The following is a 144,179-nucleotide window of genomic DNA, read 5'->3' on the forward strand; positions in this document are numbered from 1 at the left end:
TCGCTTTAGCTAGTACCAATGAATATACTATTATATTCAGTTTTTAATCTATGAAGACAGTTTTCGCACTTTTGACAAGTCCAGTGACATTGCAGCATGAACCTCGCCTTTCTTCTATTCCCCCTTCTAAAGCAGCCCATGGAGGTATATGGGTCTTTTGCTCAACTGCTTTCTTTTGAAAATCCTGCCTTCTTTCTTCTACTAAATTTAAAAATATTTGTCTTCATCAAGCAAAAGGCATGTTAGATTATTTCTATGTGCATATGTCATGTCTATAGGGTTTGTTGTTAAAAAGAATTCTCCCATGAACTCTGCATGTCTAGCATTAAATACTGGATTCATATTTCTTCTAATAGGATTTTCTGAAAAGACTAAATCCAAGTTGCTATAGTGATATTGCTACTTACCAGTAACATAAAACAACTTGTTACAACACTACAAGACACACCATAAGTTAATGGAAGGTGGTGACAGGTTACACCTTCCGAGACAGAAGTAGGTAGTTCCATGCAAACATAACAGTCACTCGCATCCATTGTGTCTACGTAGTGATTAAGGAGTTTAGTGAATACATTTAATGACGAATCTCTTTTTGATTTATCATGATAATACATGCTTTATCCATGTGTGTTAATTCTGTAGTAGTAGTTCTCCCAGTAACCCCACTTACTCTCTAACTTACATTTGTGTTATTCTGATTATTAGTTATCATTAGGACAGGTGTCACGAGTGTGAACAACAATCACATCAATATTAATATTGTAATACTACGTAGACAACATTTAACACATGGTCACCTTAAGTTACATTTTGGAGGTTCAGTCACTTTAACTTCAGCCATTTTTAGTTTCCAAAGTTAATCCTATATTTAAGGTGTTTCTAAAAATAAAATATGTTAAATCTTTGTGTGATCCCACACTTCAAAAGCTTTTCTGCTTTTTTTAGGGTTCTTGTTTCAATGTCTTCTCAATAGAATCCACCTTTTATACAAAACTTAAAATGAAAAGTCTTTCATTTAAGGTAGTCTCACTTCCCTCTCATCAGTCGTGTCAATTTTTGATTCTTCATTTAGATCAAGATTGTTTTCAAAATCTTCAAGGATGATGTATGTTCACTCTGGAGCCTTGTACTTTCTACTTCGAACATTCACTCTTTTTGATGACCTTAATGATCTTCTCCTTGTTTGTTCTTGTTCAGCCTGACTTGATACCTCATCTACTTGTTCTAGTGCTTTCTCTGGTTTTCTTCTTAGAATGTATCTTAGTCTTTTCACTCCACTTGGCCAACGATCTTTATTTCTAACTCTCTTTGTCTGTACTACCCTTTCACCTTGCTCACCTATTTCAAGTGTTCTTTTATTTTCTCTTTCCTTTAGTTGGTTTTGTTCTGAATTCCCTCTCTTTCTTCGTCTGTTGTTTGTTCTTGTTCCTGACTTCCTACTCTTCACTTTTCTTCTTCTGACTGCCTCTGATCTAAAATTTCTTCAGATGATTCTTTTTCCTTTCCTAACTGACTTGGATTTGAACTTTTGTCAATGGACTTCCCTTCCATTTCTACTTGTGACTGAATTTGATCTGAGTTTTCTGCAATGAATTCTTCTTCTGACTGGGCTGAATCTGGGTCTTCTGCAATGGATTCTTCTGGATTTTGCTCACTTCATTCTGGCCTTTCAAGTTCAAATTCTCTTCTGGGCTTTACAGCAGTCTCTTCCTTCCCAGTAACTGGTGCCCACTCTAGTCGGTTGTTCATCAATAGGTTCTTCAGAGTCTGTTTCTCTGATTTCTTTGACTTCACAACTCTCAGCTTCTGGTTCTTTTCTGTGTTCTACCAATTGCTGTTCTGGTCGATCAGGTGGACTTGGGACTCTTTGAGTAAGTCTGGCGTGGATCCAATTCAGAATCTCAGCACACTTTAAAGCCGTTGTCGTGACCAATATGACTTGATGAGCTCCTTTTCCCCTGGGTTCCAAGCACAACTTCCTCGCATGCTTCTTAATCACAACCCAGTCTGCAGGACACAAATCATGAGCTAGATTTGGCAGTGCTTCGTTTGGATCTTCCCCAACCTGGTGAGACACTGAACGTACCAGATCGGCCAACCCTTTGCAATAGTCCAATATTGAATCATCAGTTATATTCATCAATTTGTTTCTATGTATAGATGCTTGTCTCATTGCTCTTCCCATAAGGATTTCATGAGGACTTAATCCTGGTCTTCGATCAGCAATGCTTTCAAGGCTCATCAATACAATGTGCATGTAATGCCTTTTGCTGTAGGATGTAACACTGTGCTAATCTTGTCTTTCAGTTGCATATCTGTGGCTATAAGAGAGTGGATATATGCATACTAGATCAATATTAATCTGTGCACCCACTGACCCCCCTTTTTTGAATACCCTAGGATTGTAGACATCGTGAGCTGTAAGATGTGTGGTTTGATGTCATCGAGGGTGCCCAGTAGCAAAGACATAATGAATAAGACCTTCTCTTTTTTTTATTTCTACAATTCTTTTGAATGTATTGACTAATATCTGGTGATACAAAATGAAATGTCTGTCTATGCTTGATTCTGATGTAATGATTACATATCGTTTAAACCCAATAAATAAAGTTTTAAAATATAAATAAATTTTAAAAAGAAAAGTCTAGTTGCAATCTTGTGAATGGTCCCTCTGCTCTTCGAATTTTTCCTCAACTAACCACTGTTTTCCTTCCCGTGTTTTGCAGTTGGCACGTCAAACATCTCTGGAAGAGGCTCTCTGCAACCATCCTGAATTTGGGATTAAACCAAATCTGCCTAAAGAATCTAAACATTGCATCCCTCCAGACATGTGAAATTCCATGATATACCATCTGGACATACCCACACTTCATAATCAGCCCTTCTTGTGCAACTTGTTTTAATCCAGCATTCCTTTTCTTTCATGTCTGCCCCATCCTGTAATTGCCTAACTTCATCCCATGTTTCAAAAGCAGAGAAAAACATGTGTCTGCAATTGGTAACTTATTTTTCCATCCCTCTGTTCAAATACATTGTACTGATTACCTAATGTCACATAATGATATCCTGACTTATATGCGGCACATTTTGCTACTGCAATTTCTTTTGGCAATTGTAATGCTTCCAATAGTTCTTTAACATCTTTGCCATTTCTTATGGGAAATCCTAAAGAAGTCAGAAATCCCCTCTGTAGCCACAATTGGACAAAATTATGTACAACCCCAAAACAATATTGACTGTCCGTAAATATGGTTACTCTCAATTGTTTCCCAAATTTGCACGCCTCATCAATGCAAACTATTGAGCTATCTGGGCAGACTTGACTCCTCTTAGACAGGAAGCTTCTATGATGCCTGACACAGTACATACAGCATAGCCAGACATCAGCTCTCCATTATCCCTTCTTAAACATGACCCATCAACAAATAGTACAAAATCTGACTCTTCCAGTGGAACATTAAAGAGATCGAGCCTAGGCTTTGTACACATTTCTGTCACATCCAAACAATCATGATCAAATTCCTCTTTCACTTCCTCACACTAGAAATTGGACAACAAGGTTGCTGGATTCACCATGGTACATCTTGTCACACTTACATTTTCAGCACCCAAGATCACTCTTTAATACTCAGTCAGCCAACTAGGGGTCAAATGTTGAGTGCGAGTCCTTGTTAAAAGGATCTCAAATGAATGTGGCACATACACTTTGACGGGATGTCCCATCACAATTGATTCACTCTGCTCCAGACTCACACAAGTAGCAGCTGCTGCTTTCCGACAACCAGGCAATGCTGCATCCACTGGATCAAGAGAAGCTGAAAAGTATGCTACTGGACGTCATTATAATCCATGTCTCTGAATTAGCACTGAGAATGCACACCCTTCTCTTTCACAACAGAACAATGCAAATTATTTTGTATAGGTTGGCATTCCTAAAGCTTGGGCCTTACACAAATAAAATGTCAGTTTTATAAATGACTCCTCACCTTCATCATCCCATTCAACAGGATCTGTCATCTCTCTTCATGTTAACCTTATTAAACTATTGTGTGAGTGACACAAGCTTCTTTTGTCTTTGATGCCACCAATAGCTCATCAATGTACTGAAGCAAGACTGAGTTTCCCGGCATTACCAATGTCTCTAGGCATTTTTCAAAATCTGATTGAATATCACCAAGACTGTTCCCGACGTCCTGGCAGCAGTACCTGAGAATTCCTATATTCATCAGGCTAACAAACCACCGGGAAAAGCCGGGTTGGGGTGACGGCCATTATCCACCAGAATCTCCAGATCACGTTAGAGATCACAGGTATCCCCTCTGTGGAGAGCCTCATACTCAAATTTGAATCTCTACAATTCCCCTTTATGTGTGCCTTATTTTATAGATCCCCCAGCAAGTGCCTACATTTCCTCAACTACTAGGCAAAATGATTTCCCACCTAGCTATAAATCATGCCAGAATCCTGGTAATCAGAGATTTCAATTCTTGGCCTAACGATGCACGAGAGAGTGTGGACTCCATAGAAGTCACCAATTTCCTCCCTGGAATGAATTGTTCTCAGCATGTGAAGGCAGCTTCCCACATAAAGGGGCATTTCTTAGACAAAGAATGGACTTCTAAATTGGAAATCTCTGAGTGCGCTATCTCACCATGCACTTGGTCGGATCACCATCTTATCACATTTGTAATATCCAACATCCCTCCTACTAAAAAATTTCAGATATAAAACAACCTGGCTAGAAACTGGAACTGTGCTAACATGGGCGACTTTTGCTCAGTATTGATGGTCACAGCTCCTACTACGAAAGAAACTTTTCATACCCAGGCAAAAAGTATTACAGCTTGGCTTGAATCCGCTTGCGATCGCATTGCCCCTTTTAAGAAAATTAAGACTATGCGACCCCACAATGCCCAACGATGGTTCTCCAATGATTTAAAATTTTAAAAACTTACATTGCGGCAAGCCGAACGTAGGTGGAGACTCGACTACTCCTTGGATAAAAGAACCTTCTATGTAACTCTGCTCAAAGATGATAAAAATGCAATCCTTAAGACTAAGGCTGATTATTTCTCTGTGAAAATTGTAAATTCAGCTAATAAGTCCAAAGAAATTTTCTCCATAGTCAATGAACTCACTAACACAGACAGGGTCATAGCGAAACCTGTTCCCACGCAATCCTTATGCGACTCGCTCAATTCTTATTTCATCAACAAAGTTACTACGATCAAGGCTAGTATTCCTCCAGCCACCTCCTCCATACCCCCCCCCCCCCCCAGCTCCTGGCAAAAATTCACTTGTACTTAATCAAATTCCCCCAATCTCAAAGGAAACCTTCTTCGGTCTACTAAAAAAAGTTAGTTCTGGTTCCCCCACTGACTATTGCCCACCTCATATTCTACGCTAGGCATTCCTCACATGCCCTGACACCCCCACTTTCATTTCTCAATAATTCCCTCAAACTTGGTATTGTCCCTGGCACCTTCAAAAGTGCTGAGCTCATCCAGATTCTGAAAAAAACCAACTTGGATCCCGTGGTGCTCAGCAATTATTGGCCCATCTTCCTGCTTCCTACCTGGGGAAAATCCTAGAAGCTCATGTGGCAAACTGCCTAAGTTTCTTCATCGAACAGTGTCACTTCCTGGACTCTCACAGGCGGGTTTTCGGGAAGCACACTCAACAGAGTATGTCATCCTTGCAGTTATGGACAAACTCAGAGAGGGGATGGACAGAGGCCTCAACCAGGCCCTGATACTCCTGGATCTGTCAGCTGCTTTTGACAGGGTCAATCACAACATTATGATCGACCTTGTCAGCAATGCCGGTATACAAGTCCTGGCGTTAAGGTGGCTTTCCTCCTGTCTCAGCAATCGTTTCCAAGCAGTTCACCTTGCTAATTACGCCTTCTCCCAGAAAATTAAACTAACGTGTGGGGTCCCTCAGGGGTCTTCTCTCGTGCCCCTTTTTTTTAACTTATACCTACTTCCTCTGATCTGGTCTCTGCGCGAGCGCAAGGTTGTTACTTTTAACTATGCTGACGACCTTCAGCTGGTGTTTGACATCAATCCGTTCACCTCCTCAGCACTCACTTTCTAGTCTACGTTGATTAGTGTCTGGATGAATGACAACCAACTGAAATTAAACCCTGATAAAACTGAGCTCATTCTCACAGGGGGACCAGCAAATCCATGGAACGCTAATTTCTGGCCTCCTATGCTGGGTAGTCCCCCACTACCAGCAACATCTGTCAAGAGTCTAGGGATAGTGATCAGTTATGATCTGTCCATGAAGGCCCAGATAGGCTCAGTGGTCTCTGTGTGCTTTTCCTATCTTCGCAGAATCCGGAAGATCAGCATATTTGTAACCACTGAGGCCTTAACTTTGGTTATCCTTGCCTGGGTAATGTCGTGTATTGATTACGCCAACTCACTTTATGCCGGCATCCCAGCATATCAATTACAACGTTTGCAGCTGGTGCAAAACCATGCGGCTAGACTAATCACACACCAGCCCAGACGACACCATATTAAACCCCTGATGACGAGCCTTCATTGGCTTCCAGTGGCTAAACACTATGCCTCTGAGTTGGGTTGTACCACCTTCAAAGCCCTAAAGGAGAATGGCCCTACCTTTATCTCCTCCAAGATTCAGAGCTATAATCCCTCTGGAGAACTGCGCTCCTCCAACTTAAATTTGCTGACCACTCCCTTATTTAAATGTAAAAAACACAGGGCTCAGGTTTGCGGTCTTGGCTCTGCAGATTGTGAACTGTGGAAGTGAGGCTGACAGCCCCTTATGCACAGTTCAGGAAAATGCTTAAAACCTTTCTTTTTCCCCAGGGGTATCAGTAAGCCAACTGCACCACTGTTGCAGCTCCTTCCTTGCTCTTAGCGCCCTGAAACTGTTTGGTGGACGTGAGCTGTATAAATAATTTTAACTTAACATAACATATCGACATACTGTCTGTGTACCCTTGAGGAACTCTGCATCATGCCAAAACATGGTCTCCAAACTGGAAAGCAAAAAGATATTGGCTATCGGATGTAGTGGAATTGAAAAGAACGCTTGGCACAAATCACTCACAGTATACCTACAAGCATCCCATGGTATCGAATAAAGAATCACTGCAGGGTTTGGTACTGCAGGACAACAGGGTACTACTATTTTATTGATTTTCCTCAAATGTTGTACTATTCTATATTTTCCACTAGACTTCTTAAGTTCCATGATTGGCAAATTACAAGGACTGCCCAATATTTCCTTTAAAATTCCCTGTTCAATCACTTGGTAAATTACTAGGGCTACTCCTGCTTTTACTTCAGAGCTCATTTTGTATTGTGGGGTATTCGGGTATATGGCGCCTTCCTTTACCATAACTTTGATGGGGTCTACTTTTGTCATCAGGCCAACTTCTTTTCCCGTAAAATCCCACACATCTGACCTCACTGTAGCTCTTAATTCATCAGGCAAATCACTTTCCGTAGGGAGTGAAAACATCTCATCCACTTCAGTTCCCTACTTAGCTAGCATCATCTTTAAAGCTACATCTTCATCTGGTGTTTGGAAATCTACACCATCAGGTATACAAAAGATAGTGCAATTCATCTTGCACAACACGTCCCTTCCTAATAGGTTTACTGGACTCAAATCACATACCACAAATCGATGCATATCTCTGAAATTTCCAATATTCACTTCTATTGGTTTTGTGTGATTAGGGTCCTAATCTTATTATTTGAGACTCCTACAACTTAGATAGTTTCTCCCGAGAGGGGTAGGTTTGGGATTTCTGCTATTCTTACTGTAGAAAGGGTAGCACCAGTATCCATAAGGAAAGTGATATCATTGCCCTCAACCTTCCCATCAATAAATGGACCTGACTGATCTACCGCCAAGTGTGCACCAAGTACGCACTTCTCCTCCCCCCTCACGCACCGTCATTGCAACATTCCCGACTCAACTGCATCCAAAATTGCTGAATGGTCTGTTTATTCTTACCACTTTCTCCTCTGAATCTGGTGTTCACACTGTATGTCTGCACCTCAGCATTCACATTGTTGGGAAAAAGGGCTTGGGGCACCTGCAACTGAGGAGTAACTATATGCTGCTGCTGTTCTTGATTCACAACTACCCCATTCTGCATCTGTGGATTTAAAATGTGATTTTCCCCATTGTTCTGTTGAATGTTTCTACACTCATTCTTCCAATGTCCAAACTTTCCACACCCATGACAAGGATATTTCTTTCTCGCTTCTTCTCTACTCATTCTTCCTTTTCCTTTGCTTTCATTCAAAACTTGACCACTTTGATTCTGTCCATTCATCTGATTATCAATTTGGGAACTTGTTATGTTATGTTAAATTGCTTTTGTAAGGCGCGCAGCTACCAAACAAGGGTTTCCCGGTGCCAGCCAGGCAATGGGGTAAGCGTTATAATTATTGGTTAAATAGCCATGTTCTTAGGTTCTTGCGAAAACTTGCAAAATTTGTTTCAAGCCGAAGAGATGCAGGTAAAGTGTTCCACATAGTAGGACCGAGAAAGGAAAAAGAACGACCTCCCATCCGTAAGAGTCTAATCCGGGCACCACAAACTTTCCCTGAGTAGTGGACCGCAGTTGTCGTGAAGGATAGTATGGTTGTGCCAAGGACTGCAGATACTGGGGAGCAGTGCCAGACTTGATCTTGAATAAAAAACTCAGTGCGTTAAACTAAATACGACTTTCCACCTTCAGCCAGTGGAGGTCGTGTAAGTGGCAAGTGATTGAAGTGAATTTGGGAAGCCGGCATAATAGTCTTGCTGCGGCTTTTTGTACTACTTGTAGCTTCCGCACTATGGAGGTCATTATGATGGCGGACGGACCTGCGTCCATACGCCATCCCAGAGGTGGAGGGACTGTCCGCAGGGGCAGTGGCGGTCCCACCGTGCAAATTAGGATGTGACCGCCTTTAGGCAGCACCCGCCGCAATGTTAAAACTGCATGCAGTGCATTTGCATGCCCAAAGCGGCAGGCACCGCGCGGTGCCTGGCGCTATGTGCAATCAAATGCAGGGGGATACCATAGGTACCCCCCATGTGCACCCCCACCCCCGTTCATCCTGGGGGCCCGCAACAGGCCCCCAAAGAAAAGACCGTATGCATTTTCGTGGCGCCATTGCCGCCGCGGAAAGGCATGTCCGAAGGCAAATCCTAATATGGCTGGCGGTGTCTGACAGACACCGCCACCATATTAGAGCTTTTCCGCCGTGGGACTGCGGCGGAAAAGCTGCAGACGGTTCTCCCGACCCCCCTGCCATCCTAATCTGACGGGGGCGTCTTTTCTGACACCGCAGTGGTGAATCCGCATCCTCCGGGCCGGCGGTGGCTTCCGCCGGCCCGGAGGATGCGGATTCCCTGCAATCCTAATGGACCCCTTTGTCTTTATTGGCCCCTAGATAGAGGACATTTCCTTAGTCCATTCTTGAGGTCACAAACTTGGACCACCGTTTTTTGGGTGGAACAAGGAAGCATCCAAACCACTTTTTTTAACCACTTTAATATAGTGAAGCAGGTGGCTGCCACTTTTACAGCTTGCTGTCTCATGGACAGCTGATCATCAACAATAAAACATTGTTGAGTGGGCTGGGGGGCATTACCCAATTCAATGGGCCAGTGACGGGGTCCCCAGAGTTCTTTGTTACTCCCAAAAACAAGAACTTTGGTCTTGTCACCAAGCATGTTTGTTTGCATCCATGCAGCAACTTTCCTTAAGCCATCTTGTAAAGCGGATGGACGCAGTACCATCACAACGCAACCATTACAACGCAGGTGTCATTACAACGCATACCATTACAACGCAGGTGCTATTACAACGCATACCATTACAACCTAAGTATAGGTAAGTATTTAATTTTATTAATATTAATTTAATTTTAATTTCTTTTAATTTTATAAAATAAATTACATTTTTAAAAATATTTTTAATTTTAATGTAAATTGTTTTGCTTCATAAATTAATTTATTTAAAATAATTGTAACATTTTAAATACATGTAATATTTTTTTAATTATAATTTCATTTATTTATTTATTTTTTAATTTTTTTATTACATTTATTTTAGAATAGTAATTTTTACCCCTACACTATCCAACATTTATCCTACTATTACACCCCACTGGAGTTAGAATAGTAATGTTTACCCCTACTCTATCCAACACTTACCCTACTATTACATCTCCTTGGAGTTAGAATATTAATTTTAACCCCTACACTATCCAACACTTACCCTACTATTACACCCCCCTGGAGTTAGAATAGTAAATTTAACCCCTACACTATCCAACACTTAACCTACTATTACACCCCACTGAAGTTAGAATAGTAATTTTAACCCCTACACTATCGAACACTTACCCTACTATTGCACCCCCCTGGAGAAAGAATAGTAATTTTAACCCCTACACTATCCAACATTTACCCTACTATTACACACCCAAGGAGTAAGAATTGTAAATGTAAATTTATTTTAAAAAATTAAAAATTAATTAAAAAAATGTAATTAACAATTTTTGTAATTTAATTAAAATTAAATTAATATTAATAAAATTAAATACTTACCTATACTTATGTTGTAATGGCATGCGTTGTAATAGCACCCGCATTGTAATGGCATGCGTTGTAATGGCACCTGCGTTGTAATGGTTGCGTTGTGATGGCATGTGTTGTGAATGTATGCGTTGTAACGTCATACATCCATCTGGGTATCATATGCATAATAGAATAGAGATAACCCAGCTTTTTATACAATGGTTGCCAATGGTTTGAGATAAACATTGAAAAATAGTGGCTAAGAATGGAGCCCTGTGGGATTCCACACTCGGAAGAGTACAGTTTTGAAGTGGCGGCATCAGAAAATATTTGAAACGTGCGATTGGTTAAGAAAGAAACCAAATACCAAACAACATGAAAAGGGGAGTCCCCAATTATAAAAAGGACAGGAAAGTTCCAAATAAAAATCATACCGCCCACAGAACAGCTGAATATTTTTCAAATTTGTATTTTATTTTTATGCCCGCTGCGCATTCTGTGCTGCATCCGGTTTTATCGCGGGAGGTAAGGGCCGCTAAAACGCCAACGTCCTCGCGACCGGAAGTGGTGCAAATCAAGCAAAGTCCCTGCACAACAATCGGGATATACCCGCGGGGGACCGAGGACCGGGAAACCAGCCTTAGGTGAGTGCAAATGGTGCTAATTACTTTTTTTTAAATGATAATGAGGAAACAGTCTTTAAAACATTAAACAATTCAGGCAAGAATTATCGCTAGTCAATTTAAAATATAGCTTTGACCCACTCTGACAACGAGCAGCGAGCACTTGAATTTGCTTCTTGGCGTTCTGCTATCTTCAATTGTGCCCACATCATTTTCTCCTTTAACTTTTTATGCTTTGCATCAATGTTATCACTGCAGTATTTAGCATACTTCAGAATGTCATTGATCGGCTTGCTTCCCCAACAAAGCATATGCTGCTGAATGATCTGGCTAATCTTTAATCTTAGTCCATAGACAAATCTATATACCAAATGTCCCATAACCTTATCACCAATGTTCTCAAATCTACTATACTGTTTAAACACCTGTAGTAACCTTTCGTAATATGCATTCACTGACTCCCTAGGTTCTTGAGTTGTTCTGTCTATTTTAACCCGATCTATTTCTTTAGGGGGAATTTTCATTACGTCCTCTGAGGGTGCAGCTGTTTTCGCATCTCTAGGATATTATTTGGTGGGCCAATCAACTGTAATCTTAGATTCCGTCCATAAATCCGTTGATACCACTATATCAAACAGACCATCCAAATCTTTCAACTAAACCTTTGAGACCTTGACAAATCTCTCCACCTGCTTAAATCATTCAGCTGGTTTTTCTCTCAACCTAGGGAAATCATTTGTATAAGATAAAATATCTGTCTACTCCACGAAACATGAAAGTATCCACCCCCTGGAACTTCTCTCCTCGGACACATCTTTTCAACCTGTTCCACTGCTCTCAACAAGGAATGTACCGTGTACGACAAGTAGGCTGGGCCCGGATCAAAAAATTGGCCGCCGAGTAGGCCCGCTTGGCCGCGGCATCCACACGCTTGTCAACCGGGTCCGATGGAGAGGCGTTCTCAGATATAATGGAACCCTGCGAGGCCAGCCCCGCCATAAGAGAATCCACCTTCACTGATGGAGGGAAATCCTTGGCAAAGTCCTTTATGGTGTACCACTTGACAAAAACAAACAGGGAGTGTAGGGTCAAAGGGAAAAAAGGTTTAAAGACCTACTACTGGTTCACTTCCCCAGCAACATCACATGAATAACAAGCAAGAACCTAGGAGGTCTATCGGCCAAGCAAATTGCTGGCAACACTGGCAAGTCTATCTCTACGTCAGTGGGTGCTACAGTCACCATACAACAATGTCTAAAAAATTAAGAGAGAGCAAGAGACACATATGTGAGAAAAGAGAGTGGTGATATATCTAAATAAGAAAACTGGTCAAACCAGATCCAGTACACAATAATTGTGGATAACCATCAAACAAACCAAGTGATCGGTCATATCATTTGGCCGTCCACACTGTGACCTGGCGGGTCCTTCGATCATTTAGACCTCATGCCACACAGTAAGTAATCTGTACTGGATTAGGTCCACAGTGAAATTGGAACCACAGATTGTGGGTCAATAAATGCTGGTTAGTGAAAAGTGGTGGCTGACACCTGCGCGGGGGGCTCGCAGAGACTACCGTAGCCCCTGCGCACCCCCGACTTCACCGGAGGGCTTAAAAGGAGCCCGGGAGCCTACAACACCACCGGAGGGCGCGGTAGGAAGAGCGCGCCTCCGGGCATCATCTTACCTTGTGCTGACCCTTCGCAAGGGCCTGAACAGGGGCCGAAGAAGTGAGGTAAACCCCCGGGGAGGCTCCAAGTCCACCCTCCCCGCGGGAGACTATAGTTGGGCCCCGTTGGCCCCAAGAGATACTGAGGACTGGGCAGGAGCCCTAAGAAAAGTTAACCCCTTAGCAGGGGAAAGGTTGTTCTACTGTGGTGCCCTGATAGTTAAGGGAATTGTCATACTTCCTGAGAGTCATGTTCTGCCTATTATGACCAAGAGAAATGCTCATATCTAAGTGTTTAATTGCTTTATTCCAGCCTGATGAAATGCACTGTATTTGCTGATAAATGGCTCATTTTTGCAGCTAGGAAATGTTTACCCTCCATTAGTGACTGCTGCTGAGCAATGAGATGTTATTTAAAAGTCTGAGAAGGAAATTCTTTGCAGGTGCTAACTAGGAGTAAGGCTGTTACCAGGCCTACCGTTATTTAATATTTAATATTTATTTATTTACATATTTATTGCTGAGCAATGCAAAAGCTGTGTTTTAAAGGAACGGCAATGAGTTAATACCGCTGTGATTTTTGACTGCTCTGATTCTAATTCAAGATAATTCAAGATAAAACGTATTTATTTGAATCAAGCATTCTGGTGTGGACTCAGTCCTTCCGTGCACTTATTGTCTCAGTGGATGAGTGTGTTGTATAGTCACTTTACACCTAAGCTTTCGGGTGCCTGCCGGCTTGGTCCAAGCTACCCCCCGGGGACCTGGTGAACCCAGTTCCTACAAGGTGCAACTGGTGATGAGAGTGGTCCATTTGACATGTACGTTTAACCTCTCCTGAGGAGATGATGAGTATAGTACATTGTGTACATGTCATGTATGTGAGACGTGTTGTGTACATAATGATGAAGAGTAGGCATGGGCGAATTTTGTGAATTCTCAATTCGCGAATTTTGCGAATTTGCGAATTCACGTTCCGCAAAATCAGCGAATTTGCGGATTCACGGATTTTGCGGATTGTGTGGGGAATGGCCGGGCGGGAAAAAGGTGCACATCGCTAGTGTGAGGGGCAGGGCCAAACGGGCGAGGCTTTAATGCGAGTTCACATGCCTCTTGTGTGCATAAACGGACCGGCACGGATCAGAGAAGCTCGTGGTCACAGAAACTGCACAGGGATTGAGCTCGTGAAAGTCAATAATGCAAAGGCTTCCATCAAGCATCATAGCTATTTTTCGACGATAGATATGGGGAGAACGCACACCTGCCCAGCCTCGACAAAACTCACATTTTTGGGCGGGCTGATTAACTTTGCCATCACACCAAAGAGCGCCGGGGTCCCTCGAGTGAGCTGTCCATCAAGTGGGTAAAGGGCGCGAAGACGGTGCACACACCATTAGTGTGTGGGGAGGGGCCAAACGGACGGGGCTTATATGCGAGTTCACATGCCTCTTGTGTGTATAAAAGGACAGGCATGGATCAGAGAAGCTCGTGGTCACAGGAACTGCACAGGGATGGAGCTCGTGGAAGTCAATTATGCAAAGGCCTCCATCAAGCATCATAGCCAATTTTCGACGATAGATATGGGGAGAACCCACACCTACCCAGCCTCGACAAAACACACATCATCCTAACTAACTATTTTAGGATGGCGCCGGCAAGCTGCCAGCGCCATCCTAAAATAGTTACTAAATTAGCTTCATCAGGAAGCACTAATAGATAAAATAAAGCAGGTGCTCGAGCACCTGCTTTATTTTATCTATTAGTGCTTCCTGTTGAAGCTAACTTAGTAACTATTTTAGGATGCCGCTGGCAGCTTGCCGGCGCCATCCTAAAATAGTTAAAAGTTCAACAGGCTTGAACTTTTTCCCCCGAAATCCGCCACTCGCGGATCTCGCGGATTTTCAGTAAATTTGCGGGAGTTCGCGGATCGCTGATTTACCGAAAATCCGCGAAATCTGCGAGCGGAACGGATTTTCCGCTCATGCCTAATGAAGAGTGGTTCTGTGAATGTAGGTGTGGATGTAAGAAGGGAAACGCAGGTGTGAAATTGTAAGGATCAGTTTAGAAGAGTTTGAGTACAATGCTTGAACTTGTGGGGCAGACATGCTTTTCCATCTAGATGCACCAGATAGTGCATTTGACAGGCTTGTGTATGATAGTTTTGAGAGATGAACATGCAGTTTGGGGTGGATGTGAGAGGGGTCATACCCACACAAGTAGAGTTCATGCAGGCCATGATGTAATATTGAAATGTACTTAAGTGTAGATTATGTGGATGCAAGTAGGCAAAAAGATTTACCAGATGAAATATGAGGATGTTGTATGTGATTGTTGCAGCTTGCTGTATTCCACTGAATGTTCATGACTGATTGTTGGAATGTCCGCTTTGAGTGCAGTGGCATATGCAAAACCTACTATCCTCAAAGGACAATTTGCCTCCACCTAGCCTTGCCTTGGCTGACTTTTGCCTGGGCAGATGTGGGGAGTGACCCTTTGTAGGTATGTGTAGTCACTGATTGTTCATTCTTGCCCTTGCTTACTGCTCTTGTTTGGAGGTGGTGATTGCTTATATCGTTATATCAGGATTCCAGAATATTGGATAAAAGTCCATTGCTTAGAGGGGTATAGCCCCCTAAAGTGAGAAGTCAATGATGTGTGTTGTTGTGCCACCTGGTGTTGGACTACTCCAGATACGCACCCCCACACTTCCCAGTACACTATTCACACCTGGACTGTATGCAAACACACATGTGACACTGGAACATTACACCCAGTTCCAATGAGTGTTTGCATTGACAATATTTTGCAAACTCTAATCTGGTTTGGCAAGGGTAGCCCTTGTGTGTGTCCATGGTGGCTTCCATTTTGCTCATTAAACACTGCCCTTGAGCATGAGGGCAATATGTCTTTGTGGAAGGTCCCCTTGACATTTTCATAGATTTTGAGACAGTGATTCAGTGCCAAATGTGTACAAAGCAGACTTCATTCTGCACATATCCTTCATCCTCACAAGATGAACCAATATCCCCTGGCTTGAGGATGGCTTTGTCGATTGATATTAGGGGACACAGATTGAGCTACCCCGCTCGCATCCTCACCAGTGCTGGCAGCTTATCTTACACAATAGGCTTTGCACCAGACCCTCCAACACTGTTGGTGGATCCTACATCCTGAGACTCATGCATACTCCTACTACTCTGCAGCACACAATCTGCACATTCCAAATGTTTTTTTTTTATTTAGCACACACTACAACCTGAGGAGCTAGATGCAGAATTGGTGGGAATGACATTCTCAGAAGATGCCTGTGCACACCTACAGATTGGGAGTTGTGTGAAGCACACCCAGTCCACACCTGGTAACAGTATCCTACCTTGTTGTGGTGGCCCATGCTTCTTTCAAAACCAAGATGTATTTTGTCTGCAAATAATTCAGTGGCAAATGTGATACAACCACTTCTAGGTTGTTGTATTGGGGGGGCACTGAAATCAGTACAGATTGGCTGGGACTGTGGGGTAGTGTATTGTCTGGGCCAATATCCTCTGAGCTTTATTGTACACAGTACTCACAATGTCATACTTTTGTGAGTACATTGAAGTTTGGTTGCCCTGCGATGTTTCAGTGTGTGTTGTGGTGGACTCCTGCATTAGTTTTATGCCAATTCCTGTTCTACTGTTAAAAGTATATTTCTCCTAGTATTTGGTGGGCTAAGTGTACGTACCTGATGATGACATACCCTCATTGGACATGCACAACATGCCATGGCCGGATTGGGATCCGAGTGATGCTCGGACACTCTGTAAGAAAAAGGCAAATATTCTGTGATCATCTTGTTCATTTTAGCCTCTGTGCTTTTATCTGTCAAGGGAGGTTTCAAAAAGGCACGCTGCTTCTGATCAAGGGGATGGTGTGTAGGTTTGACTGTTCAAATGAGACTTTCCTCCCTTCAAGGCCCCCTACATACAACGCAACCTCCTTGCACCTGCCATGACCTGAAAGTGATGGGTATATGGGGGAGATGACACTGCTTCTGTCAAGGCATGCAAGGCATTGCACCATGGTGAGAATGCTCCAAAGGATGTCCCCCAGCCTCAATTTACAGCACAGCTGGTGAGCGGACAACATACTGGTGCCACTGCAGTGGCCTGTGAAAGTGAGTCAGTCTCTTGGTGTGGTTTACAAAGGCCACAAAACCGTGGCCCACTGGGTGACCCTTGTGCACCGGCCCATCGGTGACCCTGGTGCACAGGCCCATCGACCAATGTTCAATTTTCTGCATAGCCAATCCAAGCCTATCCAGAACACTTTCTGATCAAAGTCAACACCCATAAGGCCCTATGGGTTTCAGCCCTCCCGTTGTGTGTGTCAGCTAGGCTGAGGCAGCTTCCACATGCACACATACAGTCCTTGAGCTGCTGTGAGTGGCTGGTCTGTAATGTTTGTGCATCGGCACCTCAGTATTTCATAGGTTTTAAGGGACCATTTACTAGATGATGAGAATTTTTTTGGTTTTCAACGGTCCCTAGAGCACCAGCCTCTCCACTCTACCCATTTGTCAAACTTGCCAGTTACTCCTGCTGCCACTGTGTGGGAATGCATTTCCTGCAAAATAACCTTTGGGTTTGTTTTAAAAAAGAAATCCTGCAGCATGTACTCTAACTGTAGGTATTGAGAGACTCTGCATGAGAACCAGTAACATTGTTCAAGTACACATTGATGTGGGTATTATCCACCAACCCTAGACTTGCCTCTTTAATGGCTGGGGGTATTAGACCCCCAACCCAAGATTTGCCTCTACATTGCTGGGGGTATTACTCCCTCCAACCCCAGATATTGTCCTTGAAGATCCCTTTCACGGACGCCTTTTGTCCGTAAGTTTGGGCCTTGCAGGGAGCAGAGCTGTTGCCCTGCGAGAGGACTCAGCTCCCTGATGGGGCCGCCTCGCACTCATCCTTGGAGCACAAGAGCAGCCTCACCCCACCCATTGTAATTCTGTTTGCTGTCTGATTGTCACATACAGAATGACAATGGACCAGTTTGAGCTGTTACAGCATGTGGTGGCCTCCTCCTGCTGCGGTCTTGGGCAGGGCATTCTGTTAGGATTAGATGAAGAAATATACAAAACAAATGTACAAAAACTCCCATGCTGCTATGTGCCAGTTCATGAAAAGAAGCTGGCAAAAGAAGTTGAAAAGAAGAGGCTATAACTCTTACACAGTCTCATCATTTCAGAGCTGAAGCATTTTTAATAATATATACAACGAAGCCATAGTTGTTGCTATTTTATTTATTTTATGCAACTAACATCCATTGACAAAGCCAATAGTCATGGCTTGTTGGTCTAATGTTTCTGGATGCAATGATAAAAACAGTAAAATACCAGTCGGGCCGCACATTATGCTCAGCACATATTTTAAGCTTAGGTGTTTTAAGCCACACCCTTAATTACATCAGACACCCCCCTTGGAGAGACCCGCAGTTTTTTTATCCCACTTAAAGCCTTGGAAACAACACCATGTCACAGTCACCTCACGTCCTGGCACTGTGCATCATGCATGACTCATGACTGCAAAGGTTTTCAGATTGCCTGTGTGCAGGGGCATAGTGAACCCACACCCCACCCCTTGCTTAAGGAACTACAGCGAGGGTGAAGTTCTTTATGGACCTCTTCTGTCTGCAACTCAGTAGACAAAGGTTTCAGCTCATAATTAATGTGAAAAGGTGAGTGAGTGAATAAGTGAAGGAATGGATAAATGGCTGGATGGTTTAGTGAAAGGATGAATGGATGAGTGAAAGGGTGAAGGGGTGGCTAATGAGAGAAATGATAGATGGATGCGTGAGTGGAAGGATGGATGAGGGTAAAGGGATGGATGTATGGATGGAAGGGTAGATGGAAGGGTTAAACGGTGGATGGAACAGTAAAAGGATGGATGGATGAGAGAAAGGGTGGGTGATGGGCGTGTGAATGGGTGGACTGATGGATTGATTATTTGATAAGTGAAAGGGTGAATGAATGGATGGATAGATGATTGAAAGGGTGGGTGTAAGGATGGACAAGTGAGAGAAAGGGAGGGTAGATGGACAAAAGGATGGATAGATGAGTGAAAGGGTGGATGGGTGAGAGAAAGGATGGATGGATGAGTGATAGGGTCAATGTATGGATTCATGAGTGGATGAGTGGGAGGATTGGGGAAGGGTAGATAGAAGGATGGGTGGCTAAGGGGAATGGAGAGAGAAAGGGAGGATGGATGGATGGATGAGTTAAAGCATGGATGAATGATTGGCAGAATGGATGAGCAAATGGGTGCCTGAGTGAAAAGAAGAATGTAAAGATGGATGAGTGAAAGAATGCATACATGAGTGAAAGGGAAGGTGGGGAGCTGGAAGAGAGAATGGATGGTGGGTGAGTGAAAAGTTGAATGGGTGGACTGATGAGTGACTGAGTGGATGGATAAGTAAGTGAAAGGATGGCTGGATGGGTGAAAGGGTAAATGGTTGGATGGATGAGTGAATGGATGGATCGGTGGAGGGATAGATGAGTTAAATGATGGATGGGAGGATAGATGATGGATAAGTTTGCAAATGGTTGAAAAGGTTTGGATATGGATGGGCACACAGATGGAAAGATAAAATGAATGGTGAAAGACTGAATGATGGATGAAAGAATTAATAAATGACAATATGTAGATTTGAAATGGTGGATATCAGGGGTTAGATGGAGGGATGAAAGGCTAGATCCTTGGACAAGAGAGCTCTTCTGCAGAGGGTTTTGATGATTGACTTTGCTTTCTTTGTGATATAAAAGCTTTTGTTCAAAGTGGGAGGTATTTAAATTTTCTGGCTACTCCCTTGCCTATGTGTCATTATTTTCTATTTCCTGTGTGCTTATGTGTGGGATCTATTCATCATGCATATGACACTTTGAATGACACCCAACTAACTGCTACTTGAATGATACACTAGTAATTATAAATGTTTGCATGCTTTGTTTTAGGCGTAAGGTTTTAGTGAGAGCCGCCTGTGCTTGAGATGTAAATTGTGTTTGTAGCAATAGGCAAGGTTTCAAAATAAACTATTTAATAGTGTATAGACAGTGACTTATTGAAGAAAGATGCAGGGGAAAAGCGCCTTTGTGACCTCCGTCAGCTTGTGTAACTCTCTGCAAATCCCCCATAAGCATAGTCAGATTCCATATTTTAAGTTCCACTTGCTGAAACACCCATAATGCATTCCCTATAGTGGGTTATCCCAGCAATCCTCTCTTTAGTTCACCTATGTTTGCCGATTTACATCTCACAATGGCACTCAGATAGGAGATGCTAGTAACAAAGTCTATCCGAGCAGATCTTCCTGACCACTTCTCTCACCAAACTTTCCTGCTCAGGACCATGAGTTGTAAACAAAATATCAGACTGGACAACCCAATGCAATAACCATATAAATAGAGTATTATCATATGAAATACCACAAAAAGATCTGCAGAGCTGTTCAAAACTGCATGCATACCAAAAAAATGTGAAGGACCCGATTGTCTCATCCTAATATGACCTTATTTTGACTTGTACTTAAGTGGCTGTGTATTTACTTACTTTTATACTATCGCACAACTTCCTCTGATGTGTCTGTAAAACCTACCTTTTGTCCCAAAGTTTTGTCCTGAATTTTGCCCTTCTGTCTTGAAGTTTTGTCCTGAATTTTGACCTTCTGTCCTGAATTTTGGTCCTGAATTTTGACCCTTTGTCATGAATTTTTACACTCACCATCCTGAATGTGCACCCAGGCCAGTTGGTCACCCTATGCTGCCTGCCATCTTGTGGTGGGAGGAGGATTGGCAGTTTTCCAGTTACGTTATATTTGGTCTTGCCAGTGATGTTGCCAGTGTTTACTTTCTTCGAAGCGTTGTCCTGTGTGATTATTATTATCATTATTAGGAGCTTATAAAGCGCACTTCTACCCAAGGGTGTCCTGGCGCTACATGTGATGTGTGTCGGTGGTGCCGCGAGGCCAAGTACAAACTCCTTCAAGGTTATGAACTTCATAACCAGTCATGGCAACGAGCGAAGTTTTGATCCCTGCCCAGTACAGCAACAGAGAGCCTCGGACCAGCATATGAGGGGGACCTCAGCTTCAAGTGAAGAACTACATCAAGGCACTGATGGGGGCTCTGGGGTAAATCCTGCTAATTCTCTCAGGCGTAAAATACGCTCTATTTCAGATATTAAACTGAATAAGTTTACGTGTGCAATGGTTTCTGCGGGTAAATAAGAATGTTTTCCTTTCTAAATCATGCAAGGGCCTGGATACATACATCTGCTTCCCATAGTGGGCAGAATTTACTGCACAGTACTTCCATGTGCTGCTTGAAAGCGCTCTAAAGGCCCTTGGTTAGACGCCTGCTGTCGCCCATAATATGAAGTTTGGAGAACTGCATGTGCAGGTTGGCCAGTTGGTTGAAAATGCCATTATTCGTGCAGTGAGCTTTATTTGTGTTGACATTTTTTATTGCTGTTTATAATAAAATACATGGTAAAAACAAAATTGATACTAGCAATGTATTGTTAATAAATGCTTACGAAATATTATAAGAATAAAGGTAACAATGAATATGTAATATTTGCGATAAATATGGAAGTTTATATATGGAATATATAAGTAAGCATACTGTATATAAATAATCAAATAAATAAATAGATAAATAGTGAAAATGACATAAGTAAGAAATTGATATAGCATATATTATTAATCGGCAAAATATACATGAATCAAATATAAATATGAGACAATAACTTTACATAAAAGCATCATAATAATAATAATAGAGAAAAGTGCTATCAAAGAAAATACTCATCTTGCAAAAGTTTAGAGCACAATAGTTTGGAAAAGGATAGTGGAATAATATAAGGAAAGAAAAGGACAAGATGAAGACAAGAAGAAAATAGTAAACTTGAAGTATAATGTGGAGAAGTGGAGCCAGAGTAAGGAGAGGGAGGGAAGAGAAATAGAAGGGAAGGGAAAGAAATGGCAATGGAATATGGGAAAATGGAGGAAATAAGGCAAGTAGAGATGGGAAAAACTTAATGTACAAAGATGTAAAACTGTGAATTAGTTTGCTTGACTGTGTGTATTAGGAGAAACAGAGAAGGGAGCAGTATCATCAACTTTAGCTTTTAGGAAAGGAGACCAGGTCTGGAGAAACATATCAACTTGGTCCTGAAGGTTATAAATTGAACGTTCATGTACAGCCGTCTGTATCATTGCCACTAACCATTCTTCCTATGACGGTGGTGACGATGACGTACAATGTCGTAAAACAACTTTTAGCTGTAGCCAACGCAGTATGGAAGAGACGGATTTGTCGTTTAGAGAGCTTTGGAGAATAACTTAAATCATGTAAAAGAATGTTGGCAGGTGTGAAAGGTAGATGTAAGGGCATTGTGGAATGTAAGGTTTTGTCAACATAGGTCCAAAAAGCTTGTATTCTTGGGTATTCACAGATAATATGAGTTATGTTGCAGCCAGAAGTAGAATACCTCCAGCAATCGGTGTGTGAAAGTAAACCAGCTTTATACAGTTTTACCGGTGACCAGTGCCAGTCATGGAGAGTTTTAAATAGACAACATGTAAGCCTTGCTTCACTGACTCCTTTATGTAAACCCTCCAATATTGCCAATTAAATTAAAGATTATTAGAGGGGGTTAGTGAAAAGAGGTGAAGTGTAAAGGTTTTAGAAAGGCCAGAAGTCATTCCTTTATGTTTCCCCCATATATTTAAGTAGGATAATATCGGAGATACTTGAAGAAACCAAGGGGGAGACCCCAAATGTTTTTTCAAACATTGTTGGAGTTGAAGGTATTTAGAAGAATGTTGTATAGGAAGATTAAATTCCTCCCTTAAGTGTGAGAAAGATTTGAAGTCGCCATTATGTAGAAGTTATTCTGGGGAGTGGATGCCAGCTGTTTGCCACAAAGGCCAAGATAAAGTAAGACCATTAAAACGTATACCTGAATTATTCCACAAGGGAGCCTTGACATAGGTTCGTGAGTTTTAATCTAATAAACAATGTCGTCTTTACCAGGATTTATGCATAACTGATAAAATTGGGTTTTGGGGATCAGAACGACTAGTGCCGCTGCCATACAAAAGAGAAAGACATGAGTCCAAGGATAAAAGATGACGCTCAAGGAAAACCCATTGCAGGATATCTTTGATTCCTGGCAAAAAGTAAGAGTATTGAGAGATGTGCAATACGAGCGAATAGTGTTCATTAGATGGGAGACCCATTCCTCCATATAATTGGTGGACTTTAAATTTTGCCTTTACAAGTCGAGGCCTAGCTGAACCCCATATAAAGGACTTAATCTTGGAATATATTGATTGAAGCGTAGTTAAAGGAATCTGCCTAAAATATCAATGAAACGCGAAAGAGTGACCATTTTGATAGCTTGAACTCTGCCCCAAAGAGATAACCCTACAGATTTCCATTTGTCACAATCACGCTACATTTGAGTAAAAAGAAGAGCTAAATTATCTGTAACCATTTTTTTCAAACCCTTATTAACTAAAATTCCTAGGTATTTAAGGCATGAAGACTGCCAATGAAAAGGAAAGCAATATACAGCTGTCTTTGTAGTTCCATCAGAAATGGTGGTTCCATTTTCTAAAAGAGCAAGCATTTACAATGCAATACGTCTTGCCTTCGAAAAAAGTTAGAGCTATTGGCATTATAAATTACAAACTTTTTATTTATGGGTTGGTTTTAAAAACAGGTAAATAAATGGCATTGTCATTTACAATGCCAATAGCTTAATCTCTTGCAAATGCGAGACCTATTGTATTTCCGCACACACACAGAGCCACACACACATAGAGCCACACACACACATGGAGCCACACACACAAACACAGAGCCACACACACACACAGAGCCACACACACAAACACAGAGCCATACACACACACAGAGCCACACACACACAGTCTGATTATTTCAATGGGAGCAAAGCGTGACTACAACACCCAGAATGCTTTAGTGACATAGAATACAAATCTGTAGGTTACACAATTGGCTTTGTGGAAGGCACGTTAACCGTTTATGCTACTGTAGGAGTCAAGACTGTGAGTAGACAAAACCCTAGATCTCTCCAAAGAGAGCATTAACCACAAGAGTTCTCTTTGCGTTATATGTGCTTATTAAAATTGCTGTGGACACAAAATCTGCAGATGTCTGGGTAAGAATCTGTTGGGAAGGAGTGAGGGGGGTGGGAGGGGAATTGAGGGCCTGCAGGGCTTCTGGGTAATGGAAAAGGAAGTCAACTCTTAGGCCTCTGTGCCTAAACAGGGCTGACCTGTCACCTTGCAGCAGCCTTAGCAAATGTATGTAAATGTAAATGTATAGGCATTTATATAGCGCACTACTTACCCGTAGGGTCCCAAGGCGCTTCGACCGCTGCGAAACCCTTCCTGGCTTCCCTGAGAGATGGTCCCTTAATGGGTATCTCCAGGGTGAGACCAGGCATCCCCAGCGGTCTGGTGGGGCCGTTAGTGAAGATGAGGCAAGCTAATGCCCAGAGTTGCCGAGTGTGATCGCTGATCAGAGTGGGCACCGAGGCGAGAGAATTATCGAGTCCGCTGACCCTGGTCCAGAAACCTGCCGCGCCGGGAATCGAACCCTGGTCCCGGGCCGTCCTCTGCTCTCGGGTCTGCCGCCTCTAACCAGTGAGCCACACTACACCTACACCCCTCTTAACCCTAGCAGCCCCTCAACCAACCAGGACCGGAGCCTAATTTCGCAGACTATTAAGGTTCCCCGAGCTCCTGCCACATTTCAAAAAATTCAATCGTAATTGCCATTATCCATCCCCACCACCCCCGCTGGTCCAGCTCCTATCCGTCTGTTTCAGTAGAACATTTGTCCTAATTAACAAGTTCTTTAAATTAAATTAAAATAATAATCATAATCAAAGTATAAGTTGATTGTCAGACGCTGCTTTTCTAGATTCCACCCCTGTGAACTCTGTCCCCCTCGTCGCTGCCACACCTTTACCACCAATTTATGGGTTTCAGGAGTAAATAATTTACATTTCTAGCACGACTAATGACTCACCCAGACGGAGAGGCCGGCACAAAGGCTGTTTCCCCTTACCACTTGTGCACCTGTGCCATCATCACATTGTTAGCATCTTCAACACCTATCCTATTGGTGTACCCCCACTCATCAGGGTGTACATGGCGGGTATAATTAATGTAGACCTGTCAAATAGTGAAGATATTACACTATGTGAGAAGTGCCTGAGGCACTTTAACTTATGTCTCCCCTCCTCCCACTCTTCTCAGAGAAGACCTTGCTTTTGAGGCTGCCACCGATGCTCTGGGGAGGTTGTTGACGCTATACTTGACATCGGCTGTGCAGACCCTCGAAACAATTAGCTGGAAACCTGCTTGTCTGTATGTGTTTGAAGCTTGGTGCATGCCGTGTGATGTATACAACCTGTGTAAAGGGAGCCCCACGCTGTGACAAGCAGTAGTACCCTGTGAGACGGAAGCTCTATTGCTATCAGCAGTGTCCTATCGATCCGCGCCGTCACTGTCCATTTTACACCATAGGAATCTTTATGCTTATGACATCAGTCCTCCACCCCTGAAGACGTTCTCCGCCGGTCTAACCCAGCATCAATCTAGGCTTTTCAACAGGCCCCTCCATGTGACCGCCAAACACTGGAGCTCCGGAACATTTTAAATCACTTACAGAAACATGAGGCTCAGCGACACAGTGCGTACGAAGTGATGATCTCTTCAAAGACCCCTGGGACAGATTCATTTTTCCGCAGGCGGAGCTCCTAACACGGGATTTACCTATGTGAGAGGGGTCGCTCTGTGGTCTGAACAGACACCCCGGTGACAGAGGCCAAGCCGGGAGAGGCGAGCACAGCTCTGGGTGGAAGTATGCAACGTGGACCGACATTGCGTGAGAACAAACACAACCCTTGCTCTGACATTCACTGCTCTGAATTTGTTTCCCTTACACATCTCCCGAACCGGAGAACATCTTGTTCACAGTACAAGCAAATAATTAAAGCCTAATCCCCGAAAAATCTGCCATTAACAGTCGTTTAAGTGCTTTAGGCAGCGCTTGGCGCCGTTCAAGCCTGAGCACGCTTTCCTCGAGCGGCGACTCCGATCTCTTCAGAGCACTTTATCACTAGTGTCAGCCACTACCCACTGTTTATAGCCTCCATCATTCCCAATCTTCATTTTCCTTAAGAAAACAAGGACTCTGCATGTTCCGACCAGTGCCAATCGCATCTGCAGGCCCGCACAGACCGACACTGTTAGACGCGCTGTAATGGCAGCCCTGCTCGCTGCCACGAAAAAAAGATTTGGCAGGCCCAATTCCCCCAAGGTAAAATATTTGGGGGGGAGGGGTCTGGGAGACAAATCAAAAAAATAAGCATTTCCCATTTTACCTGCTTTCTGCTTCAGTAATAACCCCTGAACGGAATTATACAAACAAGAACTAGCGCTCGTCATGACGTCGTCATTTTCTCTTTGTAGTCCGTCCCACTTGGACGGACTAGGCCTGACTTCCTGCTGACGTAAAAGATTTATTATCTTCTTTATGGGGCCATCTGTTTGGACCCATAAAGAAGATAATAAAACCTTTTACGCCAGCAGTAAGTCGGGGAAGTCCGTCCGAATGGGACGGACTACAAAGAGACAAGAGTACGTCACCGTGACCTCTTTTCCAATGGTTGGCCACTGTTTAGCATGAACGGTGACGCCAGCCAATGGAAAAGAGAGGCAGGGCTTAACCCTCGCTAGTAAGAAAATCCTAAAAACATAAGATCTCGCAAGCGGACTGCGCATGAGCAGCCTACGTTAGCCGAGACCTACAAAGGAGGGGAGATAGAGGGCAACCCTGATGCGATGAATCAGAAATGCATCAGATAGAAAACCGCTGCAATTCACTTGAGCAGAAGGATTGTCATATAGTAAGCGTGCTTTATTTATAAATTGGTCACCTAACCCAATTCATTGCATTATTGTAAAAAGGTATTCCCACTCAATGCGATCAAACACTTTTTCTGCATCAAGTGAAAGGGCCAATGCATCCTGTGAAAGGTGTTTAGCAGACCAAAATATATGGGCTAATGTACGGAGATCATTCCAGGAGGAACGCCCCGGGACAAAGCCCACTTTAGTGTGATGCATTAAAGAAGATAAGACTTTGCGGAGGTGAGACACTAGGATGCTGGCTAATATTTTGATATTACAATTTGGAAGATGGAATGATAACTATTGCACAGCAAGGGATCTTTACCAGGTTTCAGTAGCACAGCGATAATTGCCTTCTTAGAAAGGGGTCCCAATGAAGATTCATTATCTGCCTCCTGAAATGCAGAATGCAGTGAATCAATAATATTGTGTCCTGCCCATCTATAGAATTTATTTATTTATTTATTTATTCAAAGTTTTATATAGCACGAACAAGATCTTTGCAGATATCAGAGCGCTTTACAGAAACAGGTGTAGGGGCAACAGGAGGGTAATTAAATACACTATTGGGTACAATATGGTAGCATAGTAGAATAGGATAGCAGCAAGTACATATATAAGACCAGTAAACGACCAGGTAAATAATAGTACAGAAACAGTGCAGAGTCTTAGATCCCGCAACAATAGAGAACAGGTGAACTGAGGCCCAACGGATGGCATTTACCTCTTTCTTAAAGCTTGCAGGAACAAGGGGTGGGGGCAGCAAGAGGGTAATTGGAACCAACTATTAGGAGCAATATAGTAGTCGGTAGTGAGTGAAATAGCATAATAGGATATCAGTCATGTACAAATATAATACCAATAGACAATCAGGTAACCAGTACTGCAGCAACGGTGCAGAAGTCTCTGTTCCAGCAGCAGAAGAGTTCAGGTGAACTTGGCCATAAGGATGGCTTTTGCCTCTTTCTTAAAAAGTGCCGTGGAGGAGATACGCCTAGTTTCAGGAGGGAGTGCATTCCAGATCCTGGGTGCCATTCCTGAGAAGGAGCGTTTGCATGTTTTTTCCTTCCGGAATCTACGAGGTTTCAGGAGTACACTTTTTGTGCTTCTATTGGATCTCGAGCCTCCAGATATAGTCAGCTTTTGGGTGAGGTAGCTGTGTGACTTGTGGTGAACGGCCGAGTGTGTCATAAAGGCTATTATCAGCTGTATTCTGGCCTCAAAGGGCAGCCAGTTCAGGGATTTTAAATCCGGGGATATATGCAAATGTTTCCTTAAACCAGTGATGAGTCTCGCAGCAGCGTTCAAGGAGGCTCTTAGGGGTGCGGTTGTTGTAATGGGGAGTCCGCTAAGGGCCACAATTCCGTAGTCTATGCGAGGGATAACTAGGGCCTGTACAGCAGTTTGGAAGTCCTTAGCTGGGAGGAAGGGTTTAAGTTTCCTCAAAGTGTTGATTTGGAAGTTAGCTCCTTTAGTAGCTTTGCTAACGTGCTGCTGCATATTGAGCTTGGCGTCAAGTGTAATGCCTAAGGATTTCGCAGATTCCACAATGGTGGGTTGGACATTGAGCGCCCTTAGGTGCTTGAGCCAGGTCTGGGTGATGGCAATCTTCGTGGGAGGTGAGATCAGAAAGAACTCAGTTTTCACAGCATTTAGTTTGAGGTGATTATCGGCCAACCATGATTGGGTGTTTCTGAGTGTGGAGTTCAGAAGCTTGATGTCTTCTGGGGATTGTAGCTTGAGGTAAAGTTGAGTGTCATCGGCGTACATATGGAAGTGTACATTAGATGCTTGAAGCAAGGTGGTGAGTGGTTCCATGACGAGGTTGAACAGTGTGGGGGATAGGGAGGAGCCTTGTGGGACGCCTAAGGTTACAGGCACCGATGAAGACAGCACGTTGTTGATCTTGAACTTCTGAGACCGGTTATGTAGGAAGGAAGTGAACCATTTGAGAACAGTCCCGGATAAACCCATTCTGGTATTTAGCAGCTCCAGTAGGTTCTCATTTTTGACCGTATCAAAAGCTGAGGAGAGGTCAAGAAGGATGAGGAGGCAGGAATTGTTGCGATCAAGGATTTGGAGGGCGTCATCAATTATGTGCGTCATAGCCGTTTCCGTGCTGTGTTTCGCTCGGAAGCCTGATTCATGAGGGTTGAGGAGGTCAAACTGATCAATGTGTTTTGTCAGTTGGAGTTGTACACATTTTTCCAGTAGCTTGGCCAAGGTGGGGATATTGGTGATAGGGCGATAGTTGTTCAGGTCAGCCGGGTCAGCTGTAGGTTTCTTGAGTATAGGTGTGACTTGCCCCACCTTGAGGGAGTCTGGGATGAGACCTTGTTGAAGGGAGCTGTTAATGATTTTGGTCCAGAGTGGGAGGAGCAGGGGGGTGAAGTCTTTCACATCATTAGCAGGTAGGGGGTCTGTGAAGTGATTAGAGGGCTTCAAGGTGTCGAGCCGTTTGTGAATTGATTCTTCAGTGTAGGTGTCGAATGACGTCCATGAAGCGTTGTTTTTAGGGTGAGTGGTAGTCATGCTGATGGGGCTGGAGTATCGGCTTACATCATTGAGGAGATCACTTCTTATGTTGTCTGTCTTTAGCTTAAAGAATGCAGAAAAGTCTTCACAGTGTGGAATATCGCTTGTTGCGCTGTTTGATTGTAACGGTTGCATCTTGGTTTGAGTTTTGACTAGTTCGAACAGTTTTCTTGGTCGGTTCTTTGCTTGGTCCAGCTGGAGGCTGAAGAAGTCAGATTTCGAACGCTTGATTTTCCTAAAATAGGCATTTCTCTTGTTCTTCAGCGTTTTTAGGTGCAGTGCTGAGGGATCAGATCTCCAGGTGCGCTCTGCCATTCGCATAGCCCGTCTGTCTTCATTGAGTCTGCCATCGTACCAAGGGTTCGAATTCTTGGTGGAGACTCTCTTCAGTTGCAGGGGGGCAGCTTCATGGATTATTGAGTTTATAGAGTCGAGGTAGTGGTCAGTCAATGCTTGGACATCGGGGGCGCCCGTAGGGGGAAGGAGGAGACTACAAGTGTGAGAAGGAAGGGAGTTAGGGTTGAGATTCTTCATGTCCCTTTTCCAGATCTTGGATTTGGTAGGTTGAGCCGTGTTAAGTTTAACTTTTTCGTTGATGAAGAAAGTGATAATGTGATGGTCTGACCAGTCACTGGGTTGGATCGACCCCAGTTGGGTAGAGCCTTCTTTGGTGATGATAAGGTCAAGGATCGAGCCTTTGTCGTGTGTCGGGCTGTTGCAGATTTGGGTGAGGTCGAGCGCATTGAGGAAAGTTTTGAGACCATTCAACACTGTGTCTTTCTGATCGTTCCAATGGAGATTGAAGTCTCCCAGGTAAATTTGAGTGATCAGCCGACCGGCATTGGATGAGATCGTGTCCATGAGTTGTTGGGTGAAGGTGAGGTTGTCCCCGGGCGGGTGGTAGAAGACATGTAAAGAGCAGACAGGTTTGCCCTTGCTGGAAATATCGAGGCAGAAGAGTTCACAGGAAGTGAGGGAGGGGGAGGTGACTTTGGTAACAGAGAGGTTGCTCCTAAAAATGCATGCGATTCCATCGTCCAACTTGCCGGTCCTATCGAGCCTAATGATGTGGTAGTTGGGGGGGACTAGTATGTCCATTATAGGTGTAGAAGTTTCAGTTAGCCTGGCCTAGAGAGTCCTAGATCTAAAGACAGAAGGACAGGAGAGTGATCAGTCAAAGCTGCTTCTAAGATGCGAGACTCCGTGACCAATTGAACCACTTTATGTGATGTCAAAAAGTAATCTAAGCGAGAAAATGTGCCATGAGTGGGAGAGTGAAGAAAACAAGAAACCTTCTCAGGGGTCCCACTGATACTTGGTCCTTTTAAACCAATAAAGAAGAAATTGGCACAGAAATTGATATATATAATACATATTTGTTAAACCTCAGATGAGGGAGATTACGTCACACAGAAGCCTTAGCAAATGAAACAGGGGCCTTATATATGCTTAGGGTTACATAGTCAGCATAAGACCAAGGAGCAGTCCTGGCTCATGTAAGCATGCAAAATTACTAATATGGACATACAAGATCTGCTTGCTCAACAAAGTGGGAGGAGCTAACAGTGGCTGTTTTTGGCAAACACATCCTGACATTTACATACTAGGAACAGTTACAAGGACAGCTACAAGCTCAACTAAGCATGTGCGAAGGTGGAGGATGCTGAATATAGTTTGTTTCTAGGCAGATTACAAGAGCAGTCAACACCGAGGGAGGACAGAGCCCATGGCGAGCATGTGGTAGCACATGGCTAACTAAAATGGCTGCCAGAAATACAAAATGGCTTTCAGCTCATGCTAACAAATCCGTCCAATATTTAACAAGAGAAGAATGTGTATTCTGTGTTTGAGTTTGAGTTTAAAATATTTGTTAGGCGCGCGTACACCGAGCGGTTTCATGGCGCTGATTGAACTGAGCCCCTGAATCTTCAGGACCGGGAGGAAAGAAAAGGGGGGAGATTTAGGAGGGAAAAGCCTGAGTGAAGAGAAAAGACTTTAAAGCTTTACGAAAAGGTGCGTATTGAGGACAGGATCTCAGGTGATCCTGGAGGAAGTTCCCGAAAGTGTGTCTGTTGGATGACGAAGACACCAATGATCAACTAATCTGTTATCTGAGAGTATATCATTTAATATAGCTCTATCCATCGCATTTCCTTTGTCTAACGGACCTGTTTTGTCTAGAATAGGATCTCATACCAGATTCCAATCCCCACCAATGAGATATTGTGATGCAGTAATTTTTGTTAGTAGACGGTTCAACTGGAGGAAGAATGATTTTTTAGTTCCTGTCGTAGCATAAACTGATCCTAAGCAGATGTAAGAATTCCCAATACGCAATTTAGCAAACAGATAACGGACATCAGGATCTGACCATGTTTTGGAAAACCTGACTGGAAGTGAGTTGCGAATAAGGATTGCAACTCCACACTTGCGGATAGGGCTAGTATCTGTGGGTTCACTTTTGCGGATACTGCTGTGAATAGCCTTCCCCAGCCAATCCGTGCAGAGTTTATCAGATTCTAGCACATCTAGGTGTGTTTCTTGTAATAAAGCCACATTTACATGCTTGGATTGGAGATAAGAAAGTTCGTTTTTTCCTTTTAATGTAGTGGGTGAGGCCATGAACATTCCATGTAATGGTTGATAGAGGGTGAGTGCTCGTCATACTGAAGTACTGTCAAAATGAATTAATAGTTCAGGAATCAATATACTTGTCAAAGTAAAAAAAATAAAATTAGTGAGAAGACAATGGGAGGATAAAGGGCAGTATGAAAAAAAGGGGTACTCTGGCTTACCACAAAGACAGCAGTAAATTGATATTAGAGGACAGTCAAGAAAAGAGAAAGAATAGTCTAGATAAATAGTAAAGTGGAAACGATGCAGTAAGTTATGTGGGAGTATAGAATGAGGCTGAAATAATAAGGAGAGTAGAAATGAGGCAGAACTGGGGACCCTAAACTGTAAATCCCGGGTCTGGGCTCACTGGAGCAACACCGCAGGGATGAGCCTCATCAGAAAGTGAGATAAATGGTAGGGTTAACAGTAATTTCAAGACAAAAGCTTATGATAGCATGCTAATCCAACTGAGGAACACAAAATAGGAGAAAAAATATGAAGTTCATCACAATAAATGAAGAGAGATAATAATGCCATGAGTTGTTTTGGGGAGGATATATAGTCAATCTAATAAATATTAAATAGAATAATATAAATTGAAATAATACATTGCAGCTTAGAATAATAGAATGCAACATAATAACTGAAAAAGCGAATGAAAAACATGGGAAAGAAAAGCATTTTAAGTGTAGCCTAAAGTAATATAATATAATATACAATATTAAGAGCAATAGATGAAAGACTAGCTAAGACAGAATACTAGTGGTGTAAAATATAGCAATGCAATGTGTTATGAGATATTAATAAAGATTTGAAGAACGGTAACCTATTGTAAAATTTAAGTTGTGTATAATGTTCATGCTGGTGGAGAAAAGGTCCTAAAAAGTCATCTGAGACTTACTCTAAGTTAACATTGTAAATATTAGATATAATTAATTTAAAATCGAGGTAAAAACTACAGCTTAAAATTAAATGATATTGAAAAAAGCAAATATCAATTTCTTGCAAAACTAAGTGATTTGTTCATAATACTTATGTAAGGGAGAGAGATTCAAGGCTTACCAAAGACCTTCCTCTAACTAAAATTATAAATATGAAATAGAATAATGTAGATTTAGGATAACATACTGCAACTTAAAATAAATATAAAATGGTATTATACATGGAAATGGCAGGCGAAGATCATGAAAGTATTATAAGTACATGTTTATATAAGTATAGAATAGCATCATATAAAGCATTACTACATACTAAACGGAACTTGAACAACATTCCCTGTAAAAGTATATGAGGTGATGATATCACTTATAGTAATGAAAAAGGATCTTAAATTAATGGGAGACTCTCATTGAATTGCAGTTGAAAGTAACAACAGTAGACTATTCAGCAAATGGTCAGTCCACATGCGAAGTGGATTTAAGAGGGCACCTGGATTTGTCTCTATGTGATTCCTGTGTAAAAGTAGAAAAGGATTGCAGAGCTGAATTCTTGTCATCTTGGGAGCGGTTGGATCTTTCCAAATCCATGCCACGATGTCTGGAGCTTCTGGTGTTTCGTCTCATGTTATCCAGTAATTGTGAAGAGAGGTGAGGGGTAGTTTGAGATTGACCTTGGTGCGAATGTTGAATTTCCATATCTTGTATTTTCATACAGTCAAGGAACTTTTGCAGATCTTCTTTCGTCGTAAAAGTCTTTAGATTCTCAATTTCTGGTGACACTGAAACGTGCAGATTCGAATAATCCATACTTGACTTCTAATTGTCGAAGTTGAGTTTGCATGGAAAGAAATGTCTTCCGTCTGTTGTTTGTTTCCTTAGAAAAATCAGCAGCCCTGGAGATGACGTGGCCATGATAGGAAAAGGAATTTTGTGAGCGAGCTGCGGCCAGTAACTGTCTTGTTTGTTCGTGTCTAAGAAAGCATGCAATAAGCAGTCTTAGGCGAGCTGCAGGATCTTTGCGTGGTGGGCCTGTACGATGAGCTCTCTGGATTTCTGAAAGTGGTATAACATTTTGGGAGAACGTCACAAGGAAATTACCTGTTTTTTTGGCCTTCAACATTTTCTGGAAATCCAAAAAAGCAAATGTTGTCTCTTCTGCTACGATCCTCTAAGTCAAATAGTTTACTGCGAAGTGATAGAAGTTCTTGGTCTCTAGTTTGCAATGAATCAAGACTATTCTCCACCGTCAGTATTCGTGAGTGAAGTACTTCAACCTTAGTATGAAAACCTGTGATGTCTGCTCTGATTCTTTTGGTTCTGCGGCCATAGTGGCATCCATGCCTTTCCAGTCGATGGCTGATCCTTGAAACTTTGTGCAGAATAGGCTCCATAGTCTCCATTGATATAGAGGCAGTAGAAGGAGGTGCAGTTTGGGATGACGTAGTTACAGAGGAGGACTCTCCCTTCGTAGGCATGGTGTTAGATTGTTTGATAACTTCTGTAAAACAAAGTGGTTTAGAAGGTTTGTTGCCGCTTTTATTACCAGACATTTGACCTCTTTTTTTTGTAAGTTTTGACCAGAATGTTGAGGTAACGTAAGGGTGATATTTTGCGCCTCAATGTGACTGTGAACAACCTATTTTATGCCCTTTTGATGTTGGTTGTTGATGTCTTGATCTTAATACATCCTCTTCCTGCAGCCTCCAGCATTGCATTGGTTTATGGGTATTAATTTTAGGAAAAACTTGTTTTTTTCCTAGGCACATTAAAAAAGAAAGAGCTAAATGAGCTGACAAGGATATTTTTATCATGTATCCGATTGTGTTAAGTTTATTCCGCCTTCTTTAGCCAGAAGCACTATATGAAATCTTCCGTATTAAATAAAAAAGAGCGCTCTACAGCCAAAAGCGCAATATGAAATCATGCGCATCAATTAAATACAAGCACAAAGTCTTTGGAAGAAGAGTGACGTAAGTTTGACATGAAGAGGCTGTGTAACGTGTGAGGTGTTCCTGTGAGGCTTTCACATGTTTAATAGTAGAATACAATTTCCAATGATAATACTGAAGCTGGCAAATAAATTATGAAATATACTATTGCGCGCCTCCTTTTCAGTGCAAAGCGCTATATGGGGACATGTTCACCAGTTAGTTATAAGCGCGTGACCTTCAGAAAAGGAGTGAGGCAAGTTTAATGTGGCTGACAGTTCTGAAGTATTCCTGTGAGAAATTCACATAACTGAATTTTAAGTATTGTGCTGCTGAGAAAACCCCACAAATATAGCTAAAATGTGAGTTTGTTTTGTCAAAGAGGCTGTTTTCACTGACAAGAGGCGTATCTTCAAGAGAGGCAGGAGGAGTGGCTTCGGCGGGAGCAGGAAGGCACGGTCTTAGCAGAGAAAAAGAAACGCTGCCTCGGCATACGTGGTACGCGAGGCGCGCGAGGGGAAAACAAGGCCTCAGGAACTCGTGGCCGCCATCTAATCCCGGCATAAACGTCACCTGTTTTCGCCGGAAAGTCGCCAAAACTGTTCTCGGGGCTTCAAAGTGCCGTAAGTCATAAAAAGGAAATGCTGCAAATGCTGGAGATAGCATCTCTCTCGTCAGGGACCCATCCTGCAGCGGAGCTCTCCTATCAGGTGGCCATATTCCTTGGTGGCCAGACCACGCCCCGTAAGGGAGGAATTGTCTGCATGGAACATTCGAATCTTGCACCAGTGTCGCAGATTCCAGAAGGCGCTAGTTCCCGAATCAATGCCCTAATTGGGTCCATTCCCTGTGGTGCCCAAGTATGTCTGGAAGTTATAATCTTTATTTATGTTAACTAATTGTATTTAATCACTGCTCATCATACAGCGTGTATGGGAATTGAACGCAGATTGTCATGGTTCATACATATCAACGAAGATCTACAGTGTCGGAGGCAGAACCTGCATACACACCAGTGATGGTGCTTCTACGTCCTGTTGCATTTCATGTGATTTTCACCAAAGGCAGATGAAATCTTTAAAGCATTTCTGGTGCTCCCGTCGGTGCATGCCATTTTTAGGTCTCGCCTGTCAATGCGCATGCGCATCGAGCTTGCGAGACTATGGGGGCTTATCCACTCTTGAACCAACTTGCAAGGAATCGTGGCGATTCCTTGCAGTGCACGAGAAATTTAAGCTCAATGCGCATGCGCATTGAGCTTAAAAGCGCGTGCACATGCCCCCAGCCGCCTGCCTTGCCTACTCTCTCTCACTGCCTCCCCCAGCTCCGCCCCCTCACTTCTTGATTGCACGGCCGCTAGGCCGTGCCTCCCCTACTCTCCTCCCCCCTCCTCCTCCTACTCTCCTCCCCTGCCTGCCATGTCGCACCTCTCCCCTCTCCCCGCTCCGCCCCCTCCCCTGCCCGCCCACCAAGGGACGTGATGCATCTTTACGGCCAGGTTGCGGTTATTTGCATGCAGGGCCCGATTATATTTTTCCACACAGTCGTTTTGGAGTGAGTTAATTTTCGTCTTTGTCCACGTTAGCATAAAGATGACAGAACAGCAATAACTAATGGTATAATAAAAAACGGGAGAAACTAAACGCTAGACGGCAGAACAAAAAGCAGGCGCAGTTTACAGGAAATCAAAGACGGCGGAAAAGAAAAGAAACGCTTCTGTCCTAGAGCTCGAAGCGAAAACCCCTGAACCCAGAACCAGGTTTTCTCATTAACTTTAGTCTGGCACGCAGCCTCAGTTTGCAGAGTCAGAGATGCAAACCATGTATTATATTATTGCGCTCTCCATAGCTACACAGTCCTGGACGGCTGCATTGCCCATTGTTGGTCCACCGGGGCAAGAGCTGTGCCACCCTTTGAGGATCCCCGCTGGCTTTGTAAATAAGCCCCGTCTGGGTTATATATATGCCATTTGGCTATCATTAACATCGAGCAGAAGACCTTTCTGTGCCTCCCCTACTCTCCTCCCCCTCCTCCTCCTACTCTCCTCCCCTGCCTGCCGTGTCGCACCTCTCCCCTCTCCCCGGTCCGCCCCCTCCCCTGCCCGCCCACCAAGGGACGTGATGCATCTTTATGGCCGGGTTGCGGTTATTTGCATGCAGGGCCCGATTATATTTTTCCACACAGTCGTTTTGGAGTGAGTTAATTTTCGTCTTTGTCCACGTTAGCATAAAGATGACAGAACAGCAATAACTAATGGTATAATAAAAAACGGGAGAAACTAAACGCTAGACGGCAGAACAAAAAGCAGGCGCAGTTTACAGGAAATCAAAGACGGCGGAAAAGAAAAGAAGCGCTTCTGTCCTAGAGCTCGAAGCGAAAACCCCTGAACCCAGAACCAGGTTTTCTCATTAACTTTAGTCTGGCACGCAGCCTCAGTTTGCAGAGTCATAGATGCAAACCATGTATTATATTATTGCGCTCTCCATAGCTACACAGTCCTGGACGGCTGCATTGCCCATTGTTGCTCCACCGGGGCAGGAGCTGTGCCACCCTTTGAGGATCCCCGCTGGCTTTGTAAATAAGCCCCGTCTGGGTTATATATATGCCATTTGGCTATCATTAACATCGAGCAGAAGACCTTTCTGTGCCTCCCCTACTCTCCTCCCCCCTCCTCCTCCTACTCTCCTCCCCTGCCTGCCGTGTCGCACCTCTCCCCTCTCCCCGCTCCGCCCCCTCCCCTGCCCGCCCACCAAGGGACGTGATGCATCTTTACGGCCGGGTTGCGGTTATTTGCATGCAGGGCCCGATTATATTTTTCCACACAGTCGTTTTGGAGTGAGTTAATTTTCGTCTTTGTCCACGTTAGCATAAAGATGACAGAACAGCAATAACTAATGGTATAATAAAAAACGGGAGAAACTAAACGCTAGACGGCAGAACAAAAAGCAGGCGCAGTTTACAGGAAATCAAAGACGGCGGAAAAGAAAAGAAGCGCTTCTGTCCTAGAGCTTGAAGCGAAAACCCCTGAACCCAGAACATAATCTTCACAAAATTATTTTACAAACGTTTAAGCTATTGCCATTATAAATTACAATAAATTTTATTTAAGTATTAATTATTTACAAAATTAAAAGCCATTGTTATTTGCAATATCAATACATCTAAGTCACGTAAAGACAACACACATTGCATTACAAATGCTATAGGTGGCACATTTGCGAAAGTTAAAACTATTGACATTGTAACTGACAAAGATATTACTTTTGCTATTTTCAAAACCAACACATAAATAAAAAAAGTGTCCTTTACAATACCAATTGCTCAAACTTTCCTAATGCGAGACCTATTGCATTTCCAATGCTTGTTTTGTTTTAATTCACGGGGTCAAGTCTGTAACCGGATGTGCATGTTCTGTAAATGCATGCTACACGCCACAGCCATATTGGGACTGTTTCCAGGCAGTACGGGCCAGTGGTGCTGGAAAATTTTTCAGAGTGGGGGTGCTGCCATTAATGTTATGTCACTGAAGTCATAAGAATTGTGAAAGATCCAACCGTCATACAAAGAAAAAACAAGTGTAGCAAATGTGCTATAACTATTCAGCCGGAGAATGATAATGGTGTGGTATGAGGGGGGGGGTGCATTTCTGTTGGAGAATTAGTGAGGTAGTGCACTGTCATTTACAAACAGCGAATTTTCCATTGAAATGGGCAATACATTTGCATAAACATGCAGTTTTACTGGTAAAAATATATAGCACAAAACAAATGTGTGGAAAGCTGGTTTTACTTCATATTTATCCAGTGCTTAATTTGAGCCTGTGGTTTCCAGTGCTCAGCACCAGCACATAGTTCACAGGACTGGGGCTACGGACTGCTGATCCCGCAGCTGGTTGTCTCGATATACATAGTTCAACTTCAAAATGAAATGAACAAGATACTTTGCTGAGTGGCTGTCTTCAATGTGTTCACAGGTGGGCCTACTCCTGCCCAGGCAGGCATGATTGTGTGTCATCACGTTAGTGCTAATGTCATCATGTAGCCCCATCTCTTTGAAACCACCTCCGTCTCTCCACCAACTACACATCCTTCAGAGGGCAGAAGTTAAAAACAGCACTGTTCTGATCACCTGATAATGGTGTCTAAGGCTGTCATAGCGCGGTGATACCCTGGTTGGGGTGATTCATGCGCTCTATAAATTACATAAATAAATAAATAAATCACGTCTGCCACAATTCCAAGAAGTTGTCTTCAATCAATGATATTCATTCCTGTTCCCTTAGTCTGCGGTACCCTACCCCTGCCTGAGCCCAGCCTCCCATTGGATAATTGTATCTGGGGGCTGGCTAGAGTCCAAGTTGGGGCAAGGCAGGCTGGGAGAGGACAGGTCGAACTTGGCTGTGATGAGCAATAAATGATGTGCGGACGTGGACTCGTTGACTAGCCAGCCCAGCAAAGCCTGAGTTGCTACATACAATGCACAACATGATCAAGGCGACCACAGCCAACTTTAACTTTTGTGCATTGTGCAGTGTCTCCTTTGGAAAAGTGTGTACTATAAGGCAGCGCTCCATTTGGACACTGCCCCTGGGATCCCGCCATGCCCTCGTGGCTCTTGGCTGAGGGATTGGTTGCTGCGAATGGCGAGAAGTACTTCCGGGGCGACACCGACATCACTTTCTTCCGGGCCGGTAACGGGGGGGAGAAAGCAGGGGGCATATTCAGGGCACATTGCCAGCCCCCATCCCCTCTTCCTCACAGCGTCGGCCCCGTGTGCTGTGGACTGCGTGAATCTGGACTTCTTGAACCTCAACGCCGGCGCCGCAGCGGAGGTGTCACACGAGAGGTCGGAAGCAGTCGGGAAGATGACGGCAGGAGTCCAGAAGAGGATGGAAGGGAATCCTGATTGGCAGCAGAGTTTCTCCTTCTCTTTCTCGTTTTTTCTCGTTATTGATATTACCTTGCAGGGCACTGAGCATTGGAACGCACCTCAATGGGAATCCGTTGGGAGGCGCCGCCCCGCCCGAGGACTGTGGGCCGCATGGGCTTGAGTATTACTCACCCAGCTAGAATGAAGTGCCAGGCGGAGGCTCCATGCGGGGGCGGGTTTGCGCGGTTTGTTAAGGTTAATCGGTGAGTGTGATGGTTCGGGCCACTTGCAGCGTACCATAGCATGGGTCACGTTTAGCCTAATAGGCGTGGGGGACCATATTGCATTGGGAACTGGTGAGCCCCCCCCCTCCTTTGTTGTTGTAAGGCAAGGAGATTGAGAGATTGCGTTGGGGTGTTGGTTGGGGGCATTTCCGCACTGGAACCAGCACATGCTGGGGCCCGATTGCTTGATGAGTAGGTGCTGGCCCTAGTTGGCGGTACAAAAGGGGGTGGTGAGGGACGGAGCATCCGAATCAATCAAACACTCACACCCAGTCAAAAGATCTGGGTTTAATCCATCACTGTTCTTTAGCCCACTCTGCCACCCCAACTCAGACATGGCTATATACAAATCAGTCTGACCCTGTGCCTCATGGGAACAGTTCAGCCCGAACTGCCACGCCATGTCTTCCCTGGACCGGAAACAAGCTTCCGAGGACCGGTTTCTGGCATTCCAGCCGTCTTCAGCCCGGCTTGCTTGAATCCAGTGGCGAAGTGAGCAAGGGACTCACGTCTGAGCATACCCTGCCACACTTATGGCGGCCAAAAGCGGTACCAAAGGGGGTGGTGATGGACGGAGCATCTGAATCAATCAAACACTCACACCCAGTCAAAAGATCTGGGTTTAATCCATCACCGTTCTTTAGCCCACTCTGCCACCCCAGTTCAGACATGGCTATATGGAAATCAGTCTGACACTGTGCCTCATGGGAACAGTCCAGCCCGAACTGCCACGCCATGTCTTCCCTGGACCGGAAACAAGCTTCCGAGGACCGGTTTCTGGCATTCCAGCCGTCTTCAGCCCGGAATCGAAGTAACGTCCTATGCAGACAATACTCAAATAATCGTATCTCTCGACAATGACAACACAGAGGCGGAACTGAACTTTGAATGCTGCCTATCAAAAGTTATCCAGTGGATGAGGGATAACCATCTTAAAGGTAATACCGATAAACGGAAATCCTTCCCATTGGGAAAAATGTAACTTTCCATTCGGGCATGTGGTGGCCAGAGGAAACTACTCCCCCACCAGATACGGTCAAGGTACCAAAAAATCTAGGGGTACAGTTTGACATTGCGCTTTCCTTTCTCCTGCACGCGTCAGCCACAGCAGGGACCTGCTTTAGCCTAAGAAAATCATTAAAGAAATTCTTTGATCTAATGCCACTTCCGGCCAAGAAATCCGTAGCAATGGCCCTGATTCTCTCACGCTTGGACTACTGCAACAGCCTCCTTGCAGGAGCCAATATAACCACGATAAAAAAAACTGCAAGTGGTCCAAAACGCTGCGGCGCGCCTGGTCCTGAGGCTCCCACGCAGAGCGTCAGCGGCACTTAAAGCTCTGCATTGGCTCCCGATTCATAAAAGAATCCTTTTTAAAATCTTTCTAATCACTTATAGAGCCATGCTCAAATTAGGACATAAGTATCTCTCAGCAAGTTTCTCCCCCTATACCACTACCAGGACTCTTAGGTCCTGAAACCTCCCATCTTCAGACGGATAACAAAAGGAGGAAAAACTGTAGCCGTTCTTAAGTATTACTTGGGAAACTCTATCTTACGATTGTGAATGAATGGGGAGGGAACCCTGACGTAGCGTAAATATTGAAAGGCAGAGAACGATGTTTATGCAAATTGGTGGTAACGACGGCTGGCATCAAGAACTAGGCAGTTTGAGATGGGTGTAGAGTGTAGACAGAGGGAGTTGTTTGTAAAGGTTCGAAGGGCAGACAATGTGGCCTTAGGCTAGATCGGTCGTCAGCAAAGCTGATGAGCCGGATTCGAATTTCGGCTGGAACGCTCAACATTGTGCGATTCTGTGCAAATCACTTAATTCCCCAATTTTGGTGTGTTCTTCTGTAACGCACTGGAGCTCGTGCGAGGTGCTCTGATACCCACATGATTGGTGGTAGTATTGTGACGGTGTGGCTAGTGAAGAAATCTGATTTGTCACATTGTTGAGATTGTAGAGGACCCCGGGTTGGGTTTCAAGTTTCAGCAGGGTCGCGCAACATCTTGCGATTCTGGGCAACTCACTTACCCCTAGATGCATCATTGTAACATTTTGCGATTTCTTAATTGCGAAAATTAAGGAATCGCAATTAAGAAATCGCAAAATGCTGTGCATCAAAAAATCGCAAATTATTTTGTGATTCGGTAATTTTCCTTAATTGCGATTCACAATTTGCGAATCGCAATTAAGGAAAACCCTTCACATTGATTCCTATGGGCCAAAAGGCCCATAGGAATCAATTGGAAGGCATTCACATTTTGCGAATTTCAATTTGCGATTCGCAAAATGTGAATGCAATTTCAAGGGTGCAGGGGGGGTTCAAAGAACCCCTCCCTGCACCCCTGAAATTGAACTGTAAGTGCAATTTACACACACACATGACACAAGGACATGTGTGTGTGTAAATTAAAACTTTCAAATGTTCAACTAGTGCATGTTTGAAAGTTTTCTGTAAATTAGCATGAAGTTCAACTTCATGCTAATTTACCCCTTCAAAATTGCGAATTCGCAATCCAAAATTAATCATGCATTGCATTTAAGAAATCGCAATAAAATTGCGATTTCTTAAATTGCGAAAAAAGCAAAATGCTTCATGCATCCCAAAAACGGGATTTGCATTCGCAAACGGCCGAATTTTGCGATTCGCACCGTTTGCGAATGCAAAATCCCTTGATGCATCTAGGCACCTATTGCTGCATTGTGTGTGTTCTTCAGTAACGCAATGGGTGCTCATGTAGAGTGCCCTGATTCCCCCATTTTTAATCGGGTTGGGTTGCCAGATTTCGTTGACGTTGCTAGTGAGGACATCGCAATTGGCGCACCAATGAAATGGGGGAGAACCCCGTTTTGGGGTCGAGTACGGCAGGGACGCTCAGCATGTTGGGACTGGGGCAAAGCATTTGAGGTGGCATCACCAGCATCGGGATGGCATCTATAAAACGAGGGGGAGGAAAGGTCAGTAGGGGCACATATGTTTGCAGCAGGAGATGAGTACGCCTAAGTAGTAAGGGCTTCAGGAACTTCATGTGGGGGAGAACAGAGGAGACAGTGAACACAGCCCAGGCAGTGTTGAATGGGGGATAATATCCTAGATGTACACTTCAGGGGGCTTACAATAAACTGCCCATGTTCCTCCCTGGGTCCCCTGCCCCTCTGCTGCATTACTCCCTCCAGTGGAGAGTGTTCATGGGCTAGGGGTGGTACTGCTTACTTTACACAGGCATGCTTGCTGGCATGGAACATTCTCTGTCCCTTTCTTTCAGAAGTCAGAGGCGCCCTTATCACAGGGTCCACCATGCATTCCAGTGTTGGCAGCGTACAGACAGGTAACATCATTGCATTAAAATGGTGCTTACTAGGCAGCATGTTCAGGTTACAGGATTTCTTTAATGTCACCTTCAGAATGCCAGTCGGTCGTGTACCTTTAATTGGATAGTTGGGTGAGGTAGAGTGTCCTGCGATGCCACTCATCTAGTCATCAGTTAATTCTGTTGTGATTAGCCACACCTCTTCTTTGTTCATTATTTTCAGGGCTTAACCCAGTTTACTAAAGGATCAGGCCTGTTAGGGATTTATGGCTTGATGTAGTTTCCCATGGCTGGGCCAGAAATCCTCCCTTTAGTGTAAAAGTGCACGCAATGCACTCTTACGTAGCCCGTCATTTGTTTGGTTTGAGTCTCTTGTTCAGCCAATAAGATAGATTAGCTGCTGCTAGCCAGGTCTAGGGCACAAATAGGGCGCACCCGGGTAGATGGCGCCTTCCCATTCTTTGCGTAGGGTGGATGCGCTCCACCCGGCCAAGAGGGTGGGAGGCACAGGAATAGGCTGAACGTTCTTGTCCGGGTATAGGTGTTGGGCACTGGGACACTTTCAGCTGCACTATCAGTTTTGCTGTTCTTCTGAGTAGCAATGTCGGCCGGGGAAGAGGCTTAGCCGATTCCAGATGCGCGCATAACATAAGCGGGAATTAAGGGGCCATCAGGCCTCCATTCAAGCAGCGGCTCAGATGGCTAGGTTGTCAAGATCTCTTCGGTGGATGGGAGTCCGGCCCTATCCCAGTTGGTAGGGGCCTTGCGCTGTGAGCGCACTCAGAAGTCATGACCGAAAGTGCTTAGGCCTTCCAGGGCCATTAAAAGTGTCAGTGGGGGAGGAAAGCCCCCCTTGTCCCACTGGAGGCCCACTTGGGGCAGCATGCAATTATGGGGATCATAAAGGGGTCTTGTATCTTACGTGAGAGCCCAACAGAGAGTGGTCACTTCCTTCGCCAAGCTAGGGGAGGTTCTAAGCTGAGCCTACTAGGAAGGGGACAGTAGTGGAGCGCGACTCGGCATGAAAGGGGATGAAGTAGGCTGGTTGACGCTCATGGGGGCATACATGCCCATCCGTCATCAGGTGCAGACTTGTGCATAGTTTGTACATAGCACATTTTGGTGTACCTACCGCAGCGGGGATCGAGGTAGTTGGTCACTCTAATCAGAATTGAGGCTGCGACATGCGCAGTAAGCCGGATATTTCACCGGGCGAGATTGAGGTATTATGTCTGCCAAAGCAGTGTAGGTGCTGGGTCACTTGCCCAAGCGTTGGGCCTGTATCGCTCGTTGGCTGCAGCGGCGTGAGTTCAAGCTGGGGGCTGTGAGAATGTCTCCCTCGGATGAGTGACATTGGTGATCTTCAGATCCCACACATTAGCAGCTGGTGGAAGACGTCATGTGCCATGGGGGACTGCAGTTCCCTGACTTGGTTTATCCTACATTTAAGAGGTAATGATATGTTTGGACTGGGTCACCGTGCCGCGAGGGAAGCTCTGTCTGGGTTTGCCCAAATTGGGATAGGAAGTTTCCAAGACAGTGTGGTCTCATAGTGCCAGGGTGAAATTGGGGGCCAGGACTAATGTCAAATGCCCCTTTAATGTTTCGGCCAAGTGCCTGGAAGGCCCGAATGACCTAGCGGTGCCCGGGGCAGGGGCCTGCTTGGTAATGCGCCCACAAATCGGGAATGGGAATCGTATGGTTCAATGCAATGGTGGGCACATGTCGACCTGGGACCCAGACTGATGGATCCGGGCATTTGAATTTGACATGGCCCTGAGCCTGTGGATTGTTGGAATTTGTTTGTTCAGGAGTGGTCTGGTGGTGGGGCGGTCGAAGGGTGGTGGGCCCTGGTCACCCCTGTGGTGGTAATGAGAACACATAAGTTGCCTTGCATTGTTAAGAGGAGTCCTCCTGCACACTCCCTAGGCCAGCACTGAGGGGAGAGACGGTAAGTTTATCCCAGAGAGAATGGAGACACCAGCTGGGGGCAAGGGCACCAGTTACAATCTAGGGCACGGGGCATCAGCCCCTGGTTATTTCCTACGAGCCCCGATGGGCAGCCTAGTGGTGGAGGGGTGGGCCCCTCAGGTGGCGGACAAGGACCAGATGGCAGGGGCTCACCTCTCAAGGATTCAGGTGGGTTGCGCCTTGCGTGGTTCTCAGTTGGGGGGCGCGAGCCAGAAGGCCCCATAGTGCTGGAGCGAATGAGAACATTCTTTGTCGATAAACTAAGTTCTGTCATTTCTACTGATAAATTATGAAGTTATGATCAACATAAATGAAAATATCGTTTAGTGATCAAAGTTGATAAATCTATGTTGTATGAAATTTGAAGTTTATTGGTGATATATTGCCATGCTTATATGTGATGGTTTATAATAAACATGGCCTATTTTTACCCACAGCTCTGGTCGTCAAGTCTTGATTTGTGGGTTATTATGGGGGCGGGCCCAAAACAACCTGGGGGGTCCGGGTCCTAGTACCCTGGGCTGCCTCCCTGCACGCCAATTGCTGAGCATGCATGAGTCCATTAGGATGCACCAGCCAGACACACTTGCATTGGCAGCATTGGGGCTGGGGACAATGCTTGTGCTGTAGCGGGCGGGCAGAACACGCTGAGCAGTGGATTCCGATGGCATGCCCTCCTGCCTAGACTGATTGAATAACAGGCAGCACCAGCTTATGGTGGCATGAGCTGCTGAGATAAGTGTAGCTCTGGAGCAGACTCCTGTTGCCCAAATAAACGAATCGGTCCACACCTATATGTTCCTTCAGCCCCATGTGTGCTCTTGGCTTCTTCCCCAAGCCATGTGACATCTGAAACTAGCAGGCAGTTTCTTTCATCCTGGCTTACCCTGGTGAGTGGAGGAGCCTTCACCACACGTTGGCACTTTGTTAACTTTTCTTTTTTAAATAATCAGTGCAGAGAGTTTATGATCTGAAAAGGCTAATTGTGAGCTTCCCCACGTAGATCAGTGCAGGGACTGCCTGCCTTTCAAATATTGGTGGTCTGCTCAGCACACTTTGAAATCCTGGCCAGGCTGCCTCAGAATTACGTCCATCAGAAAGTTGGCAAAAGGTGACATATTGGGTAATGTCCATTTTGTGTGGGCACATTTTATGCACTTAGAAAAGTTTGCAAAGATTTGTATGCTTCCCTGTATATTTTGCAAAACCTGCCAAAAGTAACTTTTGTTTGTGTATGTGCTGAATTGGGAGTTTCTGCACATCCAGTGCCTGCGCCGTGTGCTAGATGGCACACTATTAGTGTTACTGCTGTGGTGTTTACAGGTCCCTGAGAAAGGCAAATTACGTGCCTTGATATTTTTGTGCAGTTTTTCACGGTAACATAAGCTCTGAACTGTAATTACAAACTATTTGATGCAGTCAATCTGTGTGTGTGGGTGTGTGCGTTTCAGAAGCCCCTTAAAAGTGCTTGTGCAAAACCCAGTGGTGCAGCCAGTGCGTCATGGTCTCGAAGTGCAAGGAAGGAAATAGACCTCTTGGACGCTGTTTGAGCTGTGAAAAACAGCAAGAATCAGGGTAGAGTGTGCCCCACGTGCCTCTCAGCCCTGGTGCCTCTGCACCTGCTGCACCAATGGAAGCTCCGCCCCTCCCCACTGGACGATATTTCAAACACATGAAACTGCTCTTCTTGTCCAAGGAAACTTTAGGGCCTCTCTTTCTGCTGGCAATATCAGCAAAACAGGGATTTCTGTCTTTATGAAACTGTCAGTCCTGAAGAGGTCTGGGGTTGGTAAAGTGCCAGCAGCAGCTTCCAGGAGCGCAGTCAGCACAAAGGAATATTGTGGGGCTGGGTCAAGAACTTTCTAGGTGTGTTATTTGGACACAGGCGTCTCTTTTAGGCTACAGATGACATTAAGTTCAAATAGCATTTGCATTGACCGACCAGTGCTAAAACATTGCACTGATCAATATGTGGCAGACGCTTTTGTTGTCTGTTCACAGGACTGTCGATAACGATAAACAAGCATTGGAAATGCAATAGGCCTCGCATTTGTTTGATTTTGAGCTTTTGGCATTGTAAATGGCAATGTTTTGCACCCATATGTAATGGAGTGTGTGTATGTGGTGTGTAGTGGAATATTTTGAGTTGGATTATAATTGCTATTTGTGGAGCACCCAGAAGCATCAGGAAGGAGATTGTGGAGGTGAAGAGCAGCACGAGGCACAAGGAGGGAGAGTGAGGAGAAGAGAAGCGTGAAGCACAAGGAACGAGAGTGAGGAGGAGAGCAGCATGAGGCACAAGGATGGAGAGTGAGGAGAAGAGAAGCGTGAAGCACAAGGAAAGAGAGTGAGGAGAGTGAGGAGGAGAGCAGCATGAGCCACAGGAATGAGAAGAGCAGCGTGAGACACAAGGACGGAGAGTGAGAAGAGCAGCATGAGGCAAAAAAAAGGAGAGTGAGGAGAAGAGAAGCGTGAGGTACAAGGACGGAGAGGAAGGAGGAGAGCAGCGTGAGGCACAAGGAGGGAGAGGAAGGAGGAGAATAGCGTGAGGCACCAAAATGGGGGGGAAGGAGGAGAATAGCGTGAGAAGAAGGATGGAGACTGAGAAGAGCAGCATGAGGCACAAGGACGGAGAGTGAGAGCAGCGTGAGGCATAAGGACATAGTGAGGAGAAAAGGAGTGAGGCACAAGGATGGAGAGTAAGGAGGAGAATAGCGTGAGGCACAAGGATGGAGAGTTCGAAGAGCAGCATGAGGCTCTAGGACAGAGAGTGAGAAGAGCAGCGTGAGGCACTAGGACAGAGAGTGAGGAGGAGATCAGTGATAGGCATAAGGACATAGTGACTAGAAGAGCAGCACGAGGCACAAGGACGGAGAGTGAGGAGGAGAGCAGAGTGAGGTACAAGGATGGAGAGGAAGGAGGAGAATAGCGTGAGGCACAAGGATAGACAGTAAGGAGGAGAATAGCATGAGGCACAAGGATGGAGAGTGAGAAGAGCAGCAGGAGGCACAAGGACAAAGAGTTAGGAGGAGAGCAGCTTTAGGCAGAAGGAAGGAGAGTGAGGAGAAGAGCAGCATGAGGCACAAGGATGGAGAGTGAGGAGAGTGAGGAGGAGAGCAGCGTGAGGCACAAGGACGGAGAGTGAGGAGGAGAGCAGCATGAGGCACAAGGACGGAGAGTGAGGAGAGTGAGGAGGAGAGCAGCGTGAGGCACAAGGACGGAGAGTGAGGAGGAGAGCAGCATGAGGCACAAGGACGGAGAGTGAGGAGAAGAGCAGCGTAAGGCACAAGGACGGAGAGTGAGGAGAGTGAGGAGGAGAGCAGCATGAGGCACAAGGACGGAGAGTGAGGAGGAGAGCAGCATGAGGCACAAGGACGGAGAGTGAGGAGGAGAGCAGTGTGAGGCACAAGGACGGAGAGTGAGGAGAGTGAGGAGGAGAGCAGCATGAGGCACAAGGACGGAGAGTGAGGAGGAGAGCAGCATGAGGCACAAGGACGGAGAGTGAGGAGGAGAGCAGTGTGAGGCACAAGGACGGAGAGTGAGGAGGAGAGCAGCGTGAGGCACAAGGACGGAGAGTGAGGAGGAGAGCAGCGTGAGGCACAAGGATGGAGAGTGAGAAGAGCAGCATGAGACACAAGGACGGAGAGTGAGGAGGAGAGCAGCGTGAGGAACAAGGATGGAGAAGAAGGAGGAGAATAGTGTGAGGCACCAGGATGGAGAGGAAGGAGGAGAATAGCGTGAGGCAGAAGGATGGAGACTGAGAAGAGCAGCATGAGGCACTAGGACAGAGAGTGAGAGCAGCGTAAGGCATAAGGACATAGTGAGGAGAAGAGCAGTGTGAGGCACAAGGATGGCGAGTAAGGAGGAGAATAGCGTGAGGCACAAGGATGGCGAGTAAGGAGGAGAATAGCATGAGGTAGAAGGATGAAGACTGAGAAGAGCAGCATGAGGCACTAGGACAGAGAGTGAGAGCAGCGTAAGGCATAAGGACATAGTGAGGAGAAGAGCAGTGTGAGGCACAAGGATGGCGAGTAAGGAGGAGAATAGCGTGAGGCCCAAGGATGGAGAGTAAGGAGGAGAATAGCGTGAGGCACAAGGATGGAGAGTGAGAAGAGAAGCATGAGGCTCTAGGACAGAGAGTGAGGAGAACAGTGTGAGGCATAAGGACATAGTGAGGAGAAGAGCAGCGCAAAGTAGAAGGACAGAGAGTGAGGATGATCGCAGCATGAAGCACAAGGAAGGCGAGTGAAGACAAGAGCAGTGTGAGTTACAAAGACGAAGAGTAAGAAAAGCAGCATGAGGCAAAAGGAAAGGAGCGAGAAGAGCAGCATTAGGCATAAGGAAGGAGAGTGAGAAGAGCAGCATGAGGCATAAGGAAGGAGAGTGAGAAGAGCAGCATGAGGCATAAGGAAGGAGAGTGAGAAGAGCAGCATGAGGCATAAGGAAGGAGAGTGAGAAGAGCAGCATGAGGCATAAGGAAGGAGAGTGAGAAGAGCAGCGTGAGGCATAAGGAAGGAGAGTGAGAAGAGCAGCGTGAGGCACTAGGACTGAGAGTGAGGAGGAGAGCAGTGGTAGGCATAAGTGTGGAAAAGCAGTTTTTTACTAGATATTCTCAAGCACTGCTCGGCGTTAGTCGCCTCTGAACCACTCAATAATTTTCAAGTAAAGAGGCGGGCGCTGGAAACTGTAAAGCAGGAGGCAGGTTTTTAATTTCTCCGGAGCAAAGCACGTCAGATCGGACAAGCAGGGTATCGTCTCGAGGTGCTCTAACTGCATCTCTTTGGCCTGGCCTTTTATACAGTGGTTTATTACTTTATTACAAGATAGCACATTCCAGACATTACTTTGAAGCGCAGTAAGACATTTCTGGAATCCCCGCTTCAGGCTCGTTCCCACACGTATTCACAGTAGAGGTCCCCCACCCCAATCTCAGCAGGTGATGACTATCGCGCAGCTGGACATTCCGTCAGTGTCAGAACTGAAGAAACTTCGATTATCTCTAGCAGCACAGGAACAGAGATGCTCAGTCCCGAATCCACCCAGAACAACAACCCAGAGCTCAATAGCAACGAGTCTCCAAATTATTGTTTTTGGGGGGAAGGGGGATATTGGATAAAATAACAAACAGAGAGAGAAGAGAAGAGGCAGTCTTGGTTGGTTCTTTTCTTCTAGTCTGTCCTGCAGACCTTCTTAACGGGAACCCTGAAAAAAATAAGCACATTCATCTGAGACCTCCTACTCTGTTCCTCCTTAACTCTCTCTTTCTCGTCTATATGTTTTTATTTAATTCTCTAGTAATCCACCTATTACTACCACAGACTTGCTTCTCTTCTACTGTCGCATTAGAATCTGTTCTAACCACTCGTAACCCGCTGTAGTATGTTCTCAGTGGAGATATTGTGTGGCCATCGTCGTTCTCTAATGGCTCTCTCTTCCTTCTAGTCGGATAACTCTGCACATGCAAGTAACATTATTTTACACCCCTTCAATACCCCTTTTGACAATTTAACTATTTTCTTATAATTGTTTTACTCACTATTTTGTTTTATCTGACTGGATGTTAACTTCTTCTTCTTTCTTGTTTTTATTTCCTGATGTATTATCCTATTGCTATTTTATCGCTATCAGTGCTTGTCTTTTACAGTGGATTTATCACTTCTTTTCTAGGATATCTTCACCAACGAAATTGCATCGACTTCTATCATGCGCTACTTACAAGTTCATTTCCTAATACAAGGTACGTTTTTAAATGTATTTCTTCTGTAAAGGAATATTCTCTGGCAAGTATTTAATTCGCAGATTATGACTTAGCTCATGTCCTTTGTCTTTATCTCTTCACAGATACATGAACCGGCTACTTGCTGAATGACGTCTGCTGACGAGAAACGAACTCTGTGGACTAATTCTGCACACTGATATCAGCTACTCAACTAACGTTATTAATACTGTCACTTTCTCTGTAAATGGTCTCTTGACTAAACTATGACTGAATTTACTCCGAACTCCAACGACGCTTCTTCTCAGATCAGGATCCTCTGTGAAGTGCACAGCTTCAATCTAGCGCGTGCCTCACCTGGATTCCGACGATGACCTCACTTCATGACTAGACTGCTGACCCGAGCGTGAACCCGGTGGCCATCTTAGAATGCCGAATTCGCATTAGCTCAGACCATGAGCGCCTTGCCGATCTTTCACTTGATCTACCGTGGGTGACAGACGCCACTTGCGCTCTGTGAGTTCTAGGGGTCAGGAACCGAAATGTGTGCAATCGGTTAGATCTCATGGGGTGGTGACACTGATTAATCCCGGCTCCTTTGATGAGAGGCGAGTTCCTAAAGTATGGGGGCAATAAACTGTATCCGCAGGGTTGGGTGATGGCCTGGGATCGGGTTGAACAATCAGGTGCAGGGGAAGGGGTTGTCAAAGGGGCTGCTCGTGTGAAAGAGATGAAGGGGTATGTGGGTCCGGCACGGGAAGTGGCTTCGGGGCATGGTTGCGCCGTGGATGCGTTTATTGTTCAGGCATGTGTGCATGGAGGCTGCCAGTGCACAGGGGATGTTAGCGAGGTCAGGGAGCCGTGCAGGCGATCGAAAAAGTACGAAGTGGCCATGGTGTTTAAAATGGCTGCCGCTTATGCGCTCGTACGGGCCTAGGTTGGGACAAGATGGCGCCGGTAATGTTCACATCGAAATCTAATTTTCCACATAAGGACATAGTGACTGGAAGAGCAGCATGAGGCACAAGGACGGAGAGTGAGGAGGAGAGCAGCGTGAGGCAGAAGGAAGGAGAGTGAGGAGGAGAAGAGTAGTGTGAGGCAGAAGGAAGGAGAGTGAGGAGAAGAGCAGAGTGAGGTATAAGGATGGAGAGTGAGGTGAAGAGCAGCGTGAGGCAAAAGGAAAGGAGTGAGAAGAGCAGCGTGAGGCACCAGGATGGTTCGTGAGGAGAAGAACAGCGTGATGCACCAGGATGGTTAGTGAGGAGAAGAGCAGTGTGAGTCACAAGGACGGAGAGTGAGGAGAACAGTAGTACAGGGCCCGACTAGCCATAGCGGGCACCGGGCATTTCCCCGGTGAGCCGCTAGGGTGTGGGCCGATTTGGGCCCCTGGGGGCCAGTTTTGTTACAGGATCGATCGGCCCTGTAACAAAAACGGGCAAAACGGGCCCTGGCAAACAGCTTGGCCGCTCCCAGGGGTCCGGCTGAGCTCTTTGCCAGGGGCAGTTTTGGTTCCCAGTCCGGCCCTGCTGTAGTGTGGGACGAAAGGACGTAGAATGAGGAGAACAACAGCGTGAGGCACAAGGACGAAGAGTGAGGAAAGAGCAGCGTGAGGCACAAGGACGGAAAGTGAGGAAAGAGCAGCGTGAGGCACGAGGATGGAGAGTGAGGAAAGAGCAGCGTGAGGCACAAGGACGGAGAGTGAGATGAAGAGCAGAGTGAGTCACAAGGACGGAGAGTGAGGACAGAGCAGAGTGAGTCACAAGGATGGAGAGTGAGATGAAGAGCAGAGTGAGTCACAAGGACGGAGAGTGAGGAAAGGGCAGCGTGAGGCACAAGGACGGAGAGTGAGATGAAGAGCAGAGTGAGTCACAAGGACAGAGAGTGAGGAAAGAGCAGAGTGAGTCACAAGGACGGAGAGTGAGGAGAGGAGCAGCTCTGCATGTATAAAACCAGGTGCTGGGCTCTACGCTGAGCCAGCAAAGCCCGTCATGATGTGGGAAATTAGATAACGATATGAACACTACCGGCGCCATCTTGTCCAAACCTAGACCCGTACCAGCGCGTAAACGGCAGCCATTTTAGGCACCATGGCCACTCCATACATTGTCGATCGCCTGCACATCTCCCTGACCTCGCTAACATCCCCCGCGCGCTGACAGCCCCCATGTACACATGCCTGAACCATAAACACACCTACAGCGCGACCCTGCCCCGGAGCCAGTTTCCATGACGGACCCACATACTCTTTCATCCCTTTCACACGAACAGTCCCTTTGATTACCCCTTCCCCTGTACCGGATTGTTCGATCCGATCCCAAGCCATCACCAAGCCCTGCGGATGCAGTTTATTGCCCCCATACTGTAGAATCTCACCTTTCATCAAAGGAGCCGGGATTAATCAATGTCACACCACCCCATGAGATCCAACGGAATGTCCAGCTGTGTGTTAGTCATCACTTGCTGAGATTGGGGTGGGGGCCTCTACTGTGAATAAGTGTGGCAACGGGCCTGAAGCGGGGATTCCGGGGATTTCTTACTGTACTTCAAAGTAATGTTAAGAATGTGTCTTCATGCAATAAAGCAATAAACCACAGTATAAGCAGCCAGGCCACAGAGATGCAGTTAGAGCACCTCAAGACGATACCCTGTTTGTCCGATCTGACGTGCTTTGCTCTGGAGAAATAAAAACCAGTTTCCTGCTTTCCAGTTTCCAGCGCCTGCCTCTTTATTTTGATAATCATCGAGTGGTTTAGTGGTGACTAACGCCAAGCAGTGCTTTAAGGTTGTCTGGAGAAAACTGCTTTTCCACAATTGGCGTCCCAAACGTGGGGCCCATAAGCGACACGTGGATCCAGCGAGAGAGGTCCTGACGACAGAGTGAACGACTGCAACGATCGGGAAGAGCTCCTGCCCGATAGACCCTCGTCTGGCGGCCGATCATCCGACCTTTGCCGGTTCTAAACGGACCTCTCTCAAGTGATCTACGGTCCTGACTGGGAGCCCTCAGGAGTGCTGCGGCAATAACGGAGAACAGAGGACGATCGGGTGCTGGAAGTGGAAGACGAGAAACTGCCCATACGGTCCGGGTAAGGTCGTGCAGCACGACACTTTTTGTTTGATTGATTGATTGAACGATAATACTAGTATTACTTATTGATTGATTTGTTTAGCCTTCGTTGCTACTCGATATATTTATTGGTTCTTTTGAGATATTCTCTGTTTGCAAATAACGTAGAATAGAAATATTCTGTCTAGTCTTTGCAAGTAGTGAAGGATAGGTAGTGCGGACCTTTGTCCACCTTTATTTGAGATCTTCACTTGTCCGATTTACGTCATGCCTATCTTCTCCCCACTGATTGGTAGTTGGTTTAGCCCGGGCCGTTTATTAGAGGTAGATCATCCAGCTCCAATGGAAGGCACCCCTAATGAGGACATGTTTATGAAGTATGGACTAGTCGCTGTAGCTTATAGTAAGTTATGTCATAAAAACACAAAAAAAAATCGAGAAAGTCAGTGGCCACTGATAGGATCTTTTGAACTCGATAAAAATAGAAGCGCTAGAGATAGACCTTCATAAAAATAAAACCACGCCAACCATGCTTGATAGTCTCGGCATGTGGCGCAAAGAAGCAACGCAACGCAGAAAGAGAGACGAAGCAAGGTTCGATAAAGAGCTACGAAAAGCAGCTCATCTAGCAGGTAAACAGCTAGAAGGGGAAATCAAAGAAAGAGAATGAGTAAAAAGAGAACAAGAATCAGAAACCTCGGGCCAATGCCCTGTTAGAACACCCTCAGTGCTTTACCCTGAGCTCCCATCAAAACAAAGAACAGATGATGATTTACTTTTAGGTCCCCCAATCATCTATATGCCCCCTCCTTATCCCCCCACCCATCCTTTAGTACAGCACCTACAACCCCAGAGCATAAATGAAGGTAGTGCCAGGGCCTCGGTATCCACGGCCTCCGCACTGACCGAGCCTCTCGTACTAAATATTGTATCAAAAGATGCCTCAGAAAAATCTGAAACGAAAGAAAAAGAACCAGAAAGAATCCCCCGCTTGAAAAAAGTGAACGAGCGGGCAGCGTTAAGATAGTTAAAACGCTAGTGGACCGAAAAGAAACGGAAGAGTATATATCGGACATATGTAACTCATATGCGACAACCATAAACAACACTTTATTGTACGCTTTTGCTACCATACCCTCACAGCATACGAAGAAAGGTATAGAGATAAGGGACCCGAACGCCTTGCAACTCTGTACAGGAAAATAGATATCGGGATGAGAGTGAGTGTGATGTGACGGAACTTTTCTCGCATACGCTAGAGGTCTTCCGCCACCTCACAGAACAAAAATCAATAACCAAAGGTGCAACCCCTGTAACGATCGAACCCCCGGTAGAAAAGTTAGACACTATGATGCCCATAAAAGAAGCCGCTCCCTACCGGGTCCCCCCACGAGGTCAGGGAACTCATGATGATATCAATCACCAGGGCGCTAAAGGTAGGGTAGTGTACAATTGGGTATACCAACCCTGGGATCGGCAAGAAATCCTGACCTTCCATAAATCCTTGCCGGACTTGCGAAAGAACCCCACTGCCTTTTACACAGAATTAGGTACCGCCTTAGGATCAAAAATCATGACCCTAACTGACATAGACTTGTTCTTTGGGCTATGTCTGACAGCTGACGTGTGGAAGCAAATCCGGAAAGTCGACCACCTTGAGCTGTTCGGACATACCTGGGGACAACTCGATGTCATAGACAAATGACGAGATCCTGGACAGAAACCCCTGAAAGCTATATTGGAACTCCCAGATAAAATCGTGCAGAAAATAAAGACTCTAATCCCCGAGAAAAAGGTAGACTGGTCAATAGTAACAGCTTGCCGCCAGAAACCCCAAGAAGATGTCTCCGAATATTTCTCTCGGTTCGAAGCGGTGTTCTCCGATTACAGCGGTCAGGACATGACTACTGCAACCGGACATCACTTATTCGTGCAGAATTACGTTAAGGGTCTGTTGCAGGAAGGTTCGCAGAAACTGCAGACTAGCAAGAGTAGTTGGGCGGTCACAAAGCCCGCGGCCATCCTTCAGATGGCCCAGTACTATGAACACCAGAAGAATGAAAATGCTAGAGCCTCAGAGAAGAAAAATAAAGACTTAAAGGAGCGAGTCATGATAGCTCAGTTGCAAGGAGTACATTTTGGGAAGGAACCCTACAAAGGAAACTACAAGCAAAATGTCCCTAGAAATCCACCTCCTAGAAATAATGCATCCGCACCCTACACTGGACGTAGAGATTTAAGCGAGAACCAATGTGCATTCTACAAAGAGCACTGACATTGGAAGTAGCAATGCCCGGTCCTGCTAGAAATAAACAGAAACAAAGAGACTAGAGACTTAACGAACGGACCAGTCAGTCAGTCAAACAAGCTTTATTGGACATAGTCATAAAAGCAATACATATGTAAATTTGTTATATAAAAATAGAGTTAAAATTTATACAAAAGTTTAAAACAAGGAATTCATTATAGTAATATTTAAAAATAATCAGGTTAAGATACATCAAGTATTCAGGTATAAAGTGCATTTTCAAAGACCTACCCCTTTACATTTTTGTTTCCAATAATCCAGGCCCATCCTAAATATTTCGCCACAGCTATAGATATTACAGGGCTTGGGTTTGTACAGATGATTCTAGTAGCCACAATTCCACTCCGAGTGCCTAATAACTTAGCCATGGGTCGCAGCCAGACTCTGCGCGGGGCAGAGTATGCCGGACACACAAAGAGTAAGTGGCTAACTGTTTCTTTGGAATCTAGGCAAGATGGATATGAGCTACTTCCACCATTAGACCATCTGGATGTGAAAGATCTGACAGGTATACTACCAATTCTCAATTGAAAGTAAAGTTTTCTATCCAGTGGCTTCGTTATGTCGTCCCAGAATGTCTCGAAATGAGTTTCATCCTTAAACTCCATAAACACGCCTGTTAGTGAGAGTGGGGGAATGGTCCTAAAGAATTTCGAAGATATCATCTCCCAGTACAAGCCCTTGATGACCTTTTATGAGGGAAACACAGCATTGGTTGGGTCTTCCCATGTCTCCGCCAGACCCAGCTCTCTGAGAACCGCTCTAATTCCAGAGAGCCATTTTATCCAGTGAAAGACATCACTTTTAATAATGTCCAGGAGTCCCATGGCGAATATTTTCAACTCCGGCGTTACCCATATTCATCTCCAGTACAATACAGGACGGAGATTTGCAATAATCTCAATCGGTTTCATGCCTAGGTCCTTTAAGACCGGGCCCATGGGGGTACTGTGTGGGAGCATAACATGGTTTCGTAGGAACCTGTTTTCAGAGGCCGTTAGCTTACTTAGGTTCCCGTGTCCCCACATCTCAACCCCATAAAGTGCTGCACTCACGGCCTTTGCATTATAGACCATAACTGCAGGTGCCATCGGTTTTTTCAGTGATGGCGCATGTTCGCGGGTCAGTGCCCCTGCGATTTGCCTATGCTTAAGAGTGGCCAGGTCAACCTGTTCGTTCCATCGTAGGTCGTGCTGGATGGTAACGCCTAGATATGAAAACGATTTTACTTGCCCCAGGGGTAAGTTATTCATCAGCACTTTTCCTCTGAATAACTTGTGTTGGTTAAAAGACATAAATTTGGATTTTGAGACGTTAATTTCCAGGCCATGGTCAGTGCAGTATGTTTCGAAGATCCCAATTACTTTTTGCAGACCACTTTGGGGTCTTAGAAATAATAAGACAGTCGTCGGCAAACATTAAGATTAGTATTTTGGCGCCTGCTAAAATTGGAGCATCAACATTTGCCTCTATCAGGGTCTTTGCGACGTTGTTAATGTAGAGGGAGAAGAGGGTAGGCGCTAACACGCAGCCTTGGCGCACTCCTCTCTCTACCGGGAACTGATTAGTAACATGCCCTGGGGAGCCCCATCTTATCTGTGCGTAATTATGCTCATGTAATTTAATGATCAAGGAAAGAAGAGTGGGGGGCATGCCCATGTCATTCAAGACAAACCAGAGGTTGGACCGTGGTACAAGATCGAAGGCTGCCCTCAGGTCAATGAAGGCAGCATACAAGCTACCTCCCCCAAGTTGAACGACCTTCCAATAGAGCATTGCGAAATGTAAGACTTGATCGACTGTACTTATGCAGGCTCTAAATCCTGCTTGGAGGTGGGACAGGATATTCATCTCCCGCTCCCATTCTTGGACCTTGTTTAATACCAGTCTACCATAGATCTTCTGGATGGTATCAATTAGACTGATCGGGCGATAATTGCCTGGGAGCGATTTATCGCCCTTTTTGAAGACGGGGATTATTTCTGCCCCATTCCTAGATTCGGGTATTGGGGAACCGCTGGCTAACATATTTGCCAGTAGTAGTATGTACTTCCCCCAGAGTTCTCTATTATTTAGGAAGATGTCAGCTAGGACACCATCTATACCTGGCGCCCTTCCGGGTGTGATAGAATCTAATGCGTGTTGGATGTACATGATAGTAAACGCATCTTCCGTACAGGGGGTACATACAATCCCTTCTCTCTGTTCTACGGGTAGTTCCGGCCCTTTAGCGTATTGGGGCCTAAAATGAGTTACCCAATCATCCTGGGCTACCCAATTTGGGGGTTTTTCGGGGCGTCCTTCACAGCCCCATTTCAATAGGTCCCAGAATTGCTTACAATATTTGCAAGAACTTGCCTCCTTAAGCTCCTCCCATCTTTTTACATCCCAGGCGCGCTTAGATTTTTGGATGATAGTTTTGTACGCGCTCCTGGCAGTGCGAACACTAGCACTGGGTCCATTTTTAATGGCTTGACCTAATTCCAGTCGTGCCTTTTTGCATTCTTTTTTATACCATCTCGGAGATTTATCGGTCATGTTTTTGTTCGGGTTATTTGGTTTAACAAATAAACCTTTTATTTGCAAAAAAAAGGGTTTCATGGACCTTGCTTGCGCTTTCTCTCTCTGGGGTAAAAGGTTCGGCATTGGACAGGCGCTCAGTTCCATAGTGGCTTTCTGTAGATTCTTTAAAATAAAGTCAATGTTTGACTGGTTTTGGGCAACTTTGGCCCACTTCAGGTGGCGCATGTCATTAGCCAATACAACGGGTTGAGAACTTCCGTTACTTGGGTCCTCTGTTGTCACTGGGGCTTCCCAGTAGGAAAAGATCATGCATAGGGGGTTGTGGGCACTCTCAAGGCGGTCAACAACCATCATATCCACCAAGTGGTGCCATACCTCAAGGTGGACTAGTATATAGTCGATTCTACTTTCTCGGTTGCCGCTCTTGAATGTGACAGCACCCATCTGGTCTTTCGGGGTCCTACCATTGGCTGCCCTTAGTCCTTGGTTCAGACACATTGAGTTAATTTGGATCACCAGGTCGGTCCATCTTTTCACTAGGTCCAGTTCTAATTTAGGGACCCCCCACTGGCTATCTTGATCGTCTACAAAATAAGAATCGCCACCAGATAATGGTTCAAAGTTTACATTAAAATCTCCAGCAATAATCAGCCGTTAGTGTTGAGAAAATTTTTCAATGAGGCCTTCGAGGGCAGCAAGGGTATCAAACTTTCGCCCCCCTGTGATCCTGGCATACACATTATAAATGTATAAAGGTTTGGCTCGGTTAAGTACAAGGTAGAGAATCTGTATATCCTTATGATTAGAGGTGAGCTCCTTTACGATGATCTCAGAATCTTGTTGGACCCAAATAGTTAGTCCCCCCGAGGGTCGACCCTTGTCGCCTTTTACAGCGGCAACACTAAAATTTAAAAACCCTGGGAGATACTGTGGGTCAAAGAGCCACGTTTCTTGGAATATACAGATAGTGAACTGACTGACAAACAAAGCCCATTCTGGACTTTGCACCTTAGTACTCAGCGCTGCGATATTCCAAGACATAATCGAGCCAAATGTATAAAAATCTGTCAATAAGCTTGCATCAGGGTTCAGGTTATACACCCCTGTGTCTGATAAAACGCGAGATTTTCTCGTGTGGGTGTCCTGGAGTACAGATACATCAGGGTTCCGGTTTGATGGGCTATCCTCCCCAATATGCACTCCTTTTTCTAGTAAAGCACAAGGTGTTCCTGTATGGGTTCCCTGTGGTGCAGTTAGGATGGATAATGATGCATCATCACAGTATTTGTCGTTAATATCATCTGGGGTTAGTCAATCGTTTGATTCCAGGGATGACCCACCCACTCCTACCCCCTGTGATTGAGTTCCCATTTCTTTTAGCCACTGTTGGGGGGGTGAAGATCTAATTTGAATGGTTGAATGATCGGGGGAGCAGGACCTGAACTCCAGCATTATTTGATTTTGTGAAATGTTTACATTTTTAAATGTGAGTTCTATGCAGTCAGCACCGTGTCCTGGGTGCGAAAGCCTAGAGGCCCTAAGGATGTCTTCCCTTATCACTGATCGGCATCCCCTGGTATGCCTAATCCAATGGATAGCCTTGTTTGTCAGTGAATCTTTAGTTTCCAGGTTTTTACCTACGCTTTTTTTTGGGACGTTCACCATATATACTTTGGATAAATCAGGAGGTATAGGTCGAGGCAGGGAAGGACATCTGCCGTGGTAAATTTTGGGGTGTACCTAGTGGTATTGGGGGTATTGATAGGCCTATCAATGAGCTTTGCATGCCCATTATTTTTAGCTCTGTCAGGATATTTAGATTTAGATATTGTCACAGGCAGGGGCTTTGCTAACACCTCTGTAACTTTACCTTGTTTGCTGAGCAAGATGTGTGCTTTGGTCTGGGTACTACCCCTAGGTTGCTTCAATACTGGACACTGAGCTAATGCCTTTTGCTTCTCCACAGTACCAGTGCTCAACTGCTTTATAACAGGATTACAAGTGGGGCAAGTGTTCGCATTAGTGATTACCTTGTGGACTTTAGAAGTTAAAATGTCAACTTTGTCTTGCATGCAATGTATAAAGCTACATAGACGGTTCACTAGGCTACTTTTTTCTAGCTAATGTGTGTGGCTGATTCAAGAACCACAACTCGTTTTAATCATTTGTACAATTTGTGCTTTTAAAAAACAAGATCGATTTCTAAATTACTGTGTGGGTGATTTGCTGACATTAAATTGTTTATTGCACCTTGCACTTTGCCTAATTTGCACTTCCCTGGTCTGTCCCCGTTCCGTCACGGCTATCTGTGCCGCTTGAAAGGAGGGACGCGACTCCTCCCCCTGCAGACTACAAAAGCGCCAGAATTCACCAGCCTCGCTGGTGAGAGCAGCGTGAGACAGGCGCTGGTGGCGAGCATTGTTTAAAGGAGGTTTCTAGCTAATGTGTGTGGCTGATTCAAGAACCACAACTCGTTTTAATCATTTGTACAATTTGTGCTTTTAAAAACCAAGATCGATTTTTAAATTACTGTGTGGGAGATTTGCTGACATTAAATTGTTTATTGCACCTTACACTTTGCCTATTTTGCACTTCCCGGGTCGGTCCCCGTTCCGTCACGGCTACCTGTGCCGCTTGAACGGAGTGACGTGACTCCTCCCCCTTGCTGGTTTCACTTCCGGGGCGCATCCTTATATTGAAATGTGTCCACGGCTGCGCAGCGGACGTGCGCAGTGGGCGCGCCGAAGGCGCGCCGAAGGCAAGCCCGTCTGCGCCCGTCCGCGACCGGACCGTGGCCAGGGCCTGCCACGCTGATGGCCTGAGCTCAGACACAGCCAGGAATGTCTGGTCCAGAGAGGAGTTGGTAGCTTTAAACTCAGAGCAGCCTTGCAATGCCTTACTGGATCCTGCAGCTGATCAGAGTTCGCAGGTCTGCTCGCTGTGCGGTTTCCCGCTGAGCTGGGTTACTCTCTCTGGCTCCAGTTCTTCTTACAAATCCATTGACCGGCCTGACTCAAGCTGTTGTAGCCTGAAAATGGGTCTTTTAAATTGCCGGTCCATGCCCAAACACGCCGATGACATCTGGCTATTGCTTGAGGACGGTGAGTGGGATGCGATGTTTCTAACTGAAACATGGCTTAATGAATACACTATGCCTACCGTTGCCCTAGCGGTGCCACTTGGTTTTAAAATGTGTTTCTCTAACAGAGGGGATGGAAAACGAGGCGGGGGTGTGGCCCTTCTCTTTAGAGACTGCTATAAACTCACGTCCTCACAACCCACTACAATTGCAGGGATGGAAGGCTTGTCCTTCTGCCTACAAATTAACCCCCGCCAATCCCTGGCAGGCATGGTTATCTACCGACCTCCAGACTGTGAAGATACGACTCTTTCGGCGCTCATTGACGCCATTGTCCAAAGCTCTATCCTCCATTCTTACTTTACAGCTGTGGGGGATTTTAATGTGCATGCGGAGGCAGCGGCTTGCCCACTAGCTGAGCGGCTTATTTCAACACTGAATGCCGCTAACCTGACACTATGTAGCACAGCTCCCACACACAAAGCAGGCCATATGCTTGACCTAATCTTCTCTAATATCAATGATCTGGCAGTGGCTACACCTCTAGAGTTGACTTGGTCGGATCATGCTTTAATCCCATTCTCGGTCAGGCTACCTGGGTCAGGGCCCCAAACAGGGAGACGCTCCTTTCTGAAGAGGGAGTGGAAAAGCCTGATCCCTGAAAACATAGGCCCCGTCCTGGCTCACAACCCTCCTGTACTCTCATCTGTTGTAAATAAGGATGCAGTGGCTATGTCAAAATGGATAGGCGATATGGTGAATTCTATTGCGCCAGCTAAACGGGCAATGTCCCGTAGAGACTCCCCCTCCGCTCTCTGGTTCTCTGAGGAACTGAGGGCGGAGAAGTCCGCCTGTAAAAAGTTAGAGCGACTTTGGAGGGTGGACTACTGCAGCTTGGCGAAGGGACGTTACAAGGCCGCCATCCGCGCTTTGCACAAATCTATAAAAATCGCAAGGAAACCTTTTTTATCCACCTCCATCCATCAAGCAGAACACTCTAGCAAAGAAGTGTTCAAGATAGTGCAGTCTTTTTTTAAACCCAGATGTATTGAGCTGGATGTGACTCCATCTGACAAACTCTGTGATACTATATCTGAATATTTTGAGAACAAAATTCTGAAAGTATCTGACTCTTTTACTCCTGCAGTAAGCACTGTTAAATCAGATGTAATGGAGTATAGAGCGCCTCAACTAACCTTGGGCCAATTTCAACCAATTACACGAGATGCCGCTATGCAGGAAATTAACAGATGCAAATCAGGATCTCCTGATGATCCCTGCCCACCAAAACTCTGGAGTTTGATGGCGGAATTTGTGGCACCTACTCTCCAGCACATATGGAATGTGTCCATTTCTTCCGGAGTGTTCCCAGAGTGCTGGAAGCACGGAACCATACTCCCGTTGAAAAAAAGCCAAACGGGGCCCCAGAAGATTTGAGTAATCTTCGTCCCATTTCTTTATTGGCAGCGCCGGGTAAAATGCTCGAAAAATTAATCCAGCGGCAACTAAATAAATTCACAAAGGATAGTAACGCTCTGCATGAAACACAATCAGGTTTTAGAGCCGGCTTTAGCACCGAGACCGCCCTGATTGAGGTGGCCGAGTCAGTCAGATGGTCGCTGGATTCAGGAGCATCAGCAATACTGGTGCTCCTGGATCTATTGGCCGCCTTTGATACGGTGGATCACGACAGGCTATTACAACGCCTGGCTGAGATCGGCCTCCAAGCCCAGGCACTGGGCTGGCTCCACTCCTATCTCTCCAACAGATCGCAGAAGGTGGCTCTTGGCACCTTCTCCTCAGATTCTAGGAGATTGAACTGCGGGATCCCACAGGGCTCTGCCCTGAGCCCGCTGCTCTTTAATATTTACTTGGCCCCGCTGTTCACGTTGATTGTCAATTGGGGAGTCACTGCAATTTCCTACGCTGATGACACCCAGCTGGTCTTCCTATTCCCTGAGGTTTCTGAGGCAGCCTTTTCTAACTGTAAGGGCTGCCTTTGAGACGTGGACTGCTGGATGAATACCAACAAGCTGAAACTAAACGCGGGCAAAATGGAGGTGATCTTCTTTGGCACAAGCGTCCACCCCCCGCTGAGTTCTGGTGGCCGGACGAGATGGGTCCCGCACCATCTCCCAGCATAAAGGCAAAAAATTTCGGGGTTACATGGGATAATGGCTTGTCTTTTGCCCCCCAGATACAGAAGGTTGTTGGAGGATGCATAGGTAAACTGAGGAGCCTACGCAGATTTCTCCGACTGCTCCCGGTGAGCTGCCGCAAAACGATTATCCACGCCACAATCACTTCAAGGCTGGATTATGCCAACGGCCTCTATTTAGGCCTCCCGAAGTTTCTGTTGCAAAAGATGCAAATCGTTCAGAATTCAGCGGCCAGATTACTCAGGCAGGTCCCTTTTAGACACCACATTTCTCCTCACTTGCGCATGATACACTGGTTACCTGTGGCAAGTCGCATAAAATTCAAGGCGCTCACCCTGGCCTATAGAGCCCTCTATGGGACCTGCCCAAATTACTTAAAAAAACGACTGCCTAGATATTCTCAGGCCAGACTTTTAAGGTCTAGCTATAAGGTCCATCTCCACGTCCCTCGAGTGAAAAGGGCACGCTTGGGTGGCAGAACTTTTTCCGAAAGTACGGCACTGCTCTGGAACACCTTGCCACAGGAAATCCAGCAAGTACCCTCTCAACCTTGTTTCAGAAGCCTACTGAAAACATGTTTTTTCTCGCAATAAATCTCATCTCTTTGCACTATGACTCTCACTGTTCACGCCAGCGCCGGGACACTTCTTACGGAGGTAGCTGTATGCGCTCTATAAAACTCAGTATTATTATTATTATTATTACAGAGTTCAGAAATGTCATTCCCAGTTCGAGAAATGGGTGTGTACTGGTTAGCTTCCAATCCCTGTCCTTGGTAAGCGTCTGATGGTATTTGCTGGGTCGAAGGAACCCCATTCTCCTTATCAGAACAGTCAATATCTGTAAGAGGTAGATACCTGTTTGAACACAATACAAGTGGATTAAGCGGGCAGGGGGACAAATTTTCTACCTCAGTATCTATTATGGTTACCCCATTGTTTGGGGCATCCCCTATATGCTCATCAATATTGTGATTAGACCTTTTCTTCAAAAACATCCCAGGAACAACAGTCACACCCCGTTTGCCTTTCTTCTGCGTTGAGTCAATCACATCATCCCCATCCATATCTGTCAAAGTATTCTCTAACGGTGGCTTGGATGTGAGAATGAGGCTACAATCTTCAACAAGTTCTTCGATGCGTGACATGACACAATTTTCTACCGCATCTTTGCGTACTTTTGCGACTTTTGTGGCTTTCTTAGATTTTCTCCTTTTTACCCTGGTGTTTGTCACATCTATAACACCCTCCATAGATTTCCTCTTCCCCATTATAATTAATCGTAGAGAAACAGTACCTTAGGTAGTGGAGGAGCGATGGTGATGTATGTGGCGTGGCCCTGCCCTGCCTCCTCCTGTCCCGGACGGCCACAGACGGCCCGCCCTCTGCCGGGCTCTGCCCGGCGCCGCCCGCGCGCGTCCCGCGGGACGGGAGGCGTTCCGCTCTTTGTTGGCGCCTCCGGGCGCTGCGTATGACGTCCCAGGTGCGCCTCTGCCACCGGGGCACCTGGGAAATGTGGTGTTTCGCTGGCCGTTCCCCTCACGGCGGACTGGAACAAAGGTGGTTGCCAGGTGCTGGGTTTGAACAAGCAATGATTATACCGCTCACCAGCTGTCACATAGAAATACTTGTGCTGCCTGTCTTTGCATGGGACATTAACGAACGGACCAAGAAATAGAGGACGCGGGCGAGGGTACACAAACGACCCTAGTGACCAAAGGCCCGGTAGAGTGAACACTTTTGACCGTCCCCGACAGAACCAATACCAACAATCCGACTATGACAACGCTTACGACTTTGCATAGGACTGCCAAGGGCAAGGGAGGGATCCAGTTGAGCTCTATGTTGACCAGCAAGGCCCTTATATCACCGCTAAGGTCCTAGGCACAAAGTCTCCATTTCTGGTAGACATGGGAGCAACATGTAGTGCATTATCCAAACGACTGATTCTAAGGGCACCCTTGTCTGGCTCATACGTAACATCAATAGGTTTTGATGGTACGCCCTCCACTAATCCCTTGTCCAAACCAATCCCTTTTCATCTGGAAAATAATATCACCAACACAACATTCCTTCTCTCCTCCAATACCCCCGATGCCATTATGGGTCTTGACTTGCTGAAACATTTTCGAGCAACTATTAGATGCTCACCCGACGGAGTCCGAGTCACTTTATACGACAATCCCAACCTGCTCAGACCTTGTGTTGTATTGTATTGTATGTTGGATTTATATAGCGCTTATCACCCAGGGGTCTCTAAGCGCTTGCCTTGGGAACCCGTCCTGGCTTTTCCCTGTGAGATAGCCCCTACAGGGCATCCCCAAGGTAAATGCCAGGCATCCCGCCACGGGGGCCGTTCTGGAGATTAAGCAAGCTTAATGCCCAGAGTTGCAGAGTGTGAACCCCTGATTAGGTCAGGCACCGAAGCGAGAATTATCGAGTCCGTGGACATTTGAGCTCAAGACCCTGCCGAGTCGGGAATTGAACCCTGGTCCCAGGTCTGACCTCTGCTTCAGGGTCTGCCTGCTCTAACCAATGAGCCACACTTCTCCACCCTGCCCCTCACGACATATGTACTCCATAACTGACACCGACACGTCCCTGCTCGACACTTTACCTTCATACTTATGGGCAAAGGCCGACTCAGACGTAGGACGGATGATGATAGACCCAGTGCATGTGACTGTACGACAGGACGCGACGGAAAATACTGCAGTAGAAAATATCACCCGAAGGCGAGAAAGCATTGGTAGAAATTATCCAGTCCTTAGTGAATGCAGGAGTGGTAGAGGAAGTAGTCAGCAACATTTGCAACAGCCCTATCTTACCGATTATCAAAAAGCAAGGATAGGGAGATGAGAAAGCGTACCGCTTCATCATCGACCTATGAGAAATTAACAAAATAGTTTTGTCACAGTACCCCGTAGTCTCTGACATCACCACCATTCTAACCCTGATCCCGTCCACTGCCACCACATTCACCGTGATTGACCTAAAAAACGCCTTCTTCTCCATACTCATCCGCTCAGACAACTGCTACCTTTTCGGATTTACCCGCAAATCCTGCTCATATAGATTTTGTAGAGCACCCCAAGGGTACACCGAAAGTCCGAGCATTTATAGCCAGGCACTCAAGAGACAGTTAGATGCAGTTCAGTTACCAGACAGAGTGGTGTTGATACAGTATGTAGATGACATCCATCTAACAGCCGACACCACTCCACTCACAGCCACCATCCGACTCCTACATTTCCTTGCAGAGAATGGTCACAAGGTTTCCCGAAAGAAATTACAGTTTTGCAAACCCCAAGTGACATACTTAGGCCACCTCTTATCTAAGGAAGGGAGGAAACTCACGCTCGACAGAATCCTGATCATTTTGGAAACCCCCATCTCTAAGAACCAGAAGCAAGTCTGCTCTCTGGTAGGCCTCACCTCATTCTGTCGACAGTGGTTGCCAAACTTCAGTCTCATTGTTAAACCCTTACTTTCCCTTCTGGCCAAAGATGCTCCCTTCCCACTCCCTTGGACCCCCGAATGCCAAAATTCCTTCAACGAGTTACGAGATGCCCTTTGTTCAGCACCCGTTCTAGGAACCCCAGACTACTCCAAACCCTTCTCCCTCTACACCCACGAAAGGGAGGGATGTGCATTATCTGTCCTAACACAATCCATTGGCCCCAAACAACGCCCTTGTACTTCTCTGCCACTCTTGACCCCGTAGCCAGAGCTTTATCAGTTGCCTACGAGCTGTAGCAGCTGCCGCTGTCTCAATACGACAGAGTGAGGGAATTGTACTTTTGAACCCCCTTACAGTGTTAGTACCTAAAGCTGTTGACACCCTCTTGAACCAGACCGAGACTCAACACCTGACTAGCGCTCGACTAACTGGGTACGAATTGGCACCACACATTACCTTGAAGCGATGTACCACTCTGAACCCGGATACCTTGTTACCACTACCTGAGAATGACCCCAATGTCACTCCCCTGCATGACTGTGTGACTCTCACTGATGAACAGACTAAGAGTAGGGTAGACCTCCGAGACACTGCCTTCTCAGAACCTGACCGAGAGCTATGGGCAGATGGCTCATGTATCAAACTCCCCAACTGCACCACCTCAGCTGCATATGCCGTTACCACAGCCCGAACTGTTGTTGAAACAGCCCGCATTACCCAACGATCCGCACAGGCGGCAGAACTAATTGCCCCCACACAAGCATGTATTTTAGCAGCAGGGACGACTGTGAACATATATACGGACAGCCAGTATTCCTTCGGGGTGGTTCACCATTTTGGGCTTCTATAGAGAGAAAGGGGATTCCTGACCTCACACGGCACACCGATCTTACACGGAGATCTAGTCTCCGCCCTGACTGAAGCAGTCCTCCTCCCCAAACAACTGGCCGTAATCAAATGCCAGGCACACAAGAAAGTGACGGACATTGTAGGACAGGGAAATGCACTGGCCGACATCACTGCCGGAACCAAAGCCGAGAACAGAAAGACAACATGAATGTACCTGACCAGGTCACAAGCAGAGAAATGGACAGATGCTCGGGAGACTATAAGAGACATCCAATCGACAAGTACACCACATGAACTGACTGTATAGGCACGGGTGGGACTAAAAGACGATGAAGGCTGCTGGAGGACGAAAGACACGGACAAATGGTTGCTGCCCAATGCTTACCTGATCCCCATACTGACCATGGCACACTCACCTGCACACATAGGATCTGCCCCTATGACTGAGCTAATCACCAGAGTATGGTACAAGGACAAAATATCAGACTCAGCGAAGCGCCTAGTTCAGCAGTGCATGATATGCCTATAACACAACCCAGGGAAAGGGACTATAGTTCCTCGGGGAGGGTTTGGAGTCCCCGACCATCCTTTGAAGTCCTCCAAATGGATTATATCCAGCTAGAAAGATGCCATGGTCTAAAGTATGTACTAGTTATTGTGTGTGCATTTAGTAAATGGGTGGAAGCTTACCCCACTCGAGACAACACCACCATCACTACTGCCAAGGTGTTATTGAAAGAGTTCTTCCCACGCTATGGCCTTTGTCGGATTTTGTGGAGTGACAATGGCCCCCACTTCGTAGCCGAAGTTATCCAACTCATACTGAAAGGGTTGGGTGTAAAACAAAAATTTCACGTAGTCTTCCTTCCCCAATCTGCAGGCCTGGTAGAAAGACATAACGCCACACTCAAATTGAAACTAGCAAAGATAGTTGCCACCACAGGACTGAAATGGCCTGATGCCCTCCCACTGGCATTGCTATCAATGCGCTCCACTCCAACCAAACATCAGCTGACCCCGTATGAAGTTGTCTTTGGCCGGCCTATGAATCTATGGACCGCGCCAAGCCAACATCCATCCATGATGTCCCGGACATCCTAATGTCTGATTATTTTCACAATTTGACAAAAACACTAACTGTTATCCACCAACAGGTGCAGCAAGCCATACCAGACTCATCCAGGGGCCCCGGACAGGACATCCAACCTGGTGAATTTGTCCTGATCCGAAAATGTCAGCGAACAGAGAGTCTGGAACCCAGGTGGACGGGCCCCTGGCAAGTCTTGATCACTACCTGAACTGCACTTCGAGTAGAAGGAAAACGAAATTGGCTGCATGCACACCATTGTCGACGGATATCCTCAACCCTGACAACGACCGAAAACGTGGACACCCAAGAAGAGCTCCTGACGAAAGACCCACCAATCCAGATCCCAATGTGCCATCCAGAAAAGGGTACAACTTCCGACGAAAGGAGAGTGCTTCGGCCAAGCAGACCACTAACTAAGTCAAAAATCTCAGAGTGGTAGCTAACACTACAAAGGCTACCAGGAGAGACGCTAGACGAAGTATGTGGTCCTGCCCGTCACCGAGCCTCTTGAAGGTGATGGAAGATCCCGGACTTCCGAAGACCCACCGTAAAGACCCCAAGAGTGCCAAGCAGCATAGCACAAAAACAATTGCACTCTTCATTGCCTCCCTCATCTGCCTCTTGCTCATGGTCACAGTCTGGATCGTGGAAGAAAGTGCTCCTGCTCACAAGACAGTAATACCCACTGTGCAGCCCACCACCAAGAAAGAACATTATCTCATTTCGCTTTCACCCCAACTCCAAGAACGGCGCAAAGAGTTTTGGAACAATTCATTTGTACAATTGCTGCACCAACATAACCTTGCCGCCAATGCCACAAATTTCTGGATCTGTGGGCTGCTACCACATGCAACTGAACATTCCATCCACTTCATCCCTTCATCCCTTCCCTACAAGGGAGCTACAAAGGCAATGCAACATCCGATGAAACAGTTGCACAGTTCCACGATGAGTTCTGGCTGAACAAAACAGGAAAAACTTCTGCTCCCTTTTGCCCTCTGACTTCCAACACCACTTTTCAAATGAACATCCCGGATAAAGAAAGATTCGAAATGCAGGTGTTCAACAATCTATCCAGACCCACCTTCTCCTACCTTCGGAAACGGACTGCCGCAACTCTGACTGTGGCCCTATCTGTGGTGAACGTCTCAGGCCTTGTCTGCATTGAAGGTCATGGGACGAAAATCGTGGCCCACAGCTCCCGCCGCATCACAAGGACTCTGAACACTGCTGATCCTGCATCTTTCGTTGCCTCTCCGGACATGTACTTTGTCTGCGGTACAAAAGTCTACACCTGGCTCCCAAAGGGCTGGGGGGGCACCTGTTATATTGCCTTTGTCCTCCCTCCAACATATGTGGCACCAGCAAATCACCACAGGCAGAAGCGAGCAAAAGACATAGAACAAGCAGACTCCACCTCATCACAGTTTCTTGATGCAGCAAAAGGACTCATTCCTCTCTGGGGTCCGATGGCAAAAAGTCGAGCCATCCGTCATCTGACCCAAGCAGTCGAAACAGCATTGAATATCACGGCTGGCATCCTCACGAACAATACAGCAGAGCTACAGGCGGTCCCCCTGGTGGCTCTACAGAACCGTCTTGTCTTAGACGTGGTACTAGCGGATCGTGGAGGAGCATGCCGTATCATAGGATCTAGCTGCTGCACCTTCGTACCGAATAACTCACCATCAGTTTTCAAAGCAATTGAACACCTCCACAGACTTTCATCAGAGGTCCATCAGGAACAAGAAGGCTGGTCGCTTTGGAGCTGGTTCTAGAGCACTTTGAAAGACTGGGATTGGAAGTTATTGATGATAGTATTGATACCAGTTTTCATAATATGTGGTTGTTGCCTGGGGATACAATGCATACCGCCTCTGTGCTCTATTTTGTCGAACTCTATTTTCCCTAAGACTTTGGACCCTAAAACCAAATATATGAAAGCTTATATGGCCTAGAAGTACGAAATATAATTAGTAATGATTCAGACTGACAAGCTGGCTAGGATATGTTCAAAGGGAAGACTGTGGTAAATTAGATAACGATATGAACACTACCGGCGCCATCTTGTCCAAACCTAGACCCCTACCAGCGCATAAAAGGCAGCCATTTTAGGCACCATGGCCACTTCATACATTGTCGATCGCCTGCACGTCTCCCTGACCTCGCTAACATCCCCCGCCCACTGACAGCCCCCATGCACACATGCCTGAACCATAAACACACCTACAGCGCGACCCTAGCCCGGAGCCACTTCCCGTGCCGGACCTACATACTCTTTCATCCCTTTCAAACGAACAGTCCCTTTGATAACCCCTTCCCCTGTACCCGATTTTTTGACCCGATCCCAGGCCATCACCTAGCCCTGCGGATGCAGTTTATTGCCCCATACTGGTGAATCTCGCCTTTCATCAAAGGAGTCGGGATTAATCAATGTCACCACCCCATGAGATCCGACCAATTACACACATTTCGGTTCCCAACGGAATGCCCAGCTGCGTGAGAGTCATCACCTGCTGAGATTGGGGTGGGGGCCTCTACTGTGAATACGTGTGGGAACGGGCCTGAAGCGGGGATTCCGGGGATTTCTTACTGTACTTCAAAGTAATGTTAAGAATGTGTCTTCATGCAATAAAGCAATAAACTACAGTATAAGAGGCCAGGCCACAGAGATGCAGTTAGAGCACCTCGAGACGATACCCTGTTTGTCCGACCTGACGTGCTTTGCTCTGAAGAAATAAAAACCTGTTTCCTGCTTTCCAGTTTCCAGCGCCTGCCTTTTTATTTTGATAATCATCGAGTGGTTTAGTGGCGACTAACGCCAAGCAGTGCTTTAAGGTTGTCTGGAGAAAACTGCTTTTCCACAATGATAGGCCTTATAGTTATACAGGAGTAAGTGATTTTCTGGCATGATGGGTCAACCAGGCGCTGTCACACGTCTGCTAATGAAGATTTTAGACCAACAGGGGTGTTAGTCCAGTCTCGCACTGTTCATATAGTGTTATACCACACCTTATATTTTCTTCAACATAAACAAAAATTAATCAAATTCTTTTCATTAATTTATTTCTTACTCTGTTGCTCAATGTAAATCATGTTATATGTCACATGATATTCCACAAAAATTTTTCATTAAATCCATTTTACATGTTCTCTATAATGATCACATTAACTGCAAATAAATCACAACCACATTTTGATTCCTGAACACATCTTAATCGCATGCCCAATGCATTTCGGCACCATGAGTGCCTTCCTCAGGGGCTGTCTCTAAAAAAAGGAAAGGAAATGTTTTCATGTGCAAACCGCGGCTTCCTGTAAAATAACAAACAACGGACGACTTGTCGGCTCTATGTTCCCACTCTGTGGATTTTATCGCCATCTTAGAGTGGTGATACTGACACTGTATTTAGGGCAAGATGTTCTATGCGATTTGAAGTTTGCTACTGGACCTGTTATATTTCATTTATTAGAACATGTGCTCTACCCCGTAAAAATGCTCGGGGGTGTTGATACTTGCTGACGGTTATTTAGCGGGATAAAATGTTTAATAAATTGAGTAAAAATGACTGGTGTAAGCCTGAGTTTAGGATATGTGGAAAGTTGACTAAAAACTCTCTTTTCTTCCTGGTGTCCCATCATGCACCCTATCCACCCTAACACCGACCAGGCAAGCCGGTTTTTCTACTTTAAGCATAAATCCTGTTATACCCCCTCTCTTGCCTGTTTTCTTTTCCTTGTACTGGCACATGCAAAGAATAATGGCCAGCCATCATGTATCTTACGGGTTTCCGTCCTGTTCGATATTTTCCTTAAAACAGAACGGAGTCAGTTAGATGGTTGCCTCGTCAAATTCTCCCCCTCCCTAACTCTATCAAAGAACGAGCAGCTCTCGCTCATCAATAATCTCTCAGCTTGCGGGAGCAGCCACGGGTTGGGTCAACAATCAAGAGTAAACTGATCAAGTACACGAGACAGACACGAAGAGAATAGTTAAACACGGCCCATTCTCCTTCTTCCCAGCTATACACACATACCATTGTGAAACATCACCGCACTTGTGTGGAAGTAAGGAGCACACAATGCCTCGTTCTCTTTACCCTACAGACAGAAATGACCCTGTAACAATGCCTCGATTCTCTGTCCCCAGACACTAGTAACTCTGTAACTTGTCACCACAATCACCCTGATGCCATGTGTTTGTCTATGTCTAACAAATATGATTCAAGTTATTCTTTAAACGAAAACAAGCCTGCTATGTCTTCTGTATGATTGTATCACGGATAATTTAATCATGCCCAGGGAACTCCTTCTTTTGATTGTGCAAGTAATGTATATAAGTGCTGTCATGCTTCAAGTAAAGCAGACTACTCCTGAACCTGCTTGGTGAAGGAGCTCTCCCTTAACTAGAGTTCTGGAATAAAGCCCTTTTACTCGAAGACCACGGACTCTGCTCCTCATTTTATGGATTACTCTTCTTTGATATCTATAGAAATTCCGGCAGTGTAAATAATTTTATTTACCACATTAATTGGCCCCTGAACAGGGACGCTCCCTCTTCCCTACGCGCCGGCGATGTAAGTCGGGTCCTTGTCCCTTCCATACTTTCGACGGACTTCAAGTGCACAACAGCGGGGTGTTCCCGCTAACTCCCTCGAGACGAGGAGGAGACGGACTGCGACTGATCATCCACACGAGGCGGTGAAGAAGATAGCAGAGCGTCCCAACCCAGAGCCCGACCAGTGAGAGCGCCGAGTCCGAGGTCTTTTGAGCCCCGATATTCCTGCCCAAGCGTCAAGAGTCCGATGACCAGGTCTTCGAGTTTTGCTTCTCGGTGAGTACAACTGGGAATGTATAAAGACGGGTTACATTTGGGAACACGGTAAAGACGAGTCTCATTCGTGGGACCGGTATGGTTGCACTATGCTTTAGTGTATAAAGTATTTTTGTATATTTCAAGTTTTTTTTTACCATAATTGGTCAAGTTTAAAAATGCCTCTGTTTTCCAAATTACGTACGATCAGCACCAAAAAGAATATATTAGAGAAACCGGTTAAAGTCCTGCCTATAGACACGCCTGGACATTTCATGTATAACAAACATGGATTGGGGGCCATATTGTTCTTAGACCTCTGCGTAGAATATACCGAGAATTTAGAAATGATGCATAGGTGGCCTGCCACAGGTACATGGGACATGGAATGTATTATGAGAGTTGAGGAAGAGTTATGGAAAAGAAAGGCGAGGCCCTCACAGACAGAAGCCATTGAGTTATGGCGGAAGGAGGCGCATAGGAGGGCCCAGAAGGAACTTGGGAAAGTTGAGAAGAGTAAGAGGATGTCGGAACAGGCTAAAGAAAAGCAATTACAGGAAGAAGGCGAGAAGGTCTTAGCTGAACAGACAGACAGAGAGAGAGGCGCCCTTGTTACTGGCATTTATCCCGTTTTGTCAGAAGAAATTATAGAAGAACACCCCAAATCACCAGTGAAAATAACTCCCACTGTCCCCGAAAATGTTCTCCCCGCCTATCTGTCAGAACCACCCCCCGCTTATGTTAACACACCTAGAACACGCCCGTCTACACGTGCACCTGAACTAGTAGCCGGTGGTTCCACCTCTGATTTGGGAGTGCCCGGGAACGGGGCTGAGGATAAAGATGATGTCCCGCCTCTTGAGTGTCCTTATGACCCCGAACCCGGTAATGGCCCAATGGCCACGATATCAGAGAGATTAAGACAAGCCCTGGGTCAACTCCAAAAGGTCCCTGATAAAACGAAACATTTGGATAGAGTTTATGAATTTATACGAACAGGGGAAGGTCCGGATACTCTGGCCCAGGTCATGAAGAACAGAAAAGTTCCTATCAGAGGACTACTCCTGCGGTTCATCATAAATTGTTTGATCCGGGAACTAGACCCGGGTAATGGGAACGTAGACTCTGAGTTAATAGACCTTAGTGATCAAATACACAGAGGGGCACATGATCTGGGACATCAGATCGACAAAATAACTAAAAGACTGGTTAAGAAAATTGTCACTATTCGCTCTGAGAAAGTTACACAGGAAGACAACTCAGAGGAAGATGAGGGTCCGACACTAGGTAGGATGAATTTCCTGGGTATAGCGCGGCATTGTCATGGCTCCAATTGGCGACCCCCGCGAGTGTCACAGAAAGTTAAAAGATTAGATCCTTCCTCGGAGGACCTTTTTCAGTCCACAGAAAGAGCCCTGGACGAATGGATTGACAATGAGCCTCCCCTTACCCAACACGAAAAAGAATTGGCCCGGTCTGCCACCCATTGGATATCACAACACCGGGTATATGGCCCAGATATAGTAGCACAAATGTTGCTGGCTCTTCCCCGAACAGAACAACGGCTAGCAGGTATTTATATGGTTCAACACCTAGCTACCTTATACGAGAATAACTTCCACCGACCAGATAAGCTATACAAATTGTTACAAGAAGTAGTGACTAAGCATGGGCGAATTTTGCGAATCTCGCATTCGCGAATTTTGCGGATTTGCGAACTCGCAATCCGCAAAATCCGTGAATTCTTGCGAATTTGCGGATTTTTTTTTTGTGTTCGCAAGGATTTCTGCCAGTTTGCGAGGGTTTCGTACCAGTTCGCAATTGCGAACTTACATTTCGTCGCGCAACGGTCGCGAATTATGTTGTTTCTACGTCTGGTTCATCATCACAGGTTCCCAGCACCCTCTGTTTCACCACTGCAACCCTCTGTTACATCAATGCCACCCTCTGGTTCATCATTACTGTAGATTATGGGGGGGAAAAGCAAGCACACCAGCCCTGCTTCAACTGAGATGAATTAATTTGGGGTTAGTTTATTAATGTGTCACTGTTTTAAAATTCCAGTCTGGCACCTGCTTCCTTATCTGTAATTTTGCTTTCTGTTGCAGTGCATTTTTTTTCCCCCAGGACCTTCTTTGTGGCCTACTTGTAGCTATTGTATGAGCCTGCTGTGAGGGTCAGAGCAGGGTCATACAATTGTTGCAACTAGCAACTGAATTCTGGAGGGGCCCAGTCAGGAAGCACTACCGGGAATTGTTACTAATGATGAGTTTGAACTCTTGCCCCTGCCGAGTGCTTTCAGTTTTGAAAAACTCGTTTTTCTGCAATTTCGCGGGGTTCGCGGGGTGCGAACACGCGCGAGATCGGATTCGGAAGCCGCAAATTCGTGCGAATATGCAATTTGTTTTTTTTGCGGCGTGTTAGTTGGCAAGGTTTTGTGCATTTTTGCGAGCCGCTCATAGCGCAAGACGCGAAGTTACCCTCGCGGTCGTTCAAGGGCGCAGCCATCTTGTTTGCCTGACGTATTTCCGTTTCCGGGCGCGAAGTGTAATCTCGCAAAGTCCGCGGCTTGCCAGTACAGTCTCGCGCGTGTTCGCAAGGAAAATCTCGCGCGAACTTACCCGCGCGGTCGTGAACGGGCGCGGCCATCTTGTTTCTCATTCATTGCTATGGTTCTGGGCATGGTCTTTGTATCCTCTGTCAATCTCTGCCATCCTTTGCTTGTTTGAAGTTTTTTTTGATCTATTTTACTTATTATCTATCCCTCTATTTTTCTAGCCCTATATTTTTGTGTTTACTGCTACTTTTGGTTAATTTTAAACTACTTTTGTAAACTCTTTTCTTTTCTTCTCTTCCCTATTCTATTTTCTTTATTCCTTTCCGCCCAGACCATGGTGAAGGGAGCCGGGAAGCATCCCGAGAAGGGGAAGGGTCCCGCACCCCGTGTCCGGCTCCCGTGCGGGCGTTTGAGGGGGGAGCTAGTGATGCCACGGGAGATCTTTACCCCGGAGGAGGTGGCCCAACTCATTTTTTATGTTCAGCGCCGCCTCCCCAGGACCATCATGGGAGGCGGCAAGATCAGTGCCGGGTACGGGGCCCGGGAGCACCGGAAGCGGTGGGAGAAGGTGTGCCAGGCCATTTACCACCACTCTCGGGTCTGGCGCACCTACAACCAGGCCACCCACCGCTGGACGGATGTCCTGACCCGTGAGCGAGATCTGCTCGACCTCCTTGGCCTTGAGATCCCCGGGCTTGGTGAGTAGTAGTAGCTATGTCTTTACTACTATGTTTTCTCCTGCTGTGTTATTATATTGCAAATTTTTGTTTTTTACCAAGAGCAATAATGCTGCTCATTACATTGTAGGTAAATTTTATTTCAAAATCTTCTGTGCATTTCAGGTACACTGCTCTCCTTCTTCTCAGTAGTGTTGCTACTATGCTTATTTGTTTTAGATTTTTTGTTCATTTCATTGGCCTGTGAAATTATGTATGAGTGTAGTTGAAAGAACTGCGTAATGCTACACACTAAGGTTCAGATTTTTAATTACCGGCGCATCCCTGCAAAGTTGCAGGGATGCGCCAGTAATTGTGCGTCACGCCACCATCACCCATGGTGAGCCGTAGTTACAATGCGGCGCGCCATGGGCCCAAAACGTCACCAAAGCGTTACGCATCTGTGCCGTAAAGGCGGCGCATTGCTGGAGTTGCGTCGCAACGATGATGCAGCTCCATCAATGCTCTGGGGTGCCCTATCTCCCCAATGCTGCGTCAAGCCGTACGTCTGCTTCAAGCAGGCGCAGGGTTTGAGTAACGCATCATTGTCCTCAAAGTGACTGATTGAAATCTTGTAGATTTCCCTCAGCCAGTTTTAGGATGCGTTCCTGCGCAGGAACGCCCTCCCTTGCGCCAGAACACCCCTATTGGCGCAGGGCTTTACAACGTGATGCATCTCCCAGATGCGTCACGTTGTTAATATACGCCGCACCATTGCGCCTCTTTTGTGCTGTCGCTGCGTCACAAAAGTCACGCAACAATGGAGCAAAAGAGCCGGAAGGGCCTTCTAAATCAGCCCCTACAGACTCAAGTCCAGTCCTTCCTTTGTACACATGGCGATAAGAAGAAATAGTGGTGGTGGATTAATAGTTTGAGTATTTTAATGACTGGTGAATGTAGTAGGAAACTTTAGTGTTGTCGCTGATCTTCAATCACGATGGACTTTGGCTGTCACTTTGCGTGCTGCGGACTGCTGCCTGCCAATCCTAGGCAAACCTTTTTAGTACTTTGTTTAGTGAGTTACATAGGGTAGTTTCCAATTCGACGGTCCTCAAATCAAGCAATACTAAAGTAATGACGTAGTCGACCACATGAGATTGGTCAATAATATATCCCGTGGAGTCGTTCCCTATTTGCTATTTCGCAAAAATATTTTGTTACTTTGTTAGTTCTTTTTTAAATGTTTGATTTGGTTGAGAAATATCATCCATGTTTTCTGTTTTTCTTTCTTTCATGTTGTACATCAGCTTCCCCCAGGGGCAAGAGGAGGACACAGGAGGAGGAGGAGGAGGGTGCTGTTGTTGATGCAGGCCAGGACCGGGCAGTCGAGGGCTCCTTTGCTGGCCCCAGTAAGTTTTAATTTTAATATAGAGTACTTATTTTTTCCTAGCGTTCCTCATTCGATTTTTTCTAAATCGTCTTTGATCTTCTTGTAGACAGGATCTAAATTCTTATCCTGCCTCGACTATGACTCCGTGTGGTATTACTAGATTATTCTTATTAGTCTGTCTGTGTAGCTAACTAAGATTGCACATTTGGCATTTCCATTGGACTCCCATTCTAGTCAGCAATAGCTCTATGCACTGAGTGTAGTCCTCTGGGATTGTCCATAATGTCTTTTCAAGTATTCTAAATGTTTATGCTTTGACCATTGCCAACAATAAAAAGGTGAATGACCACCACCAAGAAATATTAAGATACTACTTTACTTTTGGTTTGGATAGGAGGACAATCCATTCTACTACTGTTGCAGGGACAAATCTGCACAAACAGAACTATGGACACTAAATAATGCATCGCTTAGCTTATCAATTATAATAGGTGCTGTAACTGTTAGACTTTCCACATACCTCAGTGATAACAGACTTTGTAGTTGAACCCCCAATCTCCTTACTGACTAGATAGTGTGGCAGAGTCATTTAGCTCCCAAAGTCACCGATGGCAGAGGCACGGACTCATGCTTGCAAACATTCGAAAACCTTTAGCTCATCCACTCTAGTCTGGAGGACCAAAAACCACAGAGTCTATTTAAGTTTAAAAGCTTTATTAAAAGTAAACACATTTATTAAATTCAAGTTTGTCATAAAAGTGAACGTGTAACTGAAAATGGAAAAGTGCTTAGTGCTGACGATTAATTGGACACATTTCTTGTGGTCGAGCCGAGCTCTCACCTGGTTTGAACTTGATCCTGCTCGTGTTCTTAGAAGTCAAGGTTCTGTCTGTTAGGAGAAAAAGTGGTGCGTGTCAAAAAGTAAAAAGCAAACATTCATCAGTTGTGCCAAAAAGTGCAGCAAGACAACAGCCTTCCCTGGAAAAAGGGACATTTTTACTCTAGAGTACACAGTCAAAAATTATTAAATTGTACACTTTTTTTCACATTTCTTTCTTCCTCCTAGACCAAATATTATATAGTAGTGAGTGGTGTATTCTAACATTATTAAATGTACTTTGTAGGTGGAACATCTGGAGACGGGGCCAGCGCAGAGGTTGTGGTGGCATTGGACGAGGAGGACAACTCTGGGGAGGAGGCGGTGCAAGTGCCGGACAAGGACATGCCTGTGAGGGTTCACACGGTGGTGGCGGGCAGAGGTAAGCTATACATTCCTTAGTCATTGGGATTGAAGACTGCAGAGTGTGCTTTCTGCACGGGTGTATTATAAAAAAAGCAGGTAGTAGCCTCCTCTAAATGTACTTCGACTTAGCTGTGAAGTTTTTGGCGAGAAGAATCCCAATCAGATCTGAGGTGAACTTGATGGATGGGATGAACGAAAAGTGAAAGAAGGGTGTAAGTGTGGAAGCACGAGAAATGTAATGATGACTGGCAAAGAAGAATGATATGTGTTTGCTTGGTCCCCGAGGTGGCTGGGAAGGTAAGAAAATGGTATGGTGCATGGCTGGGTGAATGATGAAGCAAGGATGGGTGGAAGGAGAACAGCCTGGGTGGGTGAGACAGAAACTGTATGTGTGCAATATACTTTGAATGGATGGATGCCTGGATCATTCATGGTACTATCTGACTCTTAGATAGCATATGTGAATCTAGAGAGAGTAGACGGTCACTGGATGAACTAAGTGTTACTTTGAAGAGCATGTAACACCGCACCCGCACGTCCGTTCCAGTGTAGGAAAGGGAAGGAAAAGAAGTTGTAACGTTGTCCAAAGACTACCATGAATAGTAGCAGTAGTTTGTATTGCAACTGCAAGCACAGCATATATCCAGTTATTACGGTGGACACTCCCTACCTCCCTTAATAACTTTAGTTTAGTAGTAGTACGTCATTCATGTGTGGGGGTATCACTGTTCACTCAATAATAAGCAAAGCACCTAAAGTCATCCCATATGTCATCAAATACATCCCATGTGAAGTGATAGATAATCAGATAATTTAGCTTCTTCATTTTCCTTTTCTAATACTCATTTGCACTGTAGGGTGAAAGCTAAATTAATTAAGCAGTAGCCCTTTTAACAGAGTATTCTCAGTGCCACCCGTAATAGAAAAGTAAGAGCTTCACCACCTGCATGTACTGGACCGGTACAGTAACGCAAGTCTGTCTCACTCACCATGGTGTGCGTCTGTTTTTCTCGGGTGCAAGTTCACTGCGCTGGCATTATGCCGGCTTGCATAAGATAACGTACCAATTTTCCTAAACAAGAGAGAAGAAGAAGAATAAGAGTGGTGTACTGTCATAGTCGACTGTAATAGAAGTCCATAGTGCTCGTAGAATTTGTTCCTTAAACTCCCACTAATGTTAGAGCAAGGATGAAGAAGTCGGAGGTTACATAGATACTGTCCTCAATAGTTCTGCACTGTGCTTTCAATTTGCTACTTGTACTGTGACAACTTTCTGCTCAATCAGTTTGTGTTAATCTTAAGGAGCATTGGTTACAGACTATGTCTTTCTTTTTTCATGTAGTTGCTCCTTCCAAATCCAAGACACCATCAAGGAGGAAGGAGCTGGCTCGAATGGCCCGGCAACGGAGGCTGGATGCCACTGTTGCTGAATATCGGCGGCTGGTGGCCCTGGAGGAGGAGGAGACGCAGTCTGGTACAACAACAACGTCCACTGGGACAGCTGCATCCTCCTCCGTGCGGGCTGCCAGCCAGCGCAGTGCTCTAGCGGTACGGAGCCGGGCTACCAAAGCCAAACGCCACCGCCCAGCAGCAAAGAAAGCAGCTGCCCCTCACAGGATTTGCAAGGCACACCAGACTGTCCTACCTGGAGCAGGAGGTCCATAATTATAAGAACGTGGTGGAGGGCCTCCGCTTCGAACTTGCCACCCTCCGCAAGGAGCATGATGCCCTGGCTGCTAATTCCAACAGCACCCTGCCATAGTGTCCCTTGCCCCTTTTTTAGAGACTTTTGGGGGGTGGGAATTGGGAGTTGTGATTTTTGGGGACTTTTGAAGGACAATCGTTGGGGTTAGGGAGGGTCTAGCTGGAGATTCTTTTGTTAGGGCTATAAAAATATACTTTTTGAAACTTTATCTGACCATACCTGTTTTTTACTGCTTTTGAGTCTGGTGGGTGGGGGTTTAACATAACAGTAAGTTTGTTTTCCTGAATAGTCCTAGGACTTTAGTAGTACTACCGTCAATCAAATCTCTCGTCTCTCCTAATACTCCATTATACTACCTCCAACCAAACGCCTATCTTACCTGTAATTTCTGTTTGCAAGTAGGGCTAGGCCCAGGGCTGGCTCCACGGGAAACAGCAAATAAGGTTGGCAATCCTGGGCGGATAAAATTTCCTCATAGCGGTCGTACTAGTGGTGTGACACAGTGGCAGTTGCTTGCCTATGAAAAAAAAGAAAATGAAATCTGGTTTGTCCTCCTGAGCAATACAAAGGTACAATACAGAATATAGCAGGTGACAGAAGTACACTAGAACAGTGCCACATTGTAACCTAACAAATGTTAAAGTATAACTAATTCGGTTGAAGTTCTTTGACATTAGCCATGGGTCTTTGTCAAGCAGAGTAAGAATATATCCTCGGATTTCTTCACCAGCCTGTTGCTATCACCTTATCCTCCCCAGCAAGTGTGTGGATTTATTGCTGTAATTTAGTCACACATCAATCAAAACCACACAGCCCGGGGGAAGAGGGTTAGGGTTTGAAAAATGGATGGGTACGGGGGTTTTTGGGAAAGGTTTTGGGAGACAAGAAAAAGTAGCACAGCATGGACAAACAAATGTGAACATAAACAAATCTTTGGGTACAAACCTATCCATCAATCTTTGAAAGTGCATACACTACTTCATGCATGTCAGTTAAAAGTAAGTAGTACTTTCGACAACTGTGGAAGAAAGAATGCGACAGTACAGGGCGTGGGTGGAAATATTGATAACTATATTCAACATAAGGTCTCTGTAGCCAGATACCTGAGAGCCTTGCTGGTCACTATAAATCCATTCACAACAACACTCAATGGGGTTGGTCTGGAAGGTATAGTAGATAGAAAAGGAGAAATTGCTTTTTTTCTAGGTGTCCCCTCACTCACCAGGGTTGCCCCTTGGTGACATGCTTCATCATTGGGGCCATCCCAGTCCTCTACGGGCTGGGGCGTGCTGCGACTTGCGAATTACGTAGGAGCACTTACAAATGACTATGTGTGGTGCAGATGTGATAGTGGAGTGGACTAAGTGATGTGTTAAGGGATCAATTTAGAAGCAGAGAGAGATCCAAGAAATGCAGTCACAGTCCGAGAAAAAGGCAAGGGATACTGTATCTATGTGGTTGTAGTGGTCCTGTTGGAAGTGGTAAGTAAGTTGCCTGCAGAAAAAAAATCCTCCTTTTAGCGGCACTCCTCCATTGCAGCCGCCGCTTCGTCCATCGATGTTGGTCACCAGAAGACACCCTGTAAAAAAAAGCACAGCATAGACAAACAATGGAAGATAAACAATTCTTTGGGTACAAACCTATCCATCAATCTTTGAAAGTGCATGCACTACTGCATGCATGTCAGTGAAAAGTAAGTAGTACATTCGACAACTGTGGAAGAAAGAATGCGACAGTACAGGGCGTGGGTGGAAATATTGATAACTATATTCAACATAAGGTCTCTGTAGCCAGATACCTGAGAGCCTTGCTGGTCACTATAAATCCATTCACAACAACACTCAATGGGGTTGGTCTAGAAGGTATAGTAGATAGAAAAGGAGAAATTGCTTTTTTTCTAGGTGTCCCCTCACTCACCAGGGTTGCCCCTTGGTGACATGCTTCATCATTGGGGCCATCCCAGTCCTCTACGGGCTGGGGCGTGCTGCGACTTGCGAATTACGTAGGAGCACTTACAAATGACTATGTGTGGTGCAGATGTGATAGTGGAGTGGACTAAGTGATGTGTTAAGGGATCAATTTAGAAGCAGAGAGAGATCCAAGAAATGCAGTCACAGTCAGAGAAAAAGGCAAGGGATACTGTATCTATGTGGTTGTAGTGGTCCTGTTGGAAGTGGTAAGTAATTTGCCTGCAGAAAACAAATCCTCCTTTTAGCGGCACTCCTCCATTGCAGCCGCCGCTTCGTCCATCGATGTTGGTCACCAGAAGACACCCTGTAAAAAAAAGCACAGCATAGACAAACAATGGAACATAAACAATTCTTTGGGTACAAACCTATCCATCAATCTTTGAAAGTGCATGCACTACTGCATGCATGTCAGTGAAAAGTAAGTAGTACATTCGACAACTGTGGAAGAAAGAATGCGACAGTACAGGGCCTGTGTGGAATTATTGATAACGATATTCAACATAAGGTCTCTGTACTTAGCCAGATACCCGAGAGCCTTGCTGGTCACTATAAATCCATTCACAACAACACTCAGTGGGGTTGGTCTGGAAGGTATAGTAGATAGAAAAGGAGAAATTGCTTGTTTTCTAGGTGTCCCCTCACTCACCAGGGTTGCCCCTTGGTGACATGCTTCATCATTGGGGCCATCCCAGTCCTCTACGGCCTGGGGCGTGCTGCGACTTGCGAATTACGTAGGAGCACTTACAAATGACTATGTGTGGTGCAGATGTGATAGTGGAGTGGACTAAGTGATGTGTTAAGGGATCAATTTAGAAGCAGAGAGAGATCCAAGAAATGCAGTCACAGTCAGAGAAAAAGGCAAGGGATACTGTATCTATGTGGTTGTAGTGGTCCTGTTGGAAGTGGTAAGTAAGTTGCCTGCAGAAAAAAAATCCTCCTATTAGCGGCACTCCTCCATTGCAGCCGACGCTTCGTCCATCGATGTTGGTCACCAGAAGACACCCTGTCCACTGCCTGCCTGATGCTGAATTGTGGCTCGCTACTATGAAGCCTGACTCCATCCTTTTTTCCCCATTGCAGAGACTGAAACCCGGCCTGTAATTATTCAACGAAAAACAGGAAGTGATATAATATTACAACACCACTGATAAATAAATATAAGGTATGTAGGCTGTGGAGTGCAAAAAGTCACAATTTGATTTTCCTAGTAGACAGTACAATATTTTTGAAAGTGCGTACTCTGAGTCACCTTTTGAAGGATAAATAAGTATGGGCAAATTAATGTAGCGGATCTTGCCCCTCAAGCTAGGTGTACTGTAAACTGTGTTTTAGAACAAAATTAGATCTTCCTAGCAGTGCTCCCACCCAGACCCTTACTAAAGCCAGTCGCAAAAATGTAGAAGACCCCCAATCAAATCTCAAAAAACGAGGCCTAGCAGAAAACTGGTGACAAAACTTACTTTGAAAGTAAAAGTAGGCCGAAGTACCCCCTTCCTAATTACCCATTACCCACCGTGGATTGCATTCAAACCACTTGCAAGCAACCAAGCAAAAGTAGCCATAGCCAGCATCGCTCCAAGACTCGAAATCCCCCCCACTCAAACACATGCAATAGAAATACTGCTAACCCTAACGAACCCTAAGTTAAGAATAGTGGCAAAGGCTTTCTTTAACTATGCCAAATCCCCCCTTTCCCACCATGGATTTTCTTCAAATGACTTGAAACCAAAATTACACATTCTCACGAGTGCTCTAAGACCCCAGAACTCAGTTGGAAAAATCTAGAACACCCCGAAACACATGCAATCCTGCTGCTAGGGCTAACCCTAACGAACCCTAAGTTACAAAAAGTGCCAAAAGGCTTTTCCGCGAGGATTTTGTCCCAACCACTTCTACCCGGTATTAGACCTTCCCAGGAATGCCCCAAGACCCGCCAACCCACCCGCCAAGAAGCATAACACCCCCAAACAGGCCAAAAGCAAAATCTCATACTTGCAATATTTCTGGGCCTTCGGTCCAAACGCACTGCGTAGCTAGGCCATAAGTCGGGGTTGCCACGACGGATTTCCTGAAAAGCAAATGCAATCAAGATTAGAGTGTCCCAGCAGTGCTCCCAGACCTTGAAACTCACCCACAAACAGACGGAACCCCCCCTAAGAGCACCTCAAAGGCAAGCAAGTCATCAAAAACACAAAAAAAATTCTGCCTGGGATTTGGTCCAAAACACTTTTATCCGGTATTAGAGCTTCCCAGCAATGGCCCCAGAGCCATCAACCCAGGAGAAAACGAGTAGAAGACCCCCAAACAGCCAAAGAGCAAAAGTACAAAAATGGGGACAGTCAATTTTTCACAAATTTCCCAAATCACTCCGCGCGCGCTCTGCAGCTAGGCCCTAACTCCCCTCTGCCACCATGGATTTGCTTCAAACCTCTTGCAAAGTAAAGTATATATAGCCAGCAGTGCTCCCAGACCACGAAACTCACCCACAAACACCAGGACGCCCCCCAAACAGGCCCCCGAAAACGCTACATAGAGCAAAATGTCAGAAATAGCCAAAAAAAAATCGGCCTGGATTTTGTCCCAACCACTTCTACCCGGTATTAGACCTTCCCAGGAATGCCCCAAGACCCGCCAACCCACCCGCCAAGAAGCATAACACCCCCAAACAGGCCAAAAGCAAAATCTCATACTTGCAATATTTCTGGGCCTTCGGTCCAAACGCACTGCGTAGCTAGGCCATAAGTCGGGGTTGCCACGACGGATTTCCTGAAAAGCAAATGCAATCAAGATTAGAGTGTCCCAGCAGTGCTCCCAGACCACGAAACTCACCCACAAACACCAGGAAGCCCCCCAAACAGGCCCCCGAAAACGCTACATAGAGCAAAATGTCAGAAATAGCCCAAAAAAAATCGGCCTGGATTTTGTCCCAACCACTTCTACCCGGTATTAGACCTTCCCAGGAATGCCCCAAGACCCGCCAACCCACCCGCCAAGAAGCATAACACCCCCAAACAGGCCAAAAGCAAAATCTCATACTTGCAATATTTCTGGGCCTTCGGTCCAAACGCACTGCGTAGCTAGGCCATAAGTCGGGGTTGCCACGACGGATTTCCTGAAAAGCAAATGCAATCAAGATTAGAGTGTCCCAGCAGTGCTCCCAGACCACAAAACTCACCCACAAACACCAGGAAGCCCCCCCAAACAGGCCCCCGAAAACGCTACATAGAGCAAAATGTCAGAAATAGCCAAAAAAAAATCGGCCTGGATTTTGTCCCAACCACTTCTACCCGGTATTAGACCTTCCCAGGAATGCCCCAAGACCCGCCAACCCACCCGCCAAGAAGCATAACACCCCCAAACAAGCCAAAAGCAAAATCTCATACTTGCAATATTTCTGGGCCTTCGGTCCAAACGCACTGCGTAGCTAGGCCATAAGTCGGGGTTGCCACGACGGATTTCCTGAAAAGCAAATGCAATCAAGATTAGAGTGTCCCAGCAATGCTCCCAGACCACGAAACTCACCCACAAACAGACGGAACCTTCCCTAAGAGCACCTAAAAGGCAAGCAAGTCATCAAAAACACAAAAAAATTTCTTCCTGGGATTTGGTCCAAACCACTTTTATCCGGTATTAGAGCTTCCCAACAATGGTCCCAGAGCCGTCAACTCACCTGCAAAGAGGTACAACAACACCCCCACAAGTGCTGAGTCTTTCTTCATTGGGCGTAAACCAGCCCTCTGGTTTGATGGAAATAGGAGTCTGGAGGAGGAGGATAGAGGAGCATGTTCTTCTGAACTTGTGAACCTGAGGAATGCAGACTGCGGCAACTTCAAATCAATTAGCAAACCAGCGAAGACAGTTCTGCTGATGGGCTTGATTTTGTGATTATCTGATTAAAGTTTGAAATATATTAACTGTGCACAACAAAGAAAGACAGACACACAGGAATAAAAGTGAATAGGGACGAAAAAGAAAGTTATTGATTCGTTGTCTCATTTTCAGGGCTCGGTATCACGGTCCAGGAATGAGAATAAGGCTTCGTCATCATACTCTGCGAATTCAGGCAGGGTGAGCTCAGTGTCACCTGACAGAGTAGAAATTCCCTCATCTATGTTGCTGGCCACCTCCTCTTCATCCGGCACGCTCTCTCGTACTCTGAAATCTGGTGGTATGAGGTGCTGATTCATCTTGATCATTGTTAACCTCTCCACATTTTTGGGCGAGAGGCGGCTCCGTTTGGGAGTTACAATCCCACCAGCCGCACTGAAAACCTGTTCAGAAGACACGCTTGCGAGTGGGCAAGACAAGTAGTTTAAAGCCAGGTTGGTGAGCTGTGGCCACAATTCTTTTTTCCCATGCCAATACGCCAATGGGTCAGAATTAACATAGACCTCTGTTGAGTCATTCAGATAGTCCTTCACCATCGACTCAAGGTCCTCATCCAAGGTTCCTCCACTTTGCTTAGCTCTTGCTGTGCCTCTGACCTTTTGAGAACCAAACCCACGCAGAGCTAGCCAATCCTCTTCAGCCTCCAATGTTTCTGTTGTGTTTCGTGCAGATGATCCGGTTGCCGGTGTCTTTAACGGCTGAGAGGTCACTTGTGCCACAGCCACAGGTGCAGAAGTGGATTGTTTTGACTGGGGATGGCCTGCTGATGTACTGCCATTTCCTTCAATTTCCAGCCGTTCTGTTTCAAACCTCTTGGCTGACAAGGCTAGCCAACGTTTGTACTTTGGAACATGTTCATCATCAAAAGGAAAGAATGCTTGGCCTGCCAGCGCCTTTTTGTAGCGTGGATCCAGAATAGTAGCACAAATGTAATGCTGTTCTGAGTGGATCTTTTTAAGACGTTCATCACCTTGTAGGAGCTCTAATAATTGCTCAGCCAGAAGCAAAGAGTCTTGGTTTTTGTCATCTTTTCCAAACACAGAACACACCTCCTTCAGTTGGTCCTCCAGCATGTACAACAATGGGATAGCTTTTCCCAAATTAGAGTCCTCCTTGCTGACTGCACGCGTGAAGAACTCAAAAGGACGAAGCATGCGTGTCAGGCTTTCAACTATGTTCCATTGCGGCCCACCCATCCTCAGCTCCTCTGTACCCTCTTTAAGGAAATATTGATCGAGTTCCGTATACTGCTCATACAGACGCTCAAGCATGTAGAAGGTTGAGTTCCAACGTGTTACCACCTCCTGGATGAGTGATTTCACTGGCATTTGACGTTGATATAGCAGGCTCCTCAGCTGCTTCCGGGCCTTAAAAGAATGGCTGAAATGCTTGCACATTTTTCGGCAGGTCTCCAATACACTGTACGCTGCACTGCCTTTATTACCCAAGAATTTTTGGACAACCAGGTTTATACAGTGCGCCAAACACGGCACTCTGAAATAGTAACCGTCCCTCATGGCCTTAACTATATTGGCGCCATTGTCCGTGGAAACATAACCAACCTTGCGTTTTAGTGGGGACAGCCAGTTAAGGACCTTTGTGTTAAAGACATCCAAAATGTTTTCTGCTGTGTGACGTTTCTCCAAACCAAACATGGCTAGTGTTGCATGTTTCCGAGCAGCTTTAAAAACAATGTTCGTGTCAACACCTGTGTTTAGCTTTGCTTTAGCCCCTGAAAAAGAGACCCAGTGTGCAGTGATGCACATGTAATCAGCACCTGCGCCACTGGTCCACATGTCTGTTGTCAGATGTATAGTGTGAACAGCACTCTTCTGCAAAGCTGCCCCAATCACCTTCAGAACATCTTCATGTAGTGCTGGAACCGCAACTCGGGCAAAATAGAACCGGCTAGGAACCTTCCATTTAGGGCAGAGCGCTGCCACTAATTCTAGAAAACCAACCCCTTCTACAAAAGAAAAAGGGAGAAGGTCCAGAGCTAGCATTTTAGCCAGCTTAGTGTTATACAGACGGGTCATTGGGTGGTTGCGTTCATATTGCGCTTCTGTAAACAACATCTTTTTAATGTTGCCCTGGACCAAGGATTTACGGGATGATGATGATCTCTTCGACCCAGTTACGCTCGCTGATGAACTTTTCCGCATTGATGTCTCACTCTCTCCCACACTCTTAGTATGGCTCCCATGGGGTGTGCTGCTGACAGGGGAACTGGGTGTAAGTGAAGTGTTTGAATCGTCTGCTTCCTCCTCGTCATCATCAGATGAAAAATCAACGTTTTCATTGCGTGCAATTCGGGCTTCCTTGATCGCGTGTAGGTGCGCAAACCATTGGACATCGTGCGTTCTCCTAAGATGACCTCTCTGGCCTCCGGTACCATAGTTGGTACCAAACTTACCACGACTAACTCGAAGCTTACAAATGCTACAAATGGCTACGTTTTCCTTTTTTGGGCAAACACTAAAGAAGTCCCAAACTGGAGACTTGAAATGTCTTTGGGGGCCGGAGGAGGCGGCGATACTGGTGGTGGTGGTCCTGCTGCTAATGCCAGATGAAGTGGAGGATGTGGATTGCCGAACTTCAGTACGTTTTGCACTTTCACCACCACGAATTGAGGTCGAGGACGAGGTGGGTACCTTCTTGCGAGGAAGAAATATGGAAGCGGTAGGTTTTGGTGTACTACTTAACTCCAAATCTAATGATTCCATTTCCATTGCCTCCTCGCCGACATCATCATCACGCTCAGCAGCTTCTCGGGATAGGGTCAAAATGTCTCTCTGCTGCATGCCCGGTGGGGCTGCAGTGACCTTTGTGATGACTGGCTCGTCGTCATCGTGAGAGGCTTCATCACCAGCAGTATCTGTCACTTCTTGTTGAGCCTCATCACACTCCATAGGTTTGAGTTTTTGGACGACCTTCCTTTTACGCTTAGGTACCGGTGTCAGATCATGGTGTGCCTCACTGTCAGACCGCAGTTGTGGTTCCCAAGACAGATCACTTGCATCAGAACGAGGTGGGCTTGAAGAAGATGTAGACACCCCCCTTGATCTTTTCCTTGCTAGGGATGTGGAAGACAATGAATGATCATCAGGAGGAGTGGCTTCCAATGATACCTCGGCTTCATTGTCGATTTCCTGATGTGCCCCTACTTCGGGAGGAACAACTATTGTGGGCACTTGTGAACCTCCATGCACCTTTGCTTGCGCATCTCCTTTTGCTGCCTCTCCTTCCACATGTACTTGGGCGTGTACTTGCACATGGTGTTGTTGTTGCGGCTGTGGTTGTTCAACACTTGTCAGATGAGTTACAACAACCTGTGTTGATTCAGGGACATTGCTGCTACTTTCTTGCGATGAGCCAACATCACTGGTCGATGGTGATTGGAGAAGTACACTGACTGCCTCTGAAGCACTCAAGGGCTTTGACTTAAGTTGGCGTGGTGGTGGAGGCACTGAACCCAATGGAGCAGGGGTGCTGCTCCCAGCTTGGTCCCCAGCAGATCCTGCTGCTGCAGGCGTACTTTTTTTTTTCTCCCAAAAAATGTGGCGGGTGGCACACCAGCCTCCTTGGTAACTTGCTTCTTCTGCTCCTTACTAGCAACTTTCTTGCTAGAGGAGTTACGGAGAACTTTCTTTGGGGCCATCTTCTTCAGAGCAGGTCAGACAGCAGGCCGCAGTTGCACGAATTGTAGAGTTGTCTGAGGCCAGACGTGACGTCGGGTGACGTTATGCTGCACACACACACCGCTGCAGGACTTCTTCCTGGCACTGGTGGTTCTCTTGAGTCTTGTGCACCTAAAAAAAATGGAAGACAGAGGAACATCAGTTCAGTTATAGAGCACAAAAAAATCGAAAAACACTGCAAAATCAGCACAATCCCAATCCATCCATGCCCTCCATAATGTTTAAATTCAAGACAACCCACAGAAAGACTAGGCCCATGCAAGACTCACTACCCCTGGGCATAAATAAAGGTTGAAAAGTAGGCAAAATGGTTGGAGGCCTAACAACAAAGCCTGCATTCAAAATGGCCACTTGCCTCCTAGCACATGGCCAGGGCCTGCCTGTACCAGCACTCAAAATGACCCCCACCCACATGGCCTGTCCCCATGAACAATCCAAAAAATCGAAAAACACAGAAAAATCAGCACAATCCCCATGCCATCCATGCCCTCCATGATGTTTAAATTCAAGACACCCCACAGAAAGACTAGGCCCATGCACCACTCACTACCCCTGGTCAAAAGGCCCCAACAACAGGTCAAAAATCGAAAAACAGAAAAATCAGCACAATCCCATTCCATCCATGCCCTCCATGATGTTTAAGTTCAAGACAGCCCACAGAAAGACTAGGCCCATGCTAGACTCAAATACCCCTGGTGAAAAGGCCACAAGTACAGGCCCAAAAAACGAAAATCACTGAAAAATCTGCACAATCCCATTCCATCCATGGCCTCCATGATGTTTAAATTCAAGACAACCCACAGAAAGACTAGGCCCATGCAAGACTCACTACCCCTGGGCATAAATAAAGGTTGAAAAGTAGGCAAAATGGTTGGAGGCCTAACAACAAAGCCTGCATTCAAAATGGCCACTTGCCTGCCAGCACATGGCCAGTGCCTGTAGCTGCACTCAAAATGGCCACCAGCCACATGGCCTGTCCCTCCCCATGAACACCCCCAAAATCGAAAAACACTGCAAAATCAGCACAATCCCATTCCATCCATGGCCTCCATGATGTTTAAATTCAAGACAACCCACAGAAAGACTAGGCCCATGCAAGACTCACTACCCCTGGGCATAAATAAAGGTTGAAAAGTAGGCAAAATGGTTGGAGGCCTAACAACAAAGCCTGCATTCAAAATGGCCACTTGCCTCCTAGCACATGGCCAGGGCCTGCCTGTACCAGCACTCAAAATGGCCCCCACCCACATGGCCTGTCCCCATGAGCAATCCAAAAAATCGAAAAACACAGAAAAATCAGCACAATCCCCATGCCATCCATGCCCTCCATGATGTTTAAATTCAAGACACCCCACAGAAAGACTAGGCCCATGCACCACTCACTACCCCTGGTCAAAACTCAAAAGGCCCCAACAACAGGTCAAAAATCGAAAAACACAGAAAAATCAGCACAATCCCATTCCATCCATGCCCTCCATGATGTTTAAGTTCAAGACAGCCCACAGAAAGACTAGGCCCATGCTAGACTCAAATACCCCTGGTGAAAAGGCCACAAGTACAGGCCCAAAAAACGAAAATCACTGAAAAATCAGCACAATCCCATTCCATCCGTGCCCTCCATGATGTTTAAATTCAAGACAACCTACAGAAAGACTAGGCCCATGCTAGACTCAAATACCCCTGGTGAAAAGGCCACAAGTACAGCCCCAAAAAACGAAAATCACTGAAAAATCAGCACAATCCCAATTCATCCATGGCCTCCATGATGTTTAAGTTCAAGACAACCCACAGAAAGACTCAGTCCACCCACCACTGAGTACCCCTGGGCAAAAGGCCCCAAAACAGCCCAAAAATCGAAAATTCCAAAATTTGAATTGCAGCAACTGTAATGCCCCAAACAAACTTACTTGTAAAATTTCTAATCCAACAGTGATCCAAAGAAAGTCAAAAAGGCCTCAAATCCAAATATCCAGCAGCATCCACAAAAAGTAATCCTTCCAGCTCCAGACCCAAATGAAAAGTGACCAGGAGATGGACAAAGCACTGGGAGGAGCCTGCTGAACAGGAACAGGAAGTTGAAGACTGTGGGGCACTTCCTTCCTCCCACCCCCCTGCCCCCCTCCCCAAAATGGACTCCTCGCTAAAAAAAGTGCAGGCAAATGTCAAACTAAGGAGTTATTCAGATAAAAATCATCATTTCTAGAAGGTTTATGCTGCTTGCTGGTGGATTTCTTGTGCAGAATTGCAAATTTATATTTTCGCTCGCCGCATCTCAAATCTCGCAATTGCGAAGTACCGCGAGACGTGATCTCGCCGTACTCGCGTTGACAAACTCTCGCTGTGCAAGTTGGCAAGCCGCGATGACGTAATCGCGCTCGCCAAATTCCCGCGGGATCACACAGCAAGATCCAAAATGGCGCAGCACTCGCAAAATATCGGGAAAAACAACTCGGCAAACGATGATAAACGCCGCGCGCCGCAAAAATTGTATCACCAACGCCGCGCGCCGCCAAAAAAATCCGCTGCGTGCGAATTTGCGGATTTTGCGGGAAATTCGCAAATCTCGCGGATTGCGAATTTCCCAAAAATCCGCAAAATCCGCGAGCGTAACGGATTTTCCGCCCATGCTTAGTAGTGACAGATAGATGGAGGTCTCGGGGAACGGAATTGATCAATACCATTCTGGACCTGCGTCTCCGTTACCAGCAACTTACCTTAGCTACATCAGATCATGAAACTTACAGTATAGGCCAATACCCCTTGCGAGAAGTCCACCCCATACCACATACCATACCATACGCCTTAACACCCATCAGAAATAGGGTGTTAAAAATTGAGAGCACCTGGCAAGCAAATAGTCTTTCACAAATGTTACAAATGTTACAGTACCACCACAACAGAATAAGGGAAGAACAGGAACAAGAAAAGAAAAGAGTAAAAGACACAAAAATGAAGGTATTGGTTGCACAGACGGCACCAGTAAACACAGGCCCCAAAGGTAATCTGGGGGCCAATAAAGGTACTTGCAACTACTGCAAGCAGCAGGGCCATTTCGTGAGGGAATGTCCAGTCCTGAAACACAACATAGCGACAGGAAAAACGAAAGAACGCCCTCACACTCCCAGACCAGGGAACACCCAGCAGCCTCAGACTATTGCGCCTCCGCAGGTTCAGACGCCTGCTGCCGCTGACACACAGATGTACCAGTACGCACAGTCAGATTACCCCAAGTTTGCACCATATTCATGAAATAGCCTTGAGAGAGAAGGTGACTTGCCCCTTATCCCAGTTCCAGTGGATCAAAAAGGTCCATATGTACAAGCCCATTTACTGGGGCAAGATAGAAAATTCCTCATAGACACAGGGGCAAGTAGGACTACCATAAGTCATAAGGAAGTCCCAGAGGTTCCTCTCTCTGGCTCACATAACATATCTCTAGGCTTTTCTGGCAAACCAATAATAAACAAAGTATCTGAACAAGTCTCTTTAGGAGTGGGTCCTCTAACACGTACTACTGACCTAGTCCTTACAGAAACATGCCCAGAGAATTTACTTTGAATTAAGACACTTAAAGAACTAGGAGCATTAATATGCTGCTCACCGGAAGGAATAAAATTGTTTCTACGAGATTTCAAAGGACATTTCACAGTCAAAGAATTCAACCCCAGACTAAATGACATCCCACAACATCTGTGGGCAAAAAGCTCGACTGATGTAGGATACATGGACATTACACCACACCAGGTCACACTCAAGGAGGGAGTATTCCTACCCCGTATACGACAGTATAAGATTCCACCCGAGGCTCAACAAGCTTTACTAAAAATAATTCAGGAACTCATAGAACATGGGGTGGTGGTGGAGACGGATTAAAATGTTTGCAATTCTCCAGTTCTTCCAGTCCTCAAAAGGACTGACACTCAGGCACCCCCAGTCTACCGATTGGTGGTTGACCTTCGAGAACTGAACAAATGTGTGATCCCACAATATCCAGTGGTCCCAGATATTTCCTCACTATTGACTGCCATAGATCCCGAAGCTGCATTTTTCACAGTCATCAACTTGAAGAATGCATTCTTCAGCATTCCTATACATCCAGACAGCCAATATCTTTTTGGGTTCAGTTTAAAAGGACGGAGTTTCAGGTTCACTAGAGCTCCCCAAGGCTATACGGAAAGTCCAAGCATTTACAGCCAAGCACTAAAAAGACAACTTGACAGTATCAGTATACCTACCAACACAGCATTAATACAGTATGTAGATGACATTCTCATCACAGCAAGGACAGAACAAGATTATGAAAAGGCATCCCTCACAGTTCTACGTTTTCTGACAGACAAAGGTCACAAGGTATCTCCCTCAAAATTGCAGTTCTGTGCAGAGCAAGTGTCTTACTTAGGGCACTTGCTGTCCAAGGAGGGTAGGCAACTGACACAAGAACGAATCCAATTGATTTCAACAATTTCACAGCCAAAGACACAAAAAGAAGTGCGTGCATTCATTGGTCTCACCTCATATTGTAGACAATGGATCCCTCAATATGCCCACATAGTCAAGCCACTTATACAGTTAACTACAGTGGAAGCAGCCACTTCTACAAGTCTCCCTTGGACATCAGAACACTCCCAAGCATTTGAAGCTCTAAAACTAGCTCTTTGTCAAGCACCAGTTTTAGCCACCCCAAATTACAGCAAGCATTTTACCCTGTTCGTGACAGAACGTGACGGAACAGCACTATCCGTCCTCACACAAGACCATGCAGGAAGAAACAGGCCCTGTGCTTATTTTTCTAGCACATTGGACCCCGTAGCACAAGCTTTGCCTGCATGCCTGAAATCCGTTGCGGCTACAGCCCTGGCCATATGACAAAGTGATTTAATAGTTCTAGGACATCCCCTGATAGTACAAGTGCCACATGCCGTGGAAGTCCTTCTAAACAGAACACAGACACAACACCTTACTATAGCAAGACTGACAGGATACGAACTAACGCTATTCCAGCCACACATAGAGATAAGGCGATGCAACGTATTGAATCCCGCTACCCTTTTGCCCTCAAGCTCAGATGACACGATACAACATGACTGTGTGGAGATGATCGATGTAGTGACAAAACCAAGACAAGACCTAACAGATGTTGCACTCCCAGATCCTGATGTAACACTTTATGTGGATGGATCGTGCATGAGAACAAACGCTGGAGAGTTAGTGGCAGCCTATGCAGTAACCACGGACTGTAAGATTATAGAGACACAAAGAATAGACACACTGTCAGCCCAAGCAGCAGAGCTTATCGCTCTGACACAGGCCTGCATATGGGCAAAACAGTTGAAGGTTAACATCTACACTGATTCCCAATATGCTTTTGGTGTAGTTCACAATTTTGGAGTGTTATGGCGAGAAAGAGGTTTCCTTGCCTCACATGGGGCCAAGATACAACATGGCCCCTTGATTCAAGCCCTACTAGATGCCATACACCTACCTACAGCCATAGCTATTCTGAAGTGCAAAACACACACCAAAGCTACAGACACCATATCCAAATGAAATGACTTAGCGGACCGGACTGCTAAACAGACAGCCCAGAGTCCAGTAAACACGACAGATTCTCAGGTACCAGCACGGACTGTCACTATGGTAATAAGGGATCCCTTGGAAGATGTACGAGACATACAGACACATGCCACCTCAGATGAGATAAAGAAATGGACTGAACAAGGAGGGGTCCAGACTGATCAGGGTTGGATGACCAAAGACCAAACAGTATGGTTTCTCACTGACTCAATGGTACAAGTCATAATTGACACGGTCCATAGCCCCGCCCACCTAGGCGAAAAAGGTATGCTAGACTGTTTACGGAACATCTGGTTTAACAAACACCTAAGAGCTGCAGCCAAACAAAAAGTAAAAACTTGCATGATATGTTGCCAATTCAATCCTGGTAAAGGAGTACCAGTAGAACAGGGTGGGTTCCAGCCTCCTGATCATCCTTTCGAAGTCCTCCAAATGGATTACATCCAAATGGACAGATGTAGAGGATACAAGTATGTACTGGTGGTAGTGTGTACACTGACACGATGGACTGAAGCATACCCCGTCCCGGACTATGGTGCCCAGAAAACAGCTAAACAATTAGTGAGAGAAGTTTTCCCCAGGTATGGGTTACCAAGGGTCATCTATTCGGACAATGGACAGCCTTTCTCTTCTAAACTAATGGAGGCTGTTTCTCTTCTACTGGGATATTCCTGGAGATTTTACTGTGTCCGACACCCTCAAGCAGCTGACCTAGTAGAGAGACATAACCAAACCTTGAAAACAAAACTAGCCAAAATATGTGCAGAAAAAGGGATAGACTGGGTCACTGCCCTTCCGGTCGCTCTCTTTTACATGCGGATGGTGGCACATTCCCGGACGGGACTGTCCCCTTTCGAAGTAACATTCGGTAGGCCTCCTAACATTTGGGGTGTCCCTTCTCCTAGGAAACTAACTGATATTGACTCTAACATGTTGACAGATTACTTGGCTTCCTTGATGTCTGCACTCCACTCTTGTCGTTCACAGGTTGCAGCAGCTTTTCCAGATCACAATACACCTGAGGAACATACCATCAAGCCTGGTGATTGGATACTCGTATGGAACTTCGATCGTACCAGCCCCTTGGAGAAGAGGTGGACGTCCCCTAAACTGGTTCTTCTGACAACGAGGACGGCAGTCAAAGTGGAAGGACGAAAAGGGTGGCTCCACGCCAGCCACTGCAAGAAGTTTTTTGGACCAATACTAACGGACAATGTGTCCTATCCTGCGGCTATAAATGCCCCGAATATAAATAATATTTCACCACTTCCAGAACTCACTCCTCAGCAGGATTACAGATCGCGGCAGCGATCTCACAAAAAAATAGACTAAAGACAATACACCTGATCATAACGAACCGGTGGCTAACTAAGTCCAGGAACAAACTCTTGGTGAAGCGGCTACTGGGAAGTGTTTGATCTCGTGTACAGATACATTTGGGTATTAATTAATAGACACTATGAGGAGTAATGACATGATGCGCAAATTGAAAAGGACGAATTATGTGAAATTACTGCATAGCAGGTTCTCGATTTTTTTATTAATAATGTTACTTGTTTGCTGTTTAGCGGCCTGTCTGGGTTGGATCTTATATACAGTTTTCCCTCCACCCTCTTCCACGCTTGTATAGAATATAACTATGCATTCCCATGTTAATCTACCCCCACACCTCGAGGACAGAAGAAAGGAATTTATAAATAATACATTCATTTCCACTCTCCATAAACACCAACTAATTGTCAACAAGACGAACTGTTGGGTTTGTGGCTTGATGCCACATTCCGTACATAAGGGAATGCCCTTTTTCTCCCTCCCATTCGGTTATTCAGGGTCCGCCTATGCATTAGCTATGATATTTTCTGCCTCAGTCAGAAACATTCCCCCGACAAAATTGAAAAATGAAAGTAATTGGAACGAAGTAAAGACTAAAATAGTAAAGACTGTTTCTAAAATGGTGGATCTTACTGTGACCTGGGGAAGGGCCGAGGATCACGAAAATATCAGTTACTCTCAGTTCCATGAGATAGCTTCCTTCAGGGAAATGTTTTCCGTCAATCAAAGACAGACAGATCAAGGAGGTTCGGTAGTACCGCAACCCGGCCTGTTTTGTATAAGAGGAAAAGGAAAGGGGGAAGTAATGGGGAACAGCGAGTGTGATAGGACATATACACTACCCGCTCCCGATTTTCAGACCATGGTAACTGCCCCAAACACCTATTTCATCTGTGGACCCCATGCGCGCACCTGGTTGCCTCAAGGCTGGTCTGGAAAGTGCTACATCGCATTCCTTTTACCACCAACTTACACTGCCCCTGCCGATTACCACCTGATTGACCCTCTGACCCAAGTTAGAAGACAACGAAGGGGGGTCATAGATGCAGAAGATACTACAGGACAAGAAGCTGGAGATTTTTTCAAAGGTTTCCTCCCTTTCTGGGGACCCATGGCCAACAATCGCCACATCCGGGAATTAACTTGTGTAGTTCAGGCCGCCATAGACGAAACAACTGGCGCCTTGAATAACATTACAGCTGAAGTAGCTGCAGACAGACTCATGACCCTGCAGCACCGTATAGTTTTAGATGTCCTGTTAGCCGATTGTGGTGGTGTGTGTAAGGTAATAGGGTCCAGTTGCTGTGTATTTATTCCAGACAACGCCCCATCAGTTTACTCTGCTATATCCCGCCTCCATGTACTATCCGATAAATTGGATATTGACACTGGCACATGGTCTCTGACCGGCTGGTTGTGGGGTCTCCTGTCTACCTGGGGGTGGAAGGCACTAAGAGTCCTGGGCCTCGTTTTGGCCACTATTTTCACTTGTTGCCTCTGGGTCCAGTGTGGCCCCGCCCTTTGTGGGCTGTGTGCCACTACATGTACTCCTTGTCCACGTAACAGAGGAAAGAAAAATGAAATGATCATGTTGCAAGAACAAGTGTATGACTTAATGAACCTAGAAATTGATTTCTGCAATAGGGTTTCTATGGGGCAAGGAGGGAATGTGGAAAGTTGACTAAAAACTCTCTTTTCTTCCTGGTGTCCCATCATGCACCCTATCCACCCTAACACCGACCAGGCAAGCCAGTTTTTCTACTTTAAGCATGAATCCTGTTATACCCCCTCTCTTGCCTGTCTTCTTTTCGTTGTACTGGCACATGCAAAGAATGATGGCCAGCCATCATGTATCTTACGGGTTTCCGTCCTGTTCGATATTTTCCTTAAAACAGAACGGAGTCAGTTAGATGGTTGCCTCGTCAAATTCTCCCCCTCCCTAACTCTATCAAAGAACGAGCAGCTCTCGCTCAACAATGATCTCTCAGCTTGCGGGGGCAGCCACGGGTTGGGTCAACAATCAAGAGTAAACTGATCAAGTACACGAGACAGACACGAAGAGAATAGTTAAACACGGCCCATTCTCCTTCTTCCCAGCTATACACACATACCATTGTGAAACACCACCGCCCTTGTGTGGAAGTAAGGAGCACACAATGCCTCGTTCTCTTTACCCTACAGACAGAAATGACCCTGTAACAATGCCTCGATTCTCTGTCCCCAGACACTAGTAACTCTGTAAGTTGTCACCACAATCACTCTGATGCCATGAGTTTGTCTATGTCTAACAAATATGATTCAAGTTATTCTTTAAACGAAATCAAGCCTGCTATGTCTTCTGTATGATTGTATCACAGATAATTTAATCATGCCCAGGGAACTCCTTCTTTTGATTGTGCAAGTAATGTATATAAGTGCTGTCATGCTTCAAGTAAAGCAGACTACTCCTGAACCCGCTTGGTGGAGGAGCTCTCCCTTAACTCGAGTTCTGGAATAAAGCCCTTTTACTCAAAGACCACGGACTCTGCTCCTCATTTTATGGATTACTCTTCTTTGATATCTATAGAAATTCCGGCAGTGTAAATAATTTTATTTACCACAGATACTTGATAATTGTGTCGACTAGATGTATTTATCATGTGAAGTGCATGTGCAATATACTAAAGAAATAAACTTGGTTGAAAAATCATGTGACTCCTCGGTGTCCCCTTTAGCTGGTATAAAATTATGATATTGCATTTGCTGACAATACTCTCCATACACGTCGTATATACTTATTTCTTCCGAAAACTTTCCATTTAAACTTATGTTCACATTCACATGGTCTTTATCAATTTGTCATTCTGCTCATGTTTCTCAAACCTTTATACATACTGCTGTCCAATCTTTTCTGCAGTGCCTATTGGTACCATCCCTATTGACATCTGTGCGTGACAAGTAACCCACTTCCACATAGTATGCATCTAATCTCCATAGATCATACGTATCATAAACACTATTACATGATATTCCTTGATGCATGTGTGTCATAAACATTATTGCATGATCATTCATGATTTTTCATAATTCATATGTATCACAAACATAATTACATGATTATCCACAGTTTTTTCCGCGTTGCCTATACATCCCATCGATGTTTACACCTGCTGCATTGCAACCTGAGTACATCAAAAATGACCCATTTATTTTTAAAAAATTGCAAACACTATCCTAACTGCCCAGGCAGTCTTCTGTTAATGATTGATTGTGAATGAAATCCCTCTTTCTATGTGTGGCCTGACCTTGTATTCGATGTAGGTTGTGTCAATATTATTGTGTATAGTTCATAAATAACACGCTAGATCGTATCTGTCATTAAGACCCACCGGCCTCATTGTTTTGAAAGTTTTGATCCAGTACAACTCTCCCTGTGAAGTTTCCGTCTCATATCTGTGCCCTGTGTTACTTCCATCTTTTCAATGATCATGAACCTTAATTGTGAAATGGAATGATTCTGTTCCTTCCAATGTGTAGCCAGGGGTGATGTTAATGATTGATTTCTGATTTTACTTTCATGTTCTGTGATTCTGATTTTAGTTTTATGTTCTGTCTCACCCACATAAATTTTTCCGCATGGACATTTGATCCCATAAATTACATTCTGTGAGTTGCAATCACTCGTATGTTTTAATTTCATTGGTTGGCCAGTTGTTGGATGAGTGAGTATATCTCCAATAATCACGTTGTTGCAGTGTATACAATTAAGACACCGTGTTGTTGCTTTGTTGTTAGTATCTCTTCTGACAATCTTTGGTTTTCTCAATAATTCTTTTAAATTCCTCCCTCTCGTGTACGCATGGAGAGGTTTCTCTTTGAATAAACCTTTGAAGTCCGGTTCATTGGATAATAGTTCCCACCTGCTGTTGATGATCCTTTTGATAGCTGTGGAATGTGTTGTGTATTTGGACACAAATACCATTTTTTTTTCGTTAGTTCTAGTTTTAGTTTGTAGTAACTCCTGTCTGTTCAGGTTAAAGCTCTCTGTTTGCTCTGGTTCAACACCTCTGCTGGGTATCCCTTTTCTTTATATTTAACAAGATGTTCTTCCATCGTGTTTTCTCCAATCTGTGCGTCTGTACATATTCGTTTTATTCTGATCATTTGGGAATACGGTAAGTTCCTGAGTAGGCTTCTTGGATGAAAGCTTGAGTAAAGCAAGGCATTATTTTGGTCTGGCAGTTTGGTGTATAATCTTGTTTGAAACCCTGTTGAGGTTTTCAATATTCTTACATCCAAGAAATCCATCGTCAACTGATTGATTTTGTAAGTCAGCTGTATCCTAGGATTTACTGAGTTTAAATCTTTGATCAACTGTTCCAGTTCTCCTGTTGTTGCTTGCCATATCAAAAATATTTCATCGATAAATCGACAATACATCTTAATGTTCTTCCATTTCTCTGTGTTCATCAGATTGTCTGCTTCAAATTGGGCCATAAAGATGTTTGCATATGCTTGGGCCCTCGAAAAACCCATGGAAGTGCCTGCCAGCTGGCCGTAATATCTCTTGTTCCACTCAAAATAACTGTTTTGTAGGCAGAATTGCAACAATTTTAATAGGAATACTTTATCAGCCTGTAGTTCTTCCATTTGTAGAAGTGCCCATTCTACAGCCTCTATTCCAGCCATGTGGGGGATAGACTTGTATAGTGCTACCACGTCGATGGTGCAAAGAACCCAATTTTCTTGAAAATCTCTGGTTGAATCTGTCAGTCTGTTTAAAAAATCAGTGGTGTCACGAATGTACGATTGCCATCCTTGAACAAATTGTTGTAAATAATGATCCAGATAACGTCCGAGGGGATCAAAAACTGACCCGCACCCCAAAACTATTGGTCTGAATGGTGGATCCTTGGGGTCTTTATGGATCTTCGGGATCATGTACAGTTTTGGACATCTTGGGTAGGTAGTGGTGAGATATGCCTTGGTGTTTTCATTTATCCATCCTTGTTGAATGGCTTCCTTTAGTAGTTGGTTAAGTAAACTTTGTATTTGTGCTATTGGTTCCAGATCCAAAATAAGATATGTCTCACTATCAGCAACGTGCTGATTGACCTTCATATTGTAGTAACTAGTGTCCATTACGACTATTGCTCCTCCCTTGTCTGCTGAATGAATTGTCACTTCTGAGTTGTTAGATAGATTCTGCAATGTATTTCTTTCTGATTTCGTCAAATTGTGTTGTTTTATTTTCTTGAAATCCAGTGCCTCTATATCCTTTTTCACCATAATTTCATATGTGTCCAGCATCTTGTGCGAGACTGGAGGTTGATGTGTGCTTTTTGGTTTGAATAGACCTGCTGTTTCTTGTGTGGGCTGTGGTGTAGCTTCTACTGCATTTGCAAAGCAATGCTTTAGACGTAAAGTTCTCATGAAACGGTAAAGAGCAGCTTCTGTCTCTATTTCATTTGCCGTGGTGGTTGGAACGAATGTTAGCCCTTTGTTTAGTACTTTGAGTTCGTATTTAGTTAAGTTGGTTGATGATATATTTATTATCAAACCACTGTCCTTCCACTCCGGAAAGATTTTCCTGCCGCTTCCTCTCCTTGTCGGGCGGTTTCGCTTGTTGTTCCCGGTGATTCCGTTGGTTGTAAGCCTTTGTTTTCGACCTTGGATAAAAAAGCCACGCTGCTGTTTGATGTTTCTCCCCTTGTTGATTCTGTGTTTGTTGTTATTGCTTGTGTGGTCAAATCAACTGGTCCTCTATTGAATTTGATTTCTTTATCTGTTACCAAACTTTCCTCCGAAGAGTGTGGTGCTGTCGTTGTTTTTTTTGGGTCAAATCCTCTCCTGGTGTAAATATCCGCCCACGTGTAAACTTCATTAAGTTTGTAATCTACCGTATCTAGCTTGTATTTGCGAAGTTTGCCTTCCTGGAGCTCTTTGCTGTATTTGTCCAATTTCTGGTTGATCGCTTCCAAACTGATTTGCCAGGTGTTTACTTCCATCCTACTTTCCAATTCACTTTTCAAAATTAAAATTTCTTCCTCCAATTCACGGATTGTTTTTGAAAATTCCTCTACTATCAATAATATTAGGTCTAATGAACACTTGTTCAGGATACTATACCATTTATCCATAAATTTTGTGTTTAGATTGAATCGAAATAACATAGGTTTAATGGCTAATCTTAAACCTCTCGGAATTCTTCTTGCTCTGTGATATTGCACCAGTGTGGATGCATGCATTCTTTGATTGAGTTGACGTCGGGTCAGGTACCCTAGTTGTTTGAGTTGTTGGCTGATTGAGCCTCCATGTGCATCTTTGGTTCTTACTTCTTGTATCAGTGCGTATATTTCATCTGCTTGATCAGATGTGTAAGCCAATGTTGTGGCTCTATTGTCCATTATACCGGTAATTTGATCAAATTGCATTCTCCTAGTTGGGTGCTTCTCCGCTGTTTTGACAAAATTTGTACAGAAGAATGTGGGGTTTGCGGGGAGCACTCCTTATTAACCTTAAGTTTGTCCTTCTATTCTATTGGTGCTGAGACTGATAAGGGGCGTCAATCCTTTGAATCATATGAAGTTTTTAGACCAGCAGGGGTGTTAGTCCAGTCTCTCACTGTTCAGATAGTGTTATACCACACCTTATATTTTCTTCAACATAAACAAAAATGTATTAAATTATTTTTATTTATTTTTTTCCTACTCTGTTGCTCAATGTAAATCATGTTATATGTCACATGAGATTCCACAAACATTTTTCATTAAATCCATTTTACATGTTCTCTATAATGATCACATTAACTGCAAATAAATCACAACCACATTTTGATTCCTGAACACATCTTAATCGCATGCCCAATGCATTTCGGCACCACGAGTGCCTTCTTCAGGGGTTGTCTCTAAAAAAAGGAAAGGAAAATAAAAACCAAAATGTTTATCGTGTACGCACATGGATGCTCAAGTTGTTGTAATATGCTCATGTTTGCTCATACCTCATGAATGTACTGGGTCAGCGTCTGATATCTGTAATAAACGTATATCAAAATTAAGTTATATGTGCCTGCTGATATGCCTGAAGGAAAATAGTAACCATTAACTGGTGGTCTTACCACTTCTTTTTAATGGGGAATCGGCGTGTATGCTGTAATAAAAACATATATATGCGATATATTGGTACCTAGTAATAAGTTGACAAAATCATGCTAATTGTAGTTCTGCGGTAGAAAATGAGCGTACCTGTGATAGTGAATCTTTGCTTTCAACCTAAACGATAAAAAAACATGTGGGGTCACTTACGGGTTCGTATTTATCTTAATGTTGACAGGCTTGGGTTGGTAACGTTCTCATACCTGTGGTCAAAAACTAGTTCCGTGTATCTAGGAGAAGATATAAAAAATTCGCTTTGAAATCATGCAAACCTTTCGGTATGTTTTAGCCGCAAATACGATGTGTACATGATATTCAAAGACCTTCGTGTCCGTATTTAAATGGACCAGTATTATCTCTAAATAGAATGGGTCTATCCTCGCTTACCTAAGGGTACAGCCGTCTCGCGTTGTCCTATGGGTTCTTTGCTCGTGAGCACGAACTTAGTTTGTGGTTATGTTTTCATGTGCAAACCGCGGCTTCCTGTAAAATAACAAACAACGGACTACTTGTCGGCTCTATGTTCCCACTCGGTGGATTTCATCGCCATCTTAGAGTGGTGATACTGACACTGTATTTGGTGCAAGATGTTCTATGCGATTTGAAGTTTGCTACTGGACCTGTTATATTTCAATTATTAGAACATGTGCTCTACCCCGTAAAAATGTTCGGGGGGTGTTGTTACTTGCTGAAGGTTATTTAGCGGGATAAAATGTTTAATAAATCGAGTAAAAATGACGGGTGTAAGCCTAAGTTAAGGATACTTGATAATTGTGTCGACTAGATGTATTTATCATGTGAAGTGCATGTGCAATATACTAAAGAAATAAACTTGGTTGAAAAATCATGTGACTCCTCGGTGTCCCCTTTAGCTGGTATAAATTTATGATATTGCATTTGTTGACAATACTCTCCATACACGTTGTATATACTTATTTCTTCCGAAAACTTGCCATTTAAACTTATGTTCACATTCACATGGTATTTATCAATTTGTCATTCTGCTCATGTTTCTCAAACCTTTATACATACTGCTGTCCAATCTTTTCTGCAGTGCCTATTGGTACCATCCCTATTGACATCTGTGCGTGACAAGTAACCCACTTCCACATAGTATGCATCTAATCTCCATTGATCATATGTATCATAAACACTATTACATGATATTCCTTGATGCATGTGTGTCATAAACATTATTGCATGATCATTCATGATTTTTCATAATTCATATGTATCACAAACATAATTACATGATTATCCACAGTTTTTTCCGCGTTGCCTATAGATCCCATCGATGTTTACACCTGCTGCATTGTAACCTGAGTACATCAAAAATGACCCATTTATTTAAAAAAAAAATTGCACACACTATCCTAACTGCCCAGGCAGTCTTCTGTTAATGATTGATTGTGAATGAAATCCCTCTTTCTATGTGTGGCCTGACCTTGTATTCGATGTAGGTTGTGTCAATATTATTGTGTATAGTTCATAAATAACACGCTAGATCGTATCTGTCATTAGGACCCACCGGCCTCATTGTTTTGAAAGTTTTGATCCAGTACAACTCTCGCTGTAAAAGTTTCCGTCTCCTATCTGTGCCCTGTATTACTTCCATCTTTTCAATGATCATGAACCTTAATTGTGAATTGGAATGATTCTGTTCCTTCCAATGTGTAGCCAGGGGTGATGTTAATGATTGATTCCTGATTTTACTTTCATGTTCTGTGATTCTGATTTTAATTTTACGTTCTGTCTTGCCCACATACATTTTTCCGCATGGACATTTGATCCCATAAATTACATTCTGTGAGTTGCAATCACTCGTATGTTTTAATTTGATTGGTTGACCAGTTGTTGGATGAGTGAGTATATCTCCAATAATCACGTTGTTGCAGTGTATACAATTAAGACACCGTGTTGTTCCTTTGTTGTTAGTATCTCTTCTGGCAATCTTTGGTGTTCTCAATAATTCTTTTAAATTCCACCCTCTCGTGTACGCATGGAGTGGTTTCTCTTTGAACAAACCTTTGAAGTCAGGTTCATTGGATAATAGTTCCCACCTGCTGCTGATGATATTTTTGATAGCTGTGGAATGTGTTGTGTATTTGGACACAAATACCATTTTTTTGTTGTTAGTTCTAGTTTTAGTTTGTAGTAACTCCTGTCTGTTCAGGGTTAAAGCTCTCTGTTTGCTCTGGTTCAACACCTCTGCTGGGTATCCCTTTTCTTTATATTTAACAAGATGTTCTTCCATCGTGTTTTCTCCAATCTGTGTGTCTGAACATATTCGTTTTATTCTGATCATTTGGGAATACGGTAAGTTCCTGAGTAGGCTTCTTGGATGAAAGCTTTAGTAAAGCAAGGCATTATTTCGGTCTGTCGGTTTGGTGTATAATCTATTTTGAAACCCTGTTGAGGTTTTCAATATTCTTACATCCAAGAAATCCATCGTCAACTGATTGATTTTGTAAGTCAGCTGTATCCTAGAATTTACTGAGTTTAAATCTTTGATCAACTGTTCCAGTTCTCCTGTTGTTGCTTGCCATATCAAAAATATATCATCGATAAATCGACAATACATCTTGATGTTCTTCCATTTCTCTGTGTTTATCAGATTGTCTGCTTCATATTGGGCCATAAAGATGTTTGCATATGCTGGGTCCCCCGAAAAACCCATGGAAGTGCCTGCCAGCTGCCCGTAATATCTCTTGTTCCACTCAAAATAACTGTTTTGTAAACAGAATTGCAACAATTTTAATAGGAATACTTTATCAGCCTGTAGTTCTTCCATTTGTAGAAGTGCCCATTCTACAGCCTCTATTCCAGCCATGTGGGGGAAAGACGTGTATAGTGCTACCATGTTGATGGTGCAAAGAACCCAATTTTCTTGAAAATCACTGGTTGAATCTGTCAGTTTGCTTAAAAAATCAGTGGTGTCACGAATGTACGATTGCCATCCTTGAACAAATTGTTGTAAATAATGATCCAGATAACGTCCGAGGGGATCAAAAACTGACCAGCACCCCAAATCTATTGGTCTGAATGGTGGATCCTTGGGGTCTTTATGGATCTTCGGGATCATGTACAGTTTTGGACATCTTGGGTACGTAGTGGTGAGATATACCTTGGTGTTTTCATTTATCCATCCTTGTTGAATGGCTTCCTTTAGTAGTTGGTTAAGTAAACTTTGTATTTGTGCTGTTGGTTCCAGATCCAAAATAAGATATGTCTCACTATCAGCAACGTGCTGATTGACCTTCATATTGCAGTAACTAGTGTCCATTACGACTATTGCTCCTCCCTTGTCTGCTGAATGAATTGTCAGTTCTGAGTTGTTGGATAGATTCTGCAAAGTATTTCTTTCTGATTTCGTCAAATGTTGTTGTTTTATTTTCTTGAAATCCAGTGCCTCTATATCCTTTTTCACCATAATTTCATATGTGTCCAGCATCTTGTGCGAGACTGGAGGTTGATATGTGCTTTTTGGTTTGAATAGACCTGCTGTTTCTTGTGTGGGCTGTGGTGTAGCTTCTACTACATTTGTAAAAAAATGCTTTAGACGTAAAGTTCTCATGAAACGGTAAAGAGCAGCTTCTGTCTCTATTTCATTTGCCGTGGTGGTTGGAACAAATGTTAGCCCTTTGTTTAGTACATTGAGTTCGTATTTAGTTAAGTTGGTTGATGATATATTTATTATCAAACCACTGTCCTTCCACTCCGGAGAGATTTTCCTGCCGCTTCCTCTCCCTGTCGGGCGGTTTCGCTTGTTGTTCCCGGTGATTCTGTTGGTTGTAAGCCTTTATTTTGGACCTTGGATAAAAAAGCCACGCTGCTGTTTGATGTTTCTCCCCTTGTTGATTCTGTGTTTGTTGTTATTGCTTGTGTGGTCAAATCAACTGGTCCTCTATTGAATGTGATTTCCTTATCTGTTACCAAGCTTTCCTCCGAAGAGTGTGGTGCTGTCGTTGTTTGTTTTGGGTCAAATCTTCTCCTGGTGTAAATATCCGCTCGCGTGTAAACTTCATTAAGTTTGTAATCCATCGTATCTCGCTTGTATTTGCGAAATTTGCCCTCCTGGAGCTCTTTGCTGTATTTGTCCAATTTCTGGGTGATCGCTTCCAAACTGATTTGCCAGGTGTTTACTTCCATCCTACTTTCCAATTCGCTTTTCAAAATTAAAATTTCTTCCTCCAATTCACGGATTGTTTTTGACAATTCCACTCCTATCAATAATATTAGGTCTAATGAACACTTGTTCAGGATACTATACCATTTATCCAAAAATGTTGCGTTTAGATTGAATCGAAATACCATAGGTTTAATGGCTAATCTTAAACCTCTCGGAATTCTTCTTGCTCTGTCATATTGCACCAGTGTGGATGCGTGCATTCTTTGATTGAGTTGACGTCGGGTCAGGTACCCTAGTTGCTTGAGTTGTTGGCTGATTGAGCTTCCATGTGCATCTTTGGTTCTTACTTCTTGTATCAGTGCGTATATTTCATCTGCTTGCTCAGATGTGTAAGCCAATGTTGTGGCTCTATTGTCCGTTATACCGGTAATTTGATCAAATTGCATTCTCATAGTTGGGTGCTTCTTCGATGTTTTGACAACATTTGTACAGAAGAATGTGGGGTTTGCAGGGAGCACTCCTTATTACCTTATGTTTGTCCTTCTATTCTATTGGTGCTGAGACTGATAAGGGGCGTCAATCCTTTGAATCATATGAAGTTTTTAGACCAACAGGGGTGTTAGTCCAGTCTCGCACTGTTCATATAGTGTTATACCACACCTTATATTTTCTTCAACATAAACAAAAATGTATCAAATTTTTTTCATTACTTTATTTCTTACTCTGTTGCTCAATGTAAATCATGTTATATGTCACATGATATTCCACAAACATTTTTCATTAAATCCATTTTACATGTTCTCTATAATGATCACATTAACTGCAAATAAATCACAACCACATTTTGATTCCTGAACACATCTTAATCGCATGCCCAATGCATTTCGGCACCACGAGTGCCTTCCTCAGGGGCTGTCTCTAAAAAAAGGAAAGGAAAATAAAAAACAAAATGTTTATCTTGTACGCACATGGATGCTCAAGTTGTTGTAATATGCTCATGTTTGCTCATACCTCATGAATGTACTGGGTCAGCGTCTGTTATCTGTAATAAACGTATATCAAAATTAAGTTATATGTGCGTGCTGATATGCCTGAAGGAAAATAGTAACCATTAACTGGTGGTCTTACCGCTTCTTTTTAATGGGGAATCGGCGTGTATGCTGTAATAAAAACATATATATGCGATATATTGGTACCTAGTAATAAGTTGACAAAATCATGCTAATTGTGGTTCTGCGGTAGAAAATGAGCGTACCTGTGATAGTGAATCTTTGCTTTCAGCCTAAACGATAAAAAAACACGTGGGGTCACTTACGGGTTCGTATTTATCTTAATGTTGACAGGCTCGGGTTGGTAACGTTCTCATACCTGTGGTCAAAAACTAGTTCAGTGTATCTAGGAGAAGATACAAAAAATTCGCTTAGAAATCATGCAAACCTTTCGGTATGTTTTAGTCGCAAATACGCGGTGTACACGATATTCAAAGACCTTTGTGTCCATATTTAAATGGACCAGTATTATCTCTAAATAGAACGGGTCTATCCTCGCTTACCTAAGGGTACAGCCGTCTCGCGTTGTCCTATGGGTTCTTTGCTCGTGAGCTCGAACTTAGTTCGTGGTTATGTTTTCATGTGCAAACCGCAGCTTCCTGTAAAATAACAAACGACGGACTACTTGTCGGCTCTATGTTCCCACTCTGTGGATTTCATCGCCATCTTAGAGTGGTGATACTGACACTGTATTTAGTGCAAGATGTTCTATGAGATTTGAAGTTTGCTACAGGACCTGTTGTATTTCAATTATTAGAACATGTGCTCTACCCCGTAAAAATGTTCGGGGGGTGTTGATACTTGCTGAAGGTTATTTAGCGGGATAAAATGTTTAATAAATCGAGTAAAAATGATGGGTGTAAGCCTGAGTTTAGGATACTTGATAATTGTGTCGACTAGATGTATTTATCATGTGAAGTGCATGTGCAAAATACTAAAGAAATAAACTTGGTTAAAAAATCATGTGACTCCTCGGTGTCCCCTTTAGCTGGTATAAAATTATGTTATCGCATTTGTTGACAATACTCTCCATTCACGTTGTATATACTTATTTCTTCCAAAAACTTGCCATTTAAACTTATGTTCACATTCACATGGTATTTATCAATTTGTCATTCTGCTCATGTTTCTCAAACCTTTATACATACTGCTGTCCAATCTTTTCTGCAGTGCCTATTGGTACCATCCCTATTGACATCTGTGCGTGACAAGTAACCCACTTCCACATAGTATGCATCTAATCTCCATAGATCATATGTATCATAAACACTATTACATGATATTCCTTGATGCATGTGTGTCATAAACATTATTGCATGATCATTCATGATTTTTCATAATTCATATGTATCACAAACATAATTACATGATTATCCACAGTTTTTTCCTCGTTGCCTATAGATCCCATCGATGTTTACACCTGCTGCATTGTAACCTGAGTACATCAAAAATGACCCATTTATTTTTAAAGAATTGCAAACACTATCCTAACTGCCCAGGCAGTCTTCTGTTAATGATTGATTGTGAATGAAATCCCTCTTTCCATGTGTGGCCTGACCTTGTATTCGATGTAGGTTGTGTCAATATTATTGTGTATAGTTCATAAATAACACGCTAGATCGTATCTGTCATTAAGACCCACCGGCCTCATTGTTTTCAAAGTTTTGATCCAGTACAACTCTCGCTGTAAAAGTTTCCGTCTCATATCTGTGCCCTGTGTTACTTCCATCTTTTCAATGATCATGAACCTTAATTGTGAAATGGAATGATTCTGTTCCTTCCAATGTGTAGCCAGGGGTGATGTTAATGATTGATTCCTGATTTTACTTTTATGTTCTGTGATTCTGATTTTAATTTTACGTTCTGTCTTGCCGACATACATTTTTCGGCATGGACATTTGATCCCATAAATCACATTCTGTGAGTTGCAATCACTCGTATGTTTTAATTTGATTGGTTGGCCAGTTGTTGGATGAATGAGTATATCTCCAATAATCACGTTGTTGCAGTGTATACAATTAAGACACCGAGTTGTTCCTTTGTTGTTAGTATCTCTTCTGACAATCTTTGGTTTTCTCAATAATTCTTTTAAATTCCTCCCTCTCGTGTACGCATGGAGTGGTTTCTCTTCGAACAAACCTTTGAAGTCCGGTTAATTGGATAATAGTTCCCACCTGCTGTTGATGATCCTTTTGATAGCTGTGGAATGTGTTGTGTATTTGGACACAAATACCATTTATTTGTCGTTAGTTCTAGTTTTAGTTTGTAGTAACTCTTGTCCGTTCAGGGATAAAGCTCTCTGTTTGCTCTGGTTCAACACCTCTGCTGGGTATCCCTTTTCTTTATATTTAACAAGATGTTCTTCTATCGTGTTTTCTCCAATCTGTGTGTCTGAACATATTCGTTTTATTCTGATCATTTGGGAATACGGTAAGTTCCTGAGTAGGCTTCTTGGATGAAAGCTTGAGTAAAGCAAGGCATTATTTCGGTCTGTCGGTTTGGTGTATAATCTATTTTGAAACCCTGTTGAGGTTTTCATTATTCTTACATCCAAGAAATCCATCGTCAACTGATTGATTTTGTAAGTCAGCTGTATCCTAGGATTTACTGAGTTTAAATCTTTGATCAACTGTTCCAGTTCTCCTGCTGTTGCTTGCCATATCAAAAATATATCATCGATAAATCGACAATACATCTTGATGTTCTTCCATTTCTCTGTGTTCATCAGATTGTCTGCTTCAAATTGGGCCATAAAGATGTTTGCATATGCTGGGGCCCCCGAAAAACCCATGGAAGTGCCTGCCAGCTGCCCGTAATATCTCTTGTTCCACTCAAAATAACTGTTTTGTAACAGAATTGCAACAATTTTAATAGAAATACTTTATCAGCCTGTAGTTCTTCCATTAGTAGAAGTGCCCATTCTACAGCCTCTATTCCAGCCTTGTGGGGGATAGACGTGTATAGTGCTACCACGTCGATGGTGCAAAGAACCCAATTTTCTTGAAAATCTCTGGTTGAATCTGTCAGTTTGTTTAAAAAATCAGTGGTGTCACGAATGTACGATTGCCATCCTTGAACAAATTGTTATAAATAATGATCCAGATAACGTCCGAGGGGGATCAAAAACTGACCCGCACCCCAAAACTATTGGTCTGAATGGTGGATCCTTGGGGTCTTTATGGATCTTCGGGATCATGTACAGTTTTAGACATCTTGGGTAGGTAGTGGTGAGATATGCCTTGGTGTTTTCATTTATCCATCCTTGTTGAATGGCTTCCTTTAGTAGTTGGTTAAGTAAACTTTGTATTTGTGCTGTTGGTTCCAGATCCAAAATAAGATATGTCTCACTATCAGCAACGTGCTGATTGACCTTCATATTGTAGTAACTAGTGTCCATTACGACTATTGCTCCTCCCTTGTCTGCTGAATGAATTGTCAGTTCTGAGTTGTTGGATAGATTCTGCAAAGTATTTCTTTCTGATTTCGTCAAATTTTGTTGTTTTATTTTCTTGAAATCCAGTGCCTCTACATCCTTTTTCACCATAATTTCATGTGTCCAGCATCTTGTGCGAGACTGGAGGTTGATGTGTGCTTTTTGGTTTGAATAGACCTGCTGTTTCTTGTGTGGGCTGTGGTGTAGCTTCTACTACATTTGTAAAAAAATGCTTTAGACGTAAAGTTCTCATGAAACGGTAAAGAGCAGCTTCTGTCTCTATTTCATTTGCCGTGGTGGTTGGAACGAATGTTAGCCCTTTGTTTAGTACATTGAGTTCGTATTTAGTTAAGTTGGTTGATGATATATTTATTATCAAACCACTGTCCTTCCACTCCGGAGAGATTTTCCTGCCGCTTCCTCTCCTTGTCGGGCGGTTTCGCTTGTTCTTCCCGGTGATTCCGTTGGTTGTAAGCCTTTGTTTTGGACCTTGGATAAAAAAGCCACGCTGCTGTTTGATGTTTCTCCCCTTGTTGATTCTGTGTTTATTGTTATTGCTTGTGTGGTCAAATCAACTGGTCCTCTATTGAATGTGATTTCCTTATCTGTTACCAAGCTTTCCTCCGAAGAGTGTGGTGCTGTCGTTGTTTTTTTCGGGTCAAATCTTCTCCTGGTGAAAATATCCGCCCACGTGTAAACGTCATTAAGTTTGTAATCTATCGTATCTCGCTTGTATTTGCGAAGTTTGCCTTCCTGGAGCTCTTTGCTTTATTTGTCCAATTTCTGGTTGATCGCTTCCAAACTGATTTGCCAGGTGTTTACTTCCATCCTACTTTCCAATTCGCTTTTCAAAATTAAAATTTCTTCCTCCAATTCACGGATTGTTTTTGACGATTCCTCTACTATCAATAATATTAGGTCTAATGAACACTTGTTCAGGATACTATACCATTTATCCCAAAATTTTGCGTTTAGATTGAATTGAAATACCATAGGTTTAATGGCTAATCTTAAACCTCTCGGAATTCTTCTTGCTCTGTCATATTGCACCAGTGTGGATGCGTGCATTCTTTGATTGAGTTGACGTCGGGTCAGGTACCCTAGTTGTTTGAGTTGTTGGCTGATTGAGCTTCCATGTGCATCTTTGGTTCTTACTTCTTGTATCAGTGCGTATATTTCATCTGCTTGGTCAGATGTGTAAGCCAATGTTGTGGCTCTATTGTCCGTTATACCGGTAATTTGATCAAATTGCATTCTCCTAGTTGGGTGCTTCTCCGCTGTTTTGACAAAATTTGTGCAGAAGAATGTGGGGTTCGCGGGGAGCACTCCTTATTAACCTTAAGTTTGTCCTTCTATTCTATTGGTGCTGAGACTGATAAGGGGTGTCAATCCTTTGAATCATATGAAGTTTTTAGACCAACAGGGGTGTTAGTCCAGTCTCGCACTGTTCATATAGTGTTTACCACATCTTATATTTTCTTCAACATAAACAAAAATTAATCAAATTCTTTTCATTAATTTATTTCTTACTCTGTTGCTCAATGTAAATCATGTTATATGTCACATGATATTCCACAAACATTTTTCATTAAATCAATTTTACATGTTCTCTATAATGATCACATTAACTGCAAATAAATCACAACCACATTTTGATTCCTGAACACATCTTAATCGCATGGCCAATGCATTTCGGCACCATGAGTGCCTTCCTCAGGGGCTGTCTCTAAAAAAAGGAAAGGAAAATAAAAACCAAAATGTTTATCGTGTACGCACATGGATGCTCAAGTTGTTGTAATATGCTCATGTTTGCTCATACCTCATGAATGTACTGGGTCAGCGTCTGATATCTGTAATAAACGTATATCAAAATTAAGTTATATGTGCCTGCTGATATGCCTGAAGGAAAATAGTAACCATTAACTGGTGGTCTTACCGCTTCTTTTTAATGGGGAATCGGCGTGTATGCTGTAATAAAAACATATATATGCGATATATTGGTACCTAGTAATAAGTTGACAAAATCATGCTAATTGTGGTTCTGCGGTAGAAAATGAGCGTACCTGTGATAGTGAATCTTTGCTTTCAACCTAAACGATAAAAAAACATGTGGGGTCACTTACGGGTTCGTATTTATCTTAATGTTGACAGGCTCGGGTTGGTAACGTTCTCATACCTGTGGTCAAAAACTAGTTCAGTGTATCTAGGAGAAGATACAAAAAATTCGCTTAGAAATCATGCAAACCTTTCGGTATGTCGCAAATACGCGGTGTACACGATATTCAAAGACCTTTGTGTCCATATTTAAATGGACCAGTATTATCTCTAAATAGAACGGGTCTATCCTCGCTTACCTAAGGGTACAGCCGTCTCGCGTTGTCCTATGGGTTCTTTGCTCGTGAGCTCGAACTTAGTTCGTGGTTATGTTTTCATGTGCAAACCGCAGCTTCCTGTAAAATAACAAACGGCTCTATGTTCCCACTCTGTGGATTTCATCGCCATCTTAGAGTGGTGATACTGACACTGTATTTAGTGCAAGATGTTCTATGAGTTTTGAAGTTTGCTACAGGACCTGTTGTATTTCAATTATTAGAACATGTGCTCTACCACGTAAAAATGTTCGGGGGGTGTTGATACTTGCTGAAGGTTATTTAGCGGGATAAAATGTTTACGAAATTGAGTTAAAATGACGGGTGTAAGCCTGAGTTTAGCATACTTGATAATTGTGTCAACTAGATGTATTTATCATGTGACGTGCATGTGCAATATACTAAAGAAATAAACTTGGTTGAAAAATCGTGTGACTCCTCGGTGTCCCCTTCAGCTGGTATAAAATTATGATATTGCATTTGTTGACAATACTCTCCATACACGTTGTATATACTTATTTCTTATGAAAACTTGCCATTTAAACTTATGTTCACATTCACATGGTAGTTATCAATTTGTCATTCTGCTCATGTTTCTCAAACCTTTATACATACTGCTGTCCAATCTTTTCTGCAGTGCCTATTGGTACCATCCCTATTGACATCTGTGCGTGACAAGTAACCCACTTCCACATAGTATGCATCAAATCTCCATAGATCATATGTATCATAAACACTATTACATGATATTCCTTGATGCATGTGTGTCATAAACATTATTGCATGATCATTCATGATTTTTCATAATTCATATGTATCACAAACATAATTACATGATTATCCACAGTTTTTTCCTCGTTGCCTATAGATCCCATCGATGTTTACACCTGCTGCATTGTAACCTGAGTACATCAAAAATGACCCATTTGTTTTAAAAAAATTGCAAACACTATCCAAACTGCCCAGGCAGTCTTCTGTTAATGATTGATTGTGAATGAAATCCCTCTTTCTATGTGTGGCCTGACCTTGTATTCGATGTAGGTTCAATCAATCAATCAATCAAGACATTTATAGAGCGCACTACTTACCCGGAGGGTCTCAGGCGCTTGGGGGAGGGGGGGTGCTGCTACTGCTCGAACAGCCAGGTCTTGAGCTTCTTCCTGAAGGAGAGGTGGTCTTGGGTCAGGCGCAGGTCGGTCGGGAGGGAGTTCCAGGTCTTGGCGGCCAGGTAGGAGAAGGACCTTCCTCCTGTAGTCGTTCTTCGGATGCGGGGGACGGCGGCGAGGGCGTGACTTGCTGATCAAAGGTGGCGTTTGGGAGCGTAGAAGTTGATGCGGTTGTTGAGGTAGCTCGGGCCTTGATCGTGTAGGGCTTTGTGTGCATGGGTGAGGAGACGGAAGGTGATTCTTTTGTTGACGGGGAGCCAATGCAGGTCTCTCAGATGTCCGGAGATGTGGCTGTGTCGTGGGATGTCGAGGATGAGTCTGGCTGAGGTGTTCTGGATCCGCCGGAGTCTCTTCTGGAGCTTGGCGGTGGTTCCGGCGTAGAGGGCGTTGCCGTAGTCCAGTCGGCTGGTGACGAGGGCCTGGGTGACCATCTTCCTGGTCTCGGTGGGGATCCACCGGAAGATCTTCCGTAGCATGCGCAGGATGTTGAAGCACGACGAGGAGACGGCGTTGACTTGTCTGGTCATGGAGAGGGAGGAGTCCAGGATGAAGCCCAGGTTGCGTGCGTGGTCTGTCGGTTTGGGTGCGGTGCCCAGGGCGGGGGGCCACCAGGAGTCGTCCCAGGCGGAGGGCGAGGAGCCCAGGATGAGGACTTCCGTCTTGTCTAAGTTCAGTTTCAGGCGGCTGGTCGTCATCCATTCGGCTACGTCTTTCATCCCTTCGTGAAGGTTGGCTCTGGCGGCGGCGGGGTCGTTGGTCAGGGAGAGGATCAGCTGGGTGTCGTCGGCGTAGGAGATGATGTTGAGGTTGTGTTGGCGTGCGATGGCCGCGAGGGGGCTCATGTAGACGTTGAAGAGGGTGGGGCTCAGCGAGGATCCTTGAGGGACGCCGCAGATGATTTCGGTGGCCTCTGACTTGTACGGTGGTAGACGGACTCTCTGTGTTCTTCCGTCGAGGAAGGAGATGATCCATTCCAGTGCCCTCTCCTGGATTCCGACGTTGCCGAGGCGCTGCACTAGGGTGCGGTGGCAGACAGTGTCGAATGCCGCAGTGAGGTCTAGGAGGATGAGGGCCGCTGTTTCTCCGTTGTCCATCAGGGCTCAGATGTCATCGGTGGCAGCGATGAGGGCGGTCTCGGTGCTGTGGTTGGCTCGGAAGCCAGACTGTGAGGGGTCGAGGGATCCATTCGTCTCGAGGAAGGCGGCCAGCTGTTTGTTGACGGTCTTCTCGATGACTTTGGCTGGAAACGGGAGGAGCGAGATGGGGCGGTAATTCTTGAGTTCGGTGGGGTCCGCAGTTGGTTTCTTTAGTAGAGTGCTGAGTTCGGCGTGCTTCCAGCTCTCCGGGAAGGTGGCGGTGTCGAAAGAGGTGTTGTTGATGTCCCGCAGGTGGGGTGTGATGACAGCGTCGGCCTTGTTGAAGACGTGGTGAGGGCAGGGGTCGGTCGGAGATCCGGAGTGGATGGAGTTCATCATGCGGACGGTGTCTTCGGTGCTGATCGGAGTCCAGGCACGGAGGGTGGTGGTGGGGGGCGTTGGTGCGGTCGTGGCATGCGTCGGTTGAGTGCTGAAGCTGTTGTGTATGTCCGCGATTTTGTTGTGGAAGTAGGAGGCGAGGGAGTTGCAGAGGTCTTGCGATGGGGTGATGTCGTTGTTTCCGGCGTTGGGGTTGGAGAGCTCTTTCACGATGTTGAAGAGTTCCTTGCAGTTGTGTGCGTTGTTGTCCAGCCGGTCCTTGAATGCAGTTTTCTTGGTGGCGCGGATCAGTTGGTGGTGCTTCCGGGTGGCAAGCTTGAAGGTGGCCATGTTGTCCGGTGTTGGTTCCCTTCTCCAGACTTTCTCGAGGGCTCGGCAGTTCTTCTTGGAGCTCTTGAGTTCGTCGGTGAACCATAGGGCTTTCTTACTGCCGGGTCTGCTGGGCGGGGTCCTCAGTGGGGCGAGTTTGTCCGCGCAGTTGCTGATCCACTTCGTGAGGTTGTCGGCGGCCTGGCTGGGGTTCGCTGAGCTGGCGGGAGGGTGCTGGCTCAGGGAAGCGGCGAGCTGGTCGGCTGTGATCTTGTTCCAGCTTCTTCGAGCAACCTGTTGCTGGTGGTGGTGGATCGTCGTTCTTCTGAAGGTGAAGTGGACGCAGCTGTGGTCCGTCCAGTGGAGTCCTGTGGCGTGGCTGAAGGCGATGTCTTTGCTGGATGAGAAGACGGCGTCGAGTGTGTGTCCGGCGAGGTGGGTGGGGGTAGACACCAGCTGCTTGAGTCCGAGGTTGGCGAGGTTGTCGAGCAGGGTGGTGGTGTTGCGGTCGTTGTTGTTCTCCAGGTGGAAGTTGATGTCCCCCAGGAGGATGTAGTCAGCGGAGGGGAGGGCATGCGGGCTGACGAAGTCGGCGATGTCCTCGCTGAATTGTGTGCGTGGTCCCGGGGGTCGGTAGATCAGGGTGCCTCTGAGGGTGGTCTTCGGGTCGGTGTGGATATGGAAGTGTAGGTGTTCACGGTGGTCAGGGTGTCGTCGGTGTTGGTCGTGATGTGGATGGTGTCCCTGTGGATGATGGCGATGCCTCCTCCCATCTGGTTGGGGGTACAGTCCCTCCGGGTGATCTTGTAGCCCTCTGGGATGGCGATGGCGATGTCGGGCGCTGAGGAGTCGTTCATCCAGGTTTCCGTGAGGAAGGCAACGTCAGGTGCTGTGGTGTCGAGGAGGTTCCAGAGTTCGATGGCGTGTCTGTGTATGGAGCGGGTGTTGAGCAGGATGCACTTGAGGTGGTTGCTGCTGGTGTTCGGCTTGACGGGTGCTGGTGCGAGGCAGGTCCGGATGCAGGTGAACTTGCAGGCGTGGCAGCTGAAGGGTCCGTGGGTGCGTCTCGGGGTGGCTCGGTAGCATCCAGGGGTTCGGCCGGTGTTGAGTGCGTTGAGGGTGGCGGCGTCGTACGTCCGGCGGGTGGGCAGGGGTCTGCGAGGGCCAGGGGTCCTGGCGCTGGGCGCGATCCAGGCACGGACGGGCGCAGACAGGATTACCTTTGGCGCACCTTCGGCGCTCAATCGGTGCTCCCGCTGCGCGCGTCCGCTGCGCGCGGTCGCTCTGGGGGCGTTTTAAGAGGGGAGCCGGGAGGGAGGGTCTGCGGGGAGGCGGGGAGCGCGGCAACCATTCGGCGGGCAGAGGGGCGGGGTTTCGTGGGAGTCCGGCGGGAAAAGGAAAAGCCTGGGGGCTCGGCGGCGGCCCTGCGGTGGCTGGGGCGGCGCTGGGGCGGCCCTGCGGCGGCTGGTGTGGCTCTGCGGCGGTCCTGCGGCGGCTGGGGCGTCGTGCAGTGCGAGGCTCAGGCAGCAGGTAAGGAGGAGCAGGCGGGGGGTGTGGGGCGACCAGGCTAAGGGCGCAGTGGTCACTCCTGAGCAGCGCGGTGGGTCCCCTTAAGACGGGAGCCGGGAGGGAGGGTCTGCGGGGAGGCGGGAAGCGCGGCAACCATTCGGCGGGCAGGGGGGCGGGGTTTCGTGGGAGTCCGGCGGGAAAAGGAAAAGCCTGGGGGCTCGGCGGTGGCCCTGCGGTGGCTGGGGTGGCGCTGGGGCAGCCCTGCGGCGGCTGGTGTGGCTCTGCGGCGGTCCTGCGGCGGCTGGGGCGTCGTGCAGTGCGAGGCTCAGGCAGCAGGTAAGGAGGAGCAGGCGGGGGGTGTGGGGCGACCAGGCCAAGGACAACAATAAGGTTGTGTCAATATTATTGTGTATAGTTCATAAATAACACGCTAGATCGTATCTGTCATTAAGACCCACCGGCCTCATTGTTTTCAAAGTTTTGATCCAGTACAACTCTCACTGTAAAAGTTTCCGTCTCATATCTGTGCCCTGTGTTACTTCCATCTTTTCAATGATCATGAACTTTAATTGTGAAATGGAATGATTCTGTTCCTTCCAATATGTAGCCAGGGGTGATGTTAATGATTGATTCCTGATTTTACTTTTATGTTCTGTGATTCTGATTTAAATTTTACGTTCTGTCTTGCCCACATACATTTTTCCGCATGGACATTTGATCCCATAAATTACATTCTGTGAGTTGCAATCACTCGTATGTTTTAATTTGATTGGTTGGCCAGTTGTTGGATGAGTGAGTATATCTCCAATAATCACGTTGTTGCAGTGTATACAATTAAGACACGGTGTTGTTCCTTTGTTGTTAGTATCTCTTCTGACAATCTTTGGTTTTCTCAATAATTCTTTTAAATTCCTCCCTCTCGTGTACGCATGGAGTGGTTTCTCTTCGAACAAACCTTTGAAGTCCGGTTCATTGGATAATAGTTCCCACCTGCTGTTGATGATCCTTTTGATAGCTGTGGAATGTGTTGTGTATTTGGACACAAATACCATTTTTTTGTCGTTAGTTCTAGTTTTAGTTTGTAGTAACTCCTGTCTGTTCAGGGTTAAAGCTCTCTGTTTGCTCTGGTTCAACACCTCTGCTGGGTATCCCTTTTCTTTATATTTAACAAGATGTTCTTCCATTGTGTTTTCTCCAATCTGTGTGTCTGAACATATTCGTTTTATTCTGATCATTTGGGAATACGGTAAGTTCCTGAGTCGGCTTCTTGGATGAAAGCTTGAGTAAAGCAAGGCATTATTTCGGTGTGTCGGTTTCGTGTATAATCTTTTTTGAAACCCTGTTGAGGTTTTCAATATTCTTACATCCAAGAAATCCATCGTCAACTGATTGATTTTGTAAGTCAGCTGTATCCTAGGATTTACTGAGTTTAAATCTTTGATCAACTGTTCCAGTTCTCCTGTTGTTGCTTGCCATATCAAAAATATATCATTGATAAATCGACAATACATCTTGATGTTCCTCCATTTCTCTGTGTTCATCAGATTGTCTGCTTCAAATTGGGCCATAAAGATGTTTGCATATGCTGGGGCCCCCGAAAAACCCATGGAAGTGCCTGCCAGCTGCCCGTAATATCTCTCATTCCACTCAAAATAACTGTTTTGTAAACAGAATTGCAACAATTTTAATAGGAATACTTTATCAGCCTGTAGTTCTTCCATTTGTAGAAGTGCCCATTCTACAGCCTCTATTCCAGCCATGTGGGGGATAGACGTGTATAGTGCTACCACGTCAATGGTGCAAAGAACCCAATTCAATCTCTGGTTGAATCTGTCAGTTTGTTTAAAAAATCAGTGGTGTCACGAATGTACGATTGCCATCCTTGAACAAATTGTTGTAAATAATGATCCAGATAACGTCTGAGGGGATCAAAAACTGACCCGCACCCCAAAACTATTGGTCTGAATGGTGGATCCTTGGGGTCTTTATGGATCTTCGGGATCATGTACAGTTTTGGACATCTTGGGTAGGTAGTGGTGAGATATGCCTTGGTGTTTTCATTTATCCATCCTTGTTGAATGGCTTCCTTTAGTAGTTGGTTAAGTAAACTTTGTATTTGTGCTGTTGGTTCCAGATCCAAAATAAGATATGTCTCACTATCAGCAACGTGCTGATTGACCTTCATATTGTAGTAACTAGTGTCCATTACGACTATTGCTCCTCCCTTGTCTGCTGAATGAATTGTCAGTTCTGAGTTGTTGGATAGATTCTGCAATGTATTTCTTTCTGATTTCGTCAAATTGTGTTGTTTTATTTTCTTGAAATCCAGTGCCTCTATATCCTTTTTCACCATAATTTCATATGTGTCCAGCATCTTGTGCGAGACTGGAGGTTGATAAGTGCTTTTTGGTTTGAATAGACCTGCTGTTTCTTGTGTGGGCTGTGGTGTAGCTTCTACTACATTTGTAAAAAAATGCTTTAGACGTAAAGTTCTCATGAAACGGTAAAGAGCAGCTTCTGTCTCTATTTCATTTGCCGTGGTGGTTGGAACGAATGTTAGCCCTTTGTTTAGTATATTGAGTTCGTATTTAGTTAAGTTGGTTGATGATATATTTATTATCAAACCACTGTCCTTCCACTCCGGAAAGATTTTCCTGCTGCTTCCTCTCCTTGTTGGGCGCTTTCGCTTGTTGTTCCCGGTGATTCCGTTGGTTGTAAGCCTTTGTTTTGGACCTTGGATAAAAAAGCCACGCTGCTGTTTGATGTTTCTCCCCTTGTTGATTCTGTGTTTGTTGTTATTGCTTGTCTGGTCAAATCAACTGGTCCTCTATTCAATGTGATTTCCTTATCTGTTACCAAGCTTTCCTCCGAAGAGTGTGGTGCTGTCGTTGTTTTTTTCGGGTCAAATCTATTCCTGGTGTAAATATCCGCCCACGTGTAAACTTCATTAGGTTTGTAATCTATCGTATCTCGCTTGTATTTGCAAAGTTTGCCTTCCTGGAGCTCTTTGCTGTATTTGTCCAATTTCTGGTTGATTGCTTCCAAACTGATTTGCCAGGTGTTTATTTCCATCCTACTTTCCAATTCGCTTTTCGAAATTAAAATTTCTTCCTCCAATTCACGGATTGTTTTGACAATTCCTCTACTATCAATAATATTAGGTCTAATGAACACTTGTTCAGGATACTATACCATTTATCCATAAATGTTGCGTTTAGATTGAATCGAAATAACATAGGTTTAATGGCTAATCTTAAACCTCTCGGAATTCTTCTTGTTCTGTGATATTGCACCAGTGTGGATGCGTGCATTCTTTGATTGAGTTGACGTCGGGTCAGGTACCCTAGTTGTTTGAGTTGTTGGCGGATTGAGCTTCCATGTGCATCTTTGGTTCTTACTTCTTGTATCAGTGCGTATATTTCATCTGCTTGGTCAGATGTGTAAGCCAATGTTGTGGCTCTATTGTCCGTTATACCGGTAATTTGATCAAATTGCATTCTCCTAGTTGGGTGCTTCTCCGCTGTTTTGACAAAATTTTACAGAAGAATGTGGGGTTCGCGGGGAGCACTCCTTATTAACCTTAAGTTTGTCCTTCTATTCTATTAGTGCTGAGACTGATAAGGGGCGTCAATCCTTTGAATCATATGAAGTTGTTAGACCAACAGGGGTGTTAGTCCAGTCTCTCACTGTTCATATAGTGTTATACCACACCTTATATTTTCTTCAACATAAACAAAAATTAATCAAATTCTTTTCATTAATGTATTTCTTACTCTGTTGCTCAATGTAAATCATGTTATATGTCACATGATATTCCACAAACATTTTTCATTAAATCCATTTTACATGTTCTCTATAATGATCACATTAACTGCAAATAAATCACAACCACATTTTGATTCCTGAACACATCTTAATCGCATGCCCAATGCATTTCGGCACCATGAGTGCCTTCCTCAGGGGCTATCTCTAAAAAAATGAAAGGAAAATAAAAACCAAAATGTTTATCGTGTACGCACATGGATGCTCAAGTTGTTGTAATATGCTCATGTTTGCTCATACCTCATGAATGTACTGGGTCAGCGTCTGATATCTGTAATAAACGTATATCAAAATTAAGTTATATGTGCCTGCTAATATGCCTGAAGGAAAATAGTAACCATTAACTGGTGGTCTTACCGCTTCTTTGTAATGGGGAATTGGCGTATATGCTGTAATAAAAACATATATATGCGATATATTGGTACCTAGTAATAAGTTGACAAAATCATGCTAATTGTAGTTCTGCGGTAGAAAATGAGCGTACCTGTGATAGTGAATCTTTGCTTTCAACCTAAACGATAAAAAAACATGTGGGGTCACTTATGGGTTCGTATTTATCTTAATGTTGACAGGCTCGGGTTTGTAACGTTCTCACACCTGTGGTCAAAAACTAGTTCCGTGTATCTAGGAGAAGATACAAAAAATTTGTGTTGAAATCATGCAAACCTTTCGGTATGTTTTAGCCACAAATACGTGGTGTACGCGATATTCAAAGACCTTCGTGTCCGTATTTAAATGGACCAGTATTATCTCTAAATAGAACGGGTCTATCCTCGCTTACCTAAGGGTACAGCCGTCTCGCGTTGTCCTATGGGTTCTTTGCTCGTGAGCTCGAACTTAGTTCGTGGTTATGTTTTCATGTGCAAACCGCGGCTTCCTCTAAAATAACAAACGACGAACTACTTGTCGGCTCTATGTTCCCACTCTGTGGATTTCATCGCCATCTTAGAGTGGTGATACTGACACTGTATTTAGTGCAAGATGTTCTATGCGATTTGAATTTTGCTACTGGACCTGTTATATTTCAATTATTAGAACATGTGCTCTACCCCGTAAAAATGTTCGGGGGTGTTGATACTTGCTGAAGGTTATTTAGCGGGATAAAATGTTTAATAAATCGAGTAAAAATGACGGGTGTGAGCCTGAGTTTAGGATACTTGATAATTGTGTTGACTAGATGTATTTATCATGTGAAGTGCATGTGCAATATACTAAAGAAATAAACTTGGTTGAAAAATCGTGTGACTCCTCGGTGTCCCCTTTAGCTGGTATAAAATTATGATATTGCATTTGTTGACAATACTCTCCATACACGTTGTATATACTTATTTCTTCAGAAAACTTGCCATTTAAACTTATGTTCACATTCACATGGTATTTATCAATTTGTCATTCTGCTCATGTTTCTCAAACCTTTATACATACTGCTGTCCAATCTTCTCTGCAGTGCCTATTGGTACCATCCCTATTGACATCTGTGCGTGACAAGTAACCCACTTCCACATAGTATGCATATAATCTCCATGGATCATATGTATCATAAACACTATTACATGATATTCCTTGATGCATGTGTGTCATAAACATTATTGCATGATCATTCATGATTTTTCATAATTCATATGTATCACAAACATAATTACATGATTATCCACAGTTTTTTCCGCGTTGCCTATAGATCCCATTGATGTTTACACCTGCTGCATTGTAACCTGAGTACATCAAAAATGACCCATTTATTTTTAAACAATTGCAAACACTATTCTAACTGCCCAGGCAGTCTTCTGTTAATGATTGATTTTGAATGAAATCCCTCTTTCTATGTGTGGCCTGACCTTGTATTCGATGTAGGTTGTGTCAATATTATTGTGTATAGTTCGTAAATAACACGCTAGATCGTATCTGTCATTAAGACTCACCGGCCTCATTGTTTTCAAAGTTTTGATCCAGTACAACTCTCGCTGTAAAAGTTTCCGTCTCATATCTGTGCCCTGTGTTACTTCCATCTTTTCAATGATCATGAACCTTAATTGTGAAATGGAATGATTCTGTTCCTTCCAATGTGTAACCCGGGGTGATGTTAATGATTGATTCCTGATTTTACTTTTATGTTCTGTGATTCTGATTTTAATTTTACGTTCTGTTTTGCCCACATACATTTTTCCGCATGGACATTTGATCCCAGAAATTACATTCTGTGAGTTGCAATCACTCGTATGTTTTAATTTGATTGGTTGGCCAGTTGTTGGATGAGTGAGTATATCTCCAATAATCACGTTGTTGCAGTGTATACAATTAAGACACCGTGTTGTTCCTTTGTTGTTAGTATCTCTTCTGACAATCTTTGGTTTTCTCAATAATTCTTTTAAATTCCTCCCTCTCGTGTACGCATGGAGTGGTTTCTCTTCGAACAAACCTTTGAAGTCCGGTTCATTGGATAATAGTTCCCACCTGCTGTTGATGATCCTTTTGATAGCTGTGGAATGTGTTGTGTATTTGGACACAAATACCATTTGTTTGTCGTTAGTTCTAGTTTTAGTTTGTAGTAACTCCTGTCTGTTCAGGGTTAAAGCTCTCTGTTTGCTCTGGTTCAACACCTCTGCTGGGTATCCCTTTTCTTTATATTTAACAAGATGTTCTTCCATCGGGTTTTCTCCAATCTGTGTGTCTGAACATATTCGTTTTATTCTGATCATTTGGGAATACGGTAAGTTCCTGAGTAGGCTTCTTGGATGAAAGCTTGAGTAAAGCAAGGCATTATTTCGGTCTGTCGGTTTGGTGTATAATCTTGTTTGAAACCCTGTTGAGGTTTTCAATATTCTTACATCCAAGAAATCCATCGTCAACTGATTGATTTTGTAAGTCAGCTGTATCCTAGGATTTACTGAGTTTAAATCTTTGATCAACGGTTCCAGTTCTCCTGCTGTTGCTTGCCATATCAAAAATATATCATCGATAAATCGACAATACATCTTGATGTTCTTCGATTTCTCTGTGTTCATCAGATTGTCTGCGTCAAATTGGGCCATAAAGATTTTTGCATATGCTGGGGCCCCCGAAAAACCCATGGAAGTGCCTGCCAGCTGCCCGTAATATCTCTTGTTCCACTCAAAATAACTGTTTTGTAACAGAATTGCAACAATTTTAATAGAAATACTTTATCAGCCTGTAGTTTTTAAATTTTTAGAAGTGCCCATTCTACAGCCTCTATTCCAGCCTTGTGGGGGATAGACGTGTATAGTGCTACCACATCGATGGTGCAAAGAACCCAATTTTCTTGAAAATCTCTGGTTGAATCTGTCAGTTTGTTTAAAAAATCAGTGGTGTCACGAATGTACGATTGCCATCCTTGAACAAATTGTTATAAATAATGATCGAGATAACGTCCGAGGGGGATCAAAAACTGACCCGCACCCCAAAACTATTGGTCTGAATGGTGGATCCTTGGGGTCTTTATGGATCTTCGGGATCATGTACAGTTTTGGACATCTTGGGTAGGTAGTGGTGAGATATGCCTTGGTGTTTTCATTTATCCATCCTTGTTGAATGGCTTCCTTTAGTAGTTGGTTAAGTAAACTTTGTATTTGTGCTGTTGGTTCCAGATCCAAAATAAGATATGTCTCACTATCAGCAACGTGCTGATTGACCTTCATATTGTAGTAACTAGTGTCCATTACAACTATTGCTCCTCCCTTGTCTGCTGAATGAATTGTCAGTTCTGAGTTGTTGGATAGATTCTGCAATGTATTTCTTTCTGATTTCGTCAAATTTTGTTGTTTTATTTTCTTGAAATCCAGTGCCTCTATATCCTTTTTCACCATAATTTCATATGTGCCCAGCATCTTGTGCGAGACTGGAGGTTGATGTGTGCTTTTTGGTTTGAATAGACCTGCTGTTTCTTGTGTGGGCTGTGGTGTAGCTTCTACTACATTTGTAAAAAAATACTTTAGACGTAAAGTTCTCATGAAACGGTAAAGAGCAGCTTCTGTCTCTATTTCATTTGCTGTGGTGGTTGGAACGAATGTTAGCCCTTTGTTTAGTATATTGAGTTTGTATTTAGTTAAGTTGGTTGATGATATATTTATTATCAAACCACTGTCCTTCCACTCCGGAGAGATTTTCCTGCTGCTTCCTCTGCTTGTCGGGCGGTTTCGCTTGTTGTTCCCGGTGATTCCGTTGGTTGTAAGCCTTTGTTTTGGACCTTGGATAAAATAGCCACGCTACTGTTTGATGTTTCTCCCCTTGTTGATTCTGTGTTTGTTGTTATTGCTTGTCTGGTCAAATCAACTGGTCCTCTATTCAATGTTATTTCCTTGTCTGTTACCAAGCTTTCCTCCGAAGAGTGTGGTGCTGTCGTTGTTTTTTTTGGGTCAAATCTTCTCCTGGTGTAAATATCCGCCCACGTGTAAACTTCATTAAGTTTGTAATCTATCGTATCTCGCTTGTATTTGCGAAGTTTGCCTTCCTGGAGCTCTTTGCTGTATTTGTCCAATTTCTGGTTGATCGCTTCCAAATTGATTTGCCAGGTGTTTACTTCCATCCTACTTTCCAATTTGCTTTTCAAAATTAAAATTTCTTCCTCCAATTCACGGATTGTTTTTGACAATTCCTCTACTATCAATAATATTAGGTCTAATGAACACTTGTTCAGGATACTATACCATTTATCCATAAATGTTGCGTTTAGATTGAATCGAAATAACATAGGTTTAATGGCTAATCTTAAACCTCTCTGAATTCTTCTTGCTCTGTGATATTGCACCAGTGTGGATGCGAGCATTCTTTGATTGAGTTGACGTCGGGTCAGGTACCCTAGTTGTTTGAGTTGTTGGCTGATTGAGTTTCCATGTGCATCTTTGGTTCTTACTTCTTGTATCAGTGCGTATATTTCATCTGCTTGGTCAAGGCAAGAAATTTGGGAGTTTTGTTGGACACTAAACTCATTTTTACTCACCATGTTAATGCGGTAGTATCATCCTCTTTCTACACCATGAGAATGATTTAAAAACTCTTACCTTATCTCCCCATGAACATGGCTAGAATCCTGGTTAGCACTCTAGTTATGTCTCGCATAGACTATTGCAATGCGCTCTTAGTCAATGCTCAGGAAGGAGTCCTAAAAAAGCTACAGCTGGTGCAGAATGCTGCGGCCAGATTGATTATGGCCACCCCTAAATGCGCATCCATCTCTGGCACTATTCAACAGTTTCATTGGCTGCCAGTGAAGAAGAGAGCTAAATTTAAAGCACTTTGCATTGCTTATAAGGCAATCCACTCTCAAGGCCCTGCTTTTTTAAAGGATGCACTCTGCCCGTACAACCCGGCTAGATCCCTTTGTTCCTCTACGGCCGGTCTGATGCAGGTTCCCAGGACTAAGAACATCTCTTGGGGAGACATGTCCTTTATAGTGACCACTACCAAACTGTGGAACAGTCTTCCAATTTACATCAAAACCTGTACTTCCTTTCTCTCCTTTCGTAAACAGATAAAGACCTGGTTGTTCAAACAATAACCTTTCACGTACAACATAACCTGACTGCACTATTCAATAACTACTCATGGATAAGTAGAGTGGATACTCAGCGCCGAGACACCCTCGGGTATTTGTGCGCTTAACAAATCTCCTCAATAAATAAATAAATAAATAAAAGATGTGTAAGCCAATGTTGTGGCTCTATTGTCCGTTATACCGGTAATTTGATCAAATTGCATTCTCCTAGTTGGGTGCTTCTCCGCTGTTTTGACAAAATTTGTACAGAAGAATGTGGGGTTCGCGGGGAGCACTCCTTATTAACCTTAAGTTGGTCCTTCTATTCTATTGGTGCTGAGACTGATAAAGGGCGTCAATCCTTTGAATCATATGAAGTTTTTAGACCAACAGGGGCGTTAGTCCAGTCTCGCACTGTTCATATAGTGTTATACCACACCTTATATTTTCTTCAAAATAAACAAAAATTAATCAAATTCTTTTCATTAATTTATTTCTTACTATGTTGCTCAATGTAAATCATGTTATATGTCACATGATATTCCACAAACATTTTTCATTAAATCCATTTTACATGTTCTCTATAATCACATTAACTGCAAATAAATCACAACCACATTTTAATTCCTGAGCACATCTTAATCGCATGCCCAATGCATTTCAGAACCATGAGTGCCTTCCTCAGGGGATGTCTCTAAAAAAATGAAAGGAAAATAAAAACCAAAATGTTTATCTTGTACGCACATGGATGCTCAAGTTGTTGTAATATGCTCATGTTTGCTCATACCTCATGAATGTACTGGGTCAGCGTCTGATATCTGTAATAAACGTATATCAAAATTAAGTTATATGTGCCTGCTAATATGCCTGAAGGAAAATAGTAACCATTAACTGGTGGTCTTACCTCTTCTTTTTGATGGGGAATTGGCGTATATGCTGTAATAAAAACATATATTTGCGATATATTGGTACCTAGTAATAAGTTGACAAAATCATGCTAATTGTAGTTCTGCAGTAGAAAATGAGCGTACCTGTGATAGTGAATCTTTGCTTTCAACCTAAACGATAAAAAAACATGTGGGGTCACTTAAGGGTTCGTATTTATCTTAATGTTGACAGGCTTGGGTTTGTAAGGTTCTCGTACCTGTGGTCAAAAACTAGTTCCGTGCATCTAGGATGTTTTAGCAACAAATACGCTGTGTACACGATATTCAAAGACCTTCTTGTCAGTATTTAAACGGACCAGTATTATCTCTAAATAGAACGGGTCTATCCTCGCTTACCTAAGGGTACAGCCGTCTCGCGTTGTCCTATGGGTTCTTTGCTCGTGAGCTCGAACTTAGTTTGTGGTTATGTTTTCATGTGCAAACCGCGGCTTCCTGTAAAATAACAAACGACAAACTACTTGTCAGCTCTATGTTCCCACTCTGTGGATTTCATCGCCATCTTAGAGTAGTGATACTGACACTGTATTTAGTGCAAGATGTGCAATGCGATTTGAATTTTGCTACTGGACCTGTTATATTTCAATTATTAGAACATGTGCTCTACCCCGTAAAAATGTTTGGGGGGTGTTAATACTTGCTGAAGGTTATTTAGCGGGATAAAATGTTTAATAAATCGAGTAAAAATGACGGGTGTGAGCCTGAGTTTAGGATACTTGATAATTGTGTCGACTAGATGTATTTATCATGTGAAGTGCATGTGCAATATACTAAAGAAATAAACTTGGTTGAAAAATCATGTGACTCCTCGGTGTCCCCTTTAGCTGGTATAAAATTATGATATTGCATTTGTTGACAATACTCTCCATACACGTTGTATATACTTATTTCTTCCGAAAACTTGCCATTTAAACTTATGTTCACATTCACATGGTATTTATCAATTTGTCATTCTGCTCATGTTTCTCAAACCTTTATACATACTGCAGTCTAATCTTTTCTGCAGTGCCTATTGGTACCATCCCTATTGACATCTGTGCGTGACAAGTAACCCACATCTCCATAGATCATATGTATCATAAACACTATTACATGATATTCCTTGATGCATGTGTGTCATAAACATTATTGCATGATCATTCATGATTTTTCATAATTCATAAGTATCAAAAACATAATTACATGATTATCCACAGTTTTTTCCGCGTTGCCTATAGATCCCATCGATGTTTACTCCTGCTGCATTGTAACCTGAGTACATCAAAAATGACCCATTTATTTTTAAACAATTGCAAATACTATCCTAACTGCCCAGGCAGTCTTCTGTAAATGCTTGATTGTGAATGAAATCCCTCTTTCTATGGGGCCCGGGGGGGACTTGGCACGAGCCAGTGTCCCCCTGGGATTATTCGCACAATGCGAACTCCCACAGGAGGTGATTGGTCGGTTGGGTTGTGGGAGGGGCTTAGACGCGCTCGGGGTGGGAGCAGGAATACGTCGTCAACCGCTGCGAGGGAGGAGGGCTGCGTTGTCGTTTTGCCCACCCACCCGCCCTATGTTGGTAGGTTGGTCGGGTATGTTTCTGTGTATATCTGTCAGTCTTTGTGTTTTTTCTATAAATAAATAAATAAATAAATAAAATAAATAAATAAATAAATACAAATAATACAACGGTATGTCACTTTAGGGCAGCAAGGATAGTGCACCTGTTATGTTATGTTTGTTAGGCGTGTTTTGGGGGATAGGATAGTCTAGAGCGGACATATCCTTTCTCTCTGGGGGGTGGAGGGAGGGTAGGTGGATAAGGGAAAAGAAAAGTTGGAAGAAAAACTTTGGTTGGGATATAAACAGTTTTGGAGTTTTCGGAAAAATTATGAAATCATTGGGGAATGGTGATAAAAACAGTTGGGGAAAAGGTTTTGGAAAAAGGTACAAAGGTTGGTGTTTTAATAAATAAATGTAAGGCGCGGAGTCTGTCTTTGGCTGTCCTAGTAATAAAGTGACCTTTTATGCTATGAACAGAATGTGTGGAGTGTCGTCATTGTGCGATGTGTGGCCTGACCTTGTATTCGATGTAGGTTGTGTCAATATTATTGTGTATAGGTCATAATTAACACGCTAGATCGTATCTGTCATTAAGACATACCCGCCGGCCTCATTGTTTTCTGCTAATGGACACATTTCCCCACGACCGACCTGCTCACATTCGACAGCAAAGAGTGTGGTCTCAGACCAATACACAAAAACACAAGCATGGCATAGTGGGGTTTAGGAATATATGTAGGCACCTAACATGGGGGTATACAAATAGGGTACCACATTGTTGCATATCATAACGGATCGCTTCATCATACAACACATTGAAGCGTATTTTAACTCGGCATAATGCCAGATTCGGTATTCTATGTTAAAGTGTAAACTAGTGCGGAAAAGTCAAACATGACGGCTGCAGCAGGAGAGATCGCTCTGCCACACAACTCCACAGATCTGTGCACCCGCTCAAAATCCCAGCTCGAATCTTGGGCCTTTATTTATCTATTCAGCCTTCGGATGTTGACACGGAGAGTTGGGTCATACCAAATAATCCCTATCCACAGGAATGTTCCCTCCCTTAGTTTCCTTACGTGCGCAGACGTAAAGGGTTGGCGTGCACCACAGCCAGGGCTCAGAGCCCCAAGGACACGTGATAACTCACTATTGAAGACAGCTGAGGCGCTACTTCTATAAGTCAGAGGCGTGTCCACTCTAAAGTAAATCAGTCTCAAATTGTGCAATTTCATGCAAATGTAGCTGTCTGTGCGGCTCACTTTCGAGGCGTGTTCTAATCTCACTGTGCATAATTAGAAAGGTCAGCAGCGGTCTGATGGCAATACATGCACTCTGCCCCGTGGCACCGATGCCCCATAGAGGTGGAAACGACGGGGTTCGCGCCTGCACCTGGGCAGCTGACCAAGAGTGGCTCTTTTATGAGGAGTGGACACAGATTAAAGTGGTGAACACGAGGTGTGCTGGTGGTACCCGCTGGCGGCCTTCTTATTACATGGGACTTGGTAGCTGCTGGTATAGCTCTGACTGCAACCTCAGGCTGCTTCATAGCACTATGAGAGAACAGAAATAAGAAGGGGAACAGGGATGAGGGAAAGGGCATACAGGAAACACGGGAGAGGGTAAAGATATCATTTTATAACATGTTTTTTGTATAGTGCTGAGGGGAAGTCCTCGGGCTGCTTGAAAACACATGACGTAAGATTCAGAGAGATAGAAGGGAAGATAGGAAAAGGGAATGTTGGACAATGTTGATGTTCGTATAACAGTATGTCGTCTTACGTTTACTTTGAAGTGTTGGAGGGGAACAGAAGTGTAAGGGAGTGAGTATATGCAAGAGAGGAATGTTCTGGCATATTGGGTAATGAGACATAGGGATGTTTCATATCGCCTTTCCTGCACTGCCTAAAGACGATTCGGTTTGCAGAATTGTATACATAAGTGTAGCAGTAATTGTGAACGCACCCTACGTCAGACGTCATTTTCGACATTGGCACACAGTAGTACTACACCCTTCCATCCAACCAAGCACTCCCCACTGACAGCTTCGTGTCCTTACAATAATGTGCTTCTGCTCCCTGAAATTGGCTAGAAAGCGCTATACAAATGAAAATACTGCAACATATGAAAACAGAACACGTTAGAATTTTAATAATATGAGGTTCACCAGAATGGTCGCCGGAAGTTTGAGAGCCCCACAAACCTTAGAATCAGGGCCTCAGAACATCTAACACCCTCAGATGTGTTAGACAACCCACCTGGGGCGCCTTCCCACTGGAGTGACTCGTGAAAACTGAGGGGACCCGTGCAGTGCCTGCCCTCAAACTAGAGTCTGTCCTTCCTTCTATTCGTGGTGCATGCAGCTGTTCTGGAAAAGAGTGCCATTTTCTGGAGGTGCCACGTTTAGTGCCACGTGGCATAATGTGAGTCAGACCATGTGGGCATGACATCTCTGTGTGAAACGAAGTCCTACCTGTTGCTAGTGATGCTTATTATGTTTATACTATAAGATTGAAGTGAGGAAAAATGCACTTTTTACCATCCTAGTAAAGTCAGGGGCCTCATTTATTAGAAGTGATGCATCGCTGCGTGAAAGCAGCGATGCGTCACTTCTCAGTGCGCCCTCCTTGCAAAATGATGGATGCTTCATATTTACTGTATGACGCATCATGTCGCAAGAAGTTACAGATACATCAGTATTTCCGACGTATCTGCAGGTGCAAAAGTGACGCATTGCTGGAGTGTTTCACAAAAGTGATGCAACTCCAGCAAAGTGATCTTTCACATGGGGCAAGCCCCATGTGAAAGGGCCTGCATCAGTCTTACGCCTGCTTCATAGCAGGCGTACGTTTTTGATGCATTTGCACCCTAGAAGTGACGCAGTGGAATCTCGTATATTTCACTGCGTCACTTCTACGAGGCTTAATTACGTGGGAACGACCCCCGTGCATACATTACACCCGACACAGGTATAATGTAGAGCAGGAAATTACAAAGCGACGCATCTGTTTAGATGCGTCACTTTGTAAATAGGGCGCACTAGGAGGCATGTTTTACGCCGCCGATGCGTCACAAAAAGAGACGCATCGGAAGCGCAAATCTGACGCAAGGCCTCATAAATAAGGCCCAGTTTATTTATGGTCGTCTCTGTCTTTGCTGGCAGTGAAGCACATATTGCGGCAGTTTGGAAGCGAAGGGTGTTCCACCGACTGTCCGAGTGGAATTCTACCCCAGCACTACCTTTCTTTCAATTTGCGGATGCTCAGAACAATACATTCCACCAAATTAGGGCATTCCTTTCAGAATAATATATCTGCATATAATCAGTACTTTTTCATTCAGGCCATGCATTCCTTTCAATCCAGAGAAGCCAAAATCAGAAACCACATTGCCTAGGTGATAACTAGCGTTAGATTGGGACGTTCGCTTCCTGCACAGGAAGAAAGATTGTCGGGTTACACGCTCGCTATCCCGGATTTTCACGACATAAACTGGTTCGTTCCAAGTACACCTCTTGGACTAACAGGACTGGAAGGATACACTCGAACTACTGGATTCAGAACTGAAACAGAGATGTTCATATAAGTAGGTACAGCGCCCGCCCCGCTGGAGAACAGGCGTCTGGTTTCACATACAGCTGCAGGGCCACTGTGTGCAGGACACTACGTCACACTAGGGGGCTGAACCAGGCGCGCAACACCCATTGAACTCACCGGGCTTCAGCCCCCCCCCCTCCCCCGCCCCCTGTCGCGTGTGGCAGCCCGAGATGAGACAGATCCCGGGCACCCGAACGTTTCACAGGTCTTTAAAAGACCATTTGAATGTTAATGAGGCCTTGTTGTTGTTTCACCCCTTCTAAGAGCCCCTGCAGCTCCACTCTGCCTACTGATTAAAGGATCACCCCCCCCCCGTAATGTTGTCTTAGCCAACCCCCCCATTCCCCTCCCTCCGAAATTTGGCTCTAGTTGCGCCTCTGGGCTGAACCCTTACCTCTGACGTGTTATAGGCATCTAGGGCCATATTATCAAGAAAGGGCACCTCATTATCGCCGCTTTTATCGGCAGGAAACTGCCGCTAAAGCGGCGCTAATGGGCTTGATAATATGCCCTTGTGTATTCCCATAGAAGCCCAGGTTAACACCAGAACCTGGGCTTCCATAGGAATTCACAAGGGGCTATTATCAAGCCCATTATCGCCGTTTTAGCGGCAGTTTGCTGCCGATAAAAGCGGCGATAATGTAGCCCCCTTTCTTGATAATATGGCCCAAAGTTTCTTGTATTTAATATCTTGAAGCAATGGCAGTAGCAGCAAATTACTAGTCGAGTGGCGCACTAAGCTAAGCACAGATTTTCACCGTAGGTGTTTTTAAGCCACTCCCTTAATTCTCTTAGAGAGCCCCCCCACCGCCCCGTTTTTTCATCCCACTTAAAGCCCTGGCTGGAGTCATTTGCAGTTGTGTGCAGTCGTGGAGCCAAGTTTGCTGTTAAAGTCTGCTGTGTACCTGTTTCCCCTGCTACAGGAGTAGCATAGATCACTGCCAATAGCGCTGCTGAGAGACCGACCAACGCGAGGCCGCAGAGGAGGACGAGGCGCCGGCCCCGGGACTGCGAGGACCAGCATACACCATCTCCAGCTGGTCCTCTTCCCGTGAGCGCCGCGCCCCCTTCCAGTGCCCCACCCCCAGCGAAGCGCTACAACTTCTCGCGGCACCCGCTTCGCGGGTGCCACTCGTGGAGCCAAGTTTGCTGTTAAAGTCTGCCGTGTACCTGTTTCCCCTGCTACAGGAGTAGCATAGATCATTGCCGATAGCGCTGCTGAGAGACCGACCAACGCGAGGCCGCAGAGGAGGACGAGGCGCCGGCCCCGGGACTGCGAGGACCAGCATACACCATCTCCAGCTGGTCCTCTTCCCGTGAGCGCCGCGCCCCCTTCCAGTGCCCCGCCCCTATAACTCCTCACTCCTTAAAAGCGCCACTGGACTGCGCATCGCGGGACGCGCGCGGGGCGAACACCGGGGCGAACACCGGGCAAAGAGCGGGCCGTTTGAGGCCGTTCGAGGCCCGAAGAGACCGAGAGACTGGACTGGGCCCCATCCTCTGTAAGTTATTATTCAATCCGTCCTTATATCCACTATCCAAACAATACTCACTCTAGCCACGGGAATCAACATCTACTACACCAACCCATAACATCACAAGATGGTAGCCACAAGAGGGACAAAAAAAAAAACACTAGCTCCAGGGAGCGTCGGGAAGTTACTGGGACCCATGGACGATTTCCTTGCAAAAGCAAATTCGTTCATTGATCAAAGCATTACCCTCATGGAAAAAAGAGTCTCATTGGATCTAGACTTTGCCAAGCGATCCTCCCTGGGTAACCTCGCAGAAGCTAGAACTCCCGTCCTGACTGCAAATAAAATAGCACCAGGTACTGCGAACGAAGGTAGACGCAGCCTTCCAAATAATATAGACCTATCTGTATCTGACCTTGCAGATTCCCCGTTGGGTTCAGAATTAGAAAAAAACCCTGAGTTACCACCTCAATCCCCTACCCAGCTATCTCCCTTGGAAGATATACAAGCAAGAGGAAGGAGAGAAGGAGCGATTAGCAAAAATAAGTTTCCTCAAAATAATCCAACTATATCCAAAACTACTCCTCCTCCGATCACTTCCCAGGTTTCACCAACTCCGCTATTAATTCCCTTACAACTACCACAGCAAGAACTTGCTAGTGTAATAGTTCATCATGGCCAACAGGAAGGTACTATTCCTATCCTATTGGATTCACCAACTCAATCACCCACAAAAAAGGGCCCGGAAGATCACGATAATTCTATTCTCATAGATAAGATAACAGAAATCTTCAAACAACTACTACGACCCGTAGACCAAAAACTAACAAAGTTAGAAACACAGATTTCGAAGCTTATCTCGTCCTCACAACATTCCCAGGGGCCCCCCCCCAAAGAAAAAAGGGAGCGCAAACCCTCTTCATAATGCCCCCTTAAACTCTTCGGGTGCTAGCGCAATACCCTCTACTCCCCATACAATCACTCCACAGACAGTAGTACCCACTGTTCCGCCTCCCATCCCAACACCCCCAGCTACCTCGACTCAAAGTACATTAAACCCTACCACCGCAGGCCTAACCACATCAAAACAAACCAAAAATAGACCACCCACAACCACTCGACCACAACCAGCCCCAAGAAAGTCCGTTCCCCCCAAAACCCCGGCACACAACTTTTCTTCCCAACCAACCCAAAGAAACACCTTAAAAGGGACAGGAGAAGCTAGAGCCCACACTGAGCTTCCCCCTGAGGCCGCCCCCTATGTAGCAGTCATGATTGGAGTAACCGAACTACCTCCCAATACGGCGGAACCGCCATGGTCCCTAAAAAACAAAGTACACCATTGGCTGCACACAAATCGCCCCATGCCACCAAACTGCCATGGTAGGATCTCCTCACTTTTTAGGACCCCGTGGGTGGGAAAAGGCAACAAACAATATCCAGGGGACTGCATCATTATTACCTTCGAGGACCCATGGGTGGTAGATTATATTACCTCTTGGGATCAACCGAACCCAAAAGGAAGCATAAGAATTAAACCCCTCTCATTCTTTTACCCTTTCATTCAAACCTCAAATAGCAATTTCTTTGAGGACCCTGCTTTCCCTTGGGTAGAACCACCTCAGCGCCAACTAACCTTCCTTGACAATAGACAATACGGCACCTCTCGTTTTAGAGAGCAGGTAAACCCTTGGCAATCAGTTAATCCACGCCATCAGGGAGTAAATTGGGGAGAATGGGGATACCAACAGCAGAGGATGACCCGTAGAGATCCGCCCAGATGGGATCCCTGGTATAACATTCCAACAACAAACAGATACAGTCCCCTAGAAATGGTGGATTGACCATCAAGGGATCTAGAACAAACCACTCCAAACTTGCCACATTCCCCCCCCTAAGTAACAACATTGCCATGACCCCACTAACCTCAGTCCCGAAAGACAACCCCCACACAATACCTCTGTTATTCTGGAACGTGGCGGGTCTGCGAACCAAGATCGAAGACACCGTGGCTGTTAATTTCCTTGAGCAAGGCAAAATAATCTGCCTCCAAGAGACCTGGGCAACATCAGAGCTACACCTACTAGGGTATAAAACCTACTTTTCACCCGCTACTCAAAGCCCAATAGGCAGACCCAAAGGAGGCTTAACAATCTACACAGCTAACACCCTATCCCACTTAAAAGTGACTAATCTTTTCACCAACTCTAATTGCCAGATACTTTCTGTCTCCTTTGCAAATGAAGACACTATTACTCTTGTCAACTCATACAACAACCTATCGGAAAATGACTTCCTCACTTTTGTTGAAAATATGCAGGAGAGACTAAGATCCCTTCAACACCGGGAGACTAATTCCAAAATGATTCATCTTATCTGGGGAGGTGATTTCAATACACATCCGTGCCCAATGGCAGACTCTCAATGCTGCGGATTTGTAGACGATAATGACGTCCCACTGGCTCACTTCGTTCACAATAAATCCGGCAACGCTCTGAATAACACACTGGCAGAGTTTGACTTATTCATTGCTAATTCTCCGAAGGCGGAGAAAAATCAGTTTAACCGAACCTATGTAGCTAGAGGCCACCAGACAACAGTGGACTACATTCTGCTGTCCCACAGCCTCGCTGCAAAAGTCACAGACCACCAAGTAATTGACAACATACTAAGTGACCACTATGCATTGAAGATTGAATTCCATCTATCGGAACATAAATCCAAGGTCACAGATATAGCAGCAGCCCTTACTCAAGATAGCCTGCAATTGCGCAAACAAAATGGCTATTCCTTAAAATGGGAAAACATTGATCCACAAAAAATCACAAAAGAATTAGTTAACCAGGCATACCCACATATCGTTAACTGCCTGGACCCAGCCCTAAATCATTCCGAGGTCCTGTTGAATTTCGCGGAAATTTTGACATTAGCCAAGAGACTACTCACGGGGAAAACAACTAACAAACACACAGAAAGGAAAGGTTGGTTTAACCACAATTGCACGAGAGCTCTAACTGACTTAAAATCTGCCCTCCACAAAAAACCAAGGGACGCGGGCCTTATTCAACATCTCAGAAGAAAATACAAACTGGAACGCAAATTAAAATTACAACAAATGAAAGAGAAACTCTGGAAAGACCTAGACAAGAGCTCCCTATCAAAAAACAGCAAAGACTTCTGGAGAACGATTAGATCCCCTTTCTTCTCGGACAATAACTCTCCCAAGATAGAGGTGGCTATAGATGAGGGAACTTGGATAGCCCACTTTGAAAAAATATTCAAAGACCAAGGAACCGCAGACCATCCATCCCTCCACCACAATGAAGTACAATACCCAATTCCAATATCTTTTGGCATCTCCGAAATCCTGGCGGCTTTGGACAAAAGCAAAGCAGGAAAAGCCCCGGGCCCGGATGGCGTTCCTGTGGACCTTTTTAAATGCAACCAGGAGCTTTGGGCACCTATCTTAACGAGAGTATGCACAGCAGCAGCCAGTGAGGGCATTTTGGACTCCTGGACCAGATCAATCATGGTCCCCATCTTTAAGAAAGGGGACCGACAGGACCCAAAATGCTATCGTCCCATATCCCTCCTGGATTCCCTTGGCAAAGTGGTGGGGAGGGTCATTCTGGAGAGACTGCAACTGTAGAGCGAGGAAAAGGCTATCATCTCGGACCTACAATTCGGCTTCAGAGAAGGCCTTGGGACAGTTGAGCAGGCACTTGACCTCAGCCTTATAATGGCCAAATACACGCACGCAAAGAAATCGACGGTATACATGGTCTACGTAGACCTGTCTGCCACTTTTGACTGTGTTGCACACTCTAAACTATGGACAGTCCTAAGAGAGATGAACGTGGATCCTTCATTGCTGGACCTTCTTAGAGAGCTGTACTCCGGGGCCTCGGCTAGAGTCCGGTTCGGAAAGAACGGCGAGCTGACAGCATCATTTGGTGTGGAGAGAGGAGTCAGGCAGGGCTGCGTCCTGGCCCCCTTTCTTTTCTCGCTCTACACAAATGGCTTGGAAGAGGCGATGCTGAGGGGGGCCCAGGACCTCCCAAAAATGAAACAGAGACCGATTCCAGCGCTCCTCTACGCGGATGACGCCGTCATCCTGGCCCGAACGCCACGTGAACTCCAGCATTCACTAAATAGATATACCACCTTCATGAACGCCCTGGATCTAAAGGTTAATGTAAAAAAAACCTTCGTCATGATCACGGGGGGGGCGAAGAAAGGCAAAAAAAACATCTCTCTTGATAGCCAACCACTGGAGATCGCCACACAATATCCATACCTCGGGATTATGATCGACGACAAACTAACATGGAAACCAGCAGTAGAAGCGAGATGCCACCTTTTTAAGCGCTCAATAGCAGCCCTGCAGACCTTCTCACGGAAATTGGGAAGGAGGCGCCCAGTAGAACTGTTAAGAATCTACAATGCCAAGTGCCTGGCGATCGCTCTCTATGGAGCAGGGGTCTGGGGCCACACAGACGTCGGAGCCCTCCAAAAAATTGAAAACTATTTATAAGATTTCTCCTCGCCACCCCAAAAGGCTCATCAACTTACGCCTCCCATATGGAATTGGGAATTCCTTACTTGCAGGATCTCCTCAAAATCCAGCCACTGCTTTTGTGGAGGCGTATATAGACCTCGGACGTTAACATGCTAACACAGTCGATAGTGGCCGACACAATGTCACTTGACTATGCCCTCAGACTAAAATGGCTCCGCTACATTAGAAACTTTTTTACTGACCTTGGCCTCGAACAATATTACCTCCACCCAGAATCGATAGTCGCTCTCCCAAAAAAGGAACTTAAGGAACTTGCATTACGACATCTGGAAACACTAAGACTGTCAATCGAGTCTGCAAAACCCTTAGTGATTCACGCGAACACAGTCCAGCAAACGTTTGGCATTCAACAGTATCTTACCCTCGATACCAAAACATACGAGAGGATGCTGCTAACCAGGCTCAGATTGAACCTCTTTTTTAGACTGGTTGTTATTCCCCTAAACAAGGCCTGGGACTTAAACCTGCCTCCGTGTCCCTGCGATGCGACATCAACTCAATCCAATATCCATGTCATCTTTTTCTGTAAATTTTATCAACCCCACAGAAAATATTGGATACTTCCGCTATGCAGGCGATGGGGCCTCAGACAATGTTGACCGGCCTTCCTTAGACTGCAAACCTTAGAGTCTGAAGAAGTTTGCTACCTGGTCTTAAACTTTTTAAAATGTATTTTGAACCATAGAAAAAACCTTTAGCAAACTGCACTAGGGAAAAAAATAATAATGATTTAATGATCTGATGATGATCTTTTGAAGCAAAAACTCCTCTTCTTTTTAAACAAATGACATCTGCTTCTTTTTCTCCTTACTGTATAAATGTCCCCATGAATTGTCTTTTTAACTTATGTATGTATGGTATTTTTATGCTGTTTGCTTCTTTTATGGTTTTCTTCGTGACAAACCGAATAAAGAATTATTATTATTATTATTAGTTGTGTGCAGTCAAGATTTTCACCAGAAGACGGTAAAGTAATTAAAACTGGGACACAGCATGAAGTGTAACCACACTGGATAAAGGGAACATCGTGGGCTATTTCGTTTAGATGGAAAAACTTAGAGAAGCGAAGGGTTAGGAAACACACTCCAGAAAATACGCTGCGCAACTCAACCCGAGATTCTGAAGGAAACGCTTTCCGGCGTCTCGGCGCCCGCAAAGTGTCCTGCAAAGAGGAGCAACCTATTCAGAGATGCCCAGGACGCACTGCGCGGCGCAGCCCCCTTTGCCATGTGTGGGTCCGCATTGCGGGGGCGTTCCACATAAACGACTCCAGTAACCCGGAATTAGCCTGAAGCACGGGTCTGTAGATTTCTGGAAACCTGTGATGGTCCGAAGACTCTCGCAGGATTTTACCGCCCAAAAGCACGCGCACTATCACTCCGCCTGGGGTGACAAGCAGCCGAAGGAGCTACAGGCCGCCATTCGCACGTGAAACATACACATTTGGACAATCTTTACCTACATACTTGAGGCGCGCTGTACCCTCTCCTCTGCGGTGGCTTGTCCTGCGCCAGGCGCTGTACTGAGCTTCGAAAGGCGCCTTTTCGGCAGCGCAGCTTAAAGTGAAAGCGCGCATTGCGCGCTCCGCATGGAAGTGGCACCCACTATTGTCCAGTGTGTGCTGTGTGGGCGCTGCCACTCTCCCACATTCTTCAGTAAATATTATACTCCTTGCCCGGCAATAGCGCCAATCGCTTTATTTGTTGGATGTTCTATTTTCTGTCCTTGTTAATTTGCCTCCATCTCCGTTTTTAGATTTCTCAGTTGAATGGCCAGG

Source organism: Lissotriton vulgaris, chromosome 5 (assembly GCF_964263255.1).
Source record: "Lissotriton vulgaris chromosome 5, aLisVul1.2, whole genome shotgun sequence".
Taxonomy (NCBI): domain Eukaryota; kingdom Metazoa; phylum Chordata; class Amphibia; order Caudata; family Salamandridae; genus Lissotriton; species Lissotriton vulgaris.